The sequence below is a fragment of the Sminthopsis crassicaudata genome, chromosome 3 (assembly GCF_048593235.1).
Source record: "Sminthopsis crassicaudata isolate SCR6 chromosome 3, ASM4859323v1, whole genome shotgun sequence".
In the NCBI taxonomy this organism is placed as follows: Eukaryota; Metazoa; Chordata; class Mammalia; order Dasyuromorphia; family Dasyuridae; genus Sminthopsis; species Sminthopsis crassicaudata.
The window spans coordinates 614,646,865-614,757,692 of NC_133619.1; the positions used below are offsets into that span (position 1 = coordinate 614,646,865).

The 110,828-nt window shown below is 43.8% G+C and overlaps 2 protein-coding genes across 5 annotated transcripts; one reads left to right on the forward strand and one right to left on the reverse strand.

Moving 5' to 3' along the window:
• The first annotated feature begins 26,686 nt into the window (after nt 1-26,686).
• Nucleotides 26,687-75,060, forward strand: RCC2 (regulator of chromosome condensation 2). 4 transcript variants are annotated; one of them, XM_074306094.1, is made up of 14 exons: nt 26,687-26,884; nt 27,197-27,243; nt 28,585-28,990; nt 41,992-42,085; nt 44,574-44,717; nt 49,377-49,508; nt 49,901-49,989; nt 53,420-53,534; nt 55,365-55,531; nt 57,402-57,582; nt 58,784-58,889; nt 60,988-61,060; nt 69,526-69,603; nt 72,335-75,060. In XM_074306094.1, exons 3-14 carry the CDS (start codon nt 28,637-28,639, stop codon nt 72,440-72,442), a joined length of 1,641 nt encoding a protein of 546 aa, XP_074162195.1. In that variant the 5' UTR covers nt 26,687-26,884; nt 27,197-27,243; nt 28,585-28,636; the 3' UTR covers nt 72,443-75,060. The 4 variants fall into 4 exon arrangements, with proteins under 4 accessions (XP_074162195.1, XP_074162196.1, XP_074162198.1 ...); XM_074306095.1 differs by lacking the exons at nt 26,687-26,884; nt 27,197-27,243 and adding an exon at nt 27,605-27,824; XM_074306097.1 differs by lacking the exons at nt 26,687-26,884; nt 27,197-27,243 and adding an exon at nt 28,075-28,161.
• A 10,034-nt stretch (nt 75,061-85,094) lies between these two features.
• On the reverse strand, nt 85,095-105,805 carry LOC141564078 (protein-arginine deiminase type-4-like). Its single transcript, XM_074306098.1, is given in 18 exon segments — nt 85,095-85,478; nt 87,007-87,162; nt 87,943-88,013; nt 88,358-88,420; nt 88,423-88,480; nt 89,086-89,230; nt 91,323-91,477; nt 92,526-92,630; nt 93,882-93,993; nt 94,352-94,486; nt 94,808-94,911; nt 95,310-95,488; nt 96,209-96,328; nt 98,916-99,027; nt 100,352-100,437; nt 104,035-104,107; nt 104,516-104,693; nt 105,494-105,805. Coding segments are annotated over 18 exon segments (2,301 nt in total). The 5' UTR covers nt 105,709-105,805; the 3' UTR covers nt 85,095-85,244.
• Between the last annotated feature and the right edge of the window lie 5,023 nt (nt 105,806-110,828).

The window sequence follows — 110,828 nt, forward strand, 5'->3', positions numbered from 1 at the left end:
ACCCAGGAGGTCAGAGCTGGGAGGGCCCTTAGAACCCAGGAGGTCAGATCTGGGAAAGGCCTTAGAAAAAAAGGATGTCAGAGCTGGGAGGGCCCTTAGAACCCAGGAGGTCAGAGCTGGGAGGGCCCTTAGAACCCAGGAGGTCAGAGCTGGGAGGGCCCTTAGAACCCAGGAGGTCAGAGCTGGGAGGGCCCTTAGAACCCAGGAGGTCAGAGCTGGGAGGGCTCTTAGAACCCAGGATGTCAGAGCCGGGAGGACCCTTAGAACCCAGGAGGTCAGAGCCGGGAGGGCCCTTAGAACCCAGGAGGTCAGAGCTGGGAGGGCCCTTAGAACCCAGGAGGTCAGAGATGGGAGGATCCTTAGAGCCCAGGAGGTCAGAGCTGGGAGGGCCCTTAGAACCCAGGAAGTCAGAGCTGGGAGGGCCCTTAGAACTCAGGATGTCAGGGCTGGGAGGGCCCTTAGAACCCAGGAGGTCAGAGCTGGGAGGGCCCTTAGAACCCAGGAGGTCAGAGCTGGGAGGGCCCTTAGAACCCAGGAGGTCAGAGCTGGGAGGGCCCTTAGAACCCAGGAGGTCAGAGCTGGGAGGGCCCTTAGAACCCAGGAGGTCAGAGAGGAGAGGGCCCTTAGAACCCAGGAGGTCAGAGCCGGGAGGGCCCTTAGAACCCAGGAGGTCAGAGCTGGGAGGGCCCTTAGAACCCAGAAGGTCAGAGCTGGGAGGGGCTTAAGTAAATCAGAAAGACCTTATAGCATAGAATGTTAGAGCTAGAGTTAAGATCAGAAATTGAATGTCTAAAACTAAAAAGATTAGCAACTATGTCCTTTAAATTCATCCTTTTACAGATATCTTTTGAAGTACTCTCTTCTCTCTCTCTCTCTCTCTCTCTCTCTCTCTCTCTCTCTCTCTCTCTCTCTCTGTCTCTGTCTCTCTATCTCTGTCTCTGTCTCTCTTCTCTCTCTCTCTCTCTCTCTCTCTCTCTCTCTCTCTCTCTGTCTCTGTCTCTCTCTGTCTCTCTGTCTCTCTGTCTCTCTCTCTCTGTCTCTGTCTCTCTATCTCTGTCTCTCTGTCTCTCTCTCTCTCTGTCTCTCTCTCTTTCTCTCTGTCTCTCTCTCTTTCTGCCTCTCTCTCTCTCTCTCTCTCTCTCTCTCTGTCTCTCTGTCTCTCTCTCCCCCTCCCTCCATCTGTCTTTCTCTGTCTCTCTGTCTCTCTGTCTCTCTCTCCCCCTACCTCCATCTGTCTGTCTGTCTGTCTCTCTCTCTCTGTCTCTCTCTGTCTCTCTCTGTCTCTGTCTCTGTCTCTCTCTCTCTCTCTCTCTCTCTCTCTCTCTCTCTCTCTCTCTGTCTCTCTCTTCTCCCTCTCGGTCTGTCTCTGTCCGTTAGTTTATCTGTCTCTCTCTGTCTCTGTCTCTTTCTTTCTCTTGTCTCTGTCTCTGTGTCACTCTTTCTTTTTTTCTGTTTACTCTTTCTTTGTCTCTCTCCACTCCACCTTTTTTCCACCAAAAAGCCAGTCATTTTTTTATATCCTTTAAATAAAGAGACCAGTAAGGGGCTTTGAAATCCTGCTCCTCATTCTTAACCAAACCGGAAGAACCCTCATCTCTAGGTAGAGGACTGGCAAGTCTGTGTACTTCATGTTACTCTCTCTTAGGAGTTCCAGTCCCACATCGACACCCACTTGCGGGACATCCTTCCCTGAGTGTCTCACAAACCCAACACAGCTCATTTTCTATCCCCTAAACCTGATTCTCCTCCGAACTTTCCTATTTCTGTTGAGAACAAAACCATTCTCCCAGTCCGCAGGCCTGCAAACATATCATGTTCTTGCCTCTTCGTTCTCCCACAATCTACGCCTACAAATGGGACCACCCATGAACAGTCCTTTGCAGCCCTCAGAGCAACCTAAGTTCTGATCAGTGTCACCATTCTTATTCCATCCAGACACTTGTGGATTGCTGTTGATCGGATGGACCCCCACATCTCTCACATCTCACATCTAGTTCAGGCTCTGAGCACTGATTTTCCTTGTCACTTGACTGCTCAAGTAGTTTCAATGGCTCCCTACTACCTCTGGAGTAAAATCCAAACTTCTTAACTTGGCATTTGAAGCCCTCCCAGCCTGACTCCCACTAGTTTATTCGGCAGATTACCTATTCACTTGCCACCTTCCAGACCGGTCTATTTTATTGTCCCTTGAACCTGACCTCCTGCCTCTGAACTTTTTGCTCAGGCTCCTTCCTATAATTATTTTTTCCCCTCACTCCAGTCTGCATTAGGAGCCCTAACTTCCTTTACAACTCCACTCATGTGCCGTCTCCTACAAAAAACTTACCCTGACCCTAACAGTTTGTCTCTCCTTGCTAGGTGGTGCCATAGTGCACTGAGCACCTAACCTGGAGTCAGGAAAGCCTGAGTTCAAATTTAGCATGATGCATGATTCTGGGCAAGTCACTTAACCAATGTCTGCCTCAGTTTCCTCATCTATAAAATGGGTATAATAATATCACCTATCTCCCAGGATTGTTGTGAGGATTAAATGAGATTTGTAAAATGCCTGCCACATAATAGGTACTGTATAAATACTAGCTATTATTATTATATGTTGCATTCTTTTGTACATTGTAAACTCCTTGATCACAAGCACTGTTTCATTTTTGTCCCGGTATCTCCAGGCTTAGGAAGTAGTTATTCAAAAATATTTATTGAATTGAAATGAACATGGTGCTAATGTAAAAAAGATTAAAGCTTTAGACAAAGACTCCTATTCCATCTATAAATTGGTAATCAAGAAAATATAGTCTGACAAGCATTTTAGATTAGGGGAGTTTAGATTTAAAAAGCTTCAAAAAAGGAAAAGTAGAATCCCATCACTAAAATTCTATAGGGCAAATCAGTGTAGTTTACTGCTACAAAAGAATAAAATTTTGAAGATACAAAAAGGAAAAAAAATCCCAATTTAGAGGGAAAAGGGACTGAGATAAATACCCTCCTATTGATATTTTATATGCATACCTTAATCCAATCACTCAGACTTTTCAGAGAGTCTCCAAAGGTATGCAAAATCTCTGAAAAGGTCCAATTTTCTTGCTCTGCCCAATTCAGTTTTTTCCCCTTACTTTCCCTTCTCTATATAAACCTTCAGCTCATTCTACAGGGACAATTCTGTCCCTTAAGAGGAGGTGGGCAAGGTGTGTCACCCTTATCCCAAGTAAATGCTCTAATAAATGCCATGTTTGATTTGGTAATGGGTTGAACTTTTAAAAAAATTTTTATTTCATCTCTCTTTTTTTTTTTTTTTACTGAGGCAATTTGGGTTAAGTGACTTGCCCAGGGTCACACAGCTAGGAAGCATTAAGTGTCTGAGACCAGATTTGAACTCAGGTCCTCCTTATTCAGGGCTAGTACTCAATCCACTGCACTATCTAGCTACCCCCAGAGATGTCACCTAAACTATTGCCCTAGAACTCCACCATCTTTGGCAACCTTAACAATATTTCATCTTCCTATGTTCTAGTCAGAACTCAATTAGAATGCTGCATTCAATTTAGCATACCTTTTGAGGAATGATACTGAAATGCCAGGAGATTTGACCCAGATAATCAAAGTTCTGGAGATCATTCTATATGGGAAATTTAAGAGATTAACTCTAAATGATTAACTTGAGGGGAATATTTAGAGGAAACATTTTCAGACAGTTGAAAAGAATTTATTGTTTCTACGGTAGCACAAAGCAGAACACCTCCCCAAAACTGGCAATTTTCTGGAATGAAAAGGAATGAAAACTGCACATGAAAAACACTAAGAAAGTACCTCACAGAGAAAAAGCAGTTGCATGGGCAAAGCCTGTCATACTGACTTATTTCCTAGTTACTCTTTATAATCAATAAGTTATGTAGCATATAATCAATAGAAGCTTTGAGCTAACAACCAGAAAACCCAGAACCCCTGAAATGTTTTCTGATTATGAGACACATGTATACTGCTTGGTTGTGGCTTAGCCAACAGACAAAAAAATGGTATTGTATTTCTTGGTTATTATAAGTTAGGGGAGGTCCTTCCTTCAGGATACTCAGCTCCGAACTAGGAAGACTGGATCTATGACACTTTAGGTCTATGCAGAAGAAGCAATGCTTCTACAACCGCAGCTGCTACCTGGAAAAGATGATTAACAAAAGGAAAACTGGTCATACTGGGCTTCCTGGGAGGTAGGAACTCCTCGGAGTTGAGCCAAGGAAATAAAACTGGAGAAGCTTCGGGAAATCCCAACCTCAGGGTTTTTGAATTATTCCAAGAGGATGAGCCAGCCCAGAAGTCTCTGGGAGCAGTCTGGTCCAATAGCAGAACAGCTTTACATTGGAACAGTCCAGCATAGCTTCTGGGCAGCCAATCTTAGCTGTGGAATCACCCTTCCAACACAAACACATACTCATTAGTGAGCTTTTTCATGGACAAATATTTTGAAGAAAAAGCATATCAAAGCTCAGAGCTGTGAGTTGCCCGTGTCACCTATTCCCTCCGTGTATGTTTTTATTAGCAGGGTACTTACATTTATGAATCCTTCTCCCAGATGCTGAGTGCATTGATTACAGTGTTCTCTGCATCTATGGGTGGAATGCTTACTTCTTGTTCTGCCTTTTTAAATAACTCTTTTTTATTAAGAGTTAAGTCAGGCTTACAGGATCTGATGCTGAGTGAAGTGAGTAGAACCAAGAGAACATTGTACACGGCAACAACAAGATTATACGATGATCATTTCTGATGGTCATGGCTTCGAGATGATTCAGGGTAATTCCAGTGGTCTTGTGATGGAGAGAGCCATCTGCGCCCAGAGAGAGGCCTGTGGGTACTGAAAGTGGATCACAACATAACATTCTCACTCTTTTTGTTGTTTGCTTGCTTTTTTGTTTTCTCTCGTTTTTTTCCTTTTTAATCTGATCTTTCTTGTGCAGAATGATCAATGTGGAAATATGTATAGAAGAATTGCTCATATTTAACATTTATTGGATTACTCACCATCTAAAAAAGAAAATCTGGGGGGGAAGGGAAGGAGAACAAATTTGGAATACAAGGTTTTGCGAGGGTGAATGTTGAAAACTATGCATATATTTCAAAAATAAAAAACTTTAAATACTTTTTTAAAAGAAAAAAAAAAAAAAACCAGGATGTGATAATCCAAAGAACAGATTACTTGCAACTTCCAATAGGAAGACAAATAAAATAAATGATCTGAAAAAAAAAAAAAAAGTTGAGTCAGATGTTCGAATTGCAATGGAAACCCTTCCTTGTGGTGGCTCAGTTGGTACAATGATAATGGAGTAGCTACCTAACCCTTAACTCTTCAGAGTAGTTGTACCTGATGCCAGTCTGGGAAACTCCAATTTGCTAGCCCGGGTGGGATAAATAAGCTAAAATGGAGAGCCTGGGGAGAGTTTGTACAGTTGCTACAGTAGGATTAATTTATTCATTCTGCTTGATCTCCAAGAGCAGTTGGGAATGATGATAGGTGTTGCAGAAAAACAGTTTTAGGCTGGATCAAAGGGGGAAAGAATCCTAGAAATTAGATTTATCCAAAAGGAAAATGGTTACTTTGGAAATCAGCAGCAATGATATGTTAGGTGAACACAAATTGGGCATGTTGGGAAAAAGATTTCTGTTCAAGTATTAATGAATTCAATGCATTCTGTTCAGGTACTAATGAATTCCAAACAAGATTCTTCACTGTGTGGCTAATTAATACTTAAGGCAAGTACTTGGTGACTGGTGAGGATTTGTTTCAATCCCGAATGTTTTAGGTACATCCACAGAATATTCTGAGTTAAACCACACTCCATGGGATTCTTAATCCCTGCCCCACCCCACTGATTGCTTTTCTATTTTGTGCTTGTCTTCCTGGGTTTTTGTGTTTTTCATTTGGTAATATGTTCCTTTATAATCACATTTCTGTTGTTTGGTGTACAATCCTGCCTTCCATTCTGGGCTTTCTCTTGCCTTATAAAGGTGTGTTCCACCCTTGCCTACCTCTAACTTGCCATGACATAGTCCAGCAGGTTAGCCAAGACAACCAGGGAATTTGCACCATGACCAAATATCAAGTCTTATCAACTTTATTATGAAATGTTTAATAAATGTTTCCTCATGAGGAGGAGAAAAATTGGGTTACAGAGAAACATGACCCATTTAAGGACTTTCTTTTTAAAATTCTAAATTATTTTCCAGAACTCTGGGACTGATCTCTGCAACTTCACCAACAATGTATTAGAGTACTAGTTTTCCCAAAGTCCTTTCAGTATCAACTGTTTCCATTACTATTCATCTTTTCCTATTTTCCTATGCTTTACTTCACACATAAAACCTTGGAGATGTTTTAATGTTTATTTATTTTATTTATAACACTTTGGAATATCTTTTTCATTTGGTTGTTCATTTCCATTTTTTCTTTTGAAAACCATTTGATCATATCTTCTCGCTGCGTATCTATTGAGGAATGCTATCTCTAAATCTGGCCTTATATTCCAATTTAGTTAACAGCAGAGTAGGAAGGGGGGAGAGTAAAGAGAGAATTAGTCTACCCATTTGTTTGATTCTGTGTGGTTGGAAGATGAGGTTTATTGTATGAAATGTTCTAATGTAGCTTCCCAGGTTAATAGTTCTTCTCTTCCTCTTCCTCCTCTTTCTCTTTCCTCTTCTTTGTTTCTCCTCCATCCTCTTCCTCTCTCTTTTCTCCTCCTCCCCTTCTCCTTCTTTTTCCTCTCCTTCTTCCTCTTTTCTTTTATCTTCCTCCCTCTCCCTCTCTTCTTTCTCTCCTCCTCCTTATGTTTAAGTTATCTTGGTTTTGTACAATCACCATGAAAAGAGCACTCAGCACAATGTCAGGATCCCTTGGCTTGACTCCCAGTTCTGATACTAGCTATGTGGCTCTAGGTATAACACTTCTCCATGGAACTTCAGTTTCCTCATTTGTAAAATGGACTTCCTAATGTCTACACTCCTCACTTTTTTGTGAGGAAAGTTTGACAAACTTCAAAAACTCCCAAGGACTATGAAAAAATGAACTATTATTAGCAATAAGATATAATGGCTTTCTTTGTTTTTCCCCCGAGGCAATTGGAGTTAAGTGACTTGCCCAGGGTCACACAGTTAGAAGTGCTAAGTGTCTGAGGCCAGATTTGAACTAAGGTCCTCCTGACCAGGGCTGGTGCTCTGTCCACTGCACACCTAGCTGCCCCATATAATGGTTTCTAGTCATACAAACCATTGTCTATTGGCTCCATTGATTATCTAACAAAGTTCACATTTTCTATAGTGTTTTAAAGCATGCAAAATACCTCACAGTGTTATGCCACAGTTTCCTTTTATTGTCCTTCCTCAGTTTCCCTAAATTGTCCTGCCTCAGTTCCCTGAATTGTTCTGCCTCAATCCCCCGGTTGCTACCCCCCTCCCTGACCATTAGGACTGAGATAATTAGGGCTGGGACCCCTGACCATTAGCATTCCATAGAGCAGTGGTCCTCAAACTTTTTAACTAGGGGGCGAGTTCCTTGTCCCTCAGACTATGGGAGGGCCGGACTATAGTAAAAACAAAACCTCACACTCTATCTCCTCCCCTCAGCCCATTTGACATAACCCAGTGGGATCATAAACGTCCTCAGTGAGCGGCATCTGTCCCATGGGCTGTAGTTTGAGAACCCCTGCCATAGAGCCATAAATTGCAGATGAGTTACTGGGAGATAGCTTACATGTCTCTAAGTTCCAGACTTTCTGTCTCTAGCTGACTACCCCCTTCACTCCCAGTTTATCAGAATTTAAAGTGCTATCCCCATCCTGTAGGAACCAAATTGATGGTCCCTGCCTGGAAAGTCCCCATTCACCCATGCTCGGACTTCACCCCTTGGCTTTGTCTCCCCTGATCTTGGAGCCACGTATAAAAATTGAATCTCATATTTGATATGGAATTTTTTAAGACAAAAGTCCAATTCAGCCCTGGAGGGAGAATGGATTCTGCTCTGCTTCCAGACTATCTCTCCCTCTCAGAAACCCAAATAAAATATTAAAAACTCTCTGATCTCTATCTTGCCTCAGTTTCTCCGGCATTACAACATATATTTTCTCATCTGACCCCAGCCCTGTGAAGTAGGATCCATCTTATAAAAGAAGAAACTGAAGAGAACAGAGGTAAAGTGGATCACACAGTAAGTGTCTAAGAGGGGATTAAAAACAGGTCTTTCTGACTCCAATTCCAACATTCGATCTGCTCTGACACCTAATGAACCCCAAAGTGAAGTTGTAGAGTCAAGGAACCTTTATTAAGCACTTACCTTGTGCTAGGCACTGTGGAAAGTGTTGGGAATACATAGAAAGGACAAAACATGGTCTTTGTTTTCACATTCTAATGGGGGACAAAATATGCAAAGACTGGATAAATGCAAAATATATATACAGGATAAATTGGAGGTATTCTCCAAGGAAAGGAAGCCCTTTCCTCAAGTTCTTGAGTCCTTAATTGCAAAAGAAATTTGGTACGGCTCACCCTTTCATCTCATAATAACCCTCCAGTTCTTTGTCAAATCTGTGATTAATTTATATTTCCTTCCCTTCCTTCTGTCTCAAAAACATTTGTCCCTATCTGCCAGTCCTGGGGGAAAGCAGTTTTCTGGGTTTTATTTTCTGCTTTCAGTGAATTGCATCCCTTCAGTGCAGTTCATTGAGACTCTCAGAATGTTCAAAGGCACAATGAAAACTTCACGTCTGATGATCAGGGGGTCTACTATGGGGGATTTACAAGAGGACATGAACAAGAACGAGCGGCAGGGACTGCAAATGTGTCGTTCGGGGTGTGGAAGTCTTCTACATCAAGGAGATCCTAATGATTGGACAGGGATAAGATATTTGGTGGATGTAAGTAAGAATGGATGGAGAAGATGTCTATGGGAATCATGGTCTTCTGGAGAGCTAGAACCAAAATGTAAGTGACCAAAAGGAAGAAGAGAGAGGTAGAGTGGGGCAAAAGGGATGTGTCCAGAATAGTAGTTCCTACTTCTAAATGATGTATTTGGTGTTCAGCAAACCGAACGCTGAGACTGACATGAGCACCAAATGTTGGGGTTCGGTCATGTGAAGGATTCACAGTGGCCATTCTCTTTGGCCAAAGGCAGGTTCATTTAGAAGAAGAGATTACTGACAAAATGAAGAGATACAATAGACACCAGGAGTGGTAAATATGAAATAGGGTTGGGAGAGGACACCAATTAATAATTAATTAGACACCAAGAGGTTTTTAACAATTAACAATGGAGAAGATAAGTTCCCTAATGGAACTCACAACCAGGAAAAAGAGCATATTCCATGAGGTGAGAATATGTCCTTAACTAATAGGATAAATCCATAGAGGAGTTTAGTACCCTAAACTTGTTAACTATAAGAAGGAAAAAGACACCATGAGGCATGGAGAGAAGGGGAGGAGGAAGACATTGCCATGATGAGCTTAACCTAAAGAGATTCAGCAAAGATGTTGTGAGCCAGGGACAGATTTATTGGGGAAAATTTAATCTTGGGGTTTGATATAACTTAGATTTCTGGCTGGACATAGCAAGACGGGGCTACCCATGACACTAATCTCATTCAGGGCCTTCCCTGCTTGCCAATCTTATCAGTATTTCAGTCTTTCTCTGCCAACCCCACCTAGTAACCCAGATATACTTCAGCTCATTGCCATTGACAATCTGTGAGCAAGAAGACATCATCAAGGATAGGAAAAGGAAGTGGGCTGGTTATGAGAGAGAGCAGATGAGCAGCTCAAGGATTATACTGTGCCTTAGTTTCCTTCTCTATGAAATGGGCTACTATTATTATTGGATTGGGTATCATTTCTTCCTGTTCCCCCTTCTTCTTTTTCTTCTTCTCCTTTTCTCCTCGTTTCTCTGCCTCTTTTTTCTTTCAAGATCTCTTCCTCCTCCTCCCCTTCCTTCTTCCTATTTTTAAAAGTCATTTTGATATCAAGGAAGATCATGAGGTCACAGATCAAGTACAGGAAGGGCCTATCTAGTCTATTCTTCATTTAATATAAGAGAAAACTAAACCCTAGTAGTATGTTCAATGTCCTACTACTAGAGTGTCACTGAGGCAAGATTTACATCTACATCTCCCTGACTCTATGTTCTATATTCTGTCAACTATAACATACATAGGACATTTTGCAAGTTTTAAAACTACAATGCAGTCAACATTCTCTAGTTTGCATGCCCAAAGGGCTATCAAACCCTTTATCCAGCAGTATTTCTATTGGGTCTGTATTCCAAAGAGATCTTAAAGGAGGGAAAGGGACCCACATGTGCAAAAATGTTTGTGGCAACCCTTTTTGTAGTGGCTACAAACTGGAAACTGAGCGGATGTCCATCAATTGGAGAATGGCTGAATAAGGTATGGTATATGAATGTTGTGGAATATTATTGTTCTGTTAAGAAACGACCAGCAGCATTCTCCAATTGATAAACGGTCAAAGGATATGAACAGACAATTCTCAGATGAAGAAATTGAAACTATTTCTAGCCATATGAAAAGATGCTCCAAGTCATTAGAGAAATGCAAATTAAGACAACTCTGAGATACCACTACACACCTGTCAGATTGGCTAAGATGACAGGAACAAATAATGATGAATGTTGGAGGGGATATGAGAAAACTGGGACACTGATGCATTGTTGGTAGAATTGTGAATACATTCAGCCATTTTGGAGAGCAATTTGGAACTATGCTCAAAAAGTTTGGGCTTATATCCCAAAGAGATTTTAAAGAAGGGAAAGGGACCTGTATGTGCAAGAATGTTTATGGCAGCCCTTTTTGTAGTAGCCAGAAACTGGAAACTGAGTGCATGCCCATCAACTGGAGAATGGCTGAATAAATTGTGGCATATGAATATTATGGAATATTATTATTTTATAAGAAATGACCAGGAGAAGGATTTCAGAGAGGTCTGAGGGGACTTACATGAACTGATGCTGAGTGAAATGAGAAGAGCCAGGAGATCATTATACACAACAACAATACTATATGATGATCAATTCTGATGGACGTGGCTCTTTTCAACAATGAGATGATTCGGACCAGTTCCAATTTTCAATGATGAAGAGAGCCATCTACACCCAGAGAGAGAACTGTGGGAAAAGAACCACAATATAGTATTTCCAACTTTTTTGTTGTTGTTTGCTTGCATTTTGTTTTCTTTCTCATTTTTTCCCCTTTTTGATCTGACTTTTCTTGTGCAGAATGATAAATATGGAAATATGTATAGAAGAATTGCACATGTTTAACATATATTAGATTGCTTGCTTCAAGGGGTGGGGTGGGGGGGAAGGGAGGGTGAAAATTTTGGAACAAAGAGTTTTGCAAGGGTGAATGTTAAAAACTAGCTTTGCCTATATTCTGAAAATAAAAAGCTATTATTTTAAAAAATAAAATCTCTAGTTTACTTTGCCCAGAGCCAGACAAGTGACACCTTCCTTTACAGGTCCTAGAATACCATGAGTAGGGGGAAACATCTCTTCCTAGACTTGAAGCCCTATCCATTGTGTTCTCTCTATTGTTAGGTGTTAAACTAGTTCTGTTTAGTTACTTAACATAGAGACAATACTTTTGAAGTTACAGCAAAAATAAATGTTCAACCATTTTCCTTTCCCTCACCCACAACACTTTAGGGGCACTCTCTTAGCTCAGTTCCCATATAACATTGGGCCCAACAAGTTTATGCCCAGATGCATCATGGTTGCTAAATAAATCCTTAATCTGACCACTTCTGAACTAGATTTTAAAGGTCATTCTTTGCTCCTTTGAATACCAAAGTTGAATTGAATGCAAGACTCAAATGCTGGGAATTTGGGGGAGGGGATCTCTCTCTGATTAAATACTTCAATCCCTTCACCAATAATGGAAAAGAAGAAAGACCTAAATCAAACACCAAAGAAGGCTTTTTGCTACCGAGCCACAGCCGTCATCCTGGGAAGCAATTCCTCTGGAGATGCAGTCCAGCAACTGCCCCTGCCAATGCTACATTTACTAAAGATCCAGAAGAGAAAGTTCCAGTCATCAAAATTCTTGGCCTTGTCACATGATTTAACATCAAAAACTGAGATAATTTTATCAGTGGAAAGAGGAATAACCATCTGATTTCTCACTTGCAGTTGAAACTATTAATATGTGTGGTTTCCTTCATTAGAAGATGGACTTGGGAAAAGGAACTTTTTTTTTAAGTCTAGCATCTTATTCACTAAAACAAAGGTATTACATGAAATGTTTTCCATGAAGGATTTATTTTTAATATTTTTGGGCACATAGATTTTCTATGTAATGAATATTAACAAACAAAAACTCTCTCAGCAATTATTAAAAAATAATCAGAAACAAAACAATAATAGAAAAAGATAACTTCTTCAAAGAAAATTCATACACAGTAATTATTTTTTGTTATCATCAGAGACTTATCTGGTTAACTGAATAAAGTTTAATTTTCAAAAATTTCAAATTCAAATTTAGATCCATCAGTGACAGATTTGCTCTTGACAGAAAGATATGGTCTTCATTACATTGTTTATAATAACTTATATTCATGGTTACTGTTAAACTAAATGAAAGAATGACCAATTTTCTTTTTTTATTAATTAATTTTATAATTATAACTTTTTATTAACAGAACATATGTATGGGTAATTTTTTACAACATTATCCCTTGCACTCACTTCTGTTCCTAATTTTCCCCTCCTTCTCTCCACCCCCTCCCATAGATGGCAGGCAGTCCCACACATGTTGCATATGTTATAGTACATCCTAGATACAATATGTGTGCAGAACCAAATTTCTTGTTGCACAGGAAGAATTGGATTCAGAATGTAAAGATAACCTGGGACGAAAAACAAAAATGTAAACAATTTACACTCATTTCCCAGTGTTCCTTTTTCTGGGTGTAGCTGATTCTGTCTATCATTGATCAATTGGAACTGAATTAGATCTTCTCTATGTTGAAGATATCCACATCCATCAGAATACGTCCTCATACTGTATCGTTGTTGAAGTGTATAATGATCTCCTGGTTCTGCTCATTTCACTCTGAATTCATCCTGCGACCAATTTTCTTTTTAAAAAATGTTTTTATTAAAGCTTTTTATTTTCAAAACTTATACATAGATAATTTTCAGCATTTACCCTTCCAAAACTTTGTGTTCCAATTTTTTTTCCTTCCTGAAAAGGGACTGTCTTTTGCCTTTCTTTGCCCTTCCAGCACTTATTACAATATTTGACACATAGTAAGTATTTATTTATTTATTGAATGATTCATTTTTCACAATGCCATGATGCTGCATCCTGTTCTATAATGAGATAGGAAGGAGCCCCACTGGATGAGATGAGGACTCCTTTGCAATATATATTTAGACTATGCCTACCCAATTCTGAATGAATATAATTCCCATGCTACTGATGGAAAAGTAGGTTGACAAAATTTGTTATTACAGAACACCATGGCAGTCAGATGTAATGGGAATGCTTTAGATTTAAAAGGGGACCCAACTCAAAAATCGAGTGGCAGAAATAAATCCCATTAATTAGTATTACACAGATTTTAATTTTCTTTTCCCTTCTTGCATTTCACCCCCCCCCCCCACCAATTGTCATATGAATTTTTTTTTTTTATTTTGGTAGTTAAATGACTTGGCTAGAGTCACCCAGCTAATATGTACCTCAGGCCAGATTTGAATGTGCTCTGATCCTTGTGCTACTTAGCTACCCCTAGGATTGTCATATGATTCCCAAAATACTCTGGCATGCTGGGTCTAAATGGTTTAAGCAAGAGGCCATAGGACTGACCAATGGAAAAATTTGTTTCCCTCCCTTCCCTTTGTTTAGCTAATTAACTTTGTACCTCTGTCCTCTAACCTTCACTCCCCAGTAGGTTCACAAGTTAGGATTTTTAATTTTTTTTAAGTCAGTAAAAAGTTGCCTTCTCTTTCCCACATCTACTTTCTTCCCTTAGTTGAAAAAGAAAAAAACAAAACCCCTGTTACAAATGTCATATGTGCAATATTATAGAAGTTTGAGCTAAAAAGGATCAACTTTATACAAAGGATTGTGCTCCTGTCCAAAGGAAAGAAAGAATTTAGATAAGATTTTTTTCCCTATCCCCATGAAGCTTTCAGTCTAGAGGGATGATATATAAATGAAGGGAATTGCAATATACATTATTACATGAAAAGTGTATTAAAGGTTATTATATATATATTATATGTGTATTACATATAATGATGTATAGTTATTAAAATTAGTATAATTTTTTAAAATTAAACAAATATAGTCTCTTTTTTAAATCAATTTTATCTTATTTTCAAATCCCCATTCTCTATGACTCCCCTTTTCCCTTCCCTCTCTTCTCTCTACCAATTGAGAAAGCAAGAAAAACAAGTCCTTTGTAACATACACAGATAGTAGAGCAATACAATTTCTTCCATTGGCAGAGTTCACGAAAGAAAAGTATGTCTCAATCTGCTCCCAGAGTCTTATCACCTCTATCAGGAAATGGTAGCATTGTTCATGCTCTGGAATTGTGCTTGGTCACTGTGTTAGTCTTTGAAAGTTGCTTGAGTTTATCTTATTGTTGTGATTATATAAACTGTACTCCTGGTTCTGTTTAGTTCACTCCGCATCAATTCTTTCCAGATTACTGTGAAATGCAGATTTAGTCCCTAAAAGCAGCCCCTTCATCATTTCTTACAGCACAATAGTACTCCAACACATTATACATTATAACTTTTATTTAATTTTTTTCTGAACATTTTCTCTGCTCCCAACCCAATCCTCCTCTACTTAATTGAGAAGATATGAACACAAAACGCATTACAAATATGATATCTTGCAAAAACAAATTTCTACATTAGCCATGTTGTTTAAAAATAGTACCGAAGGAGGAGAATGAAGAGAGAAAGAAGAGAAGAAGGAAGAATAGGAGAAGGTGGAGGAGAAAGAGGAGAAGAAGGAAGAGAAGAAAGGAAGAGGAGGGGGGGAAAAGAAGGGAAGGATGAAAGAAAAAAGAAAAAGTGGAAGGAAGGAAGGAAGGAAGGAAGGAAGGAAGGAAGGAAGGAAGGAAGGAAGGAAGGAAGGAAGGAAGGAAGGAAGGGAGGAAGGAAGGAAGGAAGGGAGGGAAAGAAAATATGCTTCAGTCTATATTCTAAGTCTGCCATTTTTCTATTGGGGATAGATTTTGTGTTTCCTTATAAACTGTGGTTGGTCATCATGCTAAGTAAGGTTTTATTGTGTTATAAGAAATGAAGAAGGGCATGGTTTCAGAAAAACCTGGGAAGCGATGATGAGTATGATGTATGAGATGATGAAATGAATAGAACCAAGAACACAGTGTAACACATGTTACTATGGCAACGGTAATATCATTTCTTATAGCACAACAGTTCTCCATCACATTCATACATCATAACTTGTTCAACTACATTGCAGTTGATGGGCATCCCCTTGGTTTCCAATTCTTTGCCACCACAAAAAGAGCCCCTGGAAATTTTTTAAAATCTTTTTTTCTTTGATCTCCTTGGGGCATAGACCTACTGTGTGTATTGCTGGGTCAAAGGTTATACACAGCACAGTACCTTTTGAAGGCATAATTCCAGATTGCTTTCAAAAATGACTGCACTGGATTCCTATAGATTTGGGATAGAAAATAGCCATCTGCATCCAGAGAGAGAACCATGGAGATTGAATGTGGATTGAAGCATTATAGTTTCACCTTTTGTTGTTTTACTTCTAGTGGGTTTTTTTCCTAGTTTGGTCTGATTTTTTTGACAAATATGAAAATATGTTTAAAAGAAATGCACATATTTAATTTATATCAGATTATTTGCTATTTTGGGGAGGGGAGGGTAAGGAAGAAAGGGAGAAAAATTTGAACACAGAGTTTTACAAAAACAAATATTAAAAATTATCTTTACATTTATTTGGAAAAATAAAAATATTATTGGGAAAAACAAAACAAAATAAAACAAAAACTCAAAATGACTGGACCAGTTCATGGTTTCACTAACAATTTATTAAAATGAGGGCACCTGTTTTCCCAAAGCCCCTCTGACTTGTCTTTCCATTTTATTTTTTATTTTTTGCTATTTTTGCCCATCTGAGAATTATGAAGAGGAACTTCTGAGATGTTTTAATTTTAATTCTCCTACTTATCAGCAATTTAGACTCTGGAGCATTTTCTCATATAGTTATTGATGGTATAACCTTTTGGGAAACTATAATGATAATATGCAACAAAGGTTCTAAAGCTGTTTCTAGCATTTTATACAGGAATGTTTCCACAAGCCTACATCCCAATAGTGTTATTGAAAAGAATAGCTAGCATTTGTTTATAAATTTCTAAAGTACTTCACAATTATTATATCATTTGATTATCATAACAATTGAGGGAATAATAATACCATTATAATACTATTATTCCTATATGAGGAAATTGAGGCAGACAGAAGGGAAATGACATCCCAGGGTTCACATAGCTAGTAAATGTCTGAGGCTGTATTTGAACATAGGTCTTCCTGGCTCTAGACCCAAGGATATATTCCTTAATTTGCATAGCTGACTCTAGGTTTTTTACTACAAAAATGAAAAGGAAATAATTTTAGCAACATTATTCAGCAAAGAAAATAACAACATGATAAACAACAAAATGTGTTTTCCAACAACTGGGGAATGGCCAAACAAATTGAGGTTTAACATATATCGTATCTGGGCTGTACGGTAACACATTTAACATGTATGGGATTGCCTGTCATGTAGGGGAGGGAGTAAAGGGAGGGAGGGGAAATTTTGGAAAAGAAGTGAATACAAGGGATAATGTTGTAAAAAAAAAAAATTTACCTATGCATATGTACTGTCAAAAAATTATAATTATAAAATTAATAAAAAAATAAAAAAAAAACAAATTGAGGTTTATGGACACTCTGTTGTATTGTTTTCAGTCATGTCCAACTCTTTGTGACCCCATTTGGATTTTCTTGGCAAAGATTGTAAAGTGGTTTGCCACTTCTTTATCTGGCTCATTTTACAGATAAGGAAACTAAGGGAAATTGGGTTAGGTGACTTGCCCAAGGTCATATAGTGATTAAGTGAAGGGGTCAAATTTGAATTCAGGTCGTCCTGACTCCAGGTCCAGCATTCTATCCACTGCACCACTTAATTGGACACCCTATACAATTGGGGTGTTAAAAAATTGGATATATGATTTCAGTGGTATATTTATGCATCAGGAGAAGTACTGGAGTGCAAGTCTTCCTGGGTTCTGGGCCAGCTTTCCATCAATAATGTTGTGTTTCTTCTCCATTAAACGAATCGAAATACAAATGCTAATAATAATGCTAATAAAAATACAAAGAAAAATTGGAAGACTTGCAAGAAATAACGCAGAATGAAAAAAGTAGAATAGAACATGGTACAATACTGACTACAATTATGTAAAAGAAAAAAAATCACCATTTGAAAAAATGCACAGAAAAATGATTCAGAAGGGGGTGTAGAAGGAAATGGGATGATTTTATAATATTGTTGCTAAAATTAATGTTTACCTTTTCAAAATAAAATAAAGCACATTATTATTTCATGAATTATCATTTAAAAAACATTTAGTGGATTGGAATGTTGACTTTTATTGATGATTATAATAGGGCAAAAACTTATCAAAAAAAGATGTATTCTATAGGGTCTGAACAAAGTGGTATATGAATTTCTATTGCAAACTCCTTGAGGGCAGGGGATGCCTTTTGCCTCTTTTTGTATCTTAGTGCTTAGCACAGTGCCTAGAACATAGCAGGTGTTTAATAAATGTTCATTGACTGATTATTGATTGAACTCTGAGAGAAGAGGTTGGGAGGGATTTGTCCAGGCTTCCTGAAACAGCCCTCTTCTTGCCAATTTTGGCTTCCTACTTGGATCTGCCTTCCTTTGGTATGACCTCAGGTTCTAAAGGTCTAATTCCTCCTTAAAACTTCCATGACTTCAATGCCCATTTATTTGAAAAAAACAATTTACATTAAGTTATGATGATAACTAGTTAGACTAGTTAGGGTTTACTCAGAAGCTCACCAACCCATAGGGAAAGAATAGTGACTCTTGAAAACTAAATTTTATAATGTAGCCACAGCCACTCATAAAATCTTAGAAACAGGGATTCTTAGAATCATAGGCTCATGGAATTTTGGATTCATCAAATATTAGGATTAAAAAAAAAAAAGATACAGTTCTGACTGTGAACTTCCTAGTTAGGGGACCATGGGCATATTATTCAGCATTTCTGAGCTTCAATACCCTCATTCATCTACAGAATGGGGATAAGGATGCCCAGACTCCCAAATTTACAGAGCGGTAGAGGAAAATCAATTTGTGAAACCTCAGAACTCTGTGGATCTATGGGGTATTATTAAAATCAGATGCACAGGATTTTAGAATCTTAGAATTTTACATTTTGAAAGATGCCTAGACAGTCATTTAGTCTAACCCTTTAATTGATGCTTGGTGGGTTGATGAATAGGGGGAGCCCCTCCTCTTTCTATCCCTCCTTCCAGAGGATAGGGGAATCAGGTGGTTTGGTTTTAAAGGCAAACAAACATTAAATGTTTTAAGGCCTAAAGAAGACCAAGAAATCTTTGTTTATTTTTAAATTTTTTTTTTCTTTTTTTTGCTCCTTAGAGGGCTCTGTACAGAGAAGGAACAGATAGGAATAGATTCTCTATGAAGAGTTTATTTGGAAGCATTCAGAAGCATAGTCAATGGAATGTTAGAGCTGAAAGGGACTTTAGACCGCAGAATGTCTGAAGATAGAATATCTGAACTGGGAGAGGCTTCAGAATATAGAATGTCCAAGCTGTATTAAAATAGAGAATGTTAAAGCTGAAAGTGACCTTAGAACAGAGTACCATGTTACAACTTCAGAGGATCTCAGAGAGAACATCTAGCCCAATTTAGCTTTTAAACTCTTGGTCAGATCGGGCTCAGCTGGTAGTCACCAATATGGTATGGCTTAGTTCTGGCACTGACTGTTCTGTATGATCTTAGGCATGTCATTTCCTTCCCTGGGACTCAATTATTTATAAAAAACGAAGGCATAACACTTAGACAATCTTCAGTAGCTCTTTTAGGAAGAAAATAGTCAGCGTCTTATGAAACTCAGGGCAGTTCATTTCTACTTTTAGAATATTCTAAAACCATTTCCTAATTTTATTTTATTTTATTTTATTTTTTTAGGAACATGATCTTTATAAGCAGAAAACCAAATATTTTAACAATGATGTGTCCCAAATGAGACTCAGTGTGGTGTAATGAACAGGGTGGTCAACCCTGGATCAAAAGCAGGGTTCAAGTCCTGATACTAGTGTAACAATGAAAAATTGAAGCCTCTCGGTGTCCTAGAAAACTCCTTAAAACCTTAAGTTGCAGAAGAATTTGCCCTTTCAGTTTGGACAAGCTGCCAGAGTGCTTTGCCATTTCCCTCTCCAGCTCATTTTATACATGAGGAAACTGAGGCAAACAGAATGTAGTGACTTGTCCAGGATCATACAACTAGTAAGTGTCTGAAGCCAGATTTGAACTCAGGAAGATGAGTCATCCAGGTCCAGTGCTTGGCCCATCATGTCTCTATGGCATTGGTAAATTTAAAAAAAATATATGTTTTATTCTGAATTTAAGAAATAAAACAAGTCGTTCCATAATTGCACATGAAAATGCAAATTTATCATGTGTAACTTATTATTCCTTTTAAAATATAATAAAGTTTTCATGTAATTTTTCCCCTTTTTTCCTTCCTTCCTACCTTTTTCCCTTTCCCTCTCTCTAGCTATCATTAAGCACATATATACATATATGTGCCTAATATATATATATATAATGTATATATATACATATATGTATGTATATGAGTATATGTGTAAGACCATTCTATATATACTTCTATTTATCAGTTCTTTCTCTGATTACAGATACTATCTTGCTTCATAGGTCCTTGTGTAGCTAATCTGGATATTTATAGTAGCCAAATTGACTTAGTCACTCAAAGTTGTTGTTAAAACAATGTTATTGTCACTGTATACAACATTCTCTTGTGTTCATTTCATTCTTCATTATTTTGGGCAAGTCTATCCATGTTTTTCTAAGATCATTGAATTCATCGTTTCTTATAGCAGGGTAGTATACCATCACAAATATATTACACTACTTGTTCAGCCATTCCCCAATTTGGGGGCATCCCTGCAATTTCCAGTTCTTTGCTACCATAAAGATAGTTGTTATGAATATTTTAGAACATATAGGTTCTTTTTCTTTTCCCCTAATTATCTTGGGAAACAGACCGGTAGTGGTATTTCTGGGTCAGAGAGTATAGGCAGTTTAATAACTCTTTGGGCCTAATTCCAGATTGTCTTCCAAAATGTTTGGATTGGTTCACAGTTCCAATAATGAATTAGTGTCCCAATTTTTCCACATGCCCTCTAACATTGTCATTTTTTCCTTTAATCATTTTAGGTATAAAATGATATTTCAAGGTTGTTTTAATTTGCATTTTTCTAGACAATAATAATTTAGAGCATTTTTTTATATGATTTTTTTTCATTGGAAAACTGCCTATTCATATCCTTTATCATTTACCATTTAGGGATGACTCATATTTTATAGATCTGGCAAAGTTCTTTATATATTTGAAATGTGAGACCTTTATCTGAGACTGTCTATGAAATTTTTTCTCCAAATTTTCTGCTTTTTTTCTGATTTCAGCTACATTTGTCCAAAACCTTTTTAATTTAGTGTAATCAAAATTATCTATTTTATACCTTATACTGTTCTCTATCTTGTTTATTCATAAATTATCCATCTATTCATAAGTCTGATAGTATATTCCATGTCCTTCAAATTTATTGTAACATCTCCCTTTATATATGTAGCCATTTTGATCTTATCTTGGTAAATGTTGTAAGACAGTAGTCCACATCCAATTTCTGCCAGATAACTTTCCAGTTTTTCCAATAATTTTTTTAAGCAAATAATGAATTCTTACATTTATCAAATACAAGCTGACTATATTTGCTGCTGTAAAATGTATGTCTACTCTGTTCCACTGATCTACCATTCTATTTCTTAGCCAGTACTAGATAGTTTTGATAATTATAGCCTTATAATATAGTTTAAAATCAAATGCTGCTAAACATTTTCTCTTTACACCTTTTTATTCATTAGTTCCTTTGAAATTCTTGACTTTTCATTCCTTCAAATGAATTGTTATTTTTTTTTTCTAATGTCAGTAAGATTATTTGTTGGTAATTTAATTAGAATGGTTTCAAGTATATAAATTAGGTGAAGTTGTCAATTCATTGAATTAAATATATTTAATTATATTGACTCTGTTTAACCATGAACAATTAAAATTTCTCCAATTATTTAAATCTGATTTTATTTGTATAAAGTGGTTTTTTATTTAAATAATTTTGTTCATATAATTCCTGGATTTGTTTTGGTAGGTATATTCCAGGATATTTTATATCACCTAGAGATATTTTTAAATGGGGTATGTTTTGCTATTTCTTCTTGCAGGATTTTGTTTGGGATATATAAGAATGCTGATAATTTATGTGGATTTACTTTATATCCTGCTACTTTGCTAAAATAATTGTTTCAACTACCTTTTAGTGGAGTCTTAGGGATTTTTCAAGTATACCATCATATCATCTGCCAAAAAAAAGATAGTTTTATTGTCTCATTTCCTATTCTGATTCCTTCAATTTCTTTTGCTTTTCTTATTGTTATTACTAGGATGTCCAATACAATACTGAATAATATTGGTGACAGTGGAAATCTTTGATTTACAACTGATCTTATGGGGAAGAGTTCTAGTTTATTTCCATTACAAATGTTTTCCTTCCTTCCTTCCTTCCTTCCTTCCTTCCTTTCTTCCTTCCTTCCTTCCTTCCTTCCTTCCTTCCTTCCTTCCTTCCTTCCTTCCTTCCTTCCTTCCTTCCTTCCTTCCTTCCTTCCTTCCTTCCTTCCTTCCTTCCTTCCTATTTTCTCTGCAAACACTACATATTTCCTGTGAAGAGTACTGATGGTAATTTGGTAATGGACTCAAACCAGTTTACAAATGAAACTGGGGATGAGAAAAATGAAAGAACTTCCACAAAGTCACATGGCAAATTGGTTGGCAGGATAAAAATCTACTCTTTTTCCATCTGAAACCCTATATTCCTCATCCCACCCCACTCATCCCACCCTCCAGCACTCAGCAGGCACATCAACAGAATCCAAAAGTTGCAAGGGACCTCAGAGTGTATTCAGGTTAGCTTATACCTGAAGAATGACTTCAATTACATTCCTCCCAAAGGAGACCCCATGCATCTGGGAGCTCCCTATCTCCCAAGGTCTTCTATGACACTTTAGTACAGCTCCATCTGAAAGTTTTCTGAGGTGAAATCCTTGTGCAGTTTTCATCCGTTACGTCTAATTTCTGACCTCTGAGTTCAAGTGGATCAAGCCTCCTCCTTTTCCCATGATTGCTAGCAAGAGTTCTCCTGTCCTCCCTAAATCATCCAAACAACAAACCAACAAACATTTATTGAGTTCATATTAGGTGGGGACCATAGTGCTAGGCACTAGATATATAAAGACTTAACAAAACAAGGAAACAAGCAAAAGATCCATTCCCTCCTTGAGTTTATACTCCATAATTCCTTCAACATCTTTGCCCAGCATCTTCCCCAGTCCTATCTCCATCATAAGAGAAGTTACGTGGTTAAAATTAGATTTAGCAATCATCGCTTTGGAGTAGGAACTGGCATTTCCACCTCATCCATGTAGATGAACTTCAATTTGCTTTTTCAAGTGTTATGTAACAACCCAAATGACACACCTCCCTGTGCATGGATGGGGGGACACTCCTTTTGGGAAGGAAAGGAGCTTTGGCCTTTTCTAGATGAACGGTTGCACAGGAGGGAGACATGTCCTAGCAAAAATTGCTTGGCTGGCAGGACGAGTAGGGCCAGTCTTCTGCTATTCCTGCAGAGGTGTCGGACTGGTGCATCTCCCTCTCCAGAAAAACCAGTTTGGAGAGCACCACGCCTAGAAGATCATATGATGCAACTGTCTGTTAGTGTCCAATTGCATCAGGGTTTAAGAGATGTCCTTCCTTTACACCAGTGGGGGGTGGGGGAACATTATCCATGGGAGAAAAAGACCTCTCACCAGTGATAACCTGAAGGTTCTCTCTGAAGGTTGTACTGGTTGTTTGGGAGTAAACACATCTTGGGGACAAGTATCAACATGCCATTTCCTGAATGGCCCTTGATGCTAGAGGTTCAGCTGAATTCTAGTTTATGCTGCTTTTATTTTCTATAAGGTATTTTGGTTGGTGTCTCAGGCAGGGGTTCCCATGACCAAAGTTTCATTACCAAGTGATCTGACTGCTAAAGGAGGGGGGGCAAGTGGTGGGGTGAAGTCTCCCTTAATTAGCCTGGTCCTTGGAAGTGGGATACAGTATAGGATTGTAGTGAATCCTGTGCAGGAAGGCAGAACCTGCTGGAGCTAGCCTTAGGAGCTCAAGGAATCAGCTCTCTGTAGCTGCTTTCATATCATTTCTTCATGAAAGGGATCAGAAAAAGGTTTTCCTAATTCAGCTTCCGATTAAAAAAATGTAGGGACACTCTAGTAGAGATACAACACATGTGGCTGTTTATTGTGTACCTTCTACAGGCAGAGAAGATACTAAGTTTCTACAAGATACAGTCCCTCCCCTAAAAAAGCAGTGGGATCTACATAGTTAATTACAGCCCGAAAGATCACAAGATGAGTCCATCAGAAGTTACAAAATAAAGAGCTTAGCAGAGTGTGGTTTGAGCAGAAAGATCCTGGAGGAAGTGGCATTTTGTGGAAGGGACTGCAGTTTTGCTCTGCTGGGAGAGAGATTTATCTAGGGTATGATGCACTTGGCTGGAAAACTGGAGATTAGGGAGGACATGTTGGATTTCAGAGAATTCTAAGAGTAAGGGCTGGTAGTCAGGCCATAAATGTTAATTAAGTGCTTGCTATACACCAGACACACACAGAAAGGTAAAAACAGAGCTGGCAGGACTGATGGAGAAAATCAGAAATTGATTGGAGGTCAAAGTCCTATGCAGGTCTGAGGAATTCTGTCTCTGTCTCTGTTTATGTGAGTGTTTCTGTCTCTCTGCACGTCTTTCTATCTCTGTGTCTCTGTTTCTCTCTCTGTGTCTGTTTCTCTGTGTCTTCTGTCTCTGTCTCCCTCTTCCCTCTCCACACATGTGTATACAAACATATACATATACATTTATACAATACACTAATAAATCTATCACTTCTCCCCTTTTCCATCAGCATTTTACACTTATTGTTGGAACTTGAGCTTTTTTTGTCAGTCACTTCTGAGTTCAAGTGGATCAAGCCTCCTCCTTTTCCCATGATTGCCAAACATGCCAAACAGTGCCAAACTCCCAAACAACCAGTACAACCTTCAGAGAGTACCTTCAGATTATCACTGGTGAAAGGTCTTTTTCTCCCATCACCCTCGCTGGTGTAAAAGAAGGATGTCTCTTTTATTTATTTATTTACTTACTTACTTACTTATTTATTCATTTATTTATGTATGTATGTATGTATGTATGTATGTATTTATTCATTCATTCATTTACTTACTCATTCATTCATTTATTTATTTATAATAGTTTTTATTTGCCAGATCTATACATGGGTAATTTTACAACATTGACAATTGCCAAACCTTTTGTTCCAACTTTTCCCCTCCTTCTCCCTCCCCCCCCCCATGTGGCAGGTTGACCAAAACATGTTAAATATGTAAAAATACAAATTAAATACAATATATGTATGCATGAAGGACGTCTCTTAAACTCTGATGCAATTGGACAATAAGGTAAAATTTTAGTTTCTTCCATATGACAGAGAGGCTGCTTTCTTCCCAACTCCCCTTTGGCATCAAGGATTCATCCAGCCAGCCAGCCACTCACTCAACAAACTATTCAGAGAGAGGGTTACTAATCAAGTTCAACAAAACTAATAGAACTCTCTTTTGGGGAGACATCCAGAAAGTTTCTGCCTTCAAGAAGCATCTTTTCTAGCAAAAGGTTTTAGGGCTTCGACTGGTAAGGAGCTTAGAGGTCATTAAATCCAACTCCATTAATTTACTGAAGGGGAGATGGAGCTCCTGAGAATAGCTGTACCCAGGCAGGGACAGGTAGGATTCAACTCTGGCCCTCTGATGTCAATCTCCCTTCCCCGTATGTCACAAAGATTCCATAGACATTTTAAAGGTCTGTGACTGTTAATAGGGATTAGGACAAAACCTCCATTTGTTTAGTCATTTCACTCAGGTTTAGTCACTGACTCTGTTACCCTATTTGGGGTTTTCCTGGCAGAGATACTAGAGGGGTTTGCCGTTTCCTTCTCCAGCTCGTTTTACAGATGAGGAAACTGAGGCACACAGGGTGCAGTACTTGCCCAGGCTCCCACATCAGGCCAGATCTGAACTCCTGGCTCTAGGCCCGGCGTTCTACCACGGAGCCTCCAGTGTTTTGGCTGTTAGATCTGAGGCAGTCCATCACTTGGTAGTCACCTCAGGGATCCAAACTTTTGGGCTCCGTCCTTCACAGAGAGCTGGCCTTGCTCTTGCCCTTCCATAGCCTGGGAGAACCTCGCTGCCAATCTTAGAGCGGTGGTCCCGACGAGAAACCTGAGCAAGGCTCGGAAGTGGTGGCGGGTTATTAAGGGAGCTAGTTCAGCTCGATAACCAGTGATTCTTGGTTGCATAGGTGGGCCGGCTGGGAGCCTGAGGCACAAAATGACTAAAGACACAGTTGTTGCCCTGAAGGAGCTCTCAGTCTCGGAGGTACCAGGAGGACGAGAATAAGGACGCTGCCACGGTTAAGAGATTCTGTTTCACAATCCGGTGCCCTCCTCCTAGGGATCCTGCCAGATTTGCCCTCTATCTTGCTCATACCTCGCCGTATGCACCTTGTCTCCCTTATTAGACCGGGAGCGAAGGAAATGATTTTTTTTCTTTGTATTCCCAGAACTTAACACTGAGTCAGGCACATAGTAAAACCCATTCCAATCACTTAATTACTGAATGCTCTCCTGGTATAGTGGAAAGAGCGCTGGGTTAGCAGCCAGGACACTTAGGTCCAAGTCTTAGGGGATGCGGCGCCGGACCTGCAGTCAGGAGCCTCAAGCTGCCCGCCTCAGTTTCCCCATCTGTACATTGGGCATAAGATCCATCACCTCCCTCCCAGAGCGGTGGGGCCAGTGTCAGACGCCATTACTGCGCGGTGCTTGCTGTGTAACGTTGTACATCCCAGTTATCTCCCGCTGCAGGCTGAGCCTGGGAGGAAGGAGGGCTTCGCCTCCGGGACCAAAGGGCGCTGACGGAACCTTGGGCCAGTTACTGGTCTCTCTGGGCCTGGTCCTTCCACCAAACGAAGGCCGGCTGACCTCGGGTCCCCTCTGCTCTGTCATCACCTCTGGGTGACCTCCGGAGTCCTCTCTCGGCTCTGCCCCTCCCCGCCCCCGACCCTCCCGCGTCCTCACACAACGCCCCCGCAATGACCCGAGCAGAGAGACCGGTCACTCTCTCCCGGGCCGAACAGGAGCCATTTTCCAGCACGAGTCCTGGGAGACCCGGAGCGCCAGACCAGCTGCTTCGGGCCGTCGCTGCCCCTTGGCGAGGCGCGAGAGGCTGGACGGGCCGGGGGCGCTTTGTCACTCTGGGGGTTTTGGACTCCCGTTCCCGGGGATCCCCCTCCCCCCAGCCGGATCCGCGTGGGACCCCCCGGAGACAGACAGCCCTCGGAGGGAAGGTTCGCAAAGTTTCTGGAAGAACTCAGACACGGTGGGCAGGGGGGGAGGGAGCATCCTCGGCCTAGTCCGTCCGGTGCCGAGCGGGGCTGGCCGTGGAGCGGGTGCTAGCGAGGGGGCGGGGGCGGCCCGCGCGGTCCGCGCGGTCCGCCGAGGGAGGGGAAGGGGAGGGGGAGGGGGGGAGGAGAAGAGGCCGACCTCCCGGCCCTCTGGTCCTCCAGACCTGGAGAGGGCGCGGTGAGGAGCTTCGCTCCCTCGGCTCTCCTCTAGCTCTCTCATTTTCTGCTGCTCGTCCATGTGTTTCTGTTTTGTAGTGAAGCATTTGTCCTGGAAGCTCGTATTTACATTTTAAGTGTATCTGGTGAGTGGGTTGAAATCCTTTTCTTTCCTGGGATGAGGAGGGGGGGTGCGGGAACGGGAGGGGTGCGGTTTAGAGACGAGCGGTCCGGGTATCTCTTTAATGGGAGAGGGCTTAGTTTTTTCATCACTTTTAGTCCAGGTGGGGGGCGGGGGGGCTGCAATTGAAGCGCGATCAGTTTTGGGAGCGAGGGGAAAGTTTGGTTGTTTCCTTCTCTTTAAAGAGAAAAGGTTAAAAAAAAAACCACCACCCAACCTGGGGAAAGGGAGGGGGGGGGGGCTAGGGGGAGGTTTGAATGAATAAAAAAAGGGAAGGAAGGCGGATCCACGTGGTTTAATCGGAGACAGACAGAGATCCCATTGTTCAAAATCAATAAAAAAAAAAAAAAAAAAAAAAAAAAGGCAGACAGAGCAAAAGAAAAGAGAAGCGCCGGAGGAAGGCGAGGGTAGCCCGGAGAGCTCTGCAGCCTGGGATCGGAGAACGAGCCGCCCCGAGGGGCATCCGCTGCGGGGACCGGGCCCTAGAGTTGGGGGCACCCAGCAAAGTTGCGTGTTTTTTTGGTTGGAAGAAAAAAAAAAAGCCAGGTGGTGTTTTTTTTTTTTTTTTTAATTTAAATGGAGAGGGGTAGCATTTTTTTTTTTTTTTTTTTTATGTCTCTGGGAGAGAGGGCTCTTCTTTTTCACCGGCACCCCTCCCTCGTAGGGTCCGCCTCGCCCAGAACCCCCGGGGCCTGACTTCCCTTGGGGATGGAGAAGGCCGGAGACTTGGCTTTGGATAGACCCTCCAGCCGTTTGAGGCGGGGGAGGGAGGGAGCTGGGGGAGAGGGGGAGGGGAGGGGAAGATAATTGCCATTAATTTCACTGTGGGCTTTTAAACCGGATAGGAGGGTGCTGGCAGGCGGCTCTCAGACAAAAGCAGCAGGTGGGGGAGAGGGGCGACACGACCCCCCTTTAAACGGGAGAACCCCCAGGGAGACTGCTGGACTCCTTACAAGTATTTCCAAACCCTTTGCCGCCAGGATTTCGGGGTTATTTTTGGGGAGGGGAGGTGCAATCTTGGATGCCCTCCCCGTTTTTTACTTTTTGGAGGACGCCTTTGGGGACGCGGGGGTGCACTTGTGTACTTTGGGGGGATCTTAAAGCGTTGCATGGCTTTTCCCAAACTTGCCCCTGTGGGGCCGGCTCGGGGACTTGGGTGGGTTCGGGTCGGGCTGGTTTCGCTTTCTCCCTTCCCTAAATTGACCCCCGCTTCTATTGTGTCGTGGATGTGCCCGCCTGACTGCGTGCGTGTGTGTGTGTGTGTGTGTGTGTGTGTGTGTGTGTGTGTGTGTGTGTGTGTTCCTAGCCGGGAGACCCAGCGCGGCCGGAGCGGGAGCAGGACGCCCATCGGGACCAGGATGCCCAGGAAGAAGCTCGGCGCTGGCCTCGGAGCCGGGGCGAAGACGGCCGCCGCCGCGGCCTGGGAGCAGCAGAGCTCGGGCAACGGGACGGCGGCGGCAGCGGCGGGGGCCCGGGGCGGCCCCCCGAGGAAGGCGCGGGGCGGCGCGGCCGCGGGCAGGAAGCGGGAGCGGCCCGACCGCGGGAGCTCCAGCGGCGGCGGCAGCAGCGGGGACGAGGACGGCCTGCCCGAGCTGGACGGCGGCAGCCTCGGCCCCGGGGCCAAGCGGGCGGCCAAGCCGGCGCCGCCGGGCAAGGCGGGGGCGGGACAGGCCGTCGTCATCACGGAGCCCGAGCACACCAAGGAGCGGATAGTGAGTGAGGGGCCCGGGGCGGAGGGGGGGGCGCCGCGCGCGGCCCGGGCTCCTTTTCCCTCCCCATCACCCCCCCCCCATGCTGGCGGCGGGGGCGGGGGGGGCCGAAGCCCGCGTGCTCTGGGGTCCGGGGGGGAGGGGGAACGGAACGGAGTGGAACGGGGAGCTTGGGGGGGGTCATAGCCCCGCCCCCGCCGGCCGCTGGGAGCTGCCTTCTCCCTTCCCCCTCCCTTTGGGGGAATTGAGAGTTTTTAAGTTCGGTTATGAAGGGGGGGAGGAGCAGGCGGCGCCTCCGGGCGGGAAGCTAGGGGGAGTTGTGGGGGGGAAGAAGCCTCCCCGACTCCCTCCCCTCCTGCGCGCGGCGGGTTAGTCATGGCGGGGTGGGGGAAGGGGAAAGGAAGGGAGGGAGAGGCGGGGCCGGCCGCCCGCCCGCGAAGGCTCTGCAGGGAGCGGCGATTTTGCCGGGGCTTTGAGGTTCCCGCCGCCTCGGCTCCGGCGCTCGACGAAGGGGAGGGGCCGGCGAAGCTCGGCACCGCGCATGCTCCCCCCGCCTTGCTCTCCGCCCCTTCTCCGTCGTCCTGGAAGCTGGGGGAAGCCCTGCTTTGGGGAGGGGAGGGACTGAGCCGACAGGACGCATGCCCCGTAGGACTCGCTGCCTTGAAAGTTGGGGGAGGCGGGGGCGCCGGGCCGTGAGGTGTTCCGAGCTTTGTTTCCTGTTTTGTCCTTGCCACGGGCGTGGGAGGTGGGGCGGGCGGACCGGGGGACCCCGCCCTTGGGGGACTGACTGCTCGGGGCCAGGTGCCGAACTTGTCTGGAGGGACTGTCCCTCTTCTCGGGAGGGATGAATGAGAAACACTTCATTATTGGCCCTAATAGGTGCTTAGTGCTGTAATTAAATAATAATGGCAGCTCTCTTTTATGTAGATGTTTTTGTGGTGTGTTTACCTTCCCCTCCCCCCCACCCACACACCCGGGGTGGCCCCGGCTTAATTATCCTTTTTTTGGGCCTTTGTCTTTGGCTCATTAATTCTGGATTGGCTTGTTGGCTTCCTTATCCCAAAAGAGGCTCTGGTGGGCGCCTCTGGAGGAGCGAGCTTCCCCCACGAGGTCCTGGGCCTGGCTAGTGAAAGAAAGCGCTTTCATACCCATTTTACGGAGGAGAAAACCGAGGCCCAGAGTGGGAGAGTTCATGATCGTTACTAAGTAGCAGAGCCGGGCCTGGAGTCCGTGTCTTTTACAGAACTTGTGCTCAGAGGAGGAGGGGGCCACAAGAACAATGATTCTTCCTTCTGGAGTCCCAACATTCTGAGGGGCTTAAACACAGCATGAACGATTTTCACAGAGGCATTAACGGTCACTTGTCGCAGTGCAGAGGGAGGCTGGGGTGCGGAGCAGCCCGGGAGGTCCTGCTCCGCCGGCGCCTGGCCGGCCGCCGGCTCTCCCAAGGGCCCTCGGGATCCTCTGTTCTAAGGCAGACTGGATCTTTAGGATGGTCCCCTCCTATCGGAAGGTGGTGTTGGCGTTGACACTTCAGGGAGAGCCAATCGATCCATCTCCCCATTGCTGGGTGCTTGGTTAAGGCATTAAGTCAACTGGTCTCTTTATTTTAGATTTTTTTTTTCTCCTAGAGGTTCTTAGGGACATAGGCTAATTCAGATAGTTGCCCTGGAGATACTTCAGTTGCTAATTTTCCAACTTCGTTTTCACCTGCACGGACAGCTCAGCCAGAGCAGAATGATTTGCACCACCCCCATTTAAAGGGGCCAAATGAATTCGAGCAGCTCTTTCCCGGCCCATTCCAGGGAGCATGTTAAAAACATGACACTGATCAGAGACGCAAACTGAACCCAAAGGCTACTCATACGGGACTTCATTTGACCAAGTGATCTTCCACCTTTACTAAGATCTTATTTGGTGAAGAGACTCTTAGTTTGCCTGTTGGATAAATTACTGGGTCTGAGGACACTTGAATTCAAATTTTGCCTCAGATGGTTACTCACTGAGGAAGTCACTTAACCCCCCTGACTTCTATTTCCTCCTGTGTAAAACAGGAGCACTTACTTCCAGACTTGATTGTTGGGATTAACTAGATAACTGTAATGTGATTAGCGCAGTGCAGGCCTAGAGTACTCACAACTCTGCCACGTGTAAATGTGCATTTGACTAATTTCAAAGTGTTATATATAACTATTGACAAAGTTTTCAACTTTTCTGGGGCAAAGGGAGGGGAATCAGCATTTAGAAAATATCTTTTCAAGTTAGGTGACCTTTAGGAAAGTTGAGGGTCTTTGCAGTTAAAAACGCAAATCAATAGGAGTCAGAAAACTTTTGCTCTAGGGATATAGATGTGAAAAAAAGCCAGGCTCTGCCCCTCAGAGCTTATAAATCTAATGGGGAAGACTATAGAAAGGGAAACTGAAGTAGAAAAAATGGTGGGAGAAGATAGCCTGTAGAGAAGGGGCATGATAAAAAAAGAAAGAAAGAAATTGATCAAGGTGGGAAAGGAGCCTCCTCCTTAAGTGGAGGTTTTGGGGCTCTTGACTCTGCCCTTTAGAGGCAGAGAGGGAGGTGTGAGGACCTGGGTTAATTGGATCTTGGAGAATGAGATTTCCCAATGATAGGACCATCCTGGGCATGGTCCTTTTTTTTTTTTTTGAGGGGGGGCGGTTGGTGAAGCAGTTGGGGTTAAGTGGCTTGCTCAGGGTCACACAGCTATTAAGTGTTAAGTGTCTGAGACAGTTATAGACTTATTAAGTTTATTTAAGTCTGTAAGTTATAGATTTAACTATCAGGTTCTCCTGATTCTAAGGCTGGTGCTCTATCCATTGCACCATCTAGCTACCCTCAACTTTAGTGTCTGGTATCTTATGACTTCTTTTCCCCTTGATGGTTCATTCAAAGTGGAAGGCTTACTAAGGAATCCATAATAAATTGTCAAGGGTTAGAATTGTGATTATATCCATTTATACCAGTGGGAGCTGTCATTTTTTAGTCCTTTGGCCATTGGCTATTTTCTAGAAAAAGTGCTAACTTGACAGCCCAGACTTGGGAAGGCAAGAAAATCCTAATTAATTAATTAAGTCATCTTTGCCCATTTGAGTGTGAGGTGAGACGAGACCTCGTGGCTGTATTTGCATGCTTCTGATTATTAGTGATTTGGAGCAGCAGTTCATGTGGTCATCCATGGCATGGATGTTTTCCTTTAAAAACTCAGGTCCTTTGACTGCTAGAACAAGCCCTTCCCATCAAGCCAGATTAAGTGAACACATCCTTCTGTCATTGGTGGAACAGTTCAGAAAGTGGTTTTTTTTGTTGTTTTTTTTTTAAAGAACTCAGAAGTCCAGAAAAGGGGAAGAGGGGCCATTCCCAGAAACGATTTCTGTTTAATCAAGCTGGGGGAGCAGGATTGGTGGGACTCTCTCTCCATTAACCCATAGTGTAGGGGTTCTCAAACTATGGCCTGTGGGCCAAATGGGGCTGCTGAGGACGTGTATGCGGCCCCGTTATGACAAATGGGCTGAGACAGTGTGAGGTTTAGTTTTTACTCTAGTCCGGCCCTCCAACAGTCTGAGGGACAGTGAACTGGCCCCTATTTAAAAAGTTTGAGGACCACTGCCATAGTGTCTCGTTTCCCCTGGCAGTCCTTTGGAAACATGTCTAGCTATGTACTCAAAGAACTATAAAAATGTGTGCTTGTATTGTTGTCATGTCCCTGGTGATGACAGATAATGGATGTGTGTGATTATAGGCAAAGAAATTTCCTTCATTTTATTAAGTGCTTGTTTTGTGTCAAGCATGGAGTTAGGTTCTGGGGATAGAGAAATGATTCTGACTTAAAATAGAAAATAAGAAGCAGTTGTTAAACACCTACTGTGTGCCAGATTCCTACTCCAGATTCAGAAATGACAGCCCTTTGGGGCTATATGAAAAAATTAACATGGAATCTTCATGAGATTAGCAGAAAACAATACAGATTAGTAAATATGAAATTGCTGCACAGCTTCCTGAGGGATGGAGCGAGCCCACAGCTGGAGCTTAGGATAGATAGTCTTGATAAGGGAAGGAAGCATGTCAATTCTTTCTTCCCAAGCTTAGCTCAAGGGTTGTGGGAGTCCTGGAAAGGGACTATGGGGTTTGGAGTCTACTATGACCTGGTTTCAAATCATTCTCCCACTTCCTATCTGTGTGATCTTGAGGCTCTTCTCCCTCAGGCTCAGTTTCCACAGTTATAAAATGTGTGTTGGGATTGGATTGGTCCTGAATCTGTGATGACTCGAATGCCATGTAGGGGACACGCAGGATGGCCAGTGTGATTACCCAACAGAGTTAAGTAGGTCTAATGAGGGAGGCCAGAGCCAGAATGTCAGTTTATCCTTGTTAATACTGTTAACAAGAGACAGTGTTAGAACTTATGCCTTCATTATCTTCACCTCTCTGAGCCTCTGTTCCCTCCTCTGTAAAATGGGAATAATAATAATCCTTGCCCTGTCTTCCGTGAAGGGAGCATATAGCCTGTGCCACTATTAAAAGGTTAGACATGGTCTTCAGCCTAACCCTTCAGTCCAGAGATGTCCTCCAGGGACTGCTGCTGCTGCTGCCTATTTCCTTGGCCTGAGGTCGGGACAAGCTTGGTGCTAGCATTGGTATATGGGAGGAAGCTCTCTCTGCTATGGTAGGAATTTGGTACACCCAGAATGCCTTGGGCTTGATTTATCCTCCACAGCCACACAGCCACTGTGGGTCAAGGAACCCAGACCTCGTCTTCAAGGCTAGCTCTGTCTGTTCATCCACATTGTCTCTTTGTTTCTCCCAGCCCTTCAGAAATACGTTCTCGGCAACTGAGTATCAATTTTGCTTTCATACAGACCTCACTTCCCATCTTATCGTCTCTGATTTCTCCTTGGTCCCCGGGGGCCTCTCCATTAGGGTACATCATATCTGCCCTGTGGTGGCTCCTCATGAACATGGGACATATAAGTTGGCCAGTAGAACTTGGACTCTAATGTTGCTCCAACCTCACAACTATGGCGATTGTTATTGGGTGTGGTGGGGTGGTTTTTGGTAGTCTAGATGATCTTTAAATTTTTCATAGTGTGGAAAATTATTTAATTGGTCAACACTGTGAGGAGGTAAGGAAGGGGTTGGGGAGAAGGGACCTCTGTGTTGATGAACTATTTATCAAAATTTTAAAAATTTGAACAAATATGTATACTGTAAGATGACTTAAATATAGTTTTGATAGAGTAGAAGAAACATCAAAAGTCTCTGGAGCAGTTCCTGAGCCTTCTTATATGGCTGCCTTCCCTAGACAGTATTATTAAAGATAATAATGATAGCTAGCATTTATATAGGTGCCTGGTACCACATGTGCTAAGTACCCTCTAAATATTGACTCATTTACTCTTCAGAACAACTCTGCTAAGTCCATGCTGTTATTATCTGAGACCACCTGAGAAACTTGGCCAGGATCACACAGGCTAGATTCACACTCAAATTTTCCTGGCTCCAAGACCAGCGCAGTATCCCCTAGCTGTGTTATAAAAGTGGAAGCATTTGGCTGGAAATGTATTTATGAAAATATATTTATATTTATGAAAATTACTGATACTTGTATTATTTTTAATTTTTTTTTTATGCTGATAAGCTTGTGAACTAGCTCTCTTTTCCCCCCATCCCCACAGAAGTACATTCCCTGAAATACTGATTAATTAAAAAGAAGGAATGGGTCAGTGAGCCCTTTGACTTTGGTCTTGATCCTACCTGAGTCTGGCTTCCTCCCCATAGAGACTATCTCCATTGCTGTGCCCAATATTGAAGTCCCCTCTGGGTACTCTGGCTTTATGCAAATTGTCCCATTTTTTTTCTCCTGAATTCTTCATGGTTTGTCCTTTTTAAATATGCAGCAACACTTCCTGACCGTAGTTTAGTTAGCTTTTTTCTAGTCCATGGAACCCGGTTTTCCCAGTCACAAAGAACGCTGCTATGAACACTGATCCATACGGGCTGAGTCCCAGATGGAGAGCTAAGAAGGACCTCGGCACCCATGGAATCCAACTCTTTCATCAAGGAAACTGAGACCTGGGGAGATGATGTGACTTGGTCGGTCAATCATATAGTAAGCTAAGAGGTAGATTTGAAACCCAGTCCTCTGATGACAACAGACAATACTCTTCCCTACTGGAGAACCACTGGACCACACTATTAAGTCCTAGTAAGAGAATCTCTAGGCCAGAGATTTTGGACAACTTTCTTTGTACCACAGGAGTGCCCTCCTTTCCTCTCTCCTTCCCTTTGTCATTTTTTTCCCTTTTTAATTTCTTGTTTTCCTTCTTTTCTTTTTTCTTTTCTCTTGTCATTTCTCTTGCTCTCTTTCCCCTCCCTTTCTTTCTCTTTCTTTTCTTTCTCCCTCTTCCCCTTTTCCTTCCTCCACTTCAGAACCTTGCAATATCATTATATAGTTTGGGGTGGTAATAAAATCATGTGAATAGTTGGCTCAAATAATATCAGGGTTTTTTTTTGGGGGGGGCAATTGTAGTTTGTCTGTAGTTTTACATGCTAAGTCTTAATACTTTGTCTTTTGAAAAAGGGGCCAGTAGCTTTTAGCCATTGCAAAAATGGTTTTGCTTTAGGTTCATAAATGTTGGTACAGAACCCTGAGGGCCTTGAAGCCCAATTATTAGAGCTGAGTGGGGGCCTTGGAGCTCCTCTGGTACAACCTCTCTCACTTAGTAGCAGAGCAAACCGAAGGCCAGCTAGCTAATGGCAGAGTAGGACTTCTGACCTCTTGGCCAGCCCTTTCTCCATTGTAGCAGGTTGCCTTGAAAGCATGAGATGTCAATTTTTATGGAGCTGATCAGTAGCAGCCATATATTCTTTTAGACAGAGAAAATCATTCTTGCCCTAAGTACCCAAGGCTCTTTGCCAGGGAAACAGACTACCTTATTGTGGTTAATTATGTCATTTTGCTTCCATCTGAATTAGCAGGGACCTTCCTAAGGTATTTCTCTAAGACCAAGTATCCTTGACTGTATAGCGGCTCTAAGGTAGATGTAGTCGGCCAGATCACAGAGGACATTTCAGTAATTTTTCCCGGATAGGGTTGCTGAAGGTTTAGTGGACCCTGAGACAAATTTGTCCAATCGGAAAGGAGCAAATAAATATCTTGGAGAACTGGGCTTGAAGCCTGTTTTAGTTGATAGCCCATTAGGGAATTTATTGTGGAAGGCATTTTCTGAACAGCCTAGGAGAGACTCAGTCTTCTAAATGAATGTATGTTAAAAGGTTGACTCTCAAACATGCTTCTTGAACTTGTATAATAATTCAAAAGTCACTTTATACCAGAAATCCCATTTTGTTGATTGAATAAGCTCGGTGTATTTTTTTTGCTATCGCTGTGCATCTCGGCCCAGATTATGTGACCAGGGTGTTGGCAGACAGCAAGATGAAATAAAATTCATAGAGTGTTTTTGTTTTTTTTTAAAGCTATCCTTCTTTGATCTTTGATTATGAGCAGCAATATTACAGAATTCAGCATCGTCCCAATCTATAGGCCCATCAGTGGAACCAGAATTAAATATATCTAAGGGTCGAACATCATATATTCCCTCTTCCCCCTTGCCCTGCTTTGACTACCCTGACATTCTCTTTCCCCGTTCATCTTGTGGGAGGCATATAGTCATCTGGGATAGCTGTTCCGTATGAGATGACTATTTCCAGGCTCTAATGAATAGCTGATGGTCATGGTGTGCAGTTAAAGTAGCCAGTTTCTTACTTGGAACAGGGTAAAAATGTGAAAAAAGGAAGTGAAAGATAAATTGGAAGAAGTAGGATAAAAAAGAAAGCTCTTTTGTAGCAAATAAGGGTTTAGGTAATGCACCTACTATGTGCCAGGTGCTAGGGATGGATGCAGAGGCTGAAATGATAGTCTTAAGCATGAAGAAATGAATGTTGAAAGCTGCCCTTACATTGAAGTGGAAAAAATATTATTAAGTGAGGGAGAAAAAATAATTGGTTTCCTTTCAAATTCTCTATTTTATTTGGCTATGTGGGAGCCAGCAGGTTGATAATTAGCTCCTTAGTTATTAGACCACCTAAATTAATATAAGGAATGATGTGAAATTTATTTCTCTCTGTGATTTACTTTTTTGTATTGATGCTAAGGCCATAGCTCAGGTAATGGTTTGATCTATCAAGAGATGTTCAGGCTACCAAACGTTCATTTTGGCTTCCTTATAGTAGGTTGAGAAATCAGGGAAATCCTTGCCATGAGTGTTGTAGCCCACCCGAGTCAGGATGGCCCACATTCAAATCCTGCCTCAGATACTGGCTGGGATCCTGAGTAAATCACTTCAGTTTCTGTTTGCTTCAGTCTCTTCATCTGTCATCCTCTGTCATCGAAATAGCACTGATCTGCCGAGCTCTTGAGCATCAGGTGAGATAGTACTTGTGGGCCCAGAACCCATTACCTAATAGCTCTGAGTAACTGTTGGCCATTATTCCAAAGGAGGGTTGAAGTTAAGGGAATGATTGGCTGTTCCGTGTTGGGAGCCCGGGCAAGATTTTTCCCATCATCCAGCCTTTCTCTCCCAAGTACCTGGTTCAATAAAGGTCCTGGCCCCAACTGGGTGCTTTGTGAACACTTGGTACAGGAAAGAATTTGTTTTCTGCTTGTCTTGTGGCTTAAGTGAGTGGTGAGGGTGACTTTTGGGAGGTGCATCTCAAACAGCAGGGTCTGGTAATTGATTCACTCCCCTCCTTCTTCCCCCCACTCCCCACCCCCCAGTCTCCCTCTGTCTAGAACCTCCAGTCAAAGGCAAAGGCCTTTTCAGAGACCCTAATTAGCTCAGTTCAAGTGCCTCCTGTGTTGTAGATTTTTTTTTTTTTTCTGATGAAACCTCAGAATGTTTTTTAATGTAGGAAATAAAATTGAGAATTCTAAAGGAAACCAATTATTTTGTCCCTCCCCCCCACTTAATAGTATTTTATTCTTTCCACTTAAATTAAGTAAAGATGGCTTTCAAGATTCATTTTTATTAGGTTTTAAATTTCAAAATTTTTTCCCATCCTTCCCCAAGATGATAAAGCAATCTGATGTTATATGTGTGCAATCATTTTAAACATATTTACACATTAATCATGTTGTGAAAGAAGAATCAGTAACCCCTCCCTTTCCCCCCACAAAACCATCAACAACAAACCTAAGTAAAAATAGTATGCTTCCATCTGCATTCAGATTCCATGGTTTTTTCTCTGGATGTGAATAGCATTTTTTATCCTGAATCTTGGAATTGTCTTCGATCATTACTTTGCTGAGAAGAGCCAAGTCTATCACCAGTGATCATCGCACAATCTTGCTGTTGTTCTCTTGGTTCTGCTTGCTTCCCCTAGCATCAGTTCTGTAAGTCTTTCAGGACTTTCCTGAGATCAGCTTGCTCATCATTTCTTGGGGTGCCATGGTATTCCATTCCCCAATTGATGGGCATTCCCTAAATTTCCAATTCTTAGTTAATCACAAAAAGAACTGTTGTTTTTATTTTTGAACTTTTGAAACCAATTATTTTGAATTAAAACATGTAATTTTTCTTTCATTTAAATACATGGAAGCCTTGAAATCTATAGGGGTTTGGGATACCAAGTAAAAGGAGACTTGGTTCTACTTGAGATCTTTTGGACCCTGCCCTGCCCTTATCTGTTAATCTCTAGATTTGAAGTTCCTAGAAGGCAGGGAATCTGTCCCTGTATCTTTAGTACATACGTGTTTAATAGAGAAATGCTTACTTGCTTAATTAATCTTTGTCTAAATCAGATTATCTGGAAAAGAAGCATTGATCCATCTGCCCCAGGGTTTGTTCCCTTCCTCTTTTGCTAGATAGAAAAGCTGATCTCTTCAGACGACAGGTTCAGCATCCTCTCTGTACTCTACTCTCTTTTAAGCCAAGGCCTACCATTTTATTGTTTAAAAAAAATTTTTTATGAAAGATTTTTATTTTCAAAACATATGCATGGATAATTTTTCAACACTGACCCTTGCAAAGCCTTGTGTTCCAAAATTTTCCTTCCTTTCCCCTAGATGGCAAGTAATCCAGTATGTTGAACATGTTAAAATACATATTAAATCCAATATATGTATACATATTTATACAATTATCTTGCACAAGAAAAAGTCATTGGAACTAGTCTGAGTCACCTCACTGTTGAAAAGTTTGTCAGAATTGATTGTCACACAGTCTTGTTTTGCTCTATACAATGTTCTCTTAGTTCGGCTCACTTCACTCAGCTTCAGTTCATGTAAGTCTTTACAGGCCTTCCTGCAGTCATCCTGCTGATTGTTTCTTGCAGAACAACCATATTCCATGACATTCATGGACCACAATTTATTCAGCCATTCTCCAATTGATGGGCATCCGCTCAGTCCAATTTCTTGCAAGGCCCACCATTTTAGCCAAAGAAGGGCAGACAACCAGGGGAAACTGGGCTCAGAGTCAAGTAATCTGAGTCTTGGATGCAGCCAGAGTTCTGGGATCTCTGATTAAGGTCTCTCTCTAAATTATTAAGTGCAGTGAGGTCCCCTTCTGGCGGCACTTGTGCTCCCACGTTCACCATCCTCTTGGCCCCTGCCATTTATAAGAGAGTGGACCTGTGCTGTAAATGGGCTTGTTCTCTCATGCCCTGTGACTCCGGACCACTGAGAGAACCTGTTCATGTCAGATTTGGGAAAGAAATTTACTTTACCAATTACTTTGAAAATGAGCTCTTACAGCTTCCTGGACAGAGAGGAGCGTTGTGTAGTGGAGATGGAACTTAGATTGAGTCTGGCCTCTGACACTACATGTCAGTAATCTTTTTTTTTTTTTTTTTTTTAATAGTTTTTATTTACCAGATATATGCATGGGTAATTTTACAACACTGACAATTACCAAGCCTTTTGTTCCAATTTTTCCTCTCCTTCCCCCTCCTCCCCCCGCCAGATGGCAGGTCAACCAATACATGTTAAATATGTTAGAGTATAAATTAAATACAATATATGCATACATGACCAAACATGTCAGTCATCTCTTACCAGAAGGGGTTGTGAATGTTTGAATGAATTTGGTTTTTCTCATGCAAAATCAGGGAAGTTGGTCCTTTTCCTTTTATGATCCATCCTCTGATGCTTCTAGCTGTATGGAAAGCACTTCATGAACCTATGGAAATGTCAGTTAATAATTAACTGGATTGTCAAACCTTTCTAGGTTGGAAGTTGCCATAGAGAGGCTAAAAGGGTTTTGTTTCCGAAAAGGGGAGGGAGGCATAGTGGGTAAAGAAAGGAGCCGTGGATACAAGACCCTTCTACTTCCAGTGTCCCTGGCAGCTCTCTGAAGGGGCCCTATCCATCTGATCACTGACAGGGAGAGTTTCCTCAGTGGAAGTTTCAGACATCAATGAAATCACAAGTCTGGGCCCAAAAAAACTTTTCTCCCTTTGAACTTTCAGAAAATATAAGTAAAAGGATGTCAGTTAATTTCTTGCAAATGTATTCCTATTGCCTTTAATGAATAGTAGTAACCCTTATAACTTAGTCCTCTCTTCTCCAGTGGTCATAGAATGTTTTTCTCCCCAGGGCCTTCCAAACCATAGGTGCCTGCCTGCATTATTAAAGATGGAACCAGTTTCCATTCTTTGCCATTTCACCCCTGGAACAGACAGGTTTTCTTTTTTACTTAAATCACCTTATCTGTCCCCTGTTTCCCTTCCCTTCTTCCAGGGAGCCATCGTGGGGAAGGGAGGATGAAATTTTAAAAACACAACAGTTAGGCTAAAGTCACTTAATTAGCCAAGTCTGCCATAGTGCCTGATGTTAGGGATCTCCCATAGAGATGTGATAGAAAGGAAGGGGATGCATGTCCGGATCTCTGCTTTGTTCCCAATGCTGTTGGTCTTAATTTCCCATCATGAACAGATTGTTCAGTAAGGGATTTTATGTCCTGGAGCTGGGAGGTGGGGGGACCCCTTAAAGGTCTGGTCTACCCTGCTTGTTTTACAGATGAGGAAACTGAGTTCTAGAGAAGCTGATATACTTTTCCATCTATAGATACTGAAATGGGAAACAAGGGGAATCCATGGCCACAAATCATTTGCATGATACCAGCAATAGACTGGGTCAGAATGTGCACTGAAATAAACTGGCTAGAAATTCTGGCTTCTCACTTACACATCTGCGCCCTGGGGAATAGCCTCATTTCACTCATCATTGATTCCTGTTGACTAATGGAAGTGCAGAATGAATGGCCTTTGAAGGAAGGCCTGTCCCGGACCTTCGGTGCCCTCTCTGCCGCTCTTCCTTGAGGATTTTGGAGTTGAGAAAAGCTTTAGGGGATTTAGAGGGCATTAGGGGGCGTCTCCCTTCGCTCCCCTCCACAGTTCCCTCCCATCCCCTTTTCCCTAGTCAGTGATCCTTGATCCCTACTAGGTAGTGAGAGGTAAGAGCAGTAGGAGAGGCTGCTCAGGTTTAATCACTGTGCAGAAGTAAAGCCTGGTTCCAGCACTGGAGATCTGTGTAGGGCTATGTGCATGCTGATAGGAACACGTGGGTAGGTTTGGCCCCGAGGACAAGTCAGTTTTAATACTCTCTCTACAGGGGTCTTGCAAATACCTGTGTTGAGTCATTTTGCAAGGTGGGAGGGAGGGGATGTAATTTGATGGGTCTCTTGGTTCTTGTAGTGTTTTGCAAAATATATTTAAATTAGAAAGATAAAAAATGAGCCCTGGGCATAGCAAGTGAGGTGCTGTGCGCAGGAATGGGATAACGCCTGTCCAAGCCCCTCGATCAAGTTGCAGGATTGCTGAGGGCCATTTCAGCAGGGCCCCGAGAAGCGGCCAGTTGGGTGCCAGTAACTAACGAGGCACCATTCCCTCGGCTTCCTGCTGTCTGCTGGCGAGTCCCGCAGAGCCTGGGAGGTCTGCCCGAAGAGATGGCATTAAATGCTGATGCTTTTCTCCTTTCTCCTCCCCCTCCTTTGTAGAAACTTGAAGGCTCTAAGTGCAGAGGACAGCTTTTGATTTTTGGGGCGACCAACTGGGACCTCATTGGTCGGAAGGAAGTGCCTAAACAGCAAGGTAGGAGAAACAAAGCTTGTGTAAAACCTCTCCCTTGGGTTCCCTTTCCTTTATGAACAGTAACAAGACGGGCCTCTACCTGTGGGGTGTTTGTTTTAATCAAAAGAACAAGGGGCCCTGTGAGGTTGTACCCCAGCAATTCCAACATAAAGCAGCTACCATAAAACACCTGCATTGTGGAGGGGGGCTTGTCTGGATGAGTCAACAGGAGGAGGAGAGCCTCCGACTGGCACCTTCCTCCCTGCTTCCCCGCCCCCAGTCACTTCCAGAAAATAGGTATCATTCCTCTTGAGGACACCAGCTGGATTACGCACAAACCCTTGAGAAAAAAAGCCCACTTGGCCCATTTCCATGTTTTATGATGACTTGCTTGCACTTGGAAAAATCCCAAAGTACTCTCCAACACTGCTTTCTCCCAGTGGGCAAATATTTGCACGCCAGCACTCCCAGGCAGGGTGAGATAGGGAGTGAAGAAGGGCTACCCTTGACCCAGGGGTCAGAAAGGTGTCAGGAGGGAGCCCTGGGGTCATTAGTGGAATGTATAGGCCTGGACTCTGCCCTGAGCACCCACCCATCCCTTTGGGGGAAGACTCCTTACCGCCAAGCTACTTGACTCTTTAATCCCGACCCAGAGCTGGGGGCCTTGGTGGCAAATGGCCTTTGTTGTGCCCGTTTACCAGGCCTTTGGCTCATGACTGATTCAAGAGGGCAAAACAGGACATTCTGTCCGGCCGTGCCTGAGGTTCCCTTTTTTCCCGCCTTGAGACGGGGCCTCTTGGCAAGAGCCTCCAACAGAATGGCCGCCTTTTCTTTGAGTGCAGCCGCCCTTGTCTGGATACACCCTGGGGCCTCCTGGTTTTGCCCCCATGCTGTGACATCTCTGTGTCTCATCTTGGGTTGAGATATGGGCACTGGTTACATTCTTCTGGATGATCTGGAATTAGGTTCCAAGGGAATCCCTGCTGCAATGGGAAATGAGACAAAGAAGAGGGGGACAACCTTCCCATCTAGGCTGCATGAGATTGTAAGTTGAGGACTGGAATTTGCTGACCTTTCTGGTCCTCTGTTGGTCATCTGTAACCTGAAGGCATTGGATCACACCCTTGATAACTAAATCTTGGCCCTCATTCCTGATAAGCTCCTCCTCCAGGGCTCTGAGGCCTCTGGATCCAGCCCTCTTGTATAAAGAAAACCATTTGTTTTCTGCTGCCTATTGTTGCCCCTATCTGTGAAGGGCTGACCTTGGGTATGCAGCACCTGGAATCTTGTCCAGGCTTTGTTAATGCACAAGATAACACCTGGATTCCTGATGTATCTCCATGATTAGGATCTGACCTATCGAACTGGGAGCCTCTGTAATTCCCCTCCAGCTAGTGTGCCTCTCATCCCTTTTTTTTTAAACTAGGCTTTCTCAGGGGCCAGCTGGGGAGAACTTCTCCTCTCCCCCCAGCTGATGGAATTCTGCTAGTTTGTATTCGTGCCATTGCTGGGGAGAGGGATGCTTTGGCAGGGCCGTGATAGGCCAGCCTGCCACCTATGAAGCAATTGGACTTGGCAGCTCCTGTGCCAGTTGAGCACCTTTGCCCCCACGGCTTTCTGGGTGCTCTTGGCTCAAACTTGGTCAAGACGTGTTGAAGGAAAGGAAAACTCACACTGATGTGAACATTCTTCCTATTACTCCCCCTTCAACCTTTGTCTGGAGATTGGTGACTCAAACTTTGGGCAAGGGGCCTCCGTTTATTCCTTGGTCCTCGGGAGGGGCTAGATGAGATAATCCCTAAGGTGACCTTTGGCCAAGGAGAATGGGAAGAGTCTCTGCTGGGGAAGGCTTCTTGCAGTTGGGACCATGTCCTCAATTTCCCCTCCCCACCAGCACCAGTAGTTTGCAAGTCCTTGCACTCTGTGTTACCTTGGTGACCCACATTGACTCAGAAGACTTTTTATCTAGGAGAATGTAATGGGCAGCTACTCATTCCTTTTTATTCTTTGCATCTACAGAACCTAGCTTAACACTTCACTTAGTAGGTGCTGCTTAAGTGGTGGTTAAATGAATGTAACTAATACAGTGCTGTGCACTTAGTAGGTGCTGCTCTAATGTTTGAATAAATGATACCTAGTACCTTGCTGTGCACTTAGTAGGTGCTGCTAAAGTGTTTGGGTTAGTGTTACCTAGTAAGGTCCCGTGCACTTAGTAGGTACTACTCAAGTGTTTGTTGAGTAACTTATCTGATAGAGTGCCATGAGTGTGGGAGGTGCTGGCTAAGTGGAGAATGAAAGTATTTTCCTAATAACCTTTTGATCTAGGTAGAATAACACTTCCCATTTTTCAGAAGAGTTGAAACTTGGGGCCAGAGCCAGGTGCTCTTGTCCCAAAGAACATTCATTTGCAGGGCACAGCTGTCCTTTGGTAATTTATTTCCTTCATTGGTAGGGTTTGGGAATCCTTGTACATGAAACAACCTAATCTGTCACCCGTTTGTTGTTCCAGCTGCTTACCGCAATCTGGGGCAGAACTTGTGGGGGCCACACAGATATGGCTGCCTCTCCGGGGTCCAGGTACGGACAGTGGTCTCGGGCCCCTGTGCTGCTCACAGTCTCCTCATCACCACAGAAGGAAAACTCTGGAGCTGGGGTAAGTGAGAAAGGAGCTCTGACTCCTTCTGTCCTTGGGTTACCTGGCTCACTTGCAGAGCAGGCCCCTCATAGGTGGGACCAGAGCCTTCCTTTGAAGTTGGCAGCCTTTTTTCCCCCAGTAGGTTTATTTGGGAGAGACTTCACTATGAGCCCTTTTGCTTCACCTTTCCTTTATAATCCAGAATAAATAAATCTTCTTTTTACTTTTTGGCCTGCTGGCGGATGATCAGATGTTTGCCTCCTTTTGTTATCTGGAGGGCAGGGCCCTCCCTCTGCCTCCTCTCTTAATGTGACTTCACTTCATTTCACCTTGGTTGCATCTGCAGCTTCCATTTGGGCGGCGCCATACAATTGGATTCCCGTCTGAGGGGGTTCTTCTCCGCCAGACTGTCACCTTCTTGCTTCGTTGCACAGCGTGACAGAAGAACTCTGTTCTTGGTGCTCCTCCCTCCCCCCCCATGTTGGCTTTTTGCTCTCCTTCCCCTTCCGCCACATCCCATTAGAATACAATCCACAAAGCATCCTTCTCCTGCCACCATCAGCCACCTCATTTCACTCCCAGGCAGTACCTTGCTCAGTGGTAACAGTCCCAGGTCCTGCACTCCAGTGTTCTGTGATTGTGGCAGAATGCTTGCTGGGCCCCTTGGAGCGGGCCTCCGGACGGCCTGTTCTGCAGGGAACCGTGTTCCTAAGAGTAGAGCTGGGACTGGTTCACCTGCTCTGCCCCCCAGGTGTTTGAGTTTGCCTTTGGCTCCTCGGTTTATTTTCTGAATTGATTCTTCTCCTTTTGCCTTTGTTTCTTGTCCCTGAGTAGGAAAGACAGCTATTGTTGTGGGAATGGGGGCTAGACTTGGAGATTCTACTGCAGGCACTGGTTATAATGCTGGGAAAATCTCTTGGCCTCTGCCAGCCTTGATTTTCTCATCTATTAAATGGAATCATTGTAGCTCCTATCTGTCAGAATTATTCTGGTTATCAAATGAGATGGTACCTGGAAAGTGTATGGCACACAGTACTTGACACATAGTGAGAGCTATACATGAAACTGCGATAATAGTGATGATTGTTGTTGTTGTTATTTGTTGTTTTTTCATGGATCCTTTGGAAGTATTGGTGCAGCTTACAAAACCTTTCTCAGAATAAGGTTTTAATTGCATAAAATAACATCTTCCATATTTTATGCAATTCTATGGATTGCAAAGGAAACCATTTCTTTCACATTAAAGATGTAATACCTGGTTCCATCCTACCCCCAGCCAAATTCACAAACTCTTTATTTTCAAAACCATAACAGGCGGCCCCTGGTCAAGAAGCCCTAAATCAGACAACCACAAAGGTCCATCCCAGTACCCAGATTTTGTAACTTCGCTGGTGTTGCTCTATTTTAATTCATTTCTTTATTATATATTAGTGAAGGTATTGATGGCCAAGATATGTCCCTGAAAGTTCCTGGGATTTCCCAGACCCTTTCCTTTCTGATTCTTAAGTCCGCCAGCATTGCTCACCACCCTTTGTTGTTAATCTTCTGGCCAGCTTTTCGTCCAGATGATGCTATTTTTGTTTCAGTCTATTTGAACCATTTTTTGCAGTTTCATGAGATGCTTCACCAAGGTCCAAATACAAGAAACATCTGTTGTGTTCCTTTGGCTGCTAATTTTGTAGTTCCGCTGAAGGAAAAAAAAAGCCAACAAGTTTATTTGGCCCAAATTTATACTTTATGGCCTCATGATGACATACTTAGACTGCTTACGGTCCCAGTGTCTCTTAGTTGTTTTGAAAAAAAAAAAAATCCCTTCAGCAGTCATCAGCCCCTTACTCGGTCCAGATCTGTGTAAAATCATTTTATATAAGATTGGACACCTTAGGCCTCATGCATTTTTAAAGTCACCATAAATAATCTGGTGATTTTGTTGTTATTATTGTTTCTTTGGTCATATGAGAGCTAGCAAGGATTTCACAGGCCATCCAATCCCAACACCCTTTCCAAATGAGGAAACTGAGACCCAGAGCAATGAAGGGGCTTACCCCAGGTAACGAATGGTGTCAGAGGTGGGATTTGGGGACAGCCAAATGGTGCAGTGGACAGAGCCTTGGAGTCAGGAGGAGCTAAATTCAAATCCATCCAGACACTTAATGCTTACTAGCTGTGTAACCCTGAGCAAGTCACTTAACTTCAGTTGCCTCACTGAAAAAAAAATGGGATTTGAATCCATTTCTGTCCAGTGATCTTTCAAATCTGTGGACTGAGGGCAAACTTGCTCTCAGTACAAGGAAGCTGACAAAGATCAAAGAGCCGTTAATCTAACAGCATTTGGACAGGAATTCACTTCCCCACATCCATCCTCCATTTGAATATTTCCTCATGATGGAGAACTCGTTACTTTATAAGGTGTTTGAGGTTTTTTGGCAGTTCTGGTTTTTAGGAAGTATAGAATGAATACTTTTGATGGAACCTAGGATTTGTCTCATAAGGCATTTATTGTTTCAGGCTCCCCACACTGGATTCCCTGTAGATAAACGTAACTGTTTGGCGACTCTCTTTGGTGGCCATTGACCACACTTTGGGCCCCATGGGATAATTCAGAATCCTGGGTTTTCTCCCAGGCAGACTGGATGCCATGCCAGGTGGACACATGGTTGGTTGTACTTGGGTTAAAGCTTTCCAAAAGAAAAATTTCAAGGCCTGGACCAGGCCTTAATTCTGGCGTATTAAATTCATTTCTTGAATGTTAGGATATCTGAATTGAAAACACCTTTAACTCAACCCTATTGCTGAGAACAGTTTCTTTTTGTCCATACGGTAATCATTCACACATCTAAAGACCATCATTCTATCTTGATGTTTTCTGCTTGGCTCTCTTGGAATGTTTTCCTTTCAGAGACTGGGAGTATCCCAGCTTTCAAGCTGTAAGGCACTGACTTATACCCTCTGCTGTGATAGATGAGGGAAAAGAGGGAGGTTATGGACCAATGAGTGGATTTTGACCAATTAAAGTGGATTTTGAGCTCAGATCCTATGACTTCAGAGTAAGGGCTTTTCCATTGCACCTACACTATCCTCTTCACAGTTTTAGCTAATTCCAATTTAAGGACAAGGTTAATATTCCCCAGGAATAAAAAAATCCCCATTTTGGTTTTTTCTTTGTATATACAGAATATGAGAGCTTGAAGGAACCTTAGAACTCAGGAGGTCAGAATTGGGAGGGCCCTTAGAACCCAGGATGTCAGAGCTGGGAGAACCCTTAGAACCCGGGAGGTCAGAGCTGGGAGGGCCCTTAGAACCCGGGAGGTCAGAGCTGGGAGGGCCCTTAGAACCCAGGATGTCAGAGCTGGGAGAACCCTTAGAACCCAGGAGGTCAGAGCTGGGAGGGCCCTTAGAACCCAGGAGGTCAGAGCTGGGAGGGCCCTTGGAACCCAGGAGGTCAGAACTGGGAGGGCCCTTAGAACCCAGGAGGTCAGAGCTGGGAGGGCCCTTAGAACATGGGAGGTCAGAGCTGGGAGGGCCCTTAGAACATGGGATGTCAGAGCTGGGAGGGCCCTTAGAACCCGGGATGTCAGAGCTGGGAGGGCCCTTAGAACCCAGGAGGTCAGGGCTGGGAGGGCCCTTAGAACAAAGAATGTCAGAGTTGGCAGGGGCCTTTGAGGTAATTTAATTCCATTTTCCTGGATCTTCATTAAAAGGAGACAGGCTCAGAGAAATGAAGATAGACATTTAGTAGGGGGGGGGGGGGATATAACCCCAGTTCCAAATCTACTATATAGGAATGCTCATGGCCCCTTAGGCCAGTGTTGTCAAACTCCTGTCATTAGGCCATATCAAACTACACATAAATTAAGAAGTGCAATGCTATTTATGTTATTGTATTTTTATTTTGTTATATTTCCCAATCACATTTAATGTAGTTTGGGCACTTGAGAGTGTTGCCGGACAGGTGTGTCTGACAGCTGCCAAAAGAACATTTTGTCTAGCTTTATCCCACACTTTATCTCTTGATTAGCTTTTAGGGAAGGGGATAGGTGCCTGTGGACGAAATTCTGATCTGTGGTGGCTGTTTACAGGTTACTCAGTAGTTAAAGATTTCTATGGCAGGGGATTTGAGCTCCGTTTATTAAGTGGATAAAAATAAGAAAAATGACAGACATGATCCCCGTGGGCCGTGGAACAGGCTGAAAGCACCAAGATCAAATGCTTTAGAGGCAGGTGTCAAAAAATACCATTCATGAAAACATAGTTATGACATGGCGGTGGGATGCATCCAGACAGTGAGTGTTCTGATTACACCTGCAGATGCTGGCTGGATGTTATTTTTACATTAGCTTTTTATATATTTTGTATGCATTTCTACATTGATGTTTCCCTGGCTGGCTGATGATTGATGAATGGTTGGAGTAGGGGGAAGCATTTAGTGCTTAATATGTACAAAGAGCTAAGGATACCAATTGCCACTCCTTTTGGGGAACTCCCCTCCCCATGTGGAAAGACTGCAGCTAGAGGAAGTTTAGTTGGACACAGGAAAGTCCCTGAGGGTGAGTGGCAAAGCAGGATGACAATAGATCTTCCTTTAGTGAATTTTCCTTTCCTGAGACCATAGGGACTCCTATGTTAAGCCTCACTTTGCATCTCTTCCCTGTCTTGATTTTCTCTTGGTCTTCTCAGGTCGAAATGAGAAGGGGCAACTTGGACATGGAGATACCAAGAGAGTGGAAGCCCCCAAACTCATTGAAGTCCTCAGCAAGGAAGTGATTGTGTCCGCCGCATGTGGGAGGAACCACACTCTGGCTTTGACAGGTATGCAGGATGATCCTTTTTGGACAGAGTGAGCCCTGAGGTGCTTCAGTGGCAGACTTGAGGGTATCATGACGTTTCCAGATGGCCAGCTGGGGAGCAGGCAACGTCTTGGAGACCTTTGGAAGAAAGGCCTCAGAAACAGGAAGTACCTCTAGCAGGGTGAAAATGAAGATTAACTGTTTCCATTTGCAAATGGGAACAAAGCATTTCTTTGTGCTCTCATTTTTTGATAAGAGATGGTGATTCTGGAAAGTATCAGTTTATTCCACCTTTGGAACACTCCATCTTCAGCAAATGAGCAGCATATTTAATATTTCTGTGTTTGAGATAACTTTGTTGTCATAACATTCAGAATGTTCACTCTCTTCCCTTTTTATTTTATTCCCTCCTAGAAACTGGCTCGGTGTTTGCATTTGGAGAGAACAAGATGGGGCAGCTTGGCCTTGGCAATCAGACCGACGCTATCCCCAGCCCTGCGCAGGTAATTAGCCACTTCTTTCTCATGGCTGATGGAGTTGGAGCTTTTTAAATGCCCCTCTTTTGGTTTTGCTTCTTAGAAATGGGAACCATGCTCTTCGATTGATGTGTTGGTTGACCTACTGGAAAAGGGCAAGCCGGATTTGGGTGGGATACAGATTTCACATCCCTGGGCTTCTCCCGTTATTTTGTGAACGTAGCTGAAGACTTCTTCCTTTGTAGAGATCCTACTTTTATTTTTCTCTTTATTTTCAACCTTCATCTAATAGGCAGCTAGCTGGCAGAAGGGATGGAAGGCTGCCCCTTAAACAAGGTGGCCCTGGGTTCAGGTCTGCCTCTGATAATTTGCTGACCTGGTCCCTGGGGACAAGATATCCCAGTGTAAGCTGCAGAGGGTGTTTGAGTTCCCTATCCCACTGTAAATCCCCAGTGGAGTCCTTTTTTCTCCTTTCCCAGTTCTTGAGACCTGGGGTGTGAGCATTCTCTCCACCTGTGTCCTCAGGAGCCATCCCATGTTGTGTAACTCGGGGCTATATAGTCCAGGCTTTCTCACCATAAGGATTTAAGCCCGCTGCTTGAAGCCTTCCTCTTTGCTATAGCTATGTGTGACTTAGAGAGCTTGAGCGAGTCTCTCCTCCTTTGGAACCCAGAGTCCCTTTTGTGGACTTGGGTGGCCCATGAGCGCTGCTGCCCTTAGTCTGTGGGCCCTGGAGCCTCACGCACGCCAGTACTCTAGCACAGCTAATAGGCACATGCAGCCGGTTCCTGCTTCTGCCCCTGGACCTTGGGAGGCAATGGTGGTCCATGAATTGCACTGTGTACAGGCCTGGGAATCTTGGCTTCCGAAGGGAAGGCCTTGCCTGGTTTCCCTGTGGATCCTCACCTCCTTTTAGATCGTTTTGACCTTACATCATTGTCTGTCCCTGGGGCTTCCTGAAGAGAGAGGTACCTGAGGATGCTTCTTTAACCTCAGAACCATAAGGTGGGAAATGCACCTCCTTTTTGTCTCTTTTCTCCATGTAGACGGCTAAGGTGGGCTCTTGGGAGTAGCCAGGACTATTGTCAAGGTGACCCTCTTATCATCATGGACTTTAGGATTGGCGGTTTCCCCTGAGCTATGGTTTCCTCTTTACTATTCAACTGTTCCCCTTCTGTTCTGGTGTTCCTGTGTGCATGCAAGTCCTACAGGTTGCCGAGGAGGAGAAGGAGATTTTTATTTTTAAATTAAAAAGCAATTGTTTGGCAGCCCCTTTGCCTTGTTTTTAAAATTGGTCAAGAAACCATTCACTGAGCCTCTGCAAAGTGCCCATTTCATTGATAGGAATGTAGAGCCATTTGTGATATGGTCCTGTACACAAGCAGCTTAAAGTCAAATTGGAAAGAAAAACAGCATACAGATAAAAATAAAACCTTTTTTTTATAACTTATGGTTATGTAGCATTTTCCTTTCCTTAAAAACCACCCTTTTGCACTAGGTAGTGTAAATGTTATGCACATTTTGCAGATGAAGATTGTAGTGCTCACTGAGGTCGCTGGAGGAACTATCACAACTGGGGCTCCAAAGTCCCATTAGATAATGCTGGCATACTATGTTGGCCCATCCTCCATGCCTACTGAGTAGCGCATATAGGGAAGGGATAAAGGACAGGAGCTATTGATGTTGTTTTTTTGAATCTAGAAAAGTTAAAAACTATCTGAGGGAAAATAGTATTAAGTGGGGGAGGGGAGTTAAATCTTCCCAAGTTCATCTTTGGATCAGTTTGAAGATAATTTCTGCAGTGGTCTTTTTTCCTTTTCAACAATATTTTATTTTTCCAAAATTTTTTTCTCCTTCCGCTACCTCCTCCAGATAGCAAGCAGTCTGATATATGCAGCCATTTAAAGCATATTTCTATATTAGTAGTATTGTGAAAAAAAGAAAAAGCAAATAAAAAAAAAAGGTAGAAATAGCATGCTTTGATACGCATCAGTCTCCATGAGTCTTTCACTGGATATGTATGGCATTTTCCAGGCAAAGTCTATTAGAATTGTCTTGGACTGCTGTACTGCTGAGAAGAGCTAAGTCTTATCATAGTTGCTCATCACACAGTGTATTATGTAACAGTATGTTCTCTTGGTTCTGCTAGCTTCACTTAGCATCAGTTCATATAAGCCTCTTGAGGCCTTTCTGAAACTGTTCTGCTGATCTTTCCTTATAGAACAATAATATTCCATAGCATTCATACACCATAACTTACTTAATTATTCCCTGACTTATGGGCATCCATTTAGTTTCCAGTTTCTTGCCACTACAAAAGGAGTTGTTACAAACATTTTTGCACACGTGGGTCCTTTTCCCTTTTTTATGATCTCTGGAATACAAATCTAGTCGCCACACTAGAAAAGTTTATTTTTGGATGCATCTTAGCCCTTCTACTCTGGATTATAAACTGCTTGAAAGCAGATCTAAGGACATTGTGTGGTTAATAGATATTTAATAAATTTTGGTTGCATTCCACTGCATTTTCAACCAGTTGCTTTTAATTTACCTCCCTGGGCAATCTGATGCCCCTTCTCTTTGGTTGTCAGTTAGTCATTTTCTAGCTTCTTTTTCAGAGGGATTTTCATATCCTGGAGTAATAAACAGCAGGGAGAACTATTGATTTCTTCCAGATACCACACAGTTGATACCAGAAAATTCAAAGGTAGTGGCTTTAGGCCTATTCTTCCTCCCATTCTTTGCCCACTAAAAGGTACCATTTTATTCCTCATTAGTGCTACAGTGGCTAAAAGACAAGATCAAGCTGGAAGAGTCTTGCAAAAGCTTTTTGGGTGACACATTTAAATCCAAGGGCTAAAGCAGTGGGTGTTTTTCTTTTAATTTCCTGTGCATTTCACCTAGTTATTTTATCTTTCTGTTCTTCTGTGATCATGTTATTTAGTTCCTCTTCTTTCTTCCTAAAGGCCTTTTCTTTTTTTTGTATTCTCCTGACCTCTTTCACAAAGAATAGTTGAGCCCATTAAGTTCCCTTGATGTCCTTGTAAATTTTTCATGCTCCATTGCAAAAGGATGAGCAGGGGTTGGTTTATTTTGTTAGTCATCTTTTTTTCCCCCTTTCCCTTCCCCAACTTCTCTCTTCTCTGTCCTCCTTTCCTTTCATTCTTCCTTTTCCCCTCTCCTCTTCTCCTCCTTTAGTTTCTCTTTGTGTCTCTTTTTTCTCTCCCCTCTTCCCTTTTTCTCTTCCTCTGTTTCTCTTTTTCTGTGTCTATCACCTTTTTTCTCCCTCCTCTTCCTTTTTCCTTTTTAGTTCCTTTCCTTTCTTCCTTCATCCTTCTATTTCCCTTTCTTTCCCATTCTCTTTCCTTCTCTCACTTTCTTTCTTCCTCTTCTCTTTCCTGCCTATTCCTTTTCTCTTTTAATTTTAAAACATTACTATTGTTTTTTTTCTTTTTAGATAATGTACAATGGCCAGCCAATTACCAAAATGGCTTGTGGGGCTGAGTTCAGCATGATAATGGACTGCAAAGGAAACCTGTACTCCTTTGGGTGCCCTGAATATGGTCAGCTGGGTATGGCAACCTATTCTTGTTAAAAGCTTCTGTTATTTCAACTGCACATTGTACACCAGAATTCAGTAGAGGCTAAACATACATGTTTTCAAAGTGTGGTCCATTGATCTTAGATAATAGCTGGTCACGACTAAGTAATTGTAAACTTTCACCAGAATGTGAAACATGGAGGGTGGAGCTCTCCCTGTAGCCACAAGTCACAACTGGGCAGGGGAGTGATTTTCTGTAGTCCTCCATCACTCATAACCCATTGTATTTTTCACCCTCACCAGGAAAGGAAAATTAGGAACCCGAGCTCAGAGTTAGGAAGGAGATACCTGGGCATTTTCCTTTCTTTCTCATTCTTTTCAGTTATTCAGTTGTCTTCTACTACACTAGCCAGGACATTTTTTTCATTCCAAAATCCTCCCCCCACTGAAAAGACTCAAAACATCACTTTCCCACAGGGCTCAGAATGATCACTTGTCCTCCACGCACCAGGCCGTAGCTCTGCTGTCTCTATCATTCTAACGTAACCATCCTGGGCAGTTGTTGATCAGGCCCTAGATCTTCAGCTCCCCAAACTGTGGAGGAATGTGGAACTACACTCATCCCAACACCAGGCAGAAATGAGCAATAAAAGGGAATTGTATTGTATTGGAAGGGGATTCTTAGTAATAAAAAGATCACCCAGGAGACTCCTTCATCTTTCATCTAATGATATGTTTAGAGCTTGGTCAAAATAAGTATGTTTTCCTGCCCTCTGTAAACATGACACCGAGGAAGATTTGTCTCTACTTTCATTCCAAACAAAAGCCTTCATTCAATATGAAGTCCACAAAGTACATGGAGAGCTTTAGGGCTGGAGGGGAGGGAGGGTCCACAGAGTATATGGAGAGCTTTAGGGCTGGGGATTCACAGAATACATGGGAGCTTTTGGGCTAGGAGGGGTCCACTGAGTATGTGGAGAGTTCTGGGGCTGGGGATCCACAGAGTATATGGGAGAGAGCTTTAGGGCTGGGGGGGAAGGTCCACAAAGTATATGGAGAGTTCTAGGGCTGGGAGTGGGGAGAAAGGAGGAAGTAGGATAAGATGAGACTTGGTCCGTACCATACAAAACAGTAATAGGCATATAGTGATAATTGCCACCTTAGGCCTGTGGGGAGGGCTTGTTCTCATGGAGACCAAAGAAGTGTCTTTTGAGCTGAACTTGTGAGAATCCTTTGAAATTCAAGCAAAGAGGAAAGACAGAAAAAATAAGAATATAATTCCATGGGAAGCATGAGGAAGGCACTAAACAGCCAGGGCATGTTATTGAAGGGGAGCAGTAAGCTCTCCTAGAAAGCTGTTGTCACCACCTAGACCCTGAGATAGAGACTGGACTGAGATGGCCTTGGGCTAGAGAAACAAACAGGGCCCAAGATTAGGGAGCACAGGGCTGCCTATATGACCGGACTGGATAGAGATATAGAAGAAACAAAATTGCATGGTAACAATTGATTTTCCTCCAGTACAAACTAATTTGTGTGGTCACCTACTCTATCAACAATGTCCTGACCCTCCAAGCTTATTCTGAACTACTTGGGGGTTCCAAGCAGGCTCACTTTGCCTTCATTGGCCAAATCGGGTCAGCCAGTCAGTCTGCAGACATTATGAAATCCTTTGGATCAGGTCCTGGGATCAGAGAAGGGAGGGGTTCCTGCCCTCAGGGAGCTGAGAGTCAGGCAGGCCCCTGGAGACCCAGACACCTGCCTCTCCCCAGCCCAGTGAGGCTGCTCGTCTCCGGTTCTTGATGAATAAGTGGGCCGTGGTCATTCTGCTTTTAAATCTTGGCTTTCTGCTTGGTGACAGGACACAATTCTGACGGGAAGTTCATTGCCCGGGCTCAGAGGATAGAATATGACTGTGAGCTGGTCCCCCGCAGAGTAGCCATCTTCATTGAAAAGACCAAGGATGGACAGATTTTGCCCGTCCCCAACGTGGTGGTCCGAGATGTTGCCTGTGGCACCAATCACACGGTAAGGGTGCGCCTTTGGTGGCTCTGTGTGTCGGGGGCATTTTTGGTGTCCTCACCGTGGGAAAGAGGAGAAGTGAGTGAGGGTAGCCCATTACTGTAAGGAGCGAGCCCACGGGGTTGGGGTGGTCCAAGGAGCCCACGGCCGTGAGCTCGTCAGGTGGCCAGCACAGTCTCTGGGCCCTCTGGGTCTGCAGGAAAGGCATCTTGGATCATGAGGTTCAACTTCCCCTCAGGAGATGGAGAGAGAGGCCGATGAAATCATTTGTAAGTGGCAAAGTTGGGGTTTTTACCTTGACCCCTTCTGGAGTCCAAGTGCAGTTTTCTTTGCATTGTGTCGTACTGGGGCATGTGGGGTCAGTGTTTGGGATTCCCAAAACAACTTTGCTGTGCAGCTCCTTGGGACTTAGCGTGAGACTGGATCGGTCCCGGTTCAGAGCTGGAGGAGAGTCGGGGGCAGTGAGTATAGAAGGAAGATAGTAGAGCTGAACATACCACAGAAAACACTGCTCAGCTGCCTCTAGGAGAGATCGCTGCAGGTACAGAGAAGTCAGTGCCTTGTCTCAGGCACCAAGACGCTAAGACCCAGGCCAAGTTCAAGGCCGGGCCCCTGCCTCCCAGTCTGACATGGTTTCTACTCTCTCCCCCATGACTCTTTCCTCCGGCCCAGACATCCTGCACTGGGACTGGTTCAGATTTGCATCAAGTCCCAAGGAGCTCCATGGCCAATCTTGCCATAAATGAGTGGAAATTAATCCTGTTATCCACCAAATCGTTACATATGGCGGAATATTTTTGCATAATTATGCATGGTGCCTGCATATTTTTATATTGACTATTTTAGGGGAGAATACCTGCTGTTATGGACAGTTTTCCCTAAACCAACCCTTCCATATTCATAAAGTATAGAGCATCATGGGCTTGGGTAATGTTCATACTTAATGAGCTGTGTCATCAGCTGATCAGCAGGCACTTAAGAAGCGCCTAATAAGGGTGCTGTGTAAAGAACAAGAATGGAACAGTCCCCCCTCTCTGGGGAAAGCACTGAGGACCGTGTAAGGACGGGCAGCCTCTGGCAGCTGGCCTTGGAGCCTCTTGTCCTGCCTGCCTTGTGTGGGGCTCTGGCTGGATCACTTCTTGTCCTGCTGCAGGCATGGGGACATGCTGAGGTTTCCACGGGCTCCTAGCTCTGGAAATTACACAACTGCTTTGTCCTCCTTAGGCTGCATTAGGCGGAGGTTGATTGATTTTTTAAAAATAGGCCTTATTGGGTAGTTTTTGCTTTGCATCACCTGAATTCTCTCTTTCTCCCTCCCTCTCCCCTCCATTTCCTTCCCGAGCACAATTGATCTGTAGATTGATACCTGATTACTGGTAACATATAACACTGGTGATAGGACAGTCTTTCTAGGAAGAGGTTAACTACAAAGAAAGGGTGTGTGTGTGTGTGTGTGTGTGTGTGTGTGTGTGTGTGTGTGTGTGTGTGTGTGTGTGTGTGTGTGTAGAAGGATCCCTAGAGTTTTGGCCTTGTTCCGTTTCTTTGCGCTTTCTGCAGTTTAATCAATATTGTGATATGAATTGAATGAGTTACTTTGCTGTCTGGAGACATAAGCCTCTTGCTTTCAGATAGGGGAAGGGAAAAGCATGTGACTTTAAACAATTAAGATGAGAGCAGGAAAGTTGGCAGAGAAAGGTGTCTTGGGTTCCCAGGGCCTGTGTCTCAGTTCCTGTCTCGGTTGCCATTCTCCACCCGCGGTCTCTCTTCCGGCCCTTCGCTGACTTACCTGGAGCTCCAGATCCCTTTGGGAGCTCGCCCCATCCCGTACCGGTGGGCTTCTAACTTGAGTTTTCGGTTCTCTCCTCTCTGTATACAGCTGGTTCTAGACTCTCAGAAACGTGTCTTCTCCTGGGGCTTTGGAGGCTACGGCCGGCTGGGCCACGCAGAGCAGAAGGACGAGATGGTCCCTCGCCTAGTGAAGCTCTTTGACTTCCCAGGGCGTGGGGCAGCACAAATCTATGCTGGCTACACCTGTTCCTTTGCCGTCAGTGAAGTGGGTTAGTGGATATTCTTCCTGATTTTAACTCTGGGTTTTGAAGGTATTAAAAACAAGATAATTTTCCCTTTGATAATCCAGTGCTCCTGCAGGGGGACAGGAAGAGATATTTTCCATTTTCACTTAATAGTTGTTGTTTTTTTTTCCCCAATTACATGTAAAGATAGTTTTCAACACTCATTTTTGAAAGATTTTTGAGTTCTAATTTTTTTTCCTACCTTCCCTCCCTGCTGCCCAAGAGCGAGTAATCCATTATAGGCTATATAGGCGCACTCATATTAAACATATTTCCATTAGGTTTTGCATTTTCAATGTCCCGGAAGTTACTTTGCTTCCATTCTTATGTTTGTCTAAAACAGGTTAACTGCTACATGGTATATTCAGAGCTGGCCTAGATAGAAAGGCAGGACACATGAACGTAGGCCCTGCTTTCTTGTTACACAGGGGTCTTAGAACACACAATGTAAGGGTTGGGAGAAGGGCCTGCTCTTAGAACAGTTGGTCAGACCTGGAAGGGGCTTAGAACAGAGCGTCAGGAAAGGCCCCTAGAACACAGAAGGTCCCTCAACTCTCTGACATTGTATATTCCCTGAAAGGTGCAGATAGGTATTGTTGTAATAGTTTTCCATGCCAAAGAAATCACAGATCTTGTTCCCATTCGTTATTCTTTTTCTAATGGAATCCATTCCTTTTTTTTTTTCCTCAATAATATTTCATTTTTCCAATTACATATAGATAATTTTCAATGTTCACTTTTTGTAAGATTTTGAGTTCAGATTTTTCTCTCTCCAAGATAGCAAAAAAATCTGATAATAGCTTATACGCATGCAATCGTTGGAAACATTTCCATATTTCTAATGTAACCCATTCTTTTTCTCCTGGTAGTAGTGCCAGGTCTGCTCTCCTCATTGGATGACTCCTTTGGATTAATTAGTTCAGAGCTTTTTATTTACTGCCCACTGTGTGCCCCACGCTAAGCATTTAGTAGACAAAGAAAGGCAAGAACAGTCCTGGCCCTAATGTACCTTATCATCTGCTGATGGGGCGGGCGACTTGTACAGAACTAGATTGTGCAGAGTAGGCGGCAGGCACTTTGTAGTCCTAATTTCCCAGGATTGGACCATGGGGATTTTCTAGTTTTTCATATCCTTGAAAGAATTTTTCTTACCAAGATTCCTTAGGAGTTTTTGTGTTTTCTTTAGGTGGCCTGTTTTTTTGGGGTGCTACCAACACTTCTCGGGAGTCCACCATGTATCCCAAAGCTGTCCAGGACCTCTGTGGCTGGAAAATTAGAAGTTTAGCTTGTGGGTAAGTGACTGGTGGTACTCAAGGCAAAGTCCTCCTGTCCGGCAGCATACCAGAAGTGGTCCGTTCACTTGGGCTGGATGGGAAAGGCTGTGAAGTAGTAGTAAGAGGGTGTCTGCCGTGGGCATATCTACATAAGCTATATCTATATCTATGTATGTATGCATTTATTTGGTCCTCGCAACAATTCTGGGAGACAGGTAGGTAGCATTCCTATGTTGCAGATGAGGAAACAGAGGCAAACAGGTTAAAGTGACTTGTCTGGGGTCATTCAGCAGGTGTCTAAGGCTGGATTAGACCGAGCTGCCCAGTAAAGTTCTTGTCTTAATAAAGAAAGTCATGAAGGGTTTGATGCTTGAGCAAGGTTTTCTGTTTGTTCCTAGAAGTAAGTTGGGAGGCCCTGGAATAGTGACCTAGTGAAATCTGGTTTAGAAATTCTCTTTGACAGTATCATGTGAGGTGGGGAGGAACAGGGGACATTGAGGAAAATTTGGGGTGTGAGGTCTAGGCGAAGGTGCTGTTGGAGTAGACAGAGGGGATGATTGTGAGAAATTGGGTGGTGGTAAGACAAAAATAGAAATGATGTAGATGCAAGGGAGGAATCCAGAGGTGACACGACTGTGGTGCAGGAGCATGTGTAGGACTGAAGAATATATAGGGCTCAGATAAAGTCACTGAGGAAAATTTACAGCTGGAAGGGCCTTCAAAACTCAGGAGGTCAGAGCTGGGAGGGCCCCTAGAACCTGGAATGTCAGAGTGGGGAGGGCCCTTAGAACCCAGGAGGTCAGAGCTGGGAGGGCCCTTAGAACCCAGGAGGTCAGAGCTGGGAGGGCCCTTAGAACCCAGGAGGTCAGAGCTGGGAGGGCCCTTAGAACCCAGGAGGTCAGAGCTGGGAGGGCCCTTAGAACCCAGGAGGTCAGAGGTGGGAGGGCCCTTAGAACCCAGGAGGTCACAGCTGGGAGGGCCCTTAGAACCCAGGAGGTCAGAGCTGGGAGGGCCCCTAGAACCTGGAATGTCATAGTGGGGAGGGCCCTTAGAACCCAGGAGGTCAGAGCTGGGAGGGCCCTTAGAACCCAGGAGGTCAAGAACTGAAAACAAAACCTCAGAACCTGAAGTCTTAGGAGTCCTGGTTAGAGAGTAGGGCCTCAGACACATTTCTGTGGCACGTCTACATTGAAGAGAAATGGCACAGGAGATGCAGTAGGGGAGCCTGGAATGCCCACCCAGAGATCTCGTGGGCCCCAGCGAGCAAGGATCCTCTGAGCTGAGATACAGAATCAGAAGCAGGATGGTGTTAAGAACAAAGCAAATAAAGAAGTTCTTTGGTAGGGACTCAAAAATCAGAATACTTCTAGAAGATCCCTTCAAGGTCTTTTCTTGTGTGGTGGGAAGAATTGAGAATTCTGGGATTCAGGTTCAAATCCTGCTCTAACACTCATTAGCCATCAAGGCTAGACCTTTGACACCTCAATTTCCTTTTGATTTTGTACCATGAATATAAGTCACAATTACAAGTTGTTTGGCCTTTTTGGGTGTGTTTTGATCTTAGAGTAGAATTTATGGAATTTCCCTGTAGAAAATCAGGCTCTGGTCGTGCTTGTTGCACAGCTAGAATCCCAGCTTCTAGAAAGTTGGAAGGTGGTGGAGGCTCTTGAGCGGGGTAGTTGTGAGCCACAGCAGATTAAGCCAGTTGGGTGTCTGCAACAAGTCTGACCCCACTGTGGCGAGCCCCAAAGAGTCAGGGGTGCTTGGGTCCCTGCTGTGGGGTAGCTTGGTCCTGGGTAGAACAGAGGCTGTCCAAAGTTCTGGACTGATCAGCAAGCTGCCCTTCCTGCCTGATCTCGGGACAAAAAAGCCAAGACAGACAGAAAAAAGGAAATACAAAGGAAAGCGACTAGGAGGCGGCTTTTTTACATCTTAAATCTTTTCCTTTTTTCTTGGAACATTAGTTCCCGCTGTTGCTGATGATCTGAAATGCTGATTTGAAGCAGTGCTCTGGTCAGCATCACGGAGCCCACAGCTTGCAAGGACCCAGGATGGGGGTCAGGGCAGTGGAGGAGGCCCTCAGGCCAGCAGTGACCCCTTCTCTCTCTGTTTTCAGGAAGAGCAGTATTATTGTGGCTGCAGACGAGAGCACCATAAGCTGGGGCCCATCGCCAACCTTCGGCGAACTGGTAAGAAGGCAGCATCTTGGCTGATGTGAGGGGAGGGGAAGGGAAGGATCAAAGGCCCGGAGCAGCTGCTAGTCTAGAGGGCCACTCACCAGGCTTTCTGTCCAGCTTTCTGTGTCCCCCTGCAGTCAAATCCCCAGTTATCTCCATCTGTAAAACCAAGGGGCCATCCAAGATCCCTTCTTTGCAGTTCTCGTGTTCTAGTCTCCTTGGTCTCCCCATCTGTTCGATGTAAGTGTTTTCCCCAATTTTCTTGAAACCTTCATTCGTTTAGAGAATAGACGTTTACCGAAGGTTTGGATGTGCCCAGACTTGAGCCCGAGAGCTTTGAGGATCCTCGATGAAGGGCCTGGTCCCTCTGGAGCGTGGTTGTGATAAAACAAAGGCAGGTTAGCGAAGCAGGTGGAGTCTCAGACTTGGGAATACCAAGTTAACTCCCCAGCTCTGTTAGCATCTTTGTGTTCCTGGGTCTATACTTCAGGTTACTCCTTGATATAAAAAGTTCCCACTCCAGAACTTTCTCGTGCTTAGATCCTACAGATAAAGACCGGACACGGAGGACTGAAGTACAGAGTTCTCCTTTATATATTTCTGGATTTTATAGTCTTGGCTATTCGCCTCCAGGTCTATTCAGATATGGCCATGGGCTTCTTCTGGTGACTGTTCCTGTAAACACGGGTTGAGTTGGGATTTTCTAAAAATCAGTTCTCCCTAAACTCCATAAAAGATGTTTTTTTCTATGGCAAGGGACAGCTCCATGTCTCCCGTCTGTCTCACTGCCTATTTTCCCATGACAATTAGTGGGTTAGGATTTGTCTCCCTTTTAAAACAGAGCAAATAAATACCCTTTGGACTCTCACTTTTCCAGGCCCATCAAAGCCTTTTCAGATGCTGACGGCCCATAAGGACTAGTGGGGAAGGAGTCATTAGCAGATGTCACAAAGTGGTGGCCCTCGGCTCTCTCGGGAGCTCCCCCACTTTACTAAATTGGCTTGCGTTCTGTCTTCTCCATTTTTAGTCTCAATTACTCGAGTGATTAAGGCAGGGCTAATGGACCATCACTACCCTGATCGGGTCCCAGAGGGGCCCATGAATCAATTCCCTCCTCTGTCTATTTCCCTGGCGGCACAGGAACGGAGCACGGCCAAAATGAGACCTGGGTGCTCGCGCCTTGGCCTTGGAAGGTCGCTGCGACTGGTCCCCCGCATTTACAGGTGTGGAAACTGAGGCACGGCCAGTAGAACGTGGCTGAGCCGGCATTCAGACCCAAACTCCTCTGCTTTTCCCAGGGTACCATCGTCCTCCTGAGCCTGATACAAAGACAGTATGACACAGTGGTTAGTGCGGGACCTGGGTTAAGGCAGGTCTCTGATAGATTTGACCCAGGTTCGTGACCCAGGATCTGTGAACTTTTGATAAAACTGCGTTCTCTGTAACTGGTTTCCTTTTAATCTTTATTTTTATGCATTTAATAGCATTTTTCTGATGAGAATCCATGGGTTTTACTAAAGTTCCTAGGGAAAAAAACATGGTTGGGAAAACTGCTATAAAGGCTCCTAAGTTGCAGCCTAGCCTAGGCATCTGTAGACATTTGCATACCTGAAGCTTCCTATTTCGGCGAGTTAGTGGTTGGATTTAGAAGGGGAAGTAGAGGGAGAGTTGTCTTGTCTGACTCCCTCAGTGATTTTAATACTAATAATGGCCAGCACTATACACTCCGTGCTGTGTGCCGGACTCTGTGCTAAACAGTTTATAAATATTCTCTCTCTTGCTCCTCACAGCAACCCCAGAAAGTATTGTTAACCCCATTTTATAGATGAAGAAACTGAGGCAAGGAGCTTGCCCAGTACATGCTTATAAGTTAAGTGTCTGAGATCAGGTGCTTTGGGTTTCCCTGACTGTAGACTTGATTCTCAATCTGCTGAGCATTTTGAAAATGGGCTTTACATGCTATTTGTGGAACTATGAATAGAAAAATTGCACGTGTTTAACATATATTAGGGAGGGGGAAGGGGTAGGGGGGAGGAAGGGAATAAATTTAGAACAAGATTTTGTAAAGGTGAATGCTGAACATTATCCATGTATATATTTTGAAAATAAACTAATTAAAAAAAGAAAGAAGAAAAAGTGGGCTTTAAATGGTGGCCCATTTGTGGAAAGAAGGCCGAAAATTATCCATGTATATATTTTGAAAATAAAAAGCTAAAAAAAGAGAAAATGGGCTTTAAACAGTAGCCCTTCTGTGGAAAGGTTTCTCATCCTTGACTACTGCTTCTTGACTGAGAGATTTCTGAATCCCAGTGCCACCGCCTTTAAATTGGGGGTGAGCTTACTACTGGGACCTCCTGAGGCTTTGGGGTGGGCCTCAGCCCCTGAGCTGGGCCCCGGCGCTTTCCCCTACCAGTCATGTGCCTTACTCCTAGAAATGTGACCCTCTTTGTCTCCCTCTTATCTTCCCTCCACAATCAGAGCTGAAAGCACCTGAACCCCAGCAGCAGGGGAGGGCCCGCTGCAGCCTTGCTATCTGCTGAGCCCCCATCGGTGAGCTCCAGGCTCCTCCGTCTCCAAGCTTTCCATCCTGATTACTCTTATTTACTCAGGAGGAATACGAGCTGGGGATTCCCTCCTGTCAATCATTTAAGCACCTATTAAGCACTTAGTATGTACGGAGTTCTTGCCTGCCAGCTTAATGAGAAAGAGATTGTGTACATATATAGGTAGATAGTACATATAGGCAAATGAAAGTGATCTTAGGAGGTGGGACAGTAGCAGTTAGGTTTGGGGGATGGGGCCCAGGCAAGGCCGTTCTGCAGAAGATGGGATTTGAGTGGAGTCATAAAGGAGGCCAGAGAAGCTCTTGACCCCATTTGAAGGGTAGAAGAGAGGAAATGAAGAGAAAATCTGACCCAGTTTGATGTTTTCTTTCTCTTACTGAAACCCAGATGTTTCTGTAGGTCCTACTCAGAATTATAATTGCAAATAGAAATATAATTTACATTTATACAAAACACAGTTATTTTATTTTATATCATAAATATATAATAAAGTATTACAAAATAAATTGCTTATAAAATAAATTATAAAATATTATAATATAAATATTATAAAATGAATCATGAATAAAATAAATATAAAGCATTATAACATAAATTATAAAAAATACATACAATTGCAAGTATGAATTATAATTGCAAATATAAATTTGCAATTCTGAGGGAACTTTTTAGGGTAGCATTTAGAGGTAGTGGTAAGTTAACATAAAAACTATAAACCCAGAATGCAGATGGCAAAACCTCCTAGTGTGGGAGGGGGCAAGTTAGTTGGCAGCAGAACCACTTCTTATTTCTTGGCACCAGAGTGGTGTGGATAAAGAGCTAGCCTTGGAGCCGGAAGTCCTGAGTTCAAGTCCTATCTGACACAAAGTGTGCTTCTGTCACTCAAGAAGACTCTCACCCCGCACCCGTCACTTTAGGCTAGGGGTGGACAGAAAGAATTTTTAAAATAAAATTTTATGAAAAAAAAATTCATATCATAGGCTATACAAAAACAGGTGGCCGATTGGCCGGGGCCCTTAGGCAGTGTTTGCTGACATTTCTCTAGTCCAAGCAGCCCCAAGAACCCAATGCTTGGTGAGCATCCTAAAAACCGTGGGTAGCCTTATTTCAGCAAAATTGGGGTTCCTTTTTAATCCTATGTATCTTATGCATTTTAAAATGTTATTTGGAGAGGTCCCCAACACAGAATAGGTTAAAGACCCTAGGCCATTAGGTGGTATGGAAGATGCTGACCTGCGTGGGTGGGAGGGAGGGGAAGAGGTTTCCTTTTTTGGGAGCTCTCTGTGGCAGTGAGAGCCTTGATCTAGGCCCTTCCCTGTTTGTCCCAATAGCCAAACCTCTTGTCTGCTTCTGCTGCCTTCCCCTCTGCTCCTTCCTCGTGAAATGAGCCCCTTTTTTGAGTTGATGGAAAAATGACCCTTTGGAATTTTGTGATCATATCTCTGAAGGAGAAATGGTTTCTGGTTTCCCAGGGCCTCCATTAGCTTCTCTGCAATGGCAGGATGGCCCCAGCTTCTCTCTGGGGAGTCCCGGTCTGGTCTGAGTCCGATTCCGGAGCCACCTGTGCAGGTGCTTCTCTCTCCCTTCTCTGTTGGCAGCCATCATGGGGCCAGAGCTGTCAGGAGCCTCCTGTCTGTGTTACCCAGAGGCAGACATTGGACAGAGACTCCTCCAAGGCTCTCCTCCAGCGGCCTGGGCCTTGTCCCAATGTCCCGAGAGGCTCAGAGTCGCAGATAGCTGCAGTTCCACCTGTACCTGGAAAAAGGAATCCCCTCCATGAAATGTCTGTTAAACATAACCCAGCAGAACTTCAGTCACCCAGCCAAGGAGGAGGGGGACATGTTACTCACTGGGAGAGAGACAGACAGGAATGGAGATAGACGAGGAGAAAGGGGGAGAGGGACACCAAGAGACAGGGAAGGGGGAAAAACAGGGAAGGAGATAGAGCAAGCATTTAGTAAACACTTAACATGTGCCTGATTCTGCTGTGTTGAAGTACAAATAAAAACTAAATGAAGAAACTGAGAGTTCCTTAGGCAGAGACAGCATATTTTCTACGTATATGTGTTATTTTTTCATTAGTTTTTTTCTGGTTATACACTTATATTAACTTTTTAAAACGTATATTTATAAAACATGTTGGAAGAGAGAAATCAAAAACAAAATGGAAAAACCACTAAGAGAAAAAAAAACCCAAAGTGCAATGTATGTGTACATATTAATGCATCGTGTGCACATGGCCGCCCGTAGGCGTGTGGCTGTATGTCTCTGCTTTTCTGTAACACAGAACTCCACTGGTGCTGGCCATTCCCCTCTTGTCATAGCCGAGTCATGTGTTCTTCATCCACTTAGGTTTCTCTGTGTAGGCAGGAAGTAGATTGGTCTTTTTTCCAATAATGGTGAACCCCTCAGTGGGGAGGACTCTTTTCAGTCCCCTAGGTGTTCTCCCTCTGCTCCAACATTCAGCCTTCTAGACTCCCCTCCCCCTCTTTGTTCTGATGAGGAATGTCGAGGATTGTATGACCCTTCCTGGGCCCCACTCAGATCCCGGGCCTTGAGATCCTACTGTCTGTCCATTGCCCTCCCCAGCATTCCCAGCCACGTTTGTGGGTAATATTTCTATCCCAGATCCTCTCTCCCAGTCTGTGCTGATCCGTTTGCTGTCCATGCTCAGTCCTGCCCAAGGCCGTGCCCTTCCTTTGAGCCCAATAGTTAACAATCTCTGAGCTTTCTCCAAATATGACTCAGAATTCCCTCCCAAACCTTCCCCAGACAATTGGGGTTAAGTGACTTGCTCAGGGTCACACAGCTAGGGAAGGTTTGGTGTCGGAGGCTGAATTTGAACTCCGTCCACGGGCCATCTAGTTCCCCAGAAGCATGTTTTGTTTAATCCTTTCTGAATGATCACCGATAATTTAAAATTTTATATGTGTTTGTATAGATAGACATAGATATCTAAATTTAAGTAATTCTAGATAAAAGGGGATATTCCCATGTATAGAAGAATAAAAGGAGAACCTTGTATATGAAACTGCTTTCTGTGTCTCTATTTCTGTCTCTTTCTGTCTTATTCTTTCTCTGTCTCTTTCTCCCTCTCTGTGTCTCTCCTCTATTTTTGTCTTTCTCATAGCCTTAACCTCCTCCTAAATATTCAGAAGGGGGTTTCCGATTGGTCCTCTGGAATTGTGGATCTCTTAGTAATGAGACGAGCCTTTCTATTATTATTTTGATCGAGCCTCACATTTTTGGCAGTTTTTTCTTTGTCTTGTTAATATCTTAGCAGTTTTTCTGCTGGTTCTAGTCGGTTCACTAATGCTGTTTCAATTCATACAGGAACCCCAGGGCAAGATTATTCCATCCCAGTCACACACCACAATTTGTCCCTTTTTCTCAGTTAACACTCAGTTCTTTTTGGTACTACACAGAGAAGGGCTGCAGATTTTCTCGTCCATGTGGGTCTTTGCCCTTGACCTCTGTTAGACTGGCAGGGTGAGGGCCAGGACTGCTGCGTCACAGTGCCCGTAATTTGATAACTCTGCCTCGTTTCCACTCGAGTTCCAGAGTGGCAGTTTGAGTGGTTTTCACATAGTCCCTCTAGCATTTCCCTTTTTCCAGTTATCACCCATATCTCACATTTCACGTTCATGTGCACGGGCTGACTCTTGTCTCTCCTGGAGGCTGCCCTTTTCTCAGGGCACTGGAAGAAATGGGGGATCTGAACAGAGAGCGTCCTGTGAACCCTGTTTCTGCTCCTCCTCGGCCTGGGCGACATGGGGCAGGGCAGGTCACGTCCCTGGGCCTCAGGTCCCCTTGGCCAGCAGGATGGGGGCAGCTGGGTGACTGAGGGCATGGCACTTCCCTGTCTCTTGGGTGCCTCACCTGTAAGGTGAGGGGTTTAGCCCTGGCTAACTGACTCCATTTATTTCTCCTAAAAGAAGGAGCTTGGATTCTTGTTTCCATAAAGATCTCTCATAGAATCAGGATGTTCTGAGTTTGAATCCAGCCTCAGGCGATCCCCAGATATGTGACCCTCAGCCAGTCACAATAATCACACCCATCTTCTGGGTTGTTTATGAAGTTTAAGTGACGTGCTTGCCAAATAGTTGGCGCTTAATAAGTGCTTGTTTTCTTTCTGTCATTCATCTTACCATAAGAGCTCTCCTGGCTTTTTGAGCACCTGCTTCTCCATGGTTTTAGTACTTGCTTCTTCAGTGGTCTGCGCCTGCCCCGGCTCTCCTGAATTTCCCCTGAAGTGGCCTGTCAGAAGTCCCCGCTGCTCTAGTTGTATTTGTGTGTTCTTTTGGGCTGCAGCATCTATTTCTAGGGGCAGAGACCCGGTCCCCTTCCTGCTCATTTCTCTGTCTCCAGTGCCAGGCACATGGCCCGGAATACACATCATGTGAGCTTCATTATGGTTTCATTTGAATTGTAAGTGCCCGTTCCATGCTGATCACGTCCTTCCTTCTGCGGGTTAAATGAGCCTCTTGGTTCAGGAGAGTGAATGCAGGTTCTATATGGAACACCGCCCTAGGCCCGGGGAGGGACACAGATTGGATTGAATGGCAGAGGGCCTGACTGAGAGAGAATTCCGGATCTGGGGCTGGACAGGGAGGCCCGAAAGAATGGGCAGGTGATGATGTCACACAAAACGGACTAGTAGATGGACATCTTTTGGGGGATGTGATGTCCAGAAAGGGGAAGATCACGGCTGGGAACTAGTGCAGGATTTGACTTGATTTATACTTAGAAAAAAGGATATTCGTGAAGACTGTTCATGTTATTCTTTCTGAATTAGCCTTTGGGCACATTTGTAAATGTCACATTGTTGTGAGAGGGGCAGTTACCCAAACTAGGATAGTCTGAGGGTGGTGAGTATCAGGGTCCCGGGGAAAGAGAAAGGAGGATCCGGAAAGGGGGAGAGAAGGAAAAGAAAAAAGAGGCAGTCAGAAAGGAGGGGAGAGGGAGAGGAACAAAAGCACTCCGTCTTGGGCTGGCGACGGACTCCAGGGAAGAAGGCTGTCCCTGACCCTGCTGGGTGATTGGGGCTGTTGGCATAAATCCCACCTCCTATAGCCATTCCAGCCTTAGAACTATGGGAGTCTGGGAGCTGAGAGGCCTTGGACTCTGTCTAAACTTGAAGGCATGGTCATTTCTGGTGTCAGCGGGTTTAACTCTGGGGTGTGGGGAGCGAGTCGGAGTAATTTGTGAAGCACTCCCCCAAGCTGGAACCTGGTCCAGGTCAAGCCAGGGCCGAAAGTTGGATATTGAGCTTGCTTTTCTAAGAACTATGGGGCAGGAATCTATCATTATTTAGATTCGGTCTGCAGGGTCCCCACTCACCCAAGATGTCCTTTTGACATCCTGGTATTTTTCAGTTTAAGAATTCACCATCAATTGTCTACGATTCTGGTGGGTCGGGACTCGGTGTGGTACAATAAGTTGGCCCGGAGTCTGGGTTCTAGTCTAATGTTTCCCGGTTGTGTGGTTTTAGGCTCTCAGAAGCAAGTTGCCCTCATTTCAATAGCTTCTTGACCTCTCCTTTTCTACATCCTGGTCCCTTTGGACCATCGGTTGGAAGCCTTGGGGGGGAAGGGGTCCCGTGTCTGAATCACTTTGGGATTGAAACACAAGACTGTTTAGGCCAGCGAGCTTGGACTTCTATGTTACAAAGAGCCCTGGCCTCACAACAGCCTTTGGAGCCTGATTGTGTCTTCCCTTGAGAGATCTGGGGTTCGATGAAGTGCTTAAGGGCACAGCGTTGGTGACACTGCTCTGTCTCTTTGTACCTCTCCATGAGCTGTGGGAGGGAAGCTCCCGAGGGGCTGGGGCTGCCTCCCCTGCCCTTCCAGGAGCTGGCATGGGCCTTCATCGCAGCATTCACAAATCCCTCCTTTGTTTCTTTTGCTTCTCCAGGGCTATGGTGATCACAAACCCAAGTCTTCCACTGCGGCCCAAGAAGTGAAAACTCTGGATGGCATTTACACAGAGCAGGTGAGTGGGGCGAGCCCCGACCCGGACAGAGGCTCCTCCAGGGCTGCCCCTTCTGGCTTTTCTGCCGCTTCTCGTCCAGGCGAGGTTTCCATGTGGCAGGCATGGTTTTGAACGGACACTCCCAAGAGGACGGGTCATGGGATCATGGGAAAGTGCGCCCGTGAGCGCCAGAATGGAGAGAGGCCTTGTGGGAGAGCAATATGCACTGGAGAGTTTTCCAAGATCCGTACAATCTCATCATCCCGTTGTTCATTTTATAGCTTCGTACTTTCTAGCGTGGATCAGGCACTGGACTGGAAATTGGGAGGACTGAGTTGAGCTCTCACCTCAGTTACTCACTGTGCGACCCTAGACAAGTCACTTCTCCTGAGCCACTTCATTCTTAAAATTCAGGGGTTGTACCTCCCCGTTAGTTCCCTGCCCCTCAGCCTCCGTGGTCCTGAGTCACTTTGCCGGTCTTGACCTCCTTTTTCCCCCTAGTAGAGTGAAGCTGGACTTGCTAGGCTTGAAAGTCCCTTCCAGCTATTTAGGATTCTATGAATGGGGAGAAGTGTGGAGTTAAAAGACTTCAGTTTAAATCCTGAGTGACTTGGTTCCCCTTTGTGTAGGGAAAGCAGTTTGGACCAAATGACTCAGGGTCCCTTCCCATGCGCCTGTGATCTCTGCAGGACCAGGATCCTGCTCTGCTTGGATTGGGATATCCTGATCCCTGCCCAAGCCCCATTGAGAAAAGAAAATGTTGGCTCACGCGAGTGGGAGGTTACTGTCCTCCCCAAGAAGCATTTGCTTATGCTCCCTCCCCCTTCCTCCTCCCAGAGGCAGAGTGCTCCCTCATCTTTCACACACTCCCAGTATGAATATGGGAGCCGTTAGTGCAGCCACTCAGTGGAACGAAGGCAGCGTGGGGCAGATGGGGAGGCTCATCCCCGAGCTGTGACATTAACCAGCCTGGCAGAGCTGGATGCAAATGAGCCCCCACTGGAACAGGGCGAACTTGATCTTGGGCACACAAACAAGGGGAGGGATGGATCATTGTGTCCCCGCTCCATCCGCGCAGATAGGGAAGGTGCTTGGAAGCATTCATTCTCTCACCCTCCATCTGTGGTTTCCTTTGGCCACCTGGTGAGATTTGAGATTAGCAGGGGGTGGATTCTGCAAGTTGTTTCTTGTAAGAAAGTTTCGGTGTTGGGGGGTGGGAGTGCTCCACTAGAAACCCGGGAGGTTCCCCACATGCCTCCCATGGACCATATGGAAGAGCCCTCAGATCCAGTGCAAGACCAAAGCCCAGGGAGGTTAAAGTATTTTCCCAGAGTCTCTAGCACATGGCCCAGCCTGGACTCAAACTTGGGTCCTATGAACCTGGGCTTAGTGTTCAAGAACTAGCCGGTGAGCAGATTCCCATCAGCTTCTAGATTGCAGGTAACCGAATCAAGAGCGTTTAAACACCAGTAGTGTCTTGCACCATTTTATGCCCGTAATTATTGCTTTGTTCACCAACTGGTATCATCCTAGTCAAAGTACGACAGTGCTCCGTGTTCCCGTGGTTTGACTCCTGTTACTACCTCTGGCTCTTTTCATAGGATCACAGATTTAAAGTGAGATGCCAGAGGGCCCTTAGAACATTTAGCATCACTCTCGCCCATGTCTTACGAAACCGAGGCCCATAGACTAGGATCTGAAAGTACAGAGTAGGAGCTGGATTTTATCCCACATCCATAGTGCCTTCAAGCATTGTCAGGAATTGAGCTTGGAAAGGCAGAGAACTATCTATCAAGGCTTAGCTCTGATGGTTGAACTTCTTAACATGGTAATTTTGGTCTGGCAGGGCCATTGGCTTCCTCCATTTTAGAGATGAGGAAATAATCAGATAGGAAGGCCCTTCCCAAGGTCACCTTGTCAGTAAGCACACAGTGAGACTGAGCAAACTGTGGCCTTCCCAAGTGCCGGTTGACGTTTCTATAAAATGGACAATGGGTCGGTGGGAAGGTAAAAGAAGGAGACTCAACTTCTCCCCTTAACAGTTACCACCAATATGCCCTGAAGCCAGGCGTTCACCTGGGGCCTCTTCTGGGGAGGAGGTGAGAGTAGTTGGTCTCTGGTTCTCTTTCATCTCCAAGGCTGCTCGTGGCTGCCTGCTTTACAGGTTTGTTTCAAGAGTACCCAAACTTGCTTTGTAAAGCAGGAAGCCCTGTGCTAGGTGATTATATCTCTGGGAGGGGTTATTTTTACCCAGAGTTTTATCCAGGGTTGGCCTTTGGATCACAGATGTAGAAATGGGGAAAAAGAACCTTCCGATCATCGTGGAACTCAGTGTGGTATTGGTTACACATCCCAGAGCAGCAACTGGATGACCTCCCTGGGCCTCAGTTACCTAGTCTTGGATTAGATGTTCTCTGAAGCCCTTTCTTTTTTCTTTTTTTTTCTTTTTTTAAATAATAACTTTATAATTTTCCAAAACACACGCAAAGATAGTTTTCAACATTGACTCTTGAAACGTCTGCTCTGGGCTTCCTTGAGAAAGAGAACTACCTCTAATTGGACTTTGTAATTTGCAGAGCACCTAACGAAACAAGCCTGTTTTCCCTTGTCTGATATCCGGACTCACTTCTCAACTGGGCAAACCAGAGCTGTAGCTCAAGTCTTTCGCCCCTCCCCCTCCCAGCGAGATTAGAGATCTGCCTACCTTGGTGTTGTCAGCATTGCTCATGTTCATTCCATTCTTTCTCCCCAGGTTGCCATGGGCTACTCACACTCCTTGGTGATCGCGAGGGACGAGAGTGAGACTGAAAAAGAAAAGCTAAAAAAACTCCCCGAGTATAATCCTCGCACCCTCTCCTGATGCCGGGGGCCGCGAGGCTGCTGGCGGGCTCTCCAGGCCCCTGCAGGCAGCTGTCATTTCCAATGTGCACTGGGACACAAAGAAGGCAGATGAGAAGAGGTTACATACAGCGAAAAGGTGGCCCGAAGCTCCTATTTGTTAGTCTTCCCGAGGTTCCGTTTTATAAGCAAATTCAACGTTTACTACCTTTTTACTGTACGATTTCCAAAGCGTTTCTCGCTCCCTTTCTCTTTCTCCCTTCCCCTACCCCAGATGTTTAATTAAAATATTTGCTCGTAGTTGACGAGTTAGCATTCCTATGAAAATGGCAGGAACTTTTGAGCCTTGGTTTGGGTTTATTTCAATTTGTTGCTTTGCCTTGGGCGGGAAGGGGAGGGGAAGTGTTGCTTTTTGTTCATTTTATATACATGTTTTTGTTTTTCCACGAGTCCCTTCTGTGTCATTTTCAGTTGTGTCATGAAGATGGGGTTAGAATCTCTGGCTGGTGAGAATTCTCTTCCCATCCGTGGGGTCAAGGTGACTTGGTGAAGATATTTCACCCGAGGTCAGCCTTTGTCCTTGGGAACAAGTGTCTTATGTTGAAAGTTTTCAGTGTTGCCCTTTTCCAGCTTCCTCTGTTCTCCTTTGGCCCACCTTTGTTTTTTTGTTTTTTTTTTTGCTTTAGTTTTATAATGGAAACTATTTTAAGATCTGTGTGTATCTGTTTGTCCCTTGTCTTTACTTCTGATCAAAACCAATGAATAAGGACAGACTTTCATGTTAGACTTAGGTCTCTCTCCCCACCCTCACCCCCCAAGAGATTTCCCATGGAGCATCAGTGATCCTTGAAGGAGGAGCTGTCTGTCTGAGAGGCAGAGAGGTCTTTTCTTTCCCCTTTCAAGTTTCAGCTTTATGGGACCCCTTGGTGATCAAGGCCTGGTTGCAAATATTTACCCTTGGAAACTGGTCCGTTGGTGGTGCAGAGGGAATTGATTAGTGATGGATCGAGCCTTTGTGCCTTGTCGGTGAATCTGGGCGTGGGTTTCCTGTGCCCTGATGTCTTGTTTCTGAGCAGTACAGACAGTCCTGAGACCGAGTACTCCGAGGTATATTTTTTGCTTAGTTCCAAATGGTGCCAATGGCTGAAAACCTTCCAGCATGTCAGAGCAGGAGTGCTTGCCTGTCCCCTGCCCACTGGCCTCAGGTTTCTTTTCTTACCATCCCCTGTTGTCCCATGTTGGGAGGGAAAAAAAAGTGGTGCCTTTCTATAGACCCCTGTTCCAATCCCACGCAGTTGAAATAGAGCGGCTCCCTCCTGCTCAGATGCCAGAGGCCACTGAGTTGGGGTGAGCACAGGTGTATCCGTGAGCATCTGTCCAATGTGCTGAAGTGGGCAGAGGGAGGCGGAGCTCATGACATTGGGAAAGCAAATTGTCGGGGGTCTTTTCTATGCTATTGTTACCAGTTATAGATTCTTTTAAAAATGTTAAAAATGCCAAAAATGTATCTTCATCCAGTTGTCTTGTTTTTTCCCCCCTGCCACCTTCTCTGGGCACCCTGTAAAATGATCTCTCCCTTTGTCGGATGCGAAGTCGAGTGCTTTGGCCTTCCTAAGGGTGGCAAATGATCAGGAGGGGGATCCCATGATTGTATAGACACATGCCGTGGAAAAATCTTTTCACCTCTGAAAAAGAGCTGGTCTTACAAATTCATCCTGGTGAGATTCTTTTGTTACATTAGGAGACAGAAGGGGAAGATGTTCCGGGGGTAGAAGAAGCACTTCTTATCAATTCTGCCATCTTGAGAACTTTATTCCCTAGATGTCCTCCTGACCTTGATTATTGATTATACATATGGAACCCCAGAACAGATCTTTTTGTGGGGTGGGAAGAAAAGATCAGACTCCTTGGAGGGGGGTGTCAGAGACATGGAGAGCCTTGCTTCCTTGTCGTGTGTTCACCAAGGGGGTTTGATTTTGAGAAACCAAGGTTAGATTTATTGGGTGCTCAGTTGGGGTTAAGGGGGTGGGGGAGGTGGGAAGGGAGGGACATTTATTCAGCAGAATGGGTACTGATTACAAGGTCCTCACCAGATAGATGATTGGGAGGGAGGGGGGTGGCAATGTTGGAATCTGCCAAGAGTGCAAATACAAATCTCCTAATTTCTGGTCATGATACCCATGATGCCAAAGGGACTGAAGCCAGAAAATCAGTGGGGGGAAGGGTAGAACTAGACCTTTTTGAGTGTCTGTTTCTCCACCCCCGTTTCCATTTTTGTATTGTGAAATGAGAATTTCCTAATTAGCAAAACTAAAGTTCTTTTATTAGAACAAGGGGTTTGAGGAGGGAAATAAACCAAAATGTCCTGTACCCCTTTTTTTCTCTGGGTCCGAGACTTTGTGAAGAGATGGAAAGTGACCAGAGATCCATCACAAATCATGTTTTCAAGTGGCTGTTCCCAACCCACCTCCTCTCCCCCAGGAGCCTGCTGCCAGGAGGCCTTGAATGCAGAGGGGGTAGTCTGGGGTAGGGTGGTGGGGTGGGCAAAAGAACTTTCCTTGTTTAGTGCTGGAATTTGTCTTTTTTATATATATATTTCTTGGAGTAAATGTTTTAAATAAATGACATCACTGTTTACTCCTTTCTGACTCCTTTCTTTGTCATTCAGTAGAAGTCCATTGAGGGCAGCAGCTCTTAACCCGGCCTGTGCTGTTTCAGTGTCATGGGTTTCTTTTTTAGCGCCATGAATTAGATGCATTGAAAAACATTCTGGATGGTCTATAAGCTTCATCATTCCATCACTTCATCACCCAAAGGGGTCCATGACACACACGAACGTGAAGAGCCAAGTTGGGGATTCATCTGCGCTCATCTGATCCAGGTTTCCTCCTGCCCTGGAGCCGCCTTGGAACCTGGGAGCAAAAGGGCTGATCCCTTCGAGGCCCCTCAGGAGATGGGATTGTCCCTCTGGGCTTAGAATGAGATTCCCGGAAATATAGAGTTCTCATGGGGTAGGGAGAGGTGCCTAAAACCAAGACCAGGTGGAAAGCTGGGATGGATGCTCAAGTCACTTGGAGGTCATCCAGAGGGGCACTTACTTCTCCGCACACTTAAGCCTCTTGGAATGCTTAAAATGCAATGTGCAAATTCCATAATGGACCGAGTAATCCCTAAGAAAATGCCATTCTTTGGTAAGTCTAGCATATTAGAGCCGTGAGACACAGGATGTTAGAAACTTGGGGTTTTAAACAATGTTAGAGCTGGGAGAGACCTCGGAAAATAGGATGTCAGAATTTGAGGGCCAGAAGAATCTAGAAAGTAAGATTTGGGAGGGGGCTTAGAACACATTGTCAGAGCGGGGAGGGCCCTTGGAACCCAAAATGTCAGAGCTGGGAGGACTTGGGATATAATATGTGAGAATTGACTAAAAAGGCACCCCTGGGAGCAATTGAATATTTTTTGCAATCATCTAGGGAGGGCCCAAATTTGTGGCGGTGGCAGGACCCTATGCTTTGTTGTTTTAGGCTGGGGTTGAGCTAGGCCATGCTGCTGCCTTTGAGATTCTTCCATTCTTACAAAGTAGGGAAGTGAGTGAAACAGACACTGCTTGGAACCCCTCCAGTTCTCCTCCTGCACCGGGTCCCAGAACTTTTATTAGATGAAAAGGACCTGGACCAGCTGCTGTAAAGAACTCAACAAATCGCATGTTGCCAGATCTTGTAAGGGGGAACAAATTCCACTCTTGTACCGTCCTTTGCTTTAGGAAGTTCTTGATGTCAGACTTGGGTCTGCCTCTATTCCCCATTTCCCCTGGCTTTCCTCTCTGGGTCAGGGTACACAACCAGGCCCTTTGATAGCCCCTTGGGCTAGGGATGGGGCTCCCTTTGTTCCCCGCCCCTCCTCAGTCTTCTGACCAGACAATTCCCAGTGAGTTAACTCTTGTACCAATCTCTAGTTTACTGTGACCCCTAGCACTAAACACAGCCATGGTCAAACCTCATTGGCGTGCAGGGGACAGCTGGAAGTTCTGCCTTTCTACCAGGCCCAGGATTTTATGGGTTCCTTTTTGGATGTGATTTCGCACATTTGGACCTGTGGGCCCTCAGGTTTTTAACAGAAAAACTGATAAATAAACATCTGCTCCTTTTCTTTTTTTTAATTAGGAATTTGATAACTTTCAACAAAACATTTTAATATATGCAGAACAAGCAGCATTACTACAATCATGTATGTGGAAAGAAGACAGTAATTTTTCTATTTCCAACTATTTTAAAAATCAGCACATTGTCCTACCCTCCATTTCATCCACCATTCAGATGTCAAAATCTTTTATCAAGTATGGCTCTGACCCTGCCATCACCTCTGAGACTGAGCTTAGAACCCTCTGGCATTAAAAACCCTTCCCCTTTTCCCTCCGCTTTGCATTCCCTCCTTCCCCCAACCTCTTAGTACTCCTTGAGCCAGAGACCCAGCTTCCTTGCTGTTCCTCCAACAATGCCGCCCACTTCCTGACTTCAGGCATTTTCGCCCATGCCCCTCAGGCCTGCCATCTTCCTTACCTCCAGCCTCTGTTTTCTTTAATTGGAGGTCTCTTCTGATCCTCCTTAGTGTTAGTGCTTTCCCCCTATTCATTTTGTTTAATTTGTCTTCTATTTTATTTGCACATAACTTCCTATTACCACTGGGAACTTCTTGAGGGCAGAATCTGTCTTACTCCTTTTTTTGGAAACCTCTGGGCTTAGTAGAGCCCCTGGTGGGTAGTAAATAGATCGACAGATTAGCTCTGGGAGAGATGGGAGAAAAGATATATTTCAAGAAAATGAAAATATATTAAAAGTAAAAGAAAGCAACCTCTGGGAGAGAGGAGAAAAGATATGGGAGAAAAATGAAAGTATATAAAAGCAAAAAAAAAATCAGTATGACTAAGAAAATAGGGATTTATCCCTTTATATTTCTGTAATTTCTCTCATTGACTATGGCCTTTCAGGTGTCACTCATCCTACTGGAGATGGTTCTAGAGAAAAAGATGGGGCTGGTGACTGCACAGCTCCCTCACTTAAATCCAATTCCCTTGCATGCCACGACATCGCCTTCTGATATCACGGTCCCCCATGTCTGAAGGACAAATAGCAGCCATTTGCTGAAGGAAAATCAGGCAAAATTACCTCCAAAGTCCGGCCTCTCCAAACCTCCCTTTGCCATTAGTCAACATGTATCCTTGGTCATCTTCAAGAACGAAAGATAAGCAACAATCTCATAAGATGATTTTTCTTTTTTAAAATTTATTTGTTTTAAGGATAATTTTTCAACACTAATTCTTGCAAAATCTTGGGTTCCAGTTTTTCCCCCCATTCCCTTCCTTAGGTGGCAAGTAATCCAAAATGTTAAACATGGTAAAAATACACGTACATCCAATATAAGTGTATGTATTTATACGATTAATGAGACATACTTTTTAAAGGTCCTTGTTGTTAGCTACCAAGTAATCCCAATTCATTCTGAATTTTGTTCCTGAAACTGTCTAAAGGGCTGCACCACGCTAATTTTCTTCTAGTTAGAAAGTGCAAAGCCTTGGGGCTAATTTACATTTTTAATGTTTCCTCCGTGCTTATGGTGCCTGCACATAATAGATGCCTAATGTTTGCCTTTGCTTCTAATTTGAATATTTTTAAAAAGAAAACGTTGAAATTAGTTGATGATTTTCCCGTGTGTCTGTTTTACTTCATTTTATCCATAACAGTTCACTTACTAATAAATGGGAGTTATGGGCAGAGAAGTATGGAGGAAGCAAAAATATTATCAAAGCCAGTTCCCTAAGTTTAATTTGCTGTGTGGAAAATTGACCACAAGGGGGCACCAAGCTTCCAGCATAAATCGGAAGTTTATCGGGATGGTCTCTGGTGACTGGAGCTCAGCAGCTGCTTGGGGGGGGGGGGGGGCGGGAGCTGGGGTGAGAGGCGCCATTTCCTGTTCATCACCAGTGCAGAAACTGGCCTGATGCAAGGAAATACTCCAATCAACAATTTGAATTTTTTTTTTTTTTAAATGTGTCTAGCCTGGCCAGTTTCTTAGCTACACTTTGTGATACTGATTCCCAGCCTCCTCTGGAAAGAGTCAACGTGCACAGACCTTCCCCTTCTCCACTGGAGATTATGGAGATCTGACCCTCGAATTCTGTGCCCTAAAGTTCCTCCCAGCTCTGACCTCCCGGGTTCTAGATCCCTCCCAGCTCTGACCTCCTGGGTTCTAAGGGTCCTCCCAGCTCTGACCTCCCGGGTTCTAAGGGCCCTCCCAGCTCTGACCTCCCGGGTTCTAAGGGCCCTCCCAGCTCTGACATCCTGGGTTCTAAGGGCCCTCCCAGCTCTGACCTCCTGGGTTCTAAGGGCCCTCCCAGCTCTGACCTCCTGGGTTCTAAGGGCCCTCCCAGCTCTGACATCCCGGGTTCTAAGGCCCTCCTAGCTCTGACCTCCCGGGTTCTAAGAGCCCTCCCAGCTCTGACCTCCTGGGTTCTAAGGGCCCTCCCAGCTCTGACATCCCGGGTTCTAAGGCCCTCCTAGCTCTGATCTCCCGGGTTCTAAGGGCCCTCCCAGCTCTGACCTCCCGGGTTCTAAGGGCCCTCCCAGCTCTGACCTCCTGGGTTCTAAGGGCCCTCCCAGCTCTGACCTCCCGGGTTCTAAGGGCCCTCCCAGCTCTGACCTTGGGTTCTAAGGGCCCTCCCAGCTCTGACCTCCCGGGTTCTAAGGGCCCTCCCAGCTCTGACCTCCTGGGTTCTAAGGGCCCTCCCAGCTCCGACCTCCCGGGTTCTAAGGGCCCTCCCAGCTCTGACCTCCTGGGTTCTAAGGGCCCTCCCAGCTCTGACCTCCTGGGTTCTAGATCCCTCCCAGCTCTGACCTCCTGGGTTCTAAGGGCCCTCCTAGCTCTGACCTCCCGGGTTCTAGATCCCTCCCAGCTCCGACATCCCGGGTTCTAAGCCCCCTCCCAGCTCTGACCTCCTGGGTTCTAAGGGCCCTCCCAGCTCCGACCTCCCGGGTTCTAAGCCCCCTCCCAGCTCTGACCTCCCGGGTTCTAAGGGCCCTCCCAGCTCTGACCTCCTGGGTTCTAAGGGCCCTCCCAGCTCTGACCTCCCGGGTTCTAGATCCCTCCCAGCTCTGACCTCCCGGGTTCTAGATCCCTCCCAGCTCTTACCTCCCGGGTTCTAAGGGCCCTCCCAGCTCTGACCTCCTGGGTTCTAAGGGCCCTCCCAGCTCTGACCTCCCGGGTTCTAAGGGCCCTCCTAGCTCTGACCTCCCGGGTTCTAGATCCCTCCCAGCTCTGACCTCCTGGGTTCTAAGGGCCCTCCCAGCTCTGACCTCCTGGGTTCTAAGGGCCCTCCCAGCTCCGACCTCCCGGGTTCTAAGCCCCCTCCCAGCTCTGACCTCCTGGGTTCTCAGGGCCCTCCCAGCTCCGACCTCCCGGGTTCTAAGCCCCCTCCCAGCTCTGACCTCCCGGGTTCTAAGGGCCCTCCCAGCTCTGACCTCCCGGGTTCTAGATCCCTCCCAGCTCTGACCTCCCGGGTTCTAGATCCCTCCCAGCTCTGACCTCTCGGGTTCTAAGGGCCCTCCCAGCTCTGACCTCCCGGGTTCTAAGGGCCCTCCCAGCTCTGACCTCCCGGGTTCTAAGGGGCCTCCCAGCTCTGACCTCCCGGGTTCTAGATCCCTCCCAGCTCTGGCCTCCCGGGTTCTAGATCCCTCCCAGCTCTGACCTCCCGGGTTCTAAGGGCCCTCCTAGCTCTGACCTCCTGGGTTCTAAGGCCCTCCTAGCTCTGACCTCCCGGGTTCTAAGGGCCCTCCCAGCTCTGACCTCCTGGGTTCTAAGGCCCTCCTAGCTCTGACCTCCTGGGTTCTAAGGGCCCTCCCAGCTCTGACCTCCTGGGTTCTAAGGCCCTCCTAGCTCTGACCTCCCGGGTTGTAAGGGCCCTCCCAGCTCTGACCTCCCGGGTTCTAAGGCCCTCCTAGCTCTGACCTCCCGGGTTCTAAGGGCCCTCCCAGCTCTGACCTCCTGGGTTCTAAGGGCCCTCCCAGCTCTGACCTCCTGGGTTCTAAGGGCCCTCCCGGCTCTGACCTCCCGGGTTCTAAGGGCCCTCCCAGCTCTGATATTTTATGTTCTAACATTCCAATTCCGCAAAACTAATCACTTTAATGACTTCTCTTTGATCTGCTGAACATTCATAGTCTGGACCGGTTATGCCAGACAAGCACACTGGATTTTAGCTACTTGCATATATAGTCACCTGGCAAAGGTGGAGCTGGAAGGCATCTCATCACTAGTGGTCTCCATCATCCTAATGAAACAAGATGTGTACCTCCAAAGGGCAGCACTCTGAACAAGGAAGGCCCTGTTTAGGGTGAAACTTTTTTATAGCTCTAACAGCTTCCTAGAAAAAGAGGGACCTGTCTCAGGCTAAATGGTTGATAAAAGATCCAGGTTTGATCCCCATGTTCTTTCATTCCAAAGCCAGTATTCTTTCCAGTAAACAATGCTTCTCTGACACATTCATCACGTGACTTTGAACAAGTCTCTCTCTTTCCAAGGTTAAATTACTCCTAGTGTAAAATGGGGGTAAGAAATACTAACATTATTTACTCATTCTGGGAAACTTTAAAAAAATTTTCCATATTAGTCATGCTGTAAAAGAAAGAACAAAAGGGAAAAACCATGAGAAAGAAAAAGGAAACAACAACAAAAGGTCAAAAGAGAATGCTTTGATTTGCATCCAGTCTCCATAGTTGTCTCCCTGGATGAAGATGCCTTTTCCAGTGTCTTGGATCACTGTATTGCTGAAAAGATGTAAGTCTTGCCATAGTTGGTTATCATATAATCTTGCTGTTGGCCAAGTACAATGATCTCCTGGTCCTGCTCATTTCACTCAGCATCAGTTGATGTAAGTCTCTCCAGGCCTTTCTGAAATCATCCTGCTGGTCATTTCTTACAGAACAATCATATTCCATAACATTCATATACCACAATTTATTCAGCCATTCTCCAGCTGACGGGCATCCACTCAGTTTCCAGTTCCTTGCCCCTACGAAAAGGGCTGCCACAAACAGTTTTACACACGTGGGTCCTTTTCCCTCCTTCATGATTTCCTTGGGATGATCATATGGTTTTGTTAATTTGATTATTAACATGGTCAATTATACTAATAGTTTTCCTAATATTGAACCAGCCCTGCATTCCTGGTATAAATCCCACTTGATCATGGTGTATTATCCTGGGGATGATTTTCTGAAGTCTTTTTGCTAATATCTTATTTAAGATTTTATCATCAATATTCATTAAGGAGATCATGAGTTTCCTGTGATACAGACCCAGTAATGGCACTGCTGGGTCAAAGGGTGTGCACAGTTTGATAGCCGTTTGGGAATAGTTGGGAAATGTAAACTTTACAACATGATATAATGATGGGATGCTGTTATTTTCAATGTTATTTGTATTTGGGCTTGGGAAAGGCCTGATAAAGACCAATTAATTATTCTACCATCACCTGGAGCAGCCAGAGGTCAACCTGCCTGGGCAGCATCCTTGCCACTGTCATGGCAACATCCATCAGTGCAAGCCCCCACCTGGTGTGTCCTGGGAATGTGATTTTAAAGGTTTCTTTCTGATCTCAGGTCCTGGGCTGCCACTTTAGATAACATTTCTGATCTCGAGTTGTTTCGACAAGCTCTGTACAAGTTCTCCTTTGAAAGATCTACATCCCACTAACTCCTGACTTTAATCCTGCCTGAGAAGAACAAGTCGATAAGTTGCTGTTAGGCTGAAAGAATGCTGCTGGCAGTGTAGACAAAGGACCTGGGTGCTAATTCCTCACCACTGCGAAACTAAGGAGATATCACTGGCCTTTTCTGTTCCCTTAGTAAAATGATGAATCTGGAATTGAAGAATTGTAAGGTTCTCCCTAACTTCAAGATGATGATTTCAGAAGTGTCAGGAACTCTGCCAGAATGGGACTGTCATCCTAGGACTGGTGGGCCAAAAGGGCCCTGCAAAGTAAGGGAAGACCCCAAGCCCTCAAGAAAAACTCTCTTGGAAGACCAGAGTAGTGAGTACGGCCCAGAGATGGACTGCGCCCCCCGCCCCAAGGATGCTAACTGCCATTACCCTTCTTGTGTCTCAGCAACAGTTCCCCTCATTTGTCTCATTCAGGCCTCCAAAGATACTTTCATGGCGCACTCTGCAGGTATGACTAAAAGTCTGGTGTAGTCCTGGCTCTGTTAACTTGAGATAGGATCTCAATTTCTGATTCTCATTTTCCTCATCTATTAAATTAGACTTAATAATAAAGATTTAAATTATTAAATTTAACTGCTGTGCCTTTGTTTCCTTCTCTGTAAACTGGATAAGCTCCTACCTTCCAGAGTAGTGATGAGTTAAATGTAATAATAAGTAGAATTGGGTGGTCAGGCTATATGCCTTTTTCTGGTCCTGGCATTGATCAATAAGGCATTTATTAAATAGCTCCCCTGTTCTAAGTTTGGGAGAATATGAATATGGGAGTAAAACAGACCCTGCACTGAAGGATCTTATATTGAAATATATGCATAGACAGAATGTATGCCGAATAAAAGCAGCCGGTGGTATAGGAGATAGATCACTGGAACATTCTGACCAAGTTAGACACCCAAATTTGATTTCCTGCCCCAAGAACTTACTAGTCTTATGATTCCGGGCTAGTCAGAACTTCTCCATTTTTAAAAATCTGTAATACCCCTCCGTCTTTAAATCCATGATCTTAATGCAAAAATCATATGGGAAGGAATTCTGGATGGGAGTGGGGATGGTGGATGATGCATAGAAGGCAATAATTTCAAGCCAAGTTTAAGGGAAACTTGAAATTCTAAGAGAATGAGTGGAAGGAAGGAAAGTATTCCCCATACCGGCAGGGGTGGGGGGAAACACAGCCAGGGCAAAGGTTCAGTGATGGGAGATGGAGTACCGTGGGTAAGATCCTACAAACAGGCCAGTATGTTAGTGCCATCTTCAAACTAACATCTGGCCACATGGTCACAGTGCCTGAAATGCTATTGTTACATGTAGTTTCCACTGGGTCTTCAAAGCTTCTATTCTGTCTTCCAGGACACTTTTGTTAGTGTGTCAGACTTGGAGTCAAGAAGTGTATTCAAATCCTGCCTCTGACACTTACCAGCTGTGACCATGGGCCAGTCACTTAAGTCTTCTAAATCTGTTTCTTTGTCTATATAAGGAGGGGATGGACCACGGTCCCCCTCAGCTCTAATCCTGTGGTCCTTTCCTGCCAAGATTTTTTTGGTCGACTTTGTCAACCAATGCGTCATCTGTCTGTGTCATCTAAAATTTTTATTAGCATATTATGCGTACCATTATCTAAACAATTTATTTAAATATTTGTCCGAATGGGGCTTAGTACAGATTCCTGGGGAACTCCCTATTATGTCATCACTATTCTGAGACTATCACCCAAGTTCCAAACCTTGCTGTATAGTGTTGTCTAATCCAAATATTTTCATCTCTTCAACAAACAGTTATCAGATGAACATTGAAACATTCTGACTTCATTGGAAATACCCAAGTTTGATTTCTTGCCCTAAAAACGGCATGAATATCAGTTATCAATAACTTAAATTTAAACTATCCACCAGCACTTCCCTTAGATTAAGTTGCTTACTTAAGTAGTATTTAATAACTTAAAATTTAAAAAAGCAATGAGATGAGAGATTGTGACAAAATCATGTCAGTCCTTTATAATCATCCCTCTTTCTAGACATCAAGTATCCATCTTTAAGGATCCATTGTAAAATTTTCCCAGGGATCAGAGTAACTCTGGTCTCTTCCACTTTTTTGAAAATTAGGAATATTTACCCATGTCCAATCTTACTTTAACTCTCGTTTTTATAAAAAGCCTGGGAGGTAGTGCAAGTATTATTTACCTTGAGGAATATAACAAGTTATAGGTAGACAAGCTGGGGAAAGTCTCCAATTCCATCTAGCCTATGACTTATATGGACCATAACTATGGCATAGTAGCAGGAGATAGAGTCAAACTGTCCGATAAGAATTAAGACATCCAGGAGAAAAGGCATTCGGAAGATTAAAAAGGCTAATTGTCCAGATATTTGTCTGGGGTATGCAACACTGAAGAGCTATAATAGCTCCAATGTATAAACTAAACGTTTTAGATGATCCTGGTCTCTTTGGGCAGAAGGAAAACTACTTTGTCCCTTGGATGACAGCAGAATCTTACAACAGGGAGTTATTTAATGATGGAGTACGTTGGTATCTCCATAGCATTGCCAATAAGAGTTGCCTTGGCAACTTCCATTATGTTTATTTTTTTTGGTTTCACATTCCCTGTGGGTGTTCCCTCCTTGCACCAATGGAATAGATGCTGTTAAGGAAGAGAAAAATTATACACGTTATTATTTTTTTTAAATATATAATGTTCTTCTCTGTACCAAGTAGGGTAATAAAGAAATAATAAATAATGAAGAAGCTACTGCTTGGATGAAATAGGTATTTTATTGGATATTTGCTCAAATTCTCAGCCAGGGTCTGAGCCATAAGAAACACATCTGGGTTGGATTACTAGCTGCTCTCCCTGCCATAAAATGGCCAGGACAAGGAGACCAGAAGAATAAAGGGCACAAAATATGCTACAATCTAAGGTGCCTCGAGGCAGAGACTACACCCCCTTACAGATCGGCAGAAGAGACTTTGCCCTTGACTCACTATAGGCCAAGATCAACCAGATGACTAGATGGTGGAGAGAGCCCCGTCACCAACCCTGGAGGAGAGCAGGAAAGGACCCATCATGTTATCACAGTCCACCATTTGGACTTCAATGGCCTCCGGACGATGTTGATCCAATAGTAAGCATCTCCCCAATCTTCTTGATGACCAAAGAACTCCTCAATGAACAGACAGTTCAGGCCCAATGGCTCCAGCAGGTTCCGGACCCTTTTCTCCAAACAGCAGAACCCATTGATTAAGGGCCCAAAGGGTTTGGGGATCCCAAGGTTAGTTCCGAGGACAATCATATTCAACTATGGCAAGAAAAAAAAAAAAAAAAAAAAAAAAAAGAAAAATCATCAGCAGCCGGGATCAAGAATCCCCTATAAATGAGATAGTCTATGTAGCAGAACATTAAGGGGGGGGAAAGTTCTAAAAGGAAGACCTATTCTAGCTACACAGAGTTGGAGATGGAAGTGTCCATTCTAGAAGTAGGTAGTGATACAGTGGACAGAATACTGGGCCTGGAGTCAGGAAGTATTTTTCAGTTATGTCCAAGCCCGTTTGAGGTTTTCTTGGCAAAGATACCAGAGTGGTTTGCCATTTCCTTCTCAAATTCATTTTTACAGAGGAGAAAACAGGTAAAAAGGGTTAGGGGACTTGCCCAGGGTCACACATGTCTGGAGCCAACTTGAAACTCAGGCCCTCCTAACTCCAAGGCTGGCACTCTATCCACTGCAGTTAACGCAGGCTCAGAGAGAACGGAGTTCAAAGGTGGTCCTAACATCGGTTATATAATTCTGGCTAAGTCTTGGTTCCCTCAGTTTTGAAATAAGAATAATAGCATTTATCCCCCAGGGTTATTTTGAGGCTCAAATGAGGTCTTTGAAGCACTTGGCACAGCATCCGGTATATAGTGGGCACTTAAGATGCTTTCCCTCCCTTCATCCCCATCTAATCCAAACTGTACGAGTACCCACCTAACAAAGTGGACAGTCCCCAGTGAGGGGGGACTCGCTACCCTATAAGCAAGCCCTCCCGCCCTGAACAGCTAGTTGGCAAGAGGTTCCCTTCTGCCTCAGCCCCCACCCACCACTCCATATCAAGCCCAAGTTTGCCCCCTTTAATAGCTCTGCCCGCCATAGATAAGGCTTCTGGTCCAGTACAGAAGCAATCAGCCTCTTGTTTTGAGGATGGATGGAATAATCTCGACTCTTCTCCAGGTTAACCATTCCCATTCCTTGGGCTTGGCCGGTAGCTGGAGGCAGCACAGAGAGCCGAGGCTGGAGTCAAGATTTCAGTTCAAATCTGAACTCAGATATTTGGGAAAACTTTAGGTGCTTCAAGGGTTGAAAGGTCACCCACTGCCAGGAGATAAGCACCCGAGTGCCATTCTAGTGCTCTCTTGGGTCTTCGTGTCCCACCCTCAAACAGTGGGTGTTTAGCATAGGCGCCTGCCTCTGGATCCCCAGTGTCTCCCCTCTGGTTCTGGTCCCATCTCGCCAGCTGCCTATGGGGCATTTCAGATCAGGCTCTTGCCCAGACCTTCTCCACACTCCTTCCTTTCCATCCCTCGCTCAGTGATCCCACTGGCTCCCATTGTTCATCTATAACCTCCATGCTGAGGATTCCCAGATCTTCCCATCCTACTTTAAGGTTTTCCCTTTTATCTTCGATTCCTTTCTTGTATTTACTCCCAAATCCGATCTGTTGCCAGAATCTTACCTCGTAGTCAGACACTAAACACTTCCTAGCAGTGGGACCCTGGGCAAGTCACTTAACTTCAACTGCCTCAGGGGGGAAAAATGTCAAATATGACCTAGTCCCTGCCATATTCCTTACCATGTTTGGGAAGAGATGCCCTGCTCGGAGTACTTGTTGTTGGGTGGAGGGATCTTTGACCCAGCCCAGGCGAAACAGCTGGGGAATATCAATGATGTCTCTCTCTGAGAGACCCAGTTCCGCTTTTAGCACCCTTCGGTTCCAATCGATACAAGTCTTGACATAGGGAGAGAAGAAAAAAAACGTCATAGGGCGAACCTTTGTCACCTAAACCAACCTTCATTTAGAGGTGAAGCCCACAGGCTAGGAAAGTCAAGGTTTAAATCCAGGCCGACTTCAAATTCTACATTCTTCCAAATTCTCGAGTTTCAAGTAGGGATTTTTTCCTTTTTAATGATGCAGACTCATCATTGTCTTGTCAGAATTTAAAGATCTTTGATAACTCATCTAACTTGTTTATTTTTGTAGGTATTCTGTTTCACTTATGTTATCAAATTTGACAAAGTTGGGCAAAATAACTCCTAATTATTATTCCAATTTCTTCATTGTAGAATGTTCTCCCTTTTCATTAACTTGTTCATTTTAATGAACGGGGATGCAGGGATCCAGAAGGAAGTGGGACATGGGCACATCATATGGCAAGTCAGTGGTAGGCCAAGAACTTGAACCCCATTCTCCTGACTTCCAGCCCTTAACTTGAAAGGCAATAACTTTATTTAAAGAAAGGAAAACAACAACAAGCTTCCCTATTCCTATAGCAAACAATTCACATTTGTGGAATCTGTTTCCAACTCCATTTTTAGCTTTGATCTTCAAACTCTTATCCCAAGTCAATCTCATATCAGGGAATACAGTTGGGAAGAGAGGATTAAATTCTAGACTATGGTAAAGGGACTAAAGGTTAGTTAGTGAGCTCTCTGGGCCCTAGCCCAGAAATGGCAGCAAGGCAGGATTGGAGCCCCCCAGCCAGTCCTCCTCCTCCATCCGTCCCAATACCTGTGCATAGTCATTCTGCCTCCTCAAGAATTTATCAGCCAAGATGTCACTGATACTCATCTTCACCCTTTCTGTAGGGAAGGCAAAACAAGGTGATGAGAATAAACAGTCTTGAGAGAGGGAAGGTGTGTGTGTGTGTGTGTGTGTGTGTGTGTGTGTGTGTGTGTGTGTGTGTGTGTGTTCTCCTATAGGAATATAAACTCCTTGAGGGCAGGGATTATTTCTCCTGTCTGTGTCCCCCAATACCTGGTATACTGTAGGTATTTAATAAATGCTTGTCTGACTTCATAGCATTCAGGCAAGAAGTAAAAGTGCACATTAGGACCGCCCTGTGCTTGTGACTGTACTGGGAGAGCTCGTGTTGTGGTTCAAATGGAGTTGGCCAAGATAAGGGGGCTCGGAGAAAGGGGGATACCTGTATAAAAGAGCAGGTTTCTGTCCACTCTGTCTAACACAGAGGCTTTCCCATAGCCTCGTCTTTTCTCCTCTTGAATAGCTCATAACATGCATTGGGACTAGCCAGGAGTAGTCGGAAGCCCTAGAGAGACAAAGGACAGAGCAACGAAAGATCATTTGTGGATGGCCAAGGTTTTCAGGGGATGGGAGCTTATTGAAGACGGAGAGGATGGATGGAGTCACCAGCCGCTCTTACTAGGGGAAGGGGAGGGTCACTAGGTTCTGATGCAGTTCCTTGGGTTGCTACACACTAGGAGCTCAAGTTTGTGGATGGGATAACCTAAGGAAGAAGTCCGCGTAAGTCCTCTCTGGGGATGCTGGCCAACTTGATCAAAAACAAGTCTGGGAGGTGAATATTCCTAATATATCCTAATATTCAGAGCTTTCCCCTACAGAAGGGCAGGTGGCTTGAGGTGACCGGCCCAAATGAAGGGGTAACACATCCATGGCCCAAGGGCCATTTGGGTCCAACATTCATTTTACAGATGGTGGGATATGGAACCCAAGAGGTTAAGCTAACTTCCCCACAATCACGATCCACTGGACATGGTCACTAGTTTCTCCTTTTCTCCTATGTCTGGGGGTTCATTTCAGGCCCATTTAGTTTCTAATATAGTTCAGACTTATGTCAGGTCCCATCTTTCCCATGGACTCCTGGTCTGGGGTGGGACCTTTCCCACCCTCTACCTGTCTATCGTTGGCAGGGACGAAGGTCAGGAACTCTTTCACGTTGCCCTCCAGCAGCCATTCAGAGAAGAGTTCTAGGGGGTGTTGTATATTCTGAGCATAGATGAAACTCCGCAACCTCCGATTCACTTCTGCGATGTTCTCCCTAATACAAATAAGTAAAGTAGGAGGTAACCAGGAGAAGGAGGGCAGGGATAGGAGGATGGGGATCCTGGACCCGGCTGCTCATAGCTAATTCTTCTCTTGGATTCTACCACGGGAGTTCTTCAACTCACAATTCATCATTGGGCACATTTCCTTTTGTGTTTTTTAAAGGAAAAAAAATCCATTTTTTATTCTTACCACTACCCACTGAATATTCTATTTCTCTCCCTTTCCCAGAGGGAAAGTTTCTTATAATATTAGGAGGAAATAGAGACCAGACTTGTTCTTTCATTGGCATTAGAGACACCCAGAGGAAGAAACAGCTACTGATGCAGGTTGGTACCTTCTGCCATTTATAATCCTAGAAGATTTTCTAGGATGCTGAAAGACTTCAGCGATTCTTGGGATTCATAGAACTACTAATTCTCGAACCCATGTCTAAAATCGACTTTCTGTGAAGGAGGGGGAAAGGAAGAGAAAAGAGACTAGAAAATTATACAGAATTAAACAACACATAAACCAAGTGATAATATATGCAGTATTTCACACCTATAAGTTTCAACCTCTGCGCAAACCAAAACCACAACCAAAACCAAAAAAATTTCAGAGGGAAACTTGAGTTTTAAGTCATTAGTGTATTTTTTTTTTAATTTGGATGGGAGAATCCTGGATACAGGAGGGAACTCTTATGCTGCATCTAAAAAAAAAAAAAAAAAAAAAAAAAAAAAAAATCAGGAGATCTGGTTTGAACCCTGACTTTACTTCTCAGGGTCTCAGTTCTCAGCTGAGAAAGTAAGGATGCGAGTCATACTTAGGATGACCTCCAAGATCTATTCTGGCTTCAGAAGATCTTTTCTCTTCTAGAATCTGGATTCCAAGACCATCAGTTTATAGGATTCAGAATTGGAAGTGATTTCAATGACAATAAACCCTCCCTTTATAGAAAACAGGAAGGAACTGTTAAACCCTGTAGAAATAAACAGATTTGCCTAAAATAACACAGAAAATGACAGAAGATTTGAATTCTGGTCTTCTGACTTCAAGGTTAATGTTCTTTCTTACTATCACAACAATATCCTATAAAAACCCGATTTAAAATTGCTTTTTCCAAATCAACTTTTCCCTACTCTCTTGAGATAAGTAGAAAAATACAAGTATCCCTTTCCATATCACAACTTTCCCCAGGGCAGTTTCGATATACTGCAGGTTGGCAAATTTTTCAGGAGTTTTACGGAAGCCACATAAAGGCCAGCAGATGACCTAGAAAAAGGTTAGAAATTGAGAAGCACACAAAAAATGTATAATATTATATATCAACCCAAATTTTACAATAAGATATTGTAAACAGTCTGTAAAAGAAAAAAAAATTTCAGACTTCTCTGGTAGAGAGAAAATTATACTGAGATTTTCTAGATCAGATCTGTCTCATCAGGGATAGGAAGTGGGGTGAAATGCTTCAAATCCCTGTGATGTGGAAGGAATAACTAAGCTTCTTGAAGCCGGAAACAGTTTCCTTTTCTATGCTTAAAGAATACCTTATAGATCTTAAGAAGCTTAACAAATGCCGAGTAGATGAGGTTATTAGAAATCATATAAATGCTTACTGGGGAAACTTGTATGCACTGGTACATTTGCCATAAGTTAGGTTGCCTTTCAGTCTGTCTCATGGTACAAGTCCTACCAGAACAACCATTATTTTCTCATCTTCTTTCCATTAAATTGTGAACTTCCTGAAGGCTGGAAATCTTGCTTCTTTTTTTTTTTTAAATATTATTTTATTTTCAAAATCTATGCAAAGATAATTTTCAACATTCATCCTGCAGAACCCTCAGTTACAAATTTCTCCTCCCCAAGAAAGCAAGCAATCCAATTTTAAACATGTGCTATTCTTCTAAACAGATTTCCATATTTACCATGCTGCTTTTGCTTCTTTTTTTATATCCTAGCTCTTAGCCCGGTGCCTGCCGATTGTTCCCCAGCAAAGTGCTTTGCATACAGTTTTTAAACCGATTGAATATAAATGATCAACTACCATCAAGAGTAAGAATAAATTTTCATATTCCTTATGCCAGCTAATTTTGATTCCTCCTCACCTGGGCAAGCTGCCATTGCCAATCAGAATCCTGCCCAAAGGATAAATGATGCCGTGGGCAGTGACTGGTGGGCTGACTGCCAGGAACCCAGGGAGATCCAGGTCATCATCATCTTCCCGTTCCCGTTCATGGATCACGTAGCCAAAGACCGATGACTGGGAAAAGTTCCATCCCCCCGCCCCGTTAGAGAAAAGTCAGTGTAAGATATTTGAACAAAAAACATGATTCTGTTGGTCAATGGGGGCCAGGATCTGGTAAATCTGTTAGGCCGAGTCATAACTATAAGGGGACCTCAAAGCTAGGGATTTCTGAAATTCCTTTATAGAAAAATAGAAAACTGAGGTCTAAAGAGATTTGTTGATTTGTTCTAAAATAACTAGTCAGTGGCAAAATTAAGATAAAAATCGACATAGACACAGTCATAGACAGACAGACCTTCTCAAAATTAGAAAAATGCTTCGAATTCTGAGATTAATCTCAGTGGCCAGGATTTCCTCCTACAAATATATCTGACAGTGTTCATTTGGCCTCTACTTGAAGGCGTCTGGGGATGGGGAACTCTCTATTCCCAAGGCAATATCATTCCACTTTTCAACAACTCATTGTTGATCAAAATTTTCTTATCTCACAATTTTTTTCCTTTATAACATATTTTATCATTTCTAGTTTTGACTTCTGGAGTCAAATAGAGCAATTTGAGCTTCTTTTAGTTGCCAGCCTTAGAAAAATCAAGTATTTCCATCTTGTTCTTGCCTGACCCATTTTCTCCATTCTCCAAGTTAAACATCTATAGTTCTTTCCCCATTCTAATCACCTTTTCTGGACATTTTCCAACTATTTCCTGTGACTTTCCTAAAATGTAATATCCAGCCCAGTATTTGGTTGAAAGAGAAATTCTGAAGTTATCTGAGACTGTTCTCCCCTCAGTTTCCCTCTCACCATGCTGTGGACCAAGCAAGAGACCTGGCTTCACGTGTGTCCTCCCTCTGACCACTGGGTGCCAGTCACATTTTTCCCCAATCTAGAACTCCAATTTCTTCATGTATAAAATAGAGAAAAATGAACACTGTTGACCTCAAAGTGCTAGATAAAGGAAAGTTCTTTAAAACAGAAAAATGATGGACAAGTAAAGGTTTTTGACCTCATCACGATAGGCTTGGAGGAACAGCATTGGGGCTTACTACACTCAACCGAGTCGCGTACCAGATTCTTTTTGAACACGAAGTTGAGATCACATTTGCAAGGGGTATCGAGCATAACAGGAAAACGGCATTCAGGACTCTGGGTGTACCCAATCGCCACCTCTTTCTGGGAAGGAGGAAAAAAGAAGCCACTGTCCCATTTCACATAGCAGTTAGAGGTAGAAGTCACTTGAGCAATCTAGTCTCACAAACTAGTCTCTAGTCTCCCAACAGCCTCTTGGGCTCTCTGCCAAAATTTTAGCACCTCCAATTCAAGTAATTGTTCTCCCACCAAGCCAGCCTTCCTCCTACACGACTTATTTGTCTTGAGATCACTGTGTTTCCCCCACCCCGGACAGCTAGGTTGGAAATATTTGAGTTTTCTTTGTATATTTGAGTATATATTTAATGCCAAAGACATAAAGGCAAGATGTGTCAGATAGTCCATGCCTTGGACACTTTATGAAAATCCAGAGCTGGGGATTCAGAAGGACCCAACCCAAGCACATTAAAAAGATCCTTATTAGAATGACACATTAACATTCAGCCTCTTCTTGGAGCTCTCCAAGGAGGGGAGCCAATACCTCCTGAGGTATTGGAAAAGGAAATGGCAGAACCACTCTAGTATCTCTGCCAAAAGAATCCCAATATGGTCAGAGAGTTGACCATAACTGGAAAACAAATGATAAATTGAAGAAGCTGGAGCAAGAATTAGGAGACCAGGATTCAAATTTCAAGGATGCTCCTTGCTTCTTTCATGTAAGTGGGAAGGGGGAGGAAAGAGCATTTACATACCTAAAGGCCAGGCACTACACCCAGTATTTGTTTTTTTAAGCTATAAATACCATCTCCTTTAATCCTTACAATCACCTTGGGAAGTCACTGCTATTATTATACCCATTTTATAGATTGAGAAAACTGAGGCAAGCAGAGCTGAAGTGTCTTGCCCAGGATCACACAGCTAATAAATATTAAAAACTGGATTTGTACTTGTCTTCACGAGTCTAGTTTAATGTTCTTTTCATTGCTATACAAGTTGCTTTATAAAGCTCAATTTTTTCAAACTTTTAGATGTAGATGCTGCATACAAATACCTGGGACTATTGGAAGAAAATCCGTCACGATAAGCAGAATTCCTATGACTTACATATACTCTTGTTATTTGAACTTCAGATCCACACATACAAATATCACATCCCCCACGGATCTCAGCTAGGAACCAAGCCCATCTTGCCCCATATAACTCATCATGCAGGGAGTAGCCCTGCCAGCATACATCTTCCCCACCTCCGTCTCTTGTCCCTCCTAACTAAGAGAGCAGGACCATCAGGACATGGAGGAGCGCTTAGATCTAGGCTTTTCAACCCATTAATGTTACCCCAATCCACGTCTCTAGACGAATCCTGTCATCGGGACAGAAAGTCAGGTCACAATTAGCTTCATGGGCAAAGTTAGAGATGGTTTTTATGAAAGTTGATTCAGGTATGAGTCTGGAAGAAAGCAAAGAACCACAGGATGTAATCCTACCCAAATCATAAGGAGGGATTTGGGGGGGCAAGGGGAGGGACTCCTATGACTTATAACCTGAAGAAGGATTCTTTTTCAAGAAAAAGACTTCCCTTCCTCATTTTTTCCTCCCCAGAGTTTCCTCAGTAAAGGTTCTGGAGTGATTGGGCATTTCCTTCTCCATCTCATTTTATGAATGAGGAAATTGAGGCAAACATGGCAAAGTGACCTGGCCAAGATCACACAGCTGGCAAGTGTCTGAGGCTGGATTTGAACTTGGGAAGACAAGCCTAGAGCTAGTCACCGAGCTACCCAGAGAAGACTCCAAACCCTAGAACAGACCTGCTTCTCTCTCGCTCTCTCTCTCTGTCTCTGTCCAGTTTCGGCCTCGACTGGCCCGTCAACCACTTGATACGCACTGGATTTTCTTTGTCCCTCCAAAATCTCCACGGACGCAAGGGCCATTTCTTCAGTTTGCTAGAAGAGGAAGCAGCAAAATAGCTCAAAATTTAGGCTCACGAGTGCCAGATAGTGGCAGTTACTAGGGCTTTAGAGATGAGAAACAGTCCCAATTCTCAAGAAGGTGGGGAATATACACTCCCTGTACTTAGGTATACAAATATCCATGTATATGTTTGACCTAAGCAAAGTGTTCCCTTTATAACACAGTCCCAAGTAGTAGGGGAATTAGAAAGTTTTGTCCCATACACTGGCTCAGAGAGCTGTGGGACCGAGGCCGGAGCAGGAGGAAGAGCAATCATTAGAGGCTCAGTGTAGTCTCTTGAAGTCCCTTCTTACCTGGTCACGAAGATCTCTACAGGTGGTTGAATGTTAGAAAGCATGATCCAAGGAGCCACACGGAAAGCCTCTCCTACGTTGTAAATCGGATACTCAGGCTCTTTCTAGGGGAGGCAGGAAAGGACTAATGAACTAGAAAGCTGTTAACCGTTAGGGTTCTAGAGAATCTGGATTCCCATCTCTACTCAGCCACTTCCTAGCTGAGTGACCCAGAGCCCCTTTCTGAAGCTCTGCTCCCTTATCTCTACGGCGAGGGGCTGAACTAGGAGTAATTGCCAAGGTCCTTTCCAACTTGGAATGACCATTATTCCCATTCCCTGGAGGCTGAATCAATCCATCCTTCCCATTTCTCTCTTGCCCCTTCCAAGGAATTTTTTATTTTTTACATATTGGAAGACTTCTTCAATCCTACCATCGCCCTCCCCAACCCTTCATAGAGGTTCTTTCTTGCCCTCTAGACTTTACCAGCCTCCACCACTGCTAAGCCCATTTCCAAACATACCTTACGGAAAGTGTTCAAAAGGGAGGCTGTGAAAGAAATCATCCCAGAGAAGTCAGCATCTGGGAAGCAAAGTGCTTCCACATAAAATACCCGCTTTTCTCGGTATCTCAGGTGTTTGATGGTATGGCGAGGTCTATTTGGCCCCAGTACCAACTTGTAATGAACATTTATGGAGGATCCTAGGAGAAAGGAAAAAAAAGAGGCCGATTAGAAGGACAGTTCCAGGTATACTTGTATACCAAGTTCAGCTTGGGGTAAATTACAATAGTGATCAAAGTTCATTCACTTTGGGTTTTTTTTTTTTTCTGAACTCCTGATGTTCTGTTTAAAACAATGATTGAGTTATGATAGCTTTGAGTCAAAAAGAACCCAATAAAAAACAACCTCAACTCTGAGACAGCTAAAAGCCGAGACCAAATTTGAATTGAGAAACTTGGATCCCAGATCTCTCCTCTGCACTACTCTTGCCTTCTGCCTCTTCATGCCTTACAAAAATGGTCTTAAATCCTCCTGTAAATCCCCCTGACTTAACTCCTCTTCCATCATTACCAATGGTAGGTTTCTCCTAGGAACCAGTTATAATCGCTTTTCTCTTATTTTTTGTATAAAGCTTAGGGTTCCTTGGAGGAAATATTTGCCAGAACCACAACTAGTTCTCTTATTTATCAGCACATATACAGGCCTCTTACTCCCACCTCCCTAGATCACAGGGTCTTCAATTCCCAGTAGGAACAACCTTGGAGGTCTACCCTACCTCCATTTTGTAGGTAAACTGAGCCGGAGAAAGTCACTCCCAGTAGCGAGTGGCCAAGCCTCCATTGGGAGCCACGTCTTCTCCCTCTCTCTTTTCCTCCCCCTACTGCTCCATGTTGGGTCCCAAAGACAAAAAGGATAGTCACCTTCAGATCCAAAGAGTCTCACTTTGTCTGGATGAGTGCAACTGATAACTATTTGATGAGTCATGAAAAACTGAAATGGGGCACGTATGTCCAGGAATACTTTTGCCAGTCGATTAACATCTTGGGAAGGAAGAGAAACATTTAGTTCCTGAAGATCCAAATATGTCCCTCCATGGTCTTAAGCATGTACTTGAATATTATGTAATATAGGGAACTCATTTTTTCCAAGAGTAGCTGCAGTGCATTATTAATTTTTTTCCCCTCAGGGGGTGAGACAATGGGGGATAAGTGATGTGCCCAGGGTCACACAGCTAATGTTAAGCATCTGAAGCCAGATTTTCCCAAATCCAGAGCTGGTGCTCTATCCACTGTGGCATCTGGCTGTCCCTGGCAATCCATTGTTAGATGGCCTTAATTATTAGGAGGGCTCATAGATCCCCAACCTTAACCTTGGGAAGGGACTCTTCTCCCTCCCCCACAAGATTCACTGTCTATTTCCAGAGGGCTCCATCTGTAATATATAAGCCCACCTTCGAGCCATCAAGATTGTCAGCTTTGAGAGCATGGTCCTTACCCTCGTGCATGGGGATGTCACATCAGACAGTGGAATATTATCTCTAATTTACTACCTGTGCTCCCTTAAGCAAATTATTTCTATTTGTCTGGATCTCTATTTCAGAAGTGTAAGATGGGTGGGATTCTAAAGGGAAGTTCCAGTTCCAGTTCCATACCTGTGATAGGATCTACAGTAATCACTTATCCCTGCCCAAGCAATCTCAGTAACTGTCTACGAGAGCATGTAAATTTTTGTTCGATTCTTCCAACCTTTCACAGTCTCTTTCACTCATTATATTCTAGAGCCCATCTCCAAGGCTCTTGATCACTCTTATCTTTGGGATAAATTGTTCACATATCCTATATATGCACACATTCAAGTTACATAATATGCTATTGTATATTGTACGATATCAAAATGTGCGATATCATAAACGTATATAGAAGTTAACATTTAAAATAGTAAGGTGAAATAATATTGGATCTTGAAAATCAAGGAAACCTAGGAATTTATTAAGTTAGGGGAGGGAAAGAATCAGTTTTGTGTCTTAGAAAAAAATGACTTTGGTGGGTTGTGTAGAGGATGAGTTGGAGAAGATGACTTGAAGCATGAAAAAAAAAATCAGAAAAGAGACTTATTACTTAGCCATTGATAATAAAGGTCTAGACTAAAGTGGCAGCCAAGTAAAAGGAGGGAACAGATGCAAAATAGTGAAGTTACAGAAAAGACAAGATTTGGCAGCCAACCATGTCCATGGAGGAAAAGAAATGAAGAATTTGGGGTGTCCCTGAAATTGACTTTTAGTGACTGAAAGTATCCTTGAAATAGCATAAGAAAGCTTGGAAGAAGGGGAGCTTTAAGAGAAAAAGCTAGTAAGAAGATTTATAATGTACAACACAAACTTTCCATGGCTGCTCAGTCTTTGATCCACTGAAAACCAAGGGGGAGAGTTTTTGTTTTGTTTCTTAAACTAGCTCCACCCTTATATATAATTCTGTTCCTTGAAGTACCTGCTAGGGCCTTAAGGTAATCTGGCAGAGGAGAAGGGATGTTGGTAGAGAATTTCACCTGTAAAAATGCTATAGAGGTAACGGTTGTTTTTTCTTGCATCTCTCACCTGGCTAGAGAGCTTTTATTAAACTTACATTATTCAAAGTTTGCTTATATTTCTATTTAATTAGCACTAATATTACTTTATCTAAAGTTTGGTTAATCATAGCTGCTTCTATTCTGTGTGCTTCATTATGGAAATGAGAGAGAGGAGGCCATGGGTAAGGTACATAGACTGTTTAGATTATTGGGGGCTCCTGAGCTATATGAAAGAGAATCTATTGACATTTTGTCAGCTTCAAAGTTGGGTAAAGAATGCATTTTTATCTCTAGGCTGAAAACATCAATGACAAACCTATTAGTTGTGATGGTAGATTTTTTTTTCCTTAAATAGTAGGCATTTATATACAACTTTAAGACTTGCCAAGAAATTTATAAATTTTCTCATTTGATACTTACAACAACCATGGGAAGCAAGTGATATTATTGTTATCATTTTTATACAGACAAGGAAATGAAGGCAGAAAGGTTAGGGCCCATCTACTGTGTACCAAGCTGCCTCTAAATCAGAGGCTTTTTTCCTACCAAGGGCCATTTGGATGTTATATCCTTCAGGGGCCATACACAATTACCAACCTATAGAATTCTAGCAGTGACAGGTTCTTGTGCTTTCAGCTCATCATTATCTGTTGTCTTGGCAGGTTAGACCAAATAATTTCATGGGCCTTACGCAGCCCAAAGGTCAGACCTTTCCCCCACACCTGCTCTAAATTACTAATTTGGCTTCTTCATTTTTTCTCCTCTCAAATGTACAAAGAAATCTATTCTGTGAATTTTCTTATTTGAGGATGCATTGTTCTTTTCCCTAGGCTTAAAGCTCCTTATGGGCAGGATTTTCATTTTTGACTTTTTAATCCCAGCACAATAATTAATGCACTGTTGATATTTGATTAGACTAGGAGTAACTCTAGAAACAGAGAAGCATCTCCAAACTAAATATAAATTTCCCAATAATGGAAATATAAAATAAATAAAATAAGAAGAAATTCACTTTGCTGCCCTTGGGTTGGGCTTCCCTGAATGGCAGATGCATTGACTTACCATCTATATAAAGAATTTCTTCTTCCTGATCATCGAATCGAGGTGGGTATTCATTGTTACATCTACAGTTCACAAGCATGATGGGCCCATCCCAGGAGTTTTGGGCGTTTTTCTGAAATGACAAACAGACTCCAGAGATCCACCTCACCCCAGACTCAAGAAATGCATCCTCCTTAAAAAAATCTGCCTGGACAGACAGAAAGACTATATATTGGGAAAGGGGAAGGTATTAACAGGCATTTAAAAATTTGTCTTGTCCCAAGCACATTTGGGAGACAGGAAACATTATCCTCATTTTACAGAGGGACAGAAGTGAAGTGACTTCCCAGGCTCACGCCGTTGGAAATGTCCGAGGCTGGATTTGAAGCCAAATCTTTACAACTCATCGAGTATACAGCATGGCTGACTGGAATTTGCCTAATTTTAATTCAGAATTTTAAAAAATCTAGCTGGTAACTCAAAAGTAGAATTTAATATATAGAATATAGAAATGAAAGAAATTAATCCTTAATTACCCTCAATAATTAAAAAATGAATATTCAAATATTACTTGCCTTCCTTTTATTCAGATCCTGGATACCTCTTCCTCAAAGGTCATAAAATGACTGATATATGTTTGTTTTTTCAATATTAGCAAAGATCGTTTCATACTTGTTTGATTGTAAACATATAGAATTATGGAATCTGTTTTTCAAATCCAACATCAGACTCCCACTAGCAGTGTGATGCTAGACAAGTCATATTACCTGTTTGCCTTAGTATCTTCATCTTTAAAATAGGAATAATAGTATTTGTCTACCAATGCCTGGTACCTAGTGATATGCTAGTAATTGATCTGACTAGTTTCTTTCCTACCCCCTGTTCCCTTCCCACTGACTTTCTTCTCCAAGAACCCTCCTTTTTGGACAAATATAGAGTATCTCAAAGTCTATTGAAACTTAAGATACCACATATCTATTTTCATCTTTCATCCGAGCCTCCAATCAATTCTACAAGATAAGTGACTAGAGACATTATGAGCCCCATTTTTTTTTAATGGTTTGGGAAATGGAAGCTTTGAGAGCCAAAGGAGCCGATTAGAGTTATATACACATTGGTTCTCAGTGGCAGAATTGAAACACGGACCTTTCTGGGTCCAAAGCCCAATAATCTACCCATTTTTCTTGCTGACCTTCCCCCCCCCCCTGGATTCCATCAATATGGCTCTAAACTTGGAAGGCCCCGAGTTTGTGACTTTTTCAAAGAGTTATTTTTGAGAACCGGATTCCGATATAATTTCCAAGTATTCTATGTAGTTAAAAACATACTTTGAGAGGGATTCATAGCCTCAAACTGCCGAGGAGATACAGGACATACAAAAGATTCAGAAGCTTTAATCTTGGAATTTTCCCTTCAGAGTATATTTGTACTTGAATTAAGAGCCCCAGCCCTTATACCTCAAGCAACTCTTTTCTCTTCTCTTCCCTTTTCTTGTTTTTGTTTTCAGGTTCCTTTTTGCGCTTTTCCCCTGTTAGAGAAAGAACTGGAAAAGGAAGCAAAGGATAGTGAGGGGTGACTAGCAGTCCAGGACTGCTCCAAGAACACTCTCCCAGTGAGCAGACATCCCAACCCGCCCTTCGAATAAGGCTATGGAATGTCCAAAGGTTTACTTTTCCCAAAGGCTCCATATATTGAGAGTCTCTTTAGCCTCCAAGTCATGGAACAGCAAGAGACTTTATACAGATTGGGCTTTAAGCTGTACCTGAACAGGAATCCTCTTGACATTCTTATTTGAAGACCTAAAGTGATACGGAGTTCTTGAGACTGTCCTTTCTAATTTTGGGTAGTGCAAATCATTTGGAAAAATTTTTGTATGTACCCAATGGAAATTTGCCTTTGTATAGGAAGATAAATTAAAGGAATTCTGTGGTCCCTTCTAGCCCAATCTTATTTTATAGATATGAAAACTGGAAATGAGACAAGTAAAAGTTTCTACCATAAGAAGAGATGGCATTGAAATGTGGGCCTTCTGATTCAAAATTCAAGGTCACTATGTCATTTTAAAAATAGCTCGTAGTTCTAGAACTCCTTAGGTTTGCAAAGTGTTTTATAATTCACACCTCATCTAATCTAGTATATAATGCAAGATTCCTTCAGATTTTCTTGTAATCTCCTATTCCCCTGGCCTTCCCTTTACCACTATCATTTTGTAGTCTCTTATCCTTTGGAGCTCATACTATCCAAAACTTAGATGTTAAATATGTATAGAAGAATTTTACATGTTTAACATATTGGATTACTTTATATCTAAGGGAAGGGATGGAGGAAGAAAGAAAAAAAATTTGAAACAAGGTTTTTCCAAAATTGAATGTTGAAAATTATCTAAGCATATTTTGAAAATAAAAAGCTTTATTAAAAAATAAAAATTAATAAAGCTTCCATGTTATCAATTGACCCCTCTATCCCAGGTAAAGAGAAGAAGGAACTAGTAGCCAATAATCTATTTTCCCAGTATAGGATGAGATTAACTCATCTGCTGAGAGATAAAAAGTACTTGTGGGAGGGTTGAGAGAAGTTTTGAAATAATTGCTATGTACAATATGAATCAAGTAAGGCTGAAGAGAAAAAGACTGCCTTATCACAAATAGGTGGTATTCCCTTCCCACTTAGGGAGAAGAGTTCTCCAATTCATTTTACAGATGAGGAAACTGAGGCAAGCAGGATGAAATGTGTTGGTGGTCTCCAGGCTTCATGGTTCAGCCTTAAGCCTAATCACTTGCAGGAACCACTTTCACTTTAGCCCCACTTGTGTTCATCATCATTCACAAATGTTTTATTTCCACAATCAAGAATTTTGAACTTCTTTCAGACCAAGATTTTCTTATCTGTACCTATTTTCTCTTATACTTATTCTTCATCCTCAGTATGACCCGTTTCCCTCTTCACCCTCCACCTCCCATCACTTGTCTCCTTAGCCACCATCTTTGCTCTGCCATTATTCAAAATCAGTTTTGATCTTTCAGTTCAACTTTACATTGCCTACTGCTCTCAAATACCTTGCTCCCTTGTCCTACCAAGCCCAACTCTTTGTACCACTACATTCAACCTCCTCCATCCCTGTTCCTAGGAGGAACAGTTAGAGAATCATAACCCAGTCCCAGTTTACATTATCTAATCTCAACTAAGGGACAGCTAGGTGGTTCAATGGATAGAGTACTGGGCCTGGAATAAGAAAGATTTATCAAGAAAGTTCAAATCTAACTTCATTTATTAACTCTGACACTGGCAAGTCACTTTACCCTAGGTGCCTCAGTTTCCTCATCTGTAAAATTAGCTGGAGAAGAAAATAGCAAACTACTGCAGTATCTTTGCCAAGAAACCCCTCTCCTCCAGAGGGGTCATGAAGAGTTGGACATGATTGAAATAACAATCTCAACTAAGTCCTCCTTATTATAAGGCAATCTTTTCTTTTTCTTCTACTCAATTAATATTGTACACAGAGATTGTTCCAAAACTTCTCTTCTCTCAACCTTCCCACAAATATCCTATTTCCTAGTAGAGGAGTTGGTCTCATCTTATATTGTTATACTGGGAAAATAGGCTATTGGTTACCAGTTCCTTGTTTCCTATAACATCACCACTTTGCTATTTGCTTCTGTTTTATGGGAGAGTTCATCCCATTCACATTCAGTTACGATTAACAGTTCTGTATTTTCTTCTATCCTATTTTCATCCTTGTATATATTTTTGTTCTTTCCACCCTGTCCTCGGTTATGTGTGTGAGTTTTTTTTACCTGCCCCACCCATTCTTATCTTCTATCAACCCTTACCCCTTTCTTTTACCTTTTCCCTTTCTATCTGCCCACCCTTTTATCCTATTATTCCCTTTTCTTTTCCTACTTCTTTATAGAATTAGATACATTTCTATACCCAATTGAGTGATTAAGATTTCCTCTTAGAGCCCAAACTGATGAGATCAAGTTTCAGACAATGCTCATTCCCCTCGCTTCTTTCCCTCAATTGTAATAGGTCTTTTGCACCTCTTCATGTAAGGTAGTTTTCCCATTATACTTCCCCTTTCCTCTTTTTTCCAGTATAGATCTCTCGCCCCTTAATATCTTTTTCTTTGATATCATCACATCAGAAAGTCTATTCACAAGCACAGTCCATAAGATGTCCCCCTCAGTCCCAGTGACAGATACATTTTAAGAGTTAGAGATATCATTTTCTCATCTAGGGATATAAACAGTTTAACCGTTAAATATTCTATATTTCCCCCCTATTTGCCTTCCTATGCTTCTAGAGCCAAAAAGCTAATCCATGATATAGTTGAATCCCTATTGAACTTGCTGTTCACTAAAATTCCCTAGGTCTTTCCAGAAAAAGACTCGTCTGGTAACCTTTTCCCTTGCACTCTCTGGTTTTATGAGGCAGAATAGCCTAAAGAAGCTAATATCTTTGAAGGAGTTGTCATCTGAGGAAAAGTACGATGACCTGACCATTCTAAACTTTATCTACTCCCTATTGCTATAGGGACTATTGGAAATTATCATCCACCTTGCCAGTCCCTTCTTTAATGGAGAATTCCTCTCATTTGAGATGGGCTCAGGCTGGCCAACCTTTTTTCTCCAGCTGGGCTTCAATGAAATTCCTTAAGCCAGTCACTCTCTGGAGCTTTTTTCAGTAACTTGGGCTTTCCTCACCCCTTCCAGGAGTGGGGATGCTTCCATTTTGGGCAGAGACCCAAGCCAGTCAATCTACCTTCTGCTCCTAGCTCTGCCTCTTATATTCTGGAATTACAACCCTATGTCCTTATGCAAAGATCCTCATTCCCATTCCCTACTTTGTAGCTTCCTTTTATGTGTTGTCTTTCTCCATTAGAACACAAGATTCTTGCATACAGAGACTATTCCTTTTGGCCCAGTGCTTAACAAGGGCTTGGAATCTAGTTATTCCTTCCGACACCCTCCAAAAGGGGCACTAACCAACTATGACATTCCCAATTTGGACCCAAAGCTTTCTACAGCTAATTCTTCCCCTGCCCTGCCTTCCCTTCCTTCAGGCTGCCTAAGCCAAGCCTGTGTTTGCAATACATTTCTTATTTCCCATTCTCTCTATCCCATTTAAGCTTGTTACTCACCGATACAGGTGACTTTCATCAGAGCCACAAGGCTGGAACATTCCTCCCCATATTTAAAGTAGGTGATTCTAACCTGTAAAGACACCAGAATTTCAGAGATGGGGTAATCCAGTTTCCAGATTCATCACAATGGGGCTACTAGAACCACCCGGCTCCATATAACCTTTCTAGCTTCATCATTCCTCTGCATATACCCTATGTTTCAGAAAAAACTGGCCCAGTTGATGGTTCCTAGGTGGGGGGGGATGACAGTCCATTGCTTATCTCCGTGCCCTTGAAGAGGATGCTCTCCATTCTCAGATAGATTTCTGCCCTCAGAATTCTTACTTTTCCTTCCTCACATATATCAGGACCTCTGGGTCTTTCCAGAGTCCTGTCCAGGGAGAATCCTTTTCTCTTGACCTGGACATTGTATCTCTTGGCAGGTAGATTTGTAGGACTTAGTATTCCCCATGACTTGAGCAACTTATCATAAACTCACCCATTCTGAAAACATCGTAGAGCTGGGTACCAATGCGTTTAGTTTGAGCTCACAAGAAGGGTGCAGGTACCATCTGCTGGTGTGTCCGGAGCCAAAGTTAAATTTTGTACCTTTTACATGAAAAAGGAGTCCTGGGGAAGCCGATGCTTCAAAGGTATTATAACCATCAGGGGCCTGCCTAGTATCAGAAACAATGAATGAGACCCAGTTAAGCAGGCAGAGTCGTGTATGAATTCTCTACCATTCCCCCAAGCCTTTGGGCAGCAAAAAAACCAAAACAAAAACCCCAACCCCCCAGAACATAAGGCTTATGAGTACAGTGTGCTTGGTGGGGGGGGGGGGAAGAGAACCGTGGGCTTGGAGCTGAGAGATTTGGGTGCTAATGTCAACAGGCTCCTCAACTAGCAGGACAGATAATTGAGAAATCCCTTCCATCTCTGGTTTTTTGTTCCCTCACTAGTCAATAGAGGGGGCCCAGCTCCATCTTCAAAGCATCTCTCAGGTCCAAGTTCTCCATGTCCATCCTGACCCCGAGCCCAGAACAGGAACTGCCTCCCAAAGGAAGTTAGGCTATACTAGAAGCTTTTGACAATTTCCTACTTGGATTTTTCCCCCTAGACTTGCCTTGGTCCTCCCTCAAAGGTTTATGGGTAGATTTGATTCTCATTCCAAATCCATTGCCCATTCTCCCGTGTCCTATTGCCTCAAACAGCTCTGGGAACATCATCATCAGAACCCCAAGGCCCAACATAGCCTACGTCTCCAAAGCTCCGGAGAGGTTCAGAATGTCAGAGCCAAAAGAAGTGCCTTCATTTCATGAGGGAGGAAAGAACTGATCCCACAGGTAGCTTGGACTTCTTTCCATGACCCCCTTCTCCCCTCACCACCAAAACAGCCTCAGAACAAACACATTTTAGGGTCATGCAACAGTAACATAACACACGGGCTCCCAGTCCAGGGAAGCTCCCTTTCTCTTACCCTGTGACATCAATCAGTACCGTGGAGCCAATTATGCACACTGCCTTAATGACACGCTCCAAAGACATAGTGTAAACCTTCTCTGGGGCTTCCATTTCAGGCTCCCTACTTGGGACTTGCCCACTCTCCATGTTTGCTCCCTGGGTATCCAAGTTTGCTCCCTGGGTATCCAAGTTTGCTCCCTGGGTATCCAAGTCTCCCTGCCAGGACGCCATGTTTCCTTGCCTTCAAGAAAAGCCTTCTGAAATTGTTAGCAGCCAGGGCCAAGAGACAAGGTCCTAGGCTTCCTATTATAGACCCCAGTCAACAGGCTCGCCTCCAGCCCTCTCACCCCTAGTTAAAGGAATTGTCAATCATCTACCCAGGTGTCCTCCATCTTCTTGAGTCTCAAGTAATTGAAGGTAAGCCATGGTCAAGAAATAGGAGGAAGAAGACAGGTGAGAATATATATATACATGGTACTTCCTCTTTTCTCAAATTCTGGAAGATTTGAACACTTGATTACAGAAATGCTGTTGTGGCTCTTAGGATTTAAAATTCTTAGGTGTTTTATTCTCACAAGAGGAGACAGATAGGGCCCTCTTAGAACCTCATATTCCCAGATGAAAGCAATCAGGGCTCTCGGAAGCAAGGGCCCGGAAGAATTGACCTGCCCACATACAGGTGTCTTAGATCATACAGAGTCAATTTCCAGGTGCTCTTTGAGCTCTGATGTGAAGTCAGTAAGACCCTGAAGTACAAGCCTGGGTGACTCAGTCTCAGTTTCCCCATCTGTACCCATCTCACAGGGATGTTGTGGATATCAAAGGAGAGAATATGTGTCAAGCACTTTGCAAATCTCAAAGAACCATATATAATGATGGTGATGATTATTGTTTGGCTGTCAACCTCAGGAGTTTCCACAAGATGATCCTTAAGGCCCTTCCAGATTAAACATTTTTTTTATCCTGAGGTCCCTCCTAGATCTGACATTCTGTTTTCAAAGTTCCCTTGCAGGTCTGACATTCTGTATTCCAAAAGATTTTTTTAGACCTGACATTTCCACTTTCTAGATTCTTTCTTACTACCAATGTTCTAACTCTAAAGTTCTGCAGTTCAAAGGTCCCTCCTAGCTCTGACATAATTATGTTTTAAGGCTCCTTCTGGTTCTGAAATTCTGAGTTCCAAGTTCTCAGCCAAAGCTGATATTCTATGTTCTAGGGGTCCTGGCTGGTCAGCCATGTCTGATTCTTTGTGATCTCCCTTTAGGGTTTTCCTGGCAAAGATATGGAGTGGTTAGCTATTTCCACTCTAGTTCATTCTACAGATGAAGAAAAAGGAATTGTAGATAGTGTCAAAAAGAGCCAAGACAAGATGGGGGGGTTGTTGAGGAGAATTTCCCCTCTTGGAAGGGAGAGAGTTGCCTGTTAGGGAAGGTCTTCAGGTAGAAGCTGGATGGCTGGTGAATGGTTTTTGATTTTTATTTTTTTTTAAAGAGAGTTATTGACATATTAGTAGGGAAGGAGATATGAGAGAGGGAGAGACAGAGAGAAAAAAGAAAGAGAGGAAAGAAGGCAGAGTTAGAGACAGAGAAGGAGATGGAGAGACAAAAGGGAGACAGAGACATGGAGAGACAAAGAGTGAGAGAAGAGAGAAAGTAAGAGAGAAACAAAGAGGAGACAGAGAGAGAGATGGGGGAGACAAAAGACAGAGGCAGACAGAGACAGAAAGAAAAGAGAGACACAGAGAGAAGGATGGAGAAACAGAAAGATAGAGAGAGAGAGAAAAGAAAAAAAGAAAAGAGACTAGAGAGACACACAGACACAGAGAGATGGGGAAAGGAAGAAAGAAACAGAGAGACAGAGAAAGAAGAAGAAGGAGGGGGGAAGGAGAAAAAGAAAAGGAAGAAGGAGGAGGAGGAAGAGATTGAGACATCTAAGGGCAATTTGGATGATGATCCAGTAAAGGAGGTTGAGATGAACAGCAGATTGGTAGGAGAACTATGAAAAAACCTAGAGAGAAAATTTCTTCACTGTCACCATCCTTTCTTCCAGCTTCGTATAAGGTAGCTCTTCTAGGCAAGGGAAATCCCTCTCTTTTTGTCTTTTGATACTACCCTGAACTTTTCCTCTTCAGTCTCTCTCTCTCTTTTTTTTAAAATTAATTTTATAATTATAACATTTTTTGACAGTACATATGCATAGGTAATTTTTTTTTACAATATTATCCCTTGTACTCCCTTCTGTTCTGAATTTTCCCCTCCTTCCCTCCACCTCCTCCCCTAGATGGCAGGCATTCCCATTCATATTAAATATCTTATAGTATATCCTAGGTACAATATATATATGTGCAGAACTGAATTTTGTTGTTGTTGTTGCAAAGGAAGAATTGTATTTGGAAGGTAAAAATAATCTGGGAAGAAAAACAAAAAAACAAACAAAAAATGCTCACAGTTTACACTCATTTCCCAGTGTTCCTTTTCTGGGTGTAGCTGATTCTGTCCATCATTGATCAATTGGAATTGGATTAGCTCTTCTCTATGTTGAAGAAATCCACTTCCATCAGAATACATCCTCATACAGTATTGTTGAAGTGTACAGTGATCTTCTGGTTCTGCTCGTTTCACTCAGCATCAGTTGATGCAAGTCTCTCCAGGCCTCTCTGTATTCCTCCTGCTGGTCATTTCTTACAGAGCAATAATATTCCATAACATTCATATACCATAGTTTATTCAGCTATTCTCCAATTGATGGGCATCCATTTATTTTCCAGTTTCTAGCCACTACAAAGAGGGCTGCCACAAACATTTTGGCACATACAGGTCCCTTTCCCTTCTTCAGTATTTCCTTGGGATATAAGCTCAGTAGTAGCACTGCTGGGTCAAAGGGTATGCACAGTTTGATAACTTTTTGGGCATAGTTCCAGATTGCTCTCCAGAATGGTTGGATTCTTTCACAACTCCACCAACAATGCATCAGTGTCCCAGTTTTCCCACAGCCCCTCCAACATTCATCGTTATTTGTTCCTGTCATCTTAGCCAATCTGACAGGTGTGTAGTGGTATCTCAGAGTTGTCTTAATTTGCATTTCTCTGATCAATAGTGATTTGGAACTTCAGTCTCTTCTTAAGAACATTCCTCAACAATGTTCTCCCCTCTCCTCCCATCCCGTCCTCTCCCCTTTCCTTACAAGTGATCCAGGATAAGTAACTTAATCCTTTTTGCCTCAGTTTCCCCATATGTAAAATGGGATTGCTATAATAAATAGCACCTTCTTTCCAGGGATGCTATGAGGGTCTAATGAGGTGATATTTGTAAGCTCTTATTCATTTGAATCATGTCCAACTCCGGGACTGCATTTGAGGTTTCCTTGGCAGAGACACCAGATTGAGTTGCTATTTTCTTCTCCAACTCACTTTACAGATGAAGAAACTGAGGTAAGCAGAGTTAAGTGACTTGTTCAGGATCATGCAGCTACCAAGTGTCTGAGGATGGATTTTAACTCAGAGAGGATTTGAATTCCAGTCTCTGCACTCTGTGCACTATCGCTAGCTAGCTATAAAACTCTGAGCAAAGGGACATAATAATAAACTTTATTAATGTTCTTTTGTCATGTTCTATGGTTTCTCCCAACTCTAATGGAACAAGTAGCTCAGTCCCCACTCTCTCAGGGACATACAGCAGGGCAACCCCTTAGTCATATCAGGAAGAGTTAAGGTGAAGAACTTTTAACATTCTCTCTCTCTGGGGATCAGGTATTTCTGCTGCCCTGTAAAGATTCATTGATTTGGAGAGTCCGGCACTATTTTTGTCATAGATGCGGAAACTAAGGCTAAAGACCAGATGTGATTTGGAGGAGGCTGCTCACCATGTCAGCAGGACTGGGATGTGGCTCAGGCACAGGATTGCTCTGGATCTGAGTTTCCAAAAAGCCCACCTTTGGGGCCTTCCATGCAGGGGTCTGAGGGACCCTTGCTACCAAAGGAGGGATGGAATTCACAGTGGCTAGGATTTAAAATTGACAAGGGACAAGGAACCCGGGATGTCAGAGCTGGGAGAGCCCTTAGAACCCAGGAGGTCAGAGCTGGGAGGGCCCTTAGGACATGGAATGTTAGAGCTGGGAGGGCCCTTAGAACCCAGGAGGTCAGAGCTGGGAGGGCCCTTAGAACTCAGGAGGTCAGAGCTGGGAGGGTCCTTAGAACCCAGGAGGTCAGAGCTGGGAGAGCCCTTAGAACCCAGGAGGTCAGAGCTGGGAGGGCCCTTAGAACCCAGGATGTCAGAGCTGGGAGGGCCCTTAGAACACAGGATGTCAGAGCTGGGAGGGCCCTTAGAACCCAGGAGGTCAGAGTTGGGAGGGCCCTTAGAACCCAGGAGGTCAGAGCTGGGAGGGCCCTTAGAACACAGGATGTCAGAGCTGGGAGGGCCCTTAGAACCCAGGAGGTCAGAGCTGGGAGGGGACTTAGAACCCAGGATGTCAGAGCTGGGAGGGCCCTTAGAACCCTAGAGGTCAGAGCTGGGAGAGCCCTTAGAACCCAGGAGGTCAGAGCTGGGAGGGGACTTAGAACCCAGGAGGTCAGAGCTGGGAGAGCCCTTAGAACCCGGGAGGTCAGAGCTGGGAGGGGACTTAGAACCCAGGAGGTCAGAGCTGGGAGAGCCCTTAGAACCCAGGAGGTCAGAGCTGGGAGGGCTCTTAGAACCCAGGATGTCAGAGCTGGGAGGGCTCTTAGAACCCAGGAGGTCAGAGCTGGGAGAGCCCTTAGAACCCAGGAGGTCAGAGCTGGGAGGGCTCTTAGAACCCAGGATGTCAGAGCTGGGAGGGTCCTTAGAACCCTGGAGATCAGAGCTGGGAGGGCCCTTAGAACCCGGGAGGTCAGAGCTGGGAGAGCCCTTAGAACCCGGGAGGTCAGAGCTGGGAGAGCCCTTAGAACCCGGGAGGTCAGAGCTGGGAGAGCCCTTAGAACCCAGGAGGTCAGAGCTGGGAGAGCCCTTAGAACCCGGGAGGTCAGAGCTGGGAGGGGACTTAGAACCTAGGAGGTCAGAGCTGGGAGAGCCCTTAGAACCCAGGAGGTCAGAGCTGGGAGGGCTCTTAGAACCCAGGATGTCAGAGCTGGGAGGGTCCTTAGAACCCTGGAGATCAGAGCTGGGAGGGCCCTTAGAACCCAGGAGGTCAGAGCTGGGAGAGCCCTTAGAACCCTGGAGGTCAGAGCTGGGAGGGCCCTTAGAACCCTGGAGGTCAGAGCTGGGAGGGCCCTTAGAACCCAGGATGTCAGAGCTGGGAGGGCCCTTAGAACCCAGGATGTCAGAGCTGGGAGGGCCCTTAGAACCCTGGAGATCAGAGCTGAGAGGGCCCTTAGAACC

Bases quoted from the DNA above. Each gene is read 5' to 3' on its own strand.
- RCC2 (XM_074306094.1), top strand. From the start codon at position 28,637: ATGCCCAGGAAGAAGCTCGGCGCTGGCCTCGGAGCCGGGGCGAAGACG. The intron at 61,061-69,525 runs GTAAGAAGGCAG...TTGCTTCTCCAG, and splicing joins CGCCAACCTTCGGCGAACTG to GGCTATGGTGATCACAAACC. The intron at 69,604-72,334 runs GTGAGTGGGGCG...CTTTCTCCCCAG, and splicing joins ATGGCATTTACACAGAGCAG to GTTGCCATGGGCTACTCACA.